The sequence below is a fragment of the Oryx dammah genome, unplaced genomic scaffold (genome assembly GCF_014754425.2).
Source record: "Oryx dammah isolate SB20612 unplaced genomic scaffold, SCBI_Odam_1.1 HiC_scaffold_18, whole genome shotgun sequence".
In the NCBI taxonomy this organism is placed as follows: Eukaryota; Metazoa; Chordata; class Mammalia; order Artiodactyla; family Bovidae; genus Oryx; species Oryx dammah.
The window spans coordinates 75864820-76008998 of NW_024070202.1; positions in this window are offsets into that span (position 1 = coordinate 75864820).

Consider the following 144179-nt stretch of genomic DNA (forward strand, 5'->3'; position numbering starts at 1 on the left):
GAAGGTATACAATTGCCCTCAGGGTCACGCTCTGCATTCCTGACTCATTAGATACTGAGAAAACTGGGGTTTGGCTGAAAGGATCTGTACTGGTTTACTTGACCCAACTAACCAGGTTCAGAGTCTGAAGCTTTTGTACGTAGCCTCCCTGCAAGTCAAAGGCTCCCTGCACTGTCCTCTCTCCTCCCTTCCTGAGATATTTCCAATCAATCATATGTGAGAAATCATTGGTATAATTCTCTATGACAAAAGCTACTGGAGACTAACAAAAGAAAGATAAATTTAATCTGACTCTTTTCAAGTTGCTTTCAACAGTACATCCATCCATCTATCTATCAATCATCTATCTATCTACCTATCAATCTATCACCTGTTATCTATCTATTTCTCTTTACCTGTCATAGATCAAAATAATCAGCTTAAGAGAAAATCAAAGGGCAATAGAAACTCAGAAGAGGGAAAACTTGAGTGTTGGTAAGGGGCTAAGGAATATATTTTAAATTTAAATACTTTTCTAAAGGTCAACTTGTCTATAGAGAGAGATAAGAAAAGACTACAACATCTGGGTTAAAGGAGAAAGTAAGTGTACATGTCTCTTCTCAAGGGAAAGGCAGCTTATAGTAATGAGCCATGAAGATAAAAGTGCAAAATAATTTGGGATGTAATTATCAGAATAAGAAAGAATATGAATCTGCATGGTAGTCAGTCGAAATTCATATAGTGTTTGTTGTTCTGGTTTTTGTTTAGTTGTTTTCTTTTAAAATAGAATAACCTTTTGGGAGAGTATGCCAGCCACATTGTGCTGGGTTGTGGTGACATGCATACCTCCATCCATAGCCCTGTAATGGTTGGTGTCCTAGGGCAGGACTGTGAGACCCAGGAAGAAATTTGGGAAAAGGCAATTCGTGTGGTAGCTGGGTACCTGGATTGGAGAGCAAGAAGGTCAGGCTGGAATCCTGAATCTAACACTTTTTGTGTCATCTTAGGCTTTATTCTCTGCACCTCAATTTCCTCTTGTGTAAAACAGGCATTTAAAAAAATGCCTAATTTATGGGGTTTTGTATGGATTAAATAAATTGATACACATTTAGAACAGTGAGTTCTACATAATTATTAGCTAATAATAAACTAATTATTATTAGTCAACTTCCCTGAAAAATAGCAAAAGAAAGCAAAAAAGAAAAATGCAGAGGGCAATGTGTGGCTTTCTTAGAAGCTCAAATAAAAGGTGTAACCAATGGGCTCTAGCCTTTGTATTTGAGGAAAGTCCACATGGGCTCATCGCTCCTCTTTCTCCCTGAGGGCTTCAGCTACTTCCGGTACATTGACCACACCTCTGTCCTTTCTCAAGTTCAGATCATTGTGTTGGTCTCTAGCCCAAGAAGTCTGACTTCTCTCATCAGAATTGAAACATCAAAAACTGGATCTGTTATATGGCAGGGCATTCCTTCTTCTGACTCACAAATACAACACATCCATTCAGGAAGTCTAGCCTCCTGATTCAGCGAATGGCCTTTCCATCTGCCCCTTTCCTGCTTGCAATGAATCTGGGTAGGTCAAGGGCACCTCTCCTCACTTGCTGTATGCAATCAATCTTATCATTTCTGGCCCTAAACTATTGCACTCTCTTCTCCTTCTCTCCCCGGTAGAACCCCAACAGCCCCCTAAGTTGACCTGCATCCTCTGCTCACAGGTTCACCCTGTATAAGCCAAGTACATCCCCACCTTCCTGGTCAGAAAATGGTAAACAATCTAGGCACCAACAGACATATCCACCACAGATTTCCCATCGAGACGCGACGGGAAGAAGCTGGACCGTGAAGCACTATGGGACAGAAACACAGGGAAGAATATTTTCAGCACAGACTGAAGATGGTTCACTAACATGTATGTGAAAGTTCTTCAGTTCTGGGGACAGGGCAGAGCCCTGTGGTGTGATTACACAGCTTGGCATATATAGCCTAAGATGTGACTGGAAGGGCTTGTTGAGGCTCAGCCACTGAAGCCTGAGTGCTATGTTTAGCCATGTTAATTATCTTCAGGAAACTTAAATCCTGGAGACCCAGCATCAATAAGAATTAGCACTTTATAAACACGAAAAGATTTTTGTGTGTATAATTTTTCAAATTCATCGAATGGTGTATCAGGTGAAATCCCATAAACTATAATAAAAACCAGCTAAGGCACTTCAAATTTGATTCAAAGACCCACAGTGTTCTGGGATAGATTACTCTGGCCTGCTGACACCTGGCTCCAACCAGGAAAGCAGATCTTGGAGAAATGAAAGACAACACAGGGGTGAAAACTTACAAACCTCCTGGGTTCACGCACAGTTCACTTTGAGTTTACAGTGAGGACTCAGGACATTTATCATCTTATCTGAGCACGTTTATCTACTTCATAAGAGTGATGAGCTCACGTTTATGATCTTGCTTTTGACTTCCAGGCTTCCCATGAGACTTAATAAGGAGCCCATAAATAAGTGTTTATCTCTCTCTCTAACATAATCCAAGCTTTGTTAAACTGGAAGTTATAGTAAAAAATAATTTCTATATGTCTGAGTAAACAAAAATATACTGCCACTCATGTAAGTAAAAAGATATTTAAAAAAAAAACACATTTTGTATCTGGCTGGTAACATGTATGTGTGTGTGCTTGCTAAGTTGCTTCAGTCATGTCCAACTCTTTGCAACCCCATGAACTATAGCCCACCAGGTTCCTCAGCTCACAGATTCTCCAGGCAAGAATACTGGAGTGGATTGTCATGCTCTCCTCCAGGGTATCTTCCCAAACAAGGGATTGAGCTGGAGTCTCTTGTGTCTCCTGCATTGGCAGCCTTGTTCTTTACCACTAGCGCCACCTGGGAAGCCTAAGTCTGGGATACACACATTCATTTTTAATAGACAACTTATTTGCTATTGTGTAAGCAAACAGTACTGTGTGCAAATATAAATTATACACTCTTATTTTAAAAATATAAGTTAAAATCTGATAATATTAATAGCTGTACAATCTCTCGTCTTATAGTTCCTTTCATCTCTGAGCTTGTAACATTTTCTAATCTTTATTTCAACATTTCTGTGTTATTTCATAACAGAATGCAAAGTGACAGAAATCATTAATGATTTCACTCTTACCCTACGGCTAATTTCTAAGTTTTAAGACAGAATATTTATCAGAGATATTAAGAATTATTTTTCTAGAAAGAGACCATTAATTTTACAGCTATCTTCTTTTGTAACTATTTAAATCTATACATTTTTGAGGAGAGTATAAGATATATTCCACAATTTTTAAAACAATTTTCACCCATATAAAAATATCTTCTGATTTTGACTTTCTTCTTTGAGTGATGTTGCTTATTAATTTCTACCAATCAGGATTTTCCAGGTCTCTTTCTGTTATTTATTTCTAATTAATTCTGCTGTGATTAACAAATATACTCTGTATGATTTGAATCCTTTTACATTTATGGTAATTTATTTTAAAGACCAGAATACTGTCTATTTTAGTAAATGTTTTCCAGGAACCTGAAGAAAATACATCTCCTACTTTTGAGTGAAGTTCTAGAGATCTCAATTAGGTCATTCACTGACAGCACTGTTTAAGTCATTTTTTTCTGAACTGATCAATTCCTATTTAGGTGGTTGTTGGAGAAAAGATATTCTGCCCTAAATGGTATGAGATGTCTGAAAACATGACACCCAGGATCAGACAAATGAAAAGAGCCCTGAGTTATTTGTGAGATTTACATCTGGAGAGGAGGCACCACACCCCACACAGGTTAGCTCCATGTGGGGTCGCATTTAGCAAGAGAATGAACAGCCAGGGATGGTGGAAGGCAGGCCTTGTGGTAGCAGGAAGGTGGAATGACCCTTGATTCCTATAAATGACTTGTTTGAATAGTTTTGCAGCCTGGCAGTGGAGTAAATCCAGTAGATTGATGACAAGAAGTGGGCAGCTGATCCAGTTTATAAAGAAATGAGCTGGGTGGGGAGACTTTCCTGCTGGTGGGGGAGCAAATCTGGAGAGAGCAGAGGAATTTGTGGTTAGGCTTCTGAAGCCCCCGGAGGTGCACAGATGCTGAGGCTGCATTTTTTTTTTTTTTTTTGGTTTTGAAGGCCCTCTTTAATTCTTATATGTGGATATTTCCCTCTCTTTTTTTTACAGTCCATCTCTGTGTTGCATTTTCTGATTACATGTTATGTACACATTTCTATATATAATGAGGGGAGAAAGTTCTTCAGAATCTTAGGTCTTCATGTTGCTGGAGAAAACTCAATGCAGATTTTTATAAAAGTTATTCCAAAGCAGGAAATTGGGAGTGAAGTTATTATTTGCTATGCAGAAGTATCCTTTATGAGTAGACTTCTGTGGGCTGCCGTCTATGGGGTTGCATAGAGTCGGACATGACTGAAGCAACTTAGCAGCAGCAGCAGGGCAACTAGGAACTTGAAAGGAAATTAAACAGTATTGACTAAAAGATTTTCCTAATTATCCCATTAGGGATAATCCTGGCTTCTTTTCTCTTCATGATCTATTCCTCCCAGAAGCCTACCTGGTACAGTATGTTTGTGGTGTGTTTGGACTCTGAACTTTGGAATGAGGCCAAAAGGATAATTTAGTGATTTTTTCTTTTCCTCTGATCAGGCCTACACAGCAAAAATGTATAACCCATGGCCCAGTGTCCTCACATCTGAGACAGAGACAACAACTTTGTGTAACACATATACCCCGTTTGGGGTAATATTTGAGGCTGCATTTAAAATTTTAGGTCCTTCCGTATGATATCCTTGCTGATTTTGTTGTTGTTTTTCCACTATTCTGTTAATTGCTAAGAGAGGAGTTTTGAAATCTTCAACTTTAATTTGCAATTAGTCTATTATTTTAATTTTCATCAGTTTATATTTCATGTATAGGAAAGCTTCTTTATCAGATTTGTTTATCCAATACATATTTAGAATTGTTCTGTCTTCTTGCTAAATTGGGGCTTCCCAGGTGGCTAGTGAAAAAGAACCTGCTTTTCAATGCAGGAGATATAACAGATGCAGGTTTTATCCTTGGGTCAGGAAGATCCCCTGGAGGAGGGCATGGCAACCCACTCCAGTATTCTTGCCTGAAGAATCCCATGGACAGAGGAGTCTGGAGAGCTACAGTCCACAGGGTCCCAAAGAGTTGGACATGACTGAAGCAACTTAACAAGCACACACTTGCTGGGTTGACCACTTTGTTGCTGTTGTTCAATGGCTAACTCCTATAGGACTCTTTGCAACCCAAGGACTGCAGCACACCAGGTTTCCCTGTAATTTCCCTCATTATCACACATAACATTCTGTTAACTCATGTCTGCACTGACATTAATTATCTCCAGGTTTGTATGTATGGGCATTTAGTTTATGGTGCTTTACTTTATTGTGCTTCACAAATATTTTGGTGTTTTTACAAATTGAAGATTGCGACAACTCTGCATCAAACAAGTCTTTTGGTGTCATTTTCCAGCAGCATTTGCTCATTTTGTGTCTCTGTGACACATTTTGGTAATTCTTCTGATACTTCAAATCCTACAAGAGCAAAAAGATTCTGACTGTGGAAGCCTCAATGATGGTTAGTATTTTTTAGCAATAAAATACTTCTTAACTAAGGTATGGTCATTGTTTTTTTGACATAATGTTATTGCACACTTGATAGACCACATTATAAAGGTAACTTTTATATGCATTAGGAAAGCTAAAAATCCATATAACTCACTTTATTATGATATATGCTTTATTGTAGTGGTCTAGACCTGAATCCACGATAATCCTGAAGGATGCCTATATGGTATATCATTTCTCATACCTTTTCTTTCTACCCTATCAATGTCACTAAGTGTTTTTATTCAATTTTTGTATTTTAATCAGAGTGATTATGCCACTTACATTTAATGAATTATAAACAGTTGACCCCAAGGTTCAGGGATGTCAGCCTTCTGCAGCAGTTGGAAATCTGCATGTAACTTGTAGTTAGCCTCACGTATATGCTGTTCCTCTTTCTCTGCACTTCCTCTGTATCCACTGTTCTGTGTCCTTGGATTCTACCAACACCAGATTGTGTAGCACCGGAGTATTTACTACTGAAAAGATCCACACAGAAGTGGACCCTTGCAGTTCAAATCTGTGTTATTCAAGGGTCAACCATACTCGTGTTTGTGTTTACTATTTGCTTTCTGTCTTTTTCTCTTCATCTTTTACTTTTTCTTGGTTCACTGAGTATTTTTCAGTATACCATTTTATCTCTTCAGTTGGCTGCTTAGCTACAATATTATTTTTTATATTGCTCAGAGGTTATAATTTGTAGCTTTCACATATCATAATCCAACTATATGAAATAAACTATATCAGTATACTACCATTTCATTTGCATGAAATTTTTGTTGTTGTTTCTTTTGTCATGCATTTTGCATTGACAGATGGTCTATTGGGTTATAAATCTGTAAATACGTTCTATTGTTTTTGCTTACTGTATTGTATATTGTCTATTATCTTTTCTCAGATTAACATTTTGTTACTTCTTAATTAAGCTTTTTATTTTGAGAAAATAATAGATTCACCTGCAGTTATAATACAGAGAAATGCAATATAATATATTAATACTTTATCAAGTTTTACCCATTGAGAACATCTTGAAAAATTATAGTGAAGCAACACAACCAGGATTTTGACTTTTAAACAGTCAAGATACAAACATTTATCACCATGGGATCCCTCATGTGGTCTTATATTTAATAGCACACTCACTTCACTAGTTAGTGGTTTCTACCTACATGCCTACAACCCTACTCCATCTTTATAATTTTTTATAATTTTATTTCAATGATGTTATGTAAATAGAGTTGTACACTATGTGACATTTTGGAACTATATTTTTCACTCAGTTTAATTCTGTAAAGAACCTTCCATGTAGTTACATATATTAAATTCAGTTCTTTTATCACTGAGTAATATTCCTTAGCATGGATATACCACAGCCTCTTTGCACATTGACTTGTTGAAGAACATTTAAATTGTTTCCTGTGAGAAACTCTTCCAATAAAACAGCAATGAATATTCATATTGAGGTTTTGTGGGAAAGTAAGTTTGCATTTCCCTGTGATGAAGGCCCAGAGGTCAGTTGCTGGTTGAGAGCAATCATATTGCATACTTCTTTACTTTTTAAGAAGCTGCCATATTGTTTTCCAGAGTGGCTCTCCCATTCTACATTCTTACCAGCATTTGGTACAGTCATTATTTTTTATCTTAACTATATTTATTTTATTTAACTATTCAGAAAAACATCTATTTCTGCTTTATTGACTACACCAAAGATTTAGACTGTGTAGATCACAACAAACAATGGAAAATTCTTAAAGAGATGGGAATATCAGACCACCTGACCTGCCTCCTGAGAAATTTGTATGCAGGTCAAGAAGCAACAGTTAGAATTGGACATGAAACAACAAACTGGTTCCAAATAGGAAAAGGAGTATGTCAAGACTGTATATTGTCACCCTGCTTATTTAACTTATATGCAGAGTACAACATGTGAAATGTCAGGCTGGATGAAGCACAAGCTGAAATCAAGCTTGCCAGGAGAAATATCAATAACCTCAGATATGCAGATGACACCACCCTTATGGCAGAAAGTGAAGAACTAAAGAGCCTCTTGATGAAAGTGAAAGTGGAGAGTGAAAAAGCTGGCTTAAAACTCAACATTCAGAAAACTAAGATCATAGCATAGAGTCCCATCACTTCATGGCAAATAGATGGGGAACAATGGAAACAGTGACAGACTTTATTTGGGGGGGCTCCAAAATCACTGCAGATGGTGACTGCAGCCATGAAATTAAAAGATGCTTGCTCTTTGGAAGAAAAGTTGTGACCAACCTAGACAGCATACTAAAAAGCAGAGACATTACTTTGTCAACAAAGGTCTGTCTAGTTAAGGCTATGGTTTTACCAGTAGTCGTGAATGGATGTAAGATTTGGACTATAAATAAAGCTGAGCACCGAAGAATTGATGCTTTTGAACTGTGATGTTGGAGAAGACTTTTGAGAGTCCCTTGGACTGCAAGGAGATCCAACCAGTTCATCCTCAAGGAAATCAGTCCTGAATATTCATTGAAAGGACTGATGCTGAAGCTGAAACTCTTAATACTTTGGCCACCTGATGCAAAGAACCAACTCAGTGAAAAAGACCCTGATGCTGGGAAAGATTGAAGGCAGGAGAAGGGGATGACAGAGGATGGGATGGTTGGATGGTGTCACCAACATGATGGACGTGAGTTTGAGTAGGCTTTGGGAGTTGGAGATGGACAGGGAATCCTGGCATGCTGCAGTCCATGCGGTCACAAAGAGTCAGGCACGACTGAGCAACTGAACTGAACTGATTCTGACAGGTGTGAAGTGGTCTCTTTTTGTGGTTTTGATTTACACATGGCACCCCACTACAGTACTCTTGCCTGGAAAATCCCACGGATGGAGGAGCCTTGTGGGCTGCAGTCCATGGCGTCACCGAGGGTCGGACATGACTGAGCGACTTCACTTTCACTATTCACTTTCATGCATTGGAGAAGGAAATGGCAACTCACTCCAGTGTTCTTGCCTGGAGAATCCCAGGGACAGGGGAGCCTGGTGGGCTACCATCATGGGGTTGCACAGAGTTGGACACGACTGAACTGACTTAGCAGTAGCAGTGGTTATATGATATTGAACATCTTTTAATGAACTTATTTGCCATCTGTACATCCTCTTCAGTGAAATATCTCTTCATGTTTGCCCACTTTCTAATTGGATTGTTCTTTTTTCTTTACTAATGAATAGAGTGTTCTTTATATATTCTAGACACAGATCCTTTATCAGCTATGTACTTTACCATATATCTTCTCATTCTGTAATTTGCTATTTTTATGGGATCTACATGGGATCATTCATGGAAGATTTTCTATTTTGACAAGGTTCAATTTATCAATTTTCCTTTTAATGCAATTTGTTGTTTATTTCAAATCTAAGAATTATTTTCATAACCCTGGGTTCTGAAATTTTTCCTACATTATTTTTCCCCCAAATTATAATTTTCCATTTTATATTTGTTCGTCATTTATTTTGGATTGATTTTCACATGTGTTTTGAGGTTAATGTTGAGAATATTATTATACTTTTGGCCTACAAATGTCCAGTTGCTCTAGGAATCATTTTTGAAAAGTCTTCCATTGTATTTATTTTATGCCTTTGTAAAACCCAGTGCAGCATATTTGTGTCAGTCTATTACTGAATTCTCTATTCTGTTCTCTTGGTCTGTGTGTCTATCCCTCTACCTATAGCATACTCGATAATTGTTGTCAGCAATTTGATTACATAGTAGTCTTAGAATTTTGTAGTCCTCTTGGTTTACTCTTCTTTGTCAAAATTGTTTTCGCTCTTCTAAAAGCTAAAACATAAACAAATATTCTTTGCCTGTAAATTTCAAAATAGTCTTGTTTACAAAAAATGTTTTTGAGGATTTTATAGTTTCTATTTTGAGTCTTCCAATTTATGAACATAATGTCTTGTCAACCTTTAAAACAAATAGAGTGAACAGTTCAGCCAGCAGAATTGTATTTATTCAGGAATAACAGTATTCCTTTTTAGTGTTTTAACTGCTCCATGATCTGTAATAATATCCCCCTTTACATTCCTAATGTGATTTTTGCTTTATATCTTTAATATTTGTCAAATTTTCTAGAGGTTTATCAAGTTTATGATTTTTTCAAGAACAAGGCTTCTGTTTTATGATTTTCTACTGTTTCCTTGTTTTAAAGTTTATTGATTTCTGCTTTTATTTTCATTATTTCCATCTTTTCACTTGCTTTGGATTAATTTTGTTTTTATTTTTATAATTTATTGAGATAAGAACTTAGATGATTATTTATGACCTTTTTTTCTAACTGATGATTTATTGCTATAAATTTCTTTCTCACCACTGCTTTAGCTGTGTTCCACAAATTTCAATTTTTTAATAAAAATTCCTTTCAGTTCTAAAATATTTTCTAATTTTTTGAAACTTTTTATTTGATTCATGGATTATTTAGAAGTCTGTTATTTAATTTTTAGTTATTGGCAGATTTTCCTATTGTATTTGTATTATTGATATTTAGTATAATTTCCTTAGGGTCAAAAAATACAAACTTTATAATTTAAGTTTTTCTAAATTTTACAAGGTTTGTTTCAAGGACACTGATATGGTCTATATTGGTGAATATTCCAACAGCATTTGGAAAAATATATAATAAATACATGTTACTCTCATTGGGTAAAATTTGCTATAAAAAATTATTGGATACCATTGGTTGACTATGTTGGTCAGATCATTGATACTCTTACTATCTTTTTATCCAAGAGTTCCATACATTGCTTATTTTTTTATTGTAAGTTTTGCTTCCACCATTCAATATGATTTTAAAAACTCATGAGAAGTAGGGCAGCTTATTACATTTACATTTAGTTTGTCAGCAGAAAATTTTTTCTCAGTTTTTTTGTATCTAAAAATGTTTTTATTTCCTCCTCATTTCTATGGGATGTTTTTGCAGGAATTATAATGGACAGTTGGTAATTTATGTCTTTATTGAAAATGTTGTACCACATCCTTCTGTACTCCAAGGTTTCAGATGAGAAATCCACTATCATTCAAGTTGGTACCTCCACTTTGACTGCTTTCAAGATGCTTGTCTTTGGTTGTCAGAGATTTAATGATCATGTCTCTTCACATGTAATTCTTTGTTGTTGTTTTTTCCCCCCCTGCTAATTTCAGCTTTTTGAATCTGTAAGTTTTAGTCTTTCATCAAATTTGGGAGTTTTCAACCATTTTTTTCTTTGAATATCTTTTCAATCTTCTCCTTCTGGGACACCAGTTATATAAATGTTAGCTTTTTTTTTTTCCACTTTATTTTTCTCTGTAGTTTATATTGAGTAAATCTATTGATCTGACTACAAATTCACTGATTCCAATCACTGACACTCATTTTGCTGAGCTCATTTAAAGAGGTTTGTTTGTTTATATCTGTGATTTTACTTTTCAGTTCTATATTTAAATTTGAATCTTTCTTATGATTTTTATTTTTTTGTTGAAATCTTCTATTTTTTAATTTTTTTCAAAATAATTTAAAATGACTTGTTAGAATGTTTAATTTTGACTGCTTTAAGATTCTTGACAGAGTTCTAACATCTGATTCATCTTTATATTGGTGTCTTTTCTCATTTGTATCCTGATATTCCTGGTTCATCACATGACAAGTAACTCTCAATTATATAAAGCAGCCACCTCCCTACTGAGGTGTGAGATGTGGCATGAAGGCCACGCTGGCATGTATGATGTTTCCCTATGGGCCCTGCCAACACCCTGGCAGAGTGAAACGCTGAACACACTGCCTCGCTTGAGATGAAGACAGACATCTGGCTCCACCCGAGCTCTGCTGGTGAAGAATCATGTGCAAATGGGGCATTACCTTGTACCACCTCACTTCCTTTGATTACAGGTGTAAGCAAATTTCTTTCTGGACCCTGCTAACACCAGAAGATGGGAGCTAGGAAGTGGAGTGGAGTCATTATAGCCAGATGACATTGGTCAGGAAGAATATGACAGGAATATAAACTTATATTAGTAATGTTTTCTGGAACTTAGTTTTTCAATTTGCATCAATTGAATGATGCAAATTGATGCAAATTGCCTTCTAAATACTTAATATTTTACCCACTATGTTTCTCAGAATATGTCCTAATACATAACCAAAATAGTAGCAATGCTATATTCACAAAGATGGTTATTATAAAAGAAATGTCATTAAAGATTAGATATATGCAGTATTAAGGATAACATTTGCATACATTAGTTACATCTACAAGAGGATATATGAAGTCATTAATATTTACGAAAAGGCTCATAGTAACATGAGAAATATTCATTTCAGAATTTTAATTGAAAGAAAGTGATGCAAAATCTTTACTAAATTATTTCAGGCATATAAAATTACGTATTTTTGTGCTTTTCACTTAAAATCAACAAGTACATAAGGTTCAATCTAATAAATTAACAAGTTGAATATGAGAACTTTTAAGGCACTACCCTATGTAAGGAGAAGTATCAGTCAGAATGAGATAGGCTATGCTAAGTAACAAAGTACTCCCAGTGGCTTGCAAAGTAAAGGTTTATTTCTTGCTATTGTTTCATGCCTGTTGTGACTGAGGGAAGACTTCTCTCCGCTGGGCACACAGAAATTCAAGGGAGAAGGAAATTTCCATGTCTATTATCTCTAAGAGATTACAGGAAAAATAGAAGATTCCAAATCATGCAACAGCTCTTAAAGCTTCCACTGTGAAGTGGCAACAGACATGAACCCAATAGTCTTTTCTACAAAACTATAAAGTCGAATGGTTTTTTAAAAAATTGAAGTACAGTTGATTTATAATGTTTTATTAGTTTCAGGTGTACAGCAAAGTGATTCAGTTATATATAAGTATACATATATATATATCTTTTTTCAGATTCTTTTCCATTATACAAGATATTGAAGATAGCTCTCTGCACTGTACAGTAGATCATTATTATCTATCATATATATAGTAATGCATATCTGTTAACCCCAAACTCCTAATTTATCCCTCCTGCACTTTCCCCTTGGTAACCATGAATTTGTTTCCTATGTCTGTGAGTCTATTTCCATTTTGTAAATAAGTTTATTTGAATGCTTTTGAGGTAGGTATACTGAAGAAAACTACCTCATTGAACTTTTTTCTATCAACATTTTTACTTTCCTATGTAAAAGCAGACTAAGAAATCCAGCCTATAATTTTAAATAGTCATTTTTCTCTGTAGCATAGATTCTTAAATGATCATCAGAAATCTTGTTACAGTTTTACACAGTATTTCTGAAAAACGGTGGTAACCAGACCTGACCCATGGCCTGTCACTGACTTGATCACTAGTCAAGGTCTTAGTCAGGGTATTGATAATTTCAGCTGAAATTCTCCCTGAGTTTTATAAGCTTTTAACACTCTTAAGAAATAGCATGGTTTATAAATAAAACCCCCATTCCCAGTAATTTAGATTTATTATGCAAAGATAAAAATATGGTTGGTAAACTCATGTGCTTTGTACCTCGTTTAAACTTGTACCAATTTACTCTGATTATGATAATGAGAAAGCTGAATCTACACTGGTATTTTGGATCAGTGGGAAGTTTTTTTCTGGGCAAGAAGATATTCACTTAGCTGTTAAGAAATGGCACGCTCAAACATTGCTTAACATGAGGAGTTCCAACTTGTTCAAGCTCCTTTCATTATGCCTTTGAATCCCTTTTGGAACCCAAAGTAAGGTGAATAATACTTTTGGCAACTGCAGGAGCTATAGGTGGGTACAATCCTGACCTCTGCTCGATGGAATTGATATCAGAGAGCTCAGCATATGGCCCATTTTCTTGAGTCAGCATAATTCCAAGGTAAAGGGAAAATCATTTGGCTTCCTTTTAGAAAGCAGAACTCAGAATCTGTCCTGAGTTATCTGTGGTAGTAAAGGTTTTGATATCAGAAAAGACTGAAGAAAAGAGAAATAAAGATTTATCCAGAAACCCAGGAAAGGTCAGTGTGTGTTTGCACTAGGAAATCGTCTTGGGGTCAGGATCAGAATGTCAGCAAAGGGCAAATAGGCCAATAGGCCAGACTTCCTCTAGGATTACAAGAACTTCTTGTAAGCAAGTTTCTAACACTACACTTGATGGAAAATTTGTAAGTAGATTCATCTGTCCTGGGAGTTAGTGTGTGTATGTCTGTGTGTCTGTGTGTTCAGTTGTGTCTGACTCTTTGCAACCCCATGGACTGTAGTCTGCCAGACACTTCTGTCCTTTGAATTCTCCAGGCAAGAACACTGGAGTGGGTTGCCATTTCTTCCTCCAGGGGATCTTCCTGACCTAAGGATGAAACCTGAATTTCTTTCATCTCCTGCTTTGGCAGGCAAGTTCTTTGCTGCTAGCTCTACCTGGGAGTAAGTAGTATAAAATGATTTTCATTGATTGCAAACTCTGTGCCAAAACCTGATCATATTACTTAGATACTATTATTTAGTCTTCCTAAACATCATATGAAGTAAGAACTATCTGCTTTCTGTTCCATTCTCCATGGTCCATGCAGGTAAAAGAACAGATTTGAAATCTGAACCCAAGTCTCTCTAATATTAGACTCTATGTTTGTGTTATTGTTACTATTTTTAGTTTATTTTAAGCTAGTGATAAATGGCTTATGAATAATAAAGGCAAAGGATGAATTAATATATCTGACATGTTAGCTTTGTATAAACTTAATTTTCTTCTTGATTGCTATCCAGCTGAGTTGTACAATATTTTAAAAATTAAAGTAACACTTTGTCATGTAGTATGTTTTCATATAGATTCCATTCTTATTTCTAGCATTCTTATTCCTTCTACTTCATATGTCTGTGAGCAAACTGAACTTCAGTGGCCTTGACCTGAAGTAGTTTGAAGCAGAATTTCAGTTCCCCGGCCAGAGACAGAAATCAGGTCGTGGCAGTAAGAGTGCTGAATCGTAGCCGTTAGATCACCAGGGATCAGTAGCCAATGACAAGGCCCTGTGCCAGCAGCTGTGCAGAAATGAGTTTCCACAGAGAGACTGAAAGCAGTGAAACCAAGTGTTTACTAGGAGTGAAAGAGTACAGTAACTGTGGATAGCCACATGGGTGGACTCCGAGAGAGCCACCCCTCACGGTAGTTTGAGTAACTTTTACAGGGCATTTCTTCCAGGTTTCCTTTGGCCAGTCATCTTGCTCTGCCTGGTTCTGAGTGGTATTTGGTTTTTCTCAGGGTCCTCCCACATGTGCGCACATCTCTTAGCCAAAAAGGATTCTAGCAAAAAGGCTTATGGGTAGGTTGACATCATTTCCTTTTTGATCTCCAAGGAGCCTTTCTTCTGTGTATAGTCTGGAAGGTCTCCTTGACTTCAAAACTGAGAAATATGTGGTCTCTTTATGTCTTATCTGAGCAGAGCTCAGCTCTTCTCTTGCTCTTACTTTCTTGGAGTACCTGTCCACAGGGGACAAACTACAACTGCTTAGCCTTGGACCCATCTATCTCCTACCTCAACACCAGTATACACTCCTTCTTTATTCTAGATTTATATACATTGACATTGAAGTTGGTCAGTCGTGTCCGACTCTTTGCAACCCCATGGACTGTAGCCTACCAGGCTCCTCCGTCTATGGAATTTTCCAGGCAAGAGTACTGGAGTAGGTTGCCATTTTCCTCTCCAGGAGATCTTCCAGACCCAGGGATCAAACCTGGGTCTCCCGCATTGAAGGGAGACCGTCTGAGCCACCAGGGAAGTCTAATATGTTTTAATACCTGGGAAGGTGAGACCCTCCATTATTCTTTATATTAATTTCCTTAGATACTATCAGATATTTACTCTTTCTTATATAGCTTAAAGTATTTTTAGTCAGTTGAAAAAATAATACTGTAATTAAAACTGCGAACCTATTTTAATATATATACAATCTAATTTGTATATTGCTTATTAAATAAGATTTAGTAAAACTGTTTTTGAGAAAATACTAAGCCTTTTCATTTCTCATTTTTTGTGTTCTAATAGGACTATATAATTTTTGCTTTTTTCTTTTTCCAGATACATCATTCCTAATAAAATAATCCCTAAAGACTTTTGGCTTTCTAAAGTTTTACTGGCTTTTGATTCAAGAAAAAGCAATTTCCATTTTTGTCTGTAGATGTTGGACTAAATAATTTTAATGAAAATGTAAAATAACTAAAGCCATAAAAGAGTCAAAACTCATAAAATTACATGCTTATCACAGGCAGTTATATATCAATTATACCTTAACAAGATGTATAAATAGACAATTTCAATCACAGTATTTGAATACTATGTACCTATAAAAATATTTCAATCACAATAAGAAAAGTAAAACCATTATTTTAAAAATGTACACATACTTACTATATGACATTTAAAATATTATAAAAGATTATACCATAGCAAAACAAATAACAAAGTGTGGTTTGGAAAAATATTTATAATATACAGATTAATGAAGCTTTACTATGTAATATATGTAAAGAATATATACAAATCAATTCTTAAAAATAGGCAAATGATTAAATAGGATTATGGACACAGAATAAAGTTAGGAGAATAATACAATAGCAGAACCATATGTCCAATATACACAGAAGTATGTTCCTAATTTTATGCAAACTAAGGCTATGATAAGATATTGTTTTAACCTTTCTGGCTGGCAAACTGTTTTTGAAATGTTTTCTTTTCAAAGTACAGATTAAAAGTACATTCTTTCAGATTGTTGCAGAAGGGTGGGTGGCAAGAGTTTTGGAAATATGCTATATCACATCACTGAAGTTATTTTAAAAAAACACATATAATGTCTTCATCTTAATTATCTATCCATCAGAATTAAAATTCCTGTTGTGTAAATAGTGCTTTATATATAGTATAAATGTGAAGCCTCTATAGAACTATTATTCATACATAAATATGCAATCATGAAGTAAATTTAATTTATATATATATATGTATATCATCATTGGTTGTGGTAGCAAAAATCTGGGAAAATATAAGTACATATCAGTAAGGAAGTACTTAGAAAGCTATAAAAGCTTTCATGAACTAGAATATTATGACAATTACAATGAGTTATATTTATATTAATTGACTTTGATATGCTAATTAAGTCATGATTATATAAAAAATTAACTGCACATAACTAAAGTGTACAACTTGATAATATTTAAGATAAGTATATACCCATGAAACCAATATCACAGTCAAGGATGTATACATCCTTCACCCTTAAACATTTTCTCATCCTTGTCATAATTCCTCTATCTTGCCCTTTCTCACTCCCATCTATTCTCAGAAGAGCATGAGTAATTCCAACCCCATAGAGTAATTCAAAATTTCTGAAATTTTATATTAATGGAATCATACAATTATTTTTAGTCTTGCTTCTTTTACTTATCATATTTTGAGACTCACCCAGCTTCTATCAGAGCTCATTTATTTTTATTGTTGAGTATTCCATTGTATGGCTACAACTCAGTTTGTTTACCCATTTACTTGTGGATGGGCTTTTGCTTCCAATTTTTGATGATTACAAATAGAGCTGATATAAATGTTCATGGGCACATCTTTATATGGATGTATGCTTTCATTTCCTTGGATAAACAGCTACAAGGAGGAAGACTTGTCATGCAGTTGGCATATATATAACTTTATAGGAAAATACTAAATTGTTTTTCAAAGCGATAGCACTAGTTGATAGTTCCACCAGCAGTGTATTAGAGTTCCAGGGACTCGAAATTATCAAAACTTGTTGGGGTCAGTCTTTTCAAATTAGCCATTCTAATAGGTTTATGGGACTTTTCTGGTGGCTGAGACAGTAAAAGCATCTGCCTGCAATGCGGGAGACCCAGGTTCTATCCCTGGGTTGGGAAGATCCCCTGGAGAAGGAAATGGCACCCCACTCCAGTACTCTTGCCTGGAGAATCCCATGGATGGAGGAGCCTGGTGTGCTACAGCCCATGGGGTTGCAAAAAGTTGGACACAACTGAGCGATTTCACTTCACTTCAATACTTGTCATTTTTCTTTATATTTCCTTAGAAACTCATGATACCTGTCATCATTTTCATGTGCTTATTTACCACCTGAATATCTTCTTTGGTTAGTATTTGATCTAAATTTTTGCCCACTTTTAAATTGGGTTGTAATGTCACTTTATTGAGTTTGGAAGATTCTTGTTATATTCTGGGCTTCTTTTTTAAGTGAACAAGGGAAAATTAAAAGCTGTATATGCTATGTACTCACTGGATGAAGAATGTTATAGAAGGATATGTGCTAAGTCGCTTTAGTTGTGTCTGATTCTTTGCGACCCCATGGACTATAGCCAACCAGGCTCCTCTGTCCGTGGGGATTTTCCAGGTAAGAATACTGGAGTGGGTTGCCATGCCCCCCTCCAGGGGATCTTCCCGACCCAGGGATCCAACATGTGCCTGTTATGTCTCCTGCACTGGCAGGCAGGTTCTTACCATTATCACCACCTGGGAAGCCCATTGGAGGATACACTTTGCCCTTAACATTGTTTATCTAGGAATTTGGATATATTGATAGAAGAGATTAGAAAAGAGAGTAAGTTAAAACCATTAAAAAAAAAGCAAACTACATCTAAGATGAAAAGCAAAAACAACAGGTATTATACGAAGGTATTTGTGTAAGTTTATAAAGAAGTGCATCAATAAAGGATCACAAAAATATTTATGGCAAATTATCTCAAAGTCGAGCAATTCCAGGCCATTCTTACCTTTTTGATTCTTACCTTTCAGGTTATTCTTACCTAATATGTTTGATATTTTTGAATTCATGTAACTGCAAATAGGACAAAATATCAATGAAGTTAAAAGTCTGGGCCATTGGGAATATAGTGATGGTTAGAGGCATTCCCTGCAGGGCCTGAGAGAAGACTTTGAATCATAGGTGGGCAGCCACTGCATAACTGTTCAAGTAAAGCTTCTAACTACTGGTTTTCATTTTTGCAAAGAAGATCTTGGAGTCACAAGAAAGCTTACAAACAAAATCATTATAGAGGCATTAAATATTCACTTAATTTTCCATATTTTGTGTCCTCCACTTTGTAAGAAAGCTTTCAGAAAATTATATTACTTCCACAGATTAAAAAAATGGTTACTTCTGTGAATTCCAGGGCCTCAAATCCTGGACTTTCCTCTCTAATCAGATCTTTTATTTCCATAACTAATGTAAGCGCTTGCATTCAGGTGATTCATTTGTCAACTTTTGTAGTGACTCATTTGTTTGATTAATAAATAAGAAAAAAGCTCAAGAAAGCTTTTTCTTAGACACCATGGTGATAGCTACTTTTAAGTAGTTAAATAAATACCAAAATACAACCATGGTTGTTGGGTGTTTCCCTACATTTAACTATGTAATAGAAAACTTTTGACATGAATTCAACATCTAAAAATTCTGGAATGGCATAACTGAAAGTGACCTCAGAGGTCAATTTGCCTAACTCTAAGACTCAGAGTTCCACAAGTATCCCTTAAGGACCTGCCCTGTGGTTGGCACTATCACAGAACTCTTTGACCAGAACACATATAGTCTTTAATTTTCTTGACTGATAAGGTTGCATGTGCAGAGTAGGTATGAAAAGTGGAAGATAAAATTATGTATGTTATAAACAAGAACAGCATATCATATGGTATGGATTGGAAGGAGGTAAGTGTTATGGGGAACACAGGCCATGAGGAGGGGACAGCTGGTACAGGCCATAAAGTGGAAGTGTGCCTTGAGGATCAGAAAGAAAGCCAATATGGCTGGAATCATGGGAGAGAGCAACAGGAGATGGGGAAGAAAGAAAGGTTAGGGAATTTCTTAGAATTGTAAGCTTTGTTCCAAAAGACATGAGGAGTCCTTGTAAGACTTGAAACAGAAGAATGATGTTTGGATTTTTGTTTAGAATGGCTCATTCTGGCTTCTGCACTGTGAATCAACAACAGGGGACAATGGTATAGATGGGAATAACAGACAGGAGTTTAGCTCTGATGATGGCAACTGAGATGTAGCAGAAGAGATGTTAAGAAGGGATTAGAATCTAGACACATTTTAAATGAAAGCCACAGTTATTTGCTGATATTTCAGATGTGAGATAAGCAAGTAGAGGGAGTCAGGATTTTTGCCTGAGTACCTACAAGGACTCATAAAAATTATAAATGTTCTTGGAGAGAGAGATCAATTGGAGAGTAGATCATTAACTACTAAACACTTTCTCTAAAAAGTGCAACATGTTACTTCCAGTAACATTTTATAGGCCTAAGTAAGTTGATATACTTTAAAACTGAAACTTCTGTTTCTTAAAATACACTATCAATAAGCCAAAAAATGTCAACACAGTTAAAGAAGATATTTTCCATACAAATAACCATCAAAAGAGTTCATATTATGAATTTATAAGGAACTCCCTTTGATAGATATGGATATATTTTATTTTCTTGGTGAAACAGGAAATGGTGAAACTGTACTGGCAGGTTCATGAAATTAATCTTGCCAGGTATCTTCCAAATGTTTGCTTTCAGGTTCCTGTTTCCTAGCCCCCTCACAAGGTGTCGTGTGAGTTCTTGTACTTCCTAAGTCAGGAAATAGTTTCCCTCATTCTGCAGAGAGCAGCAATTTCATTTCAGCATCTCTGGTCCTGTGGTCATAAACAGGATCTTGCATGAGGCCTGGGTTTGATAAGGATCACCCAGGACAACTCAAAAGGATTAGAAAGCCTTGATTCCTTTATTTGATCAACCCCCACACACCTCATTGTGGCAGGAAGCCTTGGCTTAAATTAAGCTTCTCCTCCGTCTTTGTTTTCCAAATGCTTTTTGACAAATCTTTTATAGGCACAGATTAACTATTCTGTCAGGAAGAATGTAGAGAGTCTACTAGCCTTTGGCCATGCAAAGTCATCCTTGAGGTTTTCTGTGGTTCCTAGGTGGGGATGAGACATCGCTTCCTCTGTGTTCTATTTTTAATTTATTTTTAATTGGAGGATAATTACAATATTGTGTTGGGTTTTGCCATATAGCAACATGAATCAGACATAGGTATACATATGTCCCCTCTGTCTTGAATCTCCATCCCTCCCCATCCTGCCCTTCTAGGTTGTCACAGCACTGAATTCGAGCTCCCTGCATCATACAGCAGTTTCCACTGGCTATTGAATTCTTTAACACAGGCTTATACATCCACAGTGTGGTCTGCACTGAGAAGGCAAGTCAGAAATCTCAGAATCATATCAGCACCAATGAGCAACAACATGTAACATTAGCTGCAACCTTGGTTTGGACTGTGCTCAGTTCTTCATCATTACTGGCAGGTTGACAGCCTCTCTTCAGTCCTTATGCTAGCATCTGCTTTACCTTGCCATCAAAGGCAGGCTGCTAAGGGAACCTTCCATTTAGGATCCTGATTCTCTTGTGCCTCAAGCTGCCTGCTCTTCCCCAGCTCTCCAGGAAATCAAAGCTCCTGGATAGTTGTCTCTGTTCTGCAAAGTCTTGAACAAAACAGCGACACATCTCAGACTGAGTGGGAAGGAAGCTCTGTCAGTTTCGTCCTCTCTCAGTCTCTCCCTGGCTGCTCCTCCTCTTCTTGTCATTTTCCAGAGTCCCTCGTCCACATCACCAACCTTTTATCCTCCAGCTAGTCCTCTGGGGCCCTGGCCAGTTCCTCTCTGGGAAGCAATGCTGCTGGTGCGGGACTCATGATGGGACTTCTGGAACCTGGCTGAACAAGGGCAGCCTGAATTGCGAATGTACTCTCATCCGAGGCTGGGAATACTTCGTGATAGCATTATGTAAATACAATAAATTCTTTTAAAAGCATATTTCACCCAACGGGTACAAAATTCCAGTTACAAGATGAAAATGTCATAGGGATGTGACCTACAGCACGGTGACTACAGTTAATAGTGTGTGTGTGCTAAGTCGCTCAGTCGTGTCCGACTCTGCAATGCTATGGACTGTAGCCCACCAGGCTCCTCCATCCATGAGATTCTCCAGGCAAGAATACTGGAGTGGGTTGCCATTTCCTTCTCCAGGGGATCTTCCCGACCCAGGGATCTTCCTGAACCAGGTTTCCTGCATTGCAGGCAGATTCTTTACCATGTGAGTCACCAGGGAAGCCCAATAGGAATGTTTTGCATATTTGAAATACAGTCCTACAGTTAATAGTACTGTATTGCGTATTTGAAAGTGGCTAAATGAGCTTAAAAGTCCTTATTACAAGAAAAACAAACTTTTTTGTTATTGTAATTATTATGGTGATCATTTCACAATATATACAAATATGAATCATATTGTACTCTTAACACTATTATTGTCGTATCATTAAAGTCAATTATACCTAAAAAAAAAAGACAACTAAAAAGAGAAACGTTTTAAAAGAGCATATTCACTGTACACCTGTTACACATGAAGTCCTATGCTTGGTATGGAGAAGGGAGAAGCAAAGGCAGCTTGGCCTCAGCCTTCAAAGATGGCTTGTTTCAACAGGGAGAAGATGGTGTCAGTCACCAGTGTTACTACCATTCAGATGCAAACACAGAGGCAAGAATGAAGCTCAGGGAGGATAAACGAGCACGAGATTTTCCTTTTGGAGGAAGGGAGGGTAAAGGGTGAGATCTTCAGAAAAGAGGTGATGTTGGTGGTTGTCTTAAGACAAATGGACAGAGAAGATAGCGTGGAGTCCAGTGTTCACAAAGACATGGAGGTGCACAGTGTGGAGACAACCAAGAATGTGTTGGGGGGCAAGTGGCTGAAGATGATGCCCACCAGGAAGGAGATCCTCCTGATGAACTGACCACTACTCTGAGGAATCCTGGGTTTTCACTGTGTAAGCCATGCAGAGAAACATCGCTGAGGCTCTTCAGAATGAATGAATGGGTAAAAGAACGAATGGGTGAAATTAATTGTGGCATTTAAGGTGATTGTACACTAAAAATAAAATTCTATGCTTTTAACCTAGAGAAATTTAAAGGGTCTGTGTTATAAACATAAATCCATAGATGTAATAATACATTTAAGCTTGAATTCTTTCTGGAGTGAAAACTATCATGGTTTTTACCTCCTGCAAATTTTCCAGAAAATGGCAAAACCTAATTGGAGGAATAGTTCCAATACTACTTCCTTTTTAAAGTTGCTTGATAGTGGCTGTATGATTTGGGAGAATGGCATTGAAACATGTATAATGTCATGTAAGAATCGAAATGCCAGTCTATGTCTGATGCAGGATATGACACGCTTGGGGCTGACGCGCGGAGATGACCCAGGGAGATGTTGTGGGGAGGGGGGTGGGAGGGGGGCTCATGTTTGGGAACGCATGTACACCTGTGGTGGATTCATGTCAATCTATGCCAAAACCAATACAGAATTGTAAAGTAAAAATTAAAAATAAATAAATAAATTAAAGAAAAAAATAAAAATAAAAATAAAAATGTTGTAGAGGTAAAAAAAATAAATAAATAAAGTTGCTTGAATATCTTGCATATTTTAATCATCTGTTTACCCACTCCCATTTTTTCTCATACGAACTTCAAATAGATTTGAATAGAGACACATCTACAGTGTTTTGTAAATATTTATACAAACTAAGCTTTTCTATTGGTGATGGACAGGGAAGCCTGGCATGCTTCAGTCCATGGGGTTGCAAAGAGTCGGACACGACTGAGTGACTGAACTGAACTGAAGGCTTCCAGGTGGCACCAGTGGTAAAATTAATAATAATAATAATCCACTTGCCAATGCATATGCAAGAGATGGAGGTTCGATCCCCCAGTCAGGAAGATCCCGTGCTGGAGGAAATGGCAACCCACCCCAGTATTCTTGCCTGGAAAATTCCATGGAGAGAGGACCCTGGCTGGCTGCAGTCCAAGGAGTTGCAAAGAATCAGAACACAATTGAGCATGCACGCAAGCAAATGAGCACACACTCACGCACGCATACCAACTCAAAGACAGATTTAAAATGGGATGAAAGGTATTTAATGACTACTAGTCTTTGATGTTATGTTTGCAACTTCATAGTTTCAAAGAAGTCTTTAGTGTAGACATTGTACACACCAAGGCTTCCCAAGTGAACACAAAGTACATGGCGTCATCATCGCTTTTCCCACTGCAGGACAATCCTTCCTAGCATCACTGAGAGATTAACACTACAACCTTGATGTTGTCCATAGCAGTTCTGTGAGCTTTATAGTAGCCAATGAAAAGAGAGAAACAAGCTCATTATATCTAACTTCCCCAAGAGCAACTCACATAACTCCAAACAAGGAAAACGTTGTGGCAATGAAAAAGGTTCTATTTGTCATTTAATTTGGGGAAAACTTGTGCTTTCCAGTGGACCTTCCCACTATATCAGAAAATGCAGAGCTGTTCTCATTTGCATCAAGATTAACTGTATTTATCCCAGGATTTCCCAAATGTATTTGACTATAGAACCTAGATGTCACTTAAAAAAAAAAGATTGTATGGTTAAATACTAATAATAAGTAAAACACATTCAATTAAATGCTTGCATTTAATTAGGTGATTGGAAGAAAACCTTTTCCTGGAAATGAGCTCTGGATAAATTTGGGTATAGTTCTATAAATAAGGCGGTATTGGAAAGTGCATTTAACAATTTATTTAAAAGGGTACAGAACAATTCTATGTGGCCTATTGTTAAACATGCACATGACATTTTAAAAATCAGTTCAGTGGACCCAGTTTTAAGGGGAAAAAGTGGAAGTGGAAGCGTTAGTCGCTCATTTGTGTCCAACGCTGCAACCCCATGGACTGTAGCCTGCCAGACTCCTTGGTCCCTGAATTTCTCCAGGTAAGAATACTGGGTGGGTTGCCATTCCGTTCTAGGGGATCTTCCCAACCCAGGGATTGAACCCAGGTTTCCTGCATTGCAGGCAGTTTCTTTACCAACTGAGCTACCAGGGAAGCTGGACATTTTAAAAATCAGTTCAGTGGATGCAGTTGTAATGGGGAAAAGCTAATATTAATCAGTTCTACAGTTTGGAGATATACAGGCGTTTTGGCTCAATCTTTCAGATAAAGAATAATATTTTTCCCCAACCATGGAGTCCACTATGCTTGGCATATGTGAGTTCAAAGTCAAATGGGGCCTGCCGAGCTTCTGCTCATTCACTTTGATTTAACGACACTTCCTTGATTGAAAGGAGAAAGAGTTTAGGAATATGTCCCCTTCTTACCATCTTTCATCCAGGTTCGTGGAACTCCAGAACGTGCTGCCATGCAATGGCTTCTAAAACAGAAAAGTTTCACGTATCACTCTTACTAGGTTCAGAAACATGATGGTGCCATTCTCTTTGAAGTACAGATGCAACTGACAAGTAAGTGGAGAGGAGTCTGGCAGAGCCTGTTTCTGGCTTCTCCAGTCCAGAAACACTTGGGAAAATATTTCAGCTATTTCAGTGGACTCAAAGTACTTTGGAACTTTCTTATCGCTTTGTATAATTCTGTACCTGTTTTTGACTCAGCCCTTCCACTTGGTTGAAGAGAGCATAGAGGAAACTGAATCATGCTTGAATACTTAGAGTTTCTAGCTCTGAAAATTGCTACTCCATAGACAGACCTCTTTCACAAACTTCCCACAAGCAAGCATGACATTCAGGCTTAGCATGGCTCACTGCTGCATGTGACCTTCCTGAAATGGGATTATCTTGAGATTATGTTTATCCACCACGGCTTTATGGGTGGGGATTGTTGGACAGTTAGGGCTGAATTCAAGTGTTGGTGACATGGAGCACAAATACGGAAACTGCCACTTTAGCTGGAGCTGAGTATGTTCTGGGTAAACTGATTTTGGTACGAATGAGAAAAGTAAGGGTGTTAATCTGGAGCATGAGCACTGTGTACTAGTCTAGACAAATAATGCAGAACATGGATAATAAAAGGCCCTGCACGGGGAGAAGGGTGGTGTTCCATTGGCAAAATGTCACCCATTCTCAGATAGTTGATGATATGTATTATAAAAGTGATAAATGGAGGATGGGGTATATTTTTTTCCCAATGACTTTTATTAAAACAACCTTTGTGTGAACTGGCAATTTCTTTGGTAAATATTAGTGAAAGCATATTTCAGAAAATGTAGTAAGAACCAATCCAATTTCAGAAATATGCTTGTTGCCAGACATCAGTCTTCAGCTCACTAGTATTTCCAGTAAGTCTTAAATACACATTAACAAGAGAAATAACTTACTGTGTAAGATCAAAAAGTTGAAAAATCTTTCACTACCTCTCAAAAATTATTCAGCATTCTGTCCAATAAAGTGTATTTCTCTTCTGATAAACTGCATTTATAATGGTTTTGAGCACAATTGAACATTTCCCTCCCAAATGATGAGGGTGTATTTTGATGTATGAAAATTCAGGGTAGGCTGTGTAGAGTCTGTCCATCCTCACCATGTCTCATACTAGATTGGGACTCTATGGTAGGTGCACCAGTTTTATGAAGGTTACTTGGAAGAATAAATCCAGAATTTAGGCTTTTATCTTTCAAAGACCAGCTTAATTTTCACTCCTCTGTTGTACATTCTATAAACATTTATTGAGTACCTATTACATGCCATGCACTGAGTCAGGCACTAGAAATACAACTGATAAATGAAAGCTGGTCCCCACTTCCAGAGAGTTTATAGGCTAGTATAAGTATGGTCAAGTAAGTTGGCAACTGGGTTTCCTAGTTTTCGCTAGTGGTAAAGAACCTGCCTCCCAATGCAGGAGACACAAAAGACATAGGTTTGATCCCTATGTCAGGAAGATGCCCTGGAGGAGGGCATGGCAACCCACTCCAGTATTCTTGCCTGGAGAATCCCATGGACAGAGATGCTGGTTGACTTCAGTCCATAAGGTCACAAAGAGTCAATCACTACTGAAGCAACCTGGCACTCATGCAAGTTGGCAATTATGGTTTAGGATGAAATATTTTATTCTCTGGACAAGAATATGGACACTTAACCTGAGGCCCCATCCAGCCTTCTGCACCTAGGGTTGTTTCCAAGAGGAAACAAAATCTGTAAAGAATATCAAGCTGGAAGGATTAATATAAGACAGTCAAGGAAGAAGATGCCTGGCGTGTGGGCAGAGCGAGTCTGGATGAAAAGTTCTGCCACCAAAACAGTGCCTGGAGGCTAAAGGGAGAACACTTCCCAGCTAGGGAGCTGAAAGAATTCTGTTGGAAGGAGTGTGGCCTTCAAGAAGGATGTGGTTGAAGTGGCTGAAGGATTCTAATCCCAGAAAAGCACCACTAACTGTTCAGTTCCATGCACGCTGTGCTCTGGTTATAACCGATATCCAGCATCACTGTTGTGGGTTGAACTGAATCTCTCCAAACGTTTTATGTTGAAATCCTAACTTCCAGGAACCTCAAAATGAGACCTTATTTGGAAACAGGCTCATTGCAGATGTAGTTAGTTAAGATGAAGTCATTAGGGTGATTCTTGATCCAGTATGACTGGTGTCTTCATCAAATAGGAAAATTTGGGCACAAGTCAGGCAAGAACATGGGGAGGATCCCATGTGAACAGGAAGGCAGAGATCAGGGTGATGCTTCTGTAAGCCAAGAGACACCAAAGGTGGCTAAAAAACTCCCAGCGGCTCAGTGAAAGGTATGAAAGATTCCCTGGCATAGACTGATGAGATGGATGAAACTGGAGCCGATTATACAGAATGAAGTAAGCCAGAAAGAAAAACACCAATACAGTATACTAACATATATATGAAATATAGAAAGATGGCAATGATGACCCTGTATGCAAGACAGCAAAAAAGACACAGATGTGTATAGTGGACTTTTGGACTCAGAGGGAGAGGGAGAGGGTGAGATGATTTGGGAGAATGGTATTGAAACATGTATAATATCATGTAAGAATCGAATCACCAGTCTATGTCAGATGCAGGATACGGCACGCTTGGGGCTGGTACACGGGGATGACCCAGAGAGATGTTGTGGGGAGGAGGGTGGGAGGGGGGTTCATGTTTGGGAACGCATGTACACCCATGGTGGATTCATGTCAATGTATGGCAAAACCAATACAGAATTGTAAAGTATAATAAAGTAAAAAAAAAAGTAAAAAATAAAATAAAATGCAGGGCAAAAAAATAAAATAAAATAAAAATAAAAGAAAGAATCCTGCTGACACCTTGATCTTGGACTTCTAGCCTCCCGAACTATGGCAGAATTAATTTCTGTTTAAGCTACCCAGTTTGTGGTGCTTTGTTATTGAAGCCCCAGGAAACAGATATAATCAATAAAAATACATTTTCATTCTTGCTTCTCTATTTCTCCTACTCTTCTTATGTGTATCCAGTGTCCATCCTTCTCTATAGAATTCTGCCTGCAGAATTCTTCATCTCCAAGATCCAGCACCAGCATCTTTTCCCTGAAGACAGTCAGGCTGTCTCCTTCTATGTTCCAAGTGTACTCAATACCCCCACCTTAGAATACTTAACATCCTAGATTGTTATTGCTTGTGTCTTTTACCACTTAAGCCAGTCTCTGGGGGTATAACTGAAACTTGTTTTCTCTAGCCTTCCTCTTGATCTTAGAGGATGAAGCACTGACACCAGGAAATGTGTGTTAAATAAATTATTTGGAAATTCTTGAGATTTTTGCTTCCTCCTCTTTTCTAATGCGTGGAGATCATCTCCTATCATGGGCCATGGACCACATAGTTCTTCCTTATATCTGAGGTCAGTGGAGGGCCATGAGCTCCAGAGGGTTTCCTGTGGCGCTGTTATTTCAGCTAAGCTCAGACATCACTAATGAGTCACTGGATGTGGGCACAGGTGGTGCTCCAGGTTCACTGACATCGATCCACCACTGCTCACTTCCAGTTTGATCCTACATCTTCCTCTCAACCTTAATGAAACAAAAAGATGAATACAGGCATGTAAGAGAGGCACTGTCTAGTGGCAGGCTTCCCAGATGGCGCTGGTGGTAAAGAAGCCGCCTGCCAATTGAAAAGGTGTGAGAGACACAAGTGCAGTCCCTTTGTTGGGAAGATCCCCTGGAGGAGGGCACAGCAACCCACTCCAGTATCCTTGCCTGGAGGGAGAATCCCATGGACAGAGGAGCATGATGGACTAGAGTCCATTGGGTCGCAAAGAATCAGACATGTCTGAAGCGACTTAGCATGTACACACTGGTTAGTGGCAATCTTACAATTGGCTAAAAGAAAGACTTGGTTTAAAGAAAAGACATAAATGAAAATACTTTGAAGAAAACTCAGTAGAGCTTGGTGAATAATTGGCTACAGATTCAAGATAAGGCCAGATCCATCTCAAAGTGTTGAATTACAGGGAAATTTTGAATGCATTTACCTTAAATACAGACACCGTGGCATGAACACCTCTCCCAGATGAGTACCTTCCTACCTGGCCAGCACAAATACCCTGTACTCAATCAGCCACACAGGATGCCCTGGGCACTCAGGGCTCTTTCCTTCTACAGTACTGCTCCCTCTGCTAAGACCTCCTGCCCTTCTTGGCTGCCTGGGAATTGCCTTCTTACCACCCACTGTCTCACTCCAATGTCACCTATTTTTGATGAGGTTGCCTCTTGCTCGTTCTTCTGGAGTAGACTCCTGGCCCTCCCACTCCGTGTCACCACATGGTAATGGATACCACGCTACACGTGGACTGTTCACCCACTTCTCCATCTCACACTTGGGAAACTCTGAACGGATGGAGAAGAGATGTAAGAGGCATACAGAAATTAAAGAAAACAATAACAACGACAACAAAAGCCACCAGCTTGTTGCAATTAATGCCAGATTGGCAAGACCAACATTTTGGGTTTTTTCTGCACACTTCTTCCTAGATATGCAGCCGGTCTCATCTAATTGCAGACTTTCCTTCAAGGAGATAAACCTCCCTCAGGGTTTACCCTGCTGAGGAGGCCAGAGTGAAAAGATCAACAGATTCAGCTTAAAGTCAGGTCAACCAGAAATTCTAGGAAGGTCTGACTTAACCATGGGTTGAACCATTTTCTCTGGTGGCTCAGATAGTAAAGAATCTGCCTACAATGCAGGAGACTCTGGTTTGATCCCTGGGTCAGGAAGATCCCTGGAGAAGGGAACAGCTACCCATCCAGTACTCTTGCCTAGAGAATTCCATGGACAGAAGAGCCTAGTGGGCTACCGTCCACAGTGTTGCAAAGAATCAGACATGACTGAGTGACTAACATTTTTGCTTTCAAGCCATTTTCCAATCTTCTCCCACAAGAACTAGATGTGTGTGAGCGATGGAAGGGAGAGGCTTCTATCCTTGCAATTGGAAAGACAGAGTTCCCATACTGTGGGTGAGGGCAGAAGAGTGGAGGAGAAGGGACAAACCCCTCTATAGCTTCTTAGCAACAAAACCTTGCACACCACTTTTGTAGAAATTATCACAATTTAAATTTAAGCTCTTTGTTATTGCTTATTTACTTTTTTTAAAATCTGTCTGCCTCCCCAAATTACAAACTCCCAGACAGTGAAGATCATGTCTTATTCATGAATGCACAAACCTGATTCTTAACACGCGTTTAATAATTCTTTTGTTAAATGAACAGGTGAATAAGAGCAAGGGTCAAAGCTAGAAAAAAAGGCCCAAAGATGCCTTCCAAAGGGACAAGGAAGACAAGAGAAAGAATCAATGTTATTTATCATTCCAGACCATGCAAGTGAGTGTGTGAAAGAAGAGGTGTCTTAATGCTGACCAGAGCTGTGCCTGATGCTAGAGTGTGTAAAAGGACTAAGCTAAGTGACAGGGGAAGGGTTTGGAATGGGGCCATTCTCCTGTGACAGAGATCTGTTACATTTGGACTTGTTATGGTAATCAGCACAAGTGTGAGCTCCCCCTGGGCTCATGGACACATCTTTGGAGCTCATTAGAAGCATTCTAATGTAACCTGGCAGCCGCTTTTCAGGCCAGGTTACAAACAAGGAGGAGATGCTCACTCTCAGATTTCCTGAGAGTGTGGTTTTGGGGGACCTGCACAGAAGCCAGAATGCCTGGAGAAGGGGAAGCAATGTGGCAGGGCTTCATCAGTGTGGTGGGGCTTCACCCCACCCTGGAACTAGCAGCTCCGGCAACTCTGCCCTTATCTGTTTTCTATATGGGCTTCCCACATGAGATTTTATTTGAAGACAATGTTCTGATACAAAACATAGTTTGCAAACCATTCAGGTAGACATAAAGGTCTCTGAAGGGTACATTGTTCCGTTCATCTTCCGATAAAGCGTAAGCTCAATTCACATTAGCCCAGGAAGAAAAGGTGATGGACCAAAAGGACATCAGGGTTCTCACTGAGTCAGAGGAAGAAGTTCAGGAACCAGGATATTTGGGGACCCCTTAGATTGTGGTCAGGCCCCCAGAGGCACCTGTTTTCTCCTTAAGAGGGCACTTAAGGAGAAAAGTACTGGGGAAGATCTCCACTGACCCTGTTTGTAGCACATTCCTAAAACTGAGCCATTGCCAACGGGCCCTGTGCCTTCCCCTGCAGCTAGAGAATCAAGGATCGTTACCATGGAGGAAGCACATTTATGCAAAAACAACATCTTGTCAGAACATGCTGATGTGCCGCAGAAGTGATTAAGCTGCCGGCTACCTGTCCAGGTGGACTTTGTCTAGAGAGAGGCTTTAAAGGGACAGGACCACAGCTTCTCTGAAAAGTAGAACCATGTGATAACTTTTCATTTCTCCAGCAAACACTGAACAAATTCCAAAGCGCATCTTACACTCAGAATCAACTCTGAACTTTCTTTGTTGGTGGTTGAATGAGCAATGCTACCTCATTTGTCCCCATCTGGTTTCCATTTTCTAGTTTTTCTATTTGTTTTATTGTTGGCTTGTTTCTCTCTCCACATTCCACACCTTTCCCTCAGAAGCTCCCAGGTCAAAAGGTCAGTATTAGTTGTCTCTTGCTGCTGTAACAAATTACCACAAACTGAGAAACTGAAAACAACTCCCATTTATTATGTCCAAGTTTCCATGGGTCAGACATCCAGGCACAGCATGGGTCACTGCTTCTCTGTTTAGAATCTCAAGAGGTCAAAATCGGGGTATTGACTGTGTCATATTCATTTCTCAAGTTTCTGGCAAGAATCCACTTCTGTGCTCACTCAGATTGTTCCTGAATTCAGTGCCCTACAGCTGTAGGACTGAGGTCTCACTTCCTTGCTGGCTGTCAGCTGGGAGCCTCTGTGCTTCTTGGCCACCTGTATTCCTCCTCCTTCCCTCCTTCTGGCTTCACACTAGCAACAGTGCATAGATTCCTCAAGCATCAGATCACTCCTACTTCACCTTCCACCATGTTGCTTGACCCCAAGACAAAGAAAAGTCCCTATTCTTAAGGTCAGACATGAAGGCCCACCTAGATTATTCAGGAAAATAATCTCCCTATTTTAAGATCCATAGCCTAAGTTCCATCTGAAAAGTCCCTTTTTGCTTTGTAACATATTAGTCAGAAGTCTCCAGAAAAATGTAAACAATAAGAAACCAGGTATGCAGATAGATGATAGATAGAAAGATAGATGATAGATATAGATAGATAGATAAATGATAGTTTAATGATAGATAATGGAGGAAGAAAGATTTATTTTAAGGAGTTGGCTTACATTTTATGGAGGCTGACAAGTCCAAAACCTACAGGGTAGAGACAGGGAGGAAAGCTGATGTTGTAGTACAAGTCTGAGGACCTTCTTCAGCAGAATTCCATCTAGCTCAAAAATCTCCAACTTGGTTCTGTTCAGACCTTCAACTAATTGATGAGGACCACTCACATTATGGAGTGTGTCCTGTTTTGCTCAAAGACCACCAGTTTTAAATGTTAAGCTGCAGTCACTATGCTAACAATGTGTTGCTGCTGCTGCTCCTGCTGCTGCTAAGTCGCTTCGGTCGTGTCCGACTCTGTGCGACCCCATAGACAGCAGCCCGCCAGGCGTCCCCATCCCTGCGATTCTCTAGGCAAGAATACTGGAGTGGGTTGCAAGATTGCTTTTCTTGTTCTCATTGTTACACCTATTTAGAGCACTGTTTCCTTTTATTATTATTTTTTTTTGTTAAGAAAAGTTAACATTTCTGAGAGAAAAAAAGCAATGACATTCAAGTTGTCCATTAATTGTCAGCTTATATGTTTTAGTCATTTGTAAATCTCTTCTCAGAAAATGTCTTCAAAACCAATACAATATTGTAAAGTAATTAGCCTACAATTAAAATAAATAAATTTAAATAAAAAACAAAAACAAAAAAAATGTCTTCACAGAAACATCCAGAATAATGTGACCAATATCTGGGTAGTGTGGTTCAGTCAAGCTGAGACATAAAATTAACCCATCACACACAGCATATTCATAGATCAAGGGAGCAGGGAGTCAACAAGGTTAGACACTAACTGTACCATTTCAGATACTCAAGAGAGATAACACTGGGACTTAGAATAACCCAGCTTTCCAGGACAATGAACAGACCTCTCTGTGGTTCTATTGCTTTAGTCTGGCATATGCTCACCAAGACCTTCTAAAGATGGAAGGGTTGCCTTGAAGTGACAAGTCCTTGGGTGCAGTCTGGACCCCAGGATGGCAGTTTCCTTGTCACCCTCTCACCTCTGAGGGAATGATGAAGTGAGGGAGTGACAGAGGCCTGAGAGAGAGGAAATGGCCCCAGCAAGAAACGGTGAGTGGGACGGGGAGGGGACAGGTTAGTTCAGTTCTGTTCAGTTCAGTCGCTCAGTTGTGTCCGACTCTTTGCGACCCCATGAATCACAACACGCCAGGCCACCCTGTCCATCACCAACTCCCAGAGTTCACTCAAACTCACGTCCATCGAGTCAGTGATCCCATCCAGCCATCTCATCCTTGGTCGTCCCCTTCTCCTCCTGCCCCCAATCCCTCTCAGCATCAGAGTCTTTTCCAATGAGTCAACTCTTCGCATGAGGTGGCCAGAGTACTGGAGTTTCAGCTTCAGCATCATTTCCTCCAAAAAAATCCCAGGGCTGATCTCCTTCAGAATGGACTGGTTGGATCTCCTTGCAGTCCAAGGGACTCTCAAGAGTCTTCTCCAACACCATAGTTCAAAAGCATCAATTCTTTGGCACTCATCTTTCTTCACAGTCCAACTCTCACATCCATACATGACCATTGGAAAAACCATAGCCTTGACTAAACGGACCTTAGTCAGCAAAGTAATGTCTCTGCTTTTCAATATGCTGGGGACAGGTTACGTGGTCCTCAAAGTGAGGGTCCCCTGGCCACAGCACTCCTCATCCTCCTGCTTTTCCTTCAGGAGTCTGGGCCTCCCCAGCTTGTCCCCTCTCTGCAGACCTGCCTGCCCCTGCTCTATGGATAGCACTCCTTATGGCCGCTTACTGAGGCTTAGCATCCTCAGGCCCTGGGGCTGCATATTTGCCCAAGATTCTTATCTTTAAAATATCTGAAAAGAGCTGCTTGATCATAGGCCCCTTACTGCTTGAGGTACTGGAATCCAGTGGGACCCTTGATGACTATCTGTTGTTCTTTCCTCTTTTCTCTTCAGTGTCCCTTTTATAATTTTCCCCTTTCATATGAAAACAACTTTTAGGAATTATTTTTAATAGATATACTTAAATGACTTTATCTTAGGGGTATACATATCAAAGCTGTCAGAAGTGTTCCTAAGTGATAAATTTGCCATTGCACACCTTAAAGCTCTCTGCTATGGAAAAGCCAAGACTACTTCTCAGACATCTCCACGAGACACATCTTGGGACTCTCCTGCCTATCTCCCCTCTCACCAGTATCCCTTTCAAGACCTAATTACCCTTCAATCCTTCACAAGCAAACTTGTTATCCCAAAAAACACAACTAAGTGTGCATGCATGCTAAGTTGCTTCAATCATGCCCAACTTTGCAACTCAATGGACTGTAGCCTTCCAGGCTCCTCTGTCCATGGGATTCTCTAGGCAGGAATACCGGAGTGGGTTGCCATGCCCTCCTCCAGGGGATCTTCTCTACCCAGGGATCAAATCCCTGTCTCTTAAGTCTCCTGCATTGGCAGTCGAGTTCTTTACCACTAGTTCCACCTGGGAAGTCCAGAACCAAGTGTAGTTCTTGTTAAACTAAAGTGACTTTGTTTGATTAACACAACTCTTAGGCCCATTCCACTTCAAGCATGTCTCAAAGCTGGAGACTCTAAAATAAACAACTATATACTGTCAGGCCCAAAAGAAAGATAAGGGACTTTGCAAACAGTAGAAATTAAGGGGAAATATGCATACATGAGGGATGAAACATGGCCACACCACACCATGGAGGGACAGTGGAGAAGCACAGAGGGAACTATGTTGAATGACCATCTGGGAAAGAAGATACCAAAATCCACCCAGAACCAAGATCCCTAAAAAGTAAGAATGGTTTCCCCTCCTGAATAAGAGGGAAGAGAGATTTGCTGCAAAGAGATTTGACTGGAAAACAAGAGAAGAAACCATCAACCTGATAATCTGAGACTCCAGGTATGGCCAAACACACATGAGGATCCAAATTTACCTGCCCCGAATGGTACAGGATCAAACTCAAAACAGTCACCATCAGATCTCATCTCAGACAAGTGGAAATCATGGGTGCTGGGAAAAAAGATAGGTTCATGTCCGGAACCTTTTCCATTTGCTTTTTGATCCCCGATCTTCCCTGTGCTCTGCTTTGTGCCTGAAAGCGTTGACCTGGACAACCTTGGGATTTCCTCACCCTCTATAACACACTCCTTTCCTCCAAGGAAAGTGCAGAAAGGCTACACAGCATGGCTAGGGGAAATCCAACAGAGATTAGTGCCAAAACAAAAAGTGAGACATGCAGCCATGGCGGTTTGTACTGCTTCCTTGGGTGACTTATTTTGCTAGAGCCAGCACTGAAGAGTCAGATTCAGTGAAGCAGTAGTGCATTGGAAGGACTGATGCTGAAGCTGAAGCTCCAATAATTTGGCCACCTGATGCAAAGAGCAGACTCATTGGGAAAGACCCTGATCCTAGGAAAGATTGAGGGCAGGAGGAGAAGAGGGCAGCGGAGGATGAGATGGTTAGAGAGCATCACTAACTCAAACAACATGAATCTGAGCAAACTCCAGGAGATAGTGAACGACAGCGAAACCTGGCATGGGGCTGCAAACAGGCACGACTGAGTGCCTGAACAACAACGAAGCACCAGAGGAGTCACAGAATGACAATTTAGGACCAACCCAGGAAGTGGCGAGGTATCTCCCCTGCCCACACCCCCCCCCCGAACTCAGTGCCAGGTCGGGTATTTTTCCTGACACAGCCCCCAGCATCAGACAGGCAGCTCACTAGATGTTGAAATGGTGAATTCTCCCCCAGCCCTCATTCTACTACTCCCTTTAGGAAGGGAAATAAGGACTAATCCGTGGGGCAAAGTCCATAGGAACATTACCTTGGGCTCTGTCTTTTCCCCTCCTTTCTGTCTTGACATTATTTGGAGAACTTTTGCCCTATCCACAGACCATCACGCTCTTTTACACTGATGGAACCAGACTAACTGAGTCCAATAAGCAGAGTAGCAATACCCCAGAGGGCTTATTGCTGCACATGGATGCATAGGGTGGGAGACAAACTTTGCCCAAGTTTAGGGCTGCCACAGTGGGTCAGTTTCTGGGAGCTGGTGGTCTGGGACTTGGCAGTGTTTGTTCCAGAAGGAGTTACTGTTATGGGTTGGGTCCCCCCAGAAGACAGGCTCTGAGATGAAGATTCATATACATATAAGCAGCTAGCTCACTAGATGTGGTCTTGAGATCCACATACATTGAGGGAAGAAAGAAATATGATCAACGGAGGAAGACACTGATGCTTCAGTCACCCACAGGGCCCACAGGGAGATCTGAAGCTGGTAGGGTTTTCAGCTTTGGCCCAAATCAGGGCAAGGATTTCCAGCTTTGGATGGACTGGGTGTTCAAAATAGCTGGGAAGGAGGCATGACTTTGGGGATGATTTAGACAGTAAAGAATCTGCCTGCAGGAGACCTGGATTCAATCGCTGGGTGAGGAAGATCCCCTGGAGAAAGTAATGGCTACTCACTCCATTATTCTTGCCTAGAGAATTCCACGGACAGGGAGCCTAGAAGGACACATAGGGCCCATAGGGTCACAAAGAGCCGGACACGACTGAGTGACCAACACCTTCACGTACTTTCACATCCTTAGCTGAGGCTAGTTTCCAGAGAGCTGGCCTCTGAGTGCTGTCTGTCTTCTAGCTTGAAGAGGTTCTTTAGATTTTGGAGACAACAAATGTCACATATTTTGTGTGTGTCTGTGTGTTTGTTCCTTTAGTATTTAGCTGTCAGTTTTGAGCAAGGCCAGGGTTCTAGCACAAATCCTATTACTTGGACTTTCAGTTCAGTTCAGTTCAGTCACTCAGTCATGTCCGACTCTTTGCGACCCCATGAATCGCAGCACGCCAGGCCTCCCTGTCCATCACCAACTCCCGGAGTTCACTCAGACTCGCGTCCATTGAGTCTGTCATGCCATCCAGCCATCTCATCCTCTGTTTTCCCCTTCTCCTCCTGCCCCGAATCCCTCCCAGCATCAGGGTCTTTCCCAATGAGTCAACTCTTCGCATGAGGTGGCCAAAGTACTGGAGTTTCAGCTTTAGCGTCATTCCTTCCAAAGAAATGCCAGGGCTGATCTCCTTCAGAATGGATTGATTGGATCTCCTTGCAGTCCAAGGGACTCTCAAGAGTCTTCTCCAACACCACAGTTCAAAAGCATCAATTCTTCGGTGCTCAGCCTTCTTCACAGTCCAACTCTCACATCCATACATGACCACTGGAAAAACCATAGCCTTGACTAGACGGACCTTAGTCGGCAAAGTAATGTCTCGGCTTTTGAATATGTTGTCTAGGTTGGTCATAACTTTTCTTCCAAGGAGTAAGTGTCTTTAATTTCACGGCTGCAATCACTATCTGCAGTGATTTTGGAACCCAGAAAAATAAAGTCTGACACTGTTTCCACTGTTTCCCCATCTATTTGCCATGAGGTGATGGGACCGGATGCCATGATCTTCGTTTTCTGAATGTTGAGATTTAAGCCAACTTTTTCTCTCTCCATTTTCACTTTCATCAAGAGGCTTTTGAGTTCCTCTTCATCTTCTGCCATAAGGCTGGTGTCATCTGCATATCTGAGATTATTGATATTTCTCCCAGCAATCTTGATTCCAGCTTGTGTTTCTCCAGTCCAGTGTTTCTCATGATGTACTCTGCATATAAGTTAAATAAGCAGGGTGACAATATACAGCCTTGACGTACTCCTTTTCCTATTTGGAACCAGTCTGTTGTTCCATGTCCTAGGACCCAGTAAAGTCAAAGAAAATGTGAACAGTCAGATGCTCTGTGGGGCCTCAGGAATCTTCATCACGAGGATCACGGCATGGCCCCTGAGGTGCAGGTGGTGGGCCACTTCTGCCTCTACCTCCTGCCTTGTTACTGAGCCTGATAAAGATAGAAAATCTCATTATGGGGCACCAAGTGACCATATGGCCCTAACTTCCCATGATAAGCTAATTGCTGTTTGATTCACCAAACCCTAAAATTGGACTTGCAGTGAAATGTCACATGATAAAAATGGAAGTGATTAAAATGGGATCGAGCCTGATCGGGGCCAGAAGACCTTAGTAAAGTCAAAGAGCAGGGAGTTCATGTATCCACAGGACCTGTTTCTATTGCTTCATTGTTTTTCTAGGAACGCATAAGTGTGATCATGCAAGACCTGGTCATGCAGGAGGAAAAAGTGGGGATCTGTGGCCAGACAAATCCACACAGGGCTGAAGCACTAGTCCCAGGAGGGTGGCCACTGCCTTGGCCTCACCCAGGGGCTCTGGAGGAAAACCTCAGAGTGGGCCAAGCCCCAGGGCAGGGTCCAGGGTCCTCCAGGAAGGAGGAATGGCTGGGACTGATTCCTAGGCTATAGTGTCTCTTTCTTGTTTTCTTTGTTTCCCTCACTCTAGTATGTGAGCATACTGGCAATGCTACAACCTTTCATTTCCGTTGTGAAGACTAGGTCAGCATCACCGTGAAGCAGTTAATGAAGCTCATACATTCCTTGTGCTGAAGGCAGGAGGAGGCTGGTTTCTGCCCCTGCAAATTCACTTCCTGCTCCCCCCAGTCTGCTCTCTGCTGCAGAATACTAAGGCATAGGAATCATATTAGGGGGCCTGTGTGCTCTTGGCTTCTAGTTGGGTTTGGTCAACCCCAAGAGGATGTAGTAAGGAGAAGGAAAGGAATATCTGGGTTTTTAAGTCTCTGCCTTCTTCCTCCAGAGATGCCTCTAGAAATTAGCTTTCTCACTGAAGATCAACCTCTCTCTGGAGCCCAGACATCCCTTCTTCCCTGAGCCCAGGGTTGGGAAGGGATTTGCTGCTACTAAGGCATTGGAGACTGTACTGCCTCTGTGGTTCTCCTAGGCCTGCTCCCTTGTAAATCATTCCTCTGTTGGTAAACCTCCTTGAATTACTTTATTTTCAGAGTTCTTTTTTTTACCTGAGGGACCCTGAGGTGGTTCTCAAATAGCACCACTGTTATAAAGAAGTCTTTGCCATCAGTGAGACACAGAATTGCATTAATATCCAAAGAGAGAACTTAAGGAGGAGAAACCAGAAGTCCTCTAGTGAGAGAGGCTGTCATTCCAAGAAGGGGCAGACTGCCCCAGACAGAGGGACTGTACCAGTAGAGGCTGGCAAGCACATGTCAGGATAGCAGAGACCAACAACTGACCACGGTGTGTGGTCAGACAGGAGGAGGGGGAAATCACAGCTGGACATGTGGATGGGATCTGTAGTAACTGAAGGCTCTCAGGAGGTGACAGACCAAGAAGTGTCCTCAGGTCACAACCCAGAAGCAGTGAGATCAACATTCAGAAAGATTCAAGATGAGAAGGCAGTCAGGGAAAGAGGTTGAAAGGGAGTCAGACTTGGGCATGGACAGTGGGAACAGGGAGGAAGAAGAATCTGTGTGTCCCATTGGGCAGAGGAACCCAGGTGTGAAGGAGAAGTAGCACAGTGGCCCAACTTGGGAGAACTCACATGATCTACTGGGGTCTTACTGTGGATCAAGGGTGGGTCTTCTCAGCCAGCCCTCAGCCTTCATCCTGTTTACACTCAAATTCAGTTATACTTGCTGAAGTGACCTGGGTACAATCCTGAAGTTCTGGAGCAAACAGACATAAATGACAATCTGTCCTTTCCTTCAATTCCCAACATGAAGCAGAGCTCAGAACTGCAGTGAAAGATGTCAAATGACTAAGAAAAACACATCTGGCCAACCCCAGGGTGCTAATGAGGTGGCACCTGGGTAGGGCCTGAGAGGAGAGAAAAGGAACCTTTGAAGTCAAATGAGCTCATGTGCTCAGAACAAAGTCAACCAGCCTGGGGGATCCAGGTTATATCATCTTCATTTAGTTGATGAGTTTCAGATAACAAGTCTTTTATTCACCCACCAAATGTGTAAAATTTATTTAATCCTACAAAGGATGCTCACTTTCATCTCAGGCCCTGCACTTTTTTCTAAGCTCCCAACTGTCCCTGTGGCCAAGGCATTCTCACTATTTTATCAACTAGGTTTATTAGCAGGATTTATTTTAAAAAATCCTAAAAATGCAAGGCATTATTTGGAAGTCTGAAATTTGAGACCCAGAAATGTGGAAAAACAGAAGTAAGAAGCTGGTAAAATACATGTAGTGTGGTGGGGAAAGGCCAACCAAACAAAAAGAAAAAAAAAAACAAACAAGTATTGGTTTATAAAGTTGGAGTAATACTTATGGTGTGATTCCATGTTCAAATAAACAAGAGCAGCAACAAAAACCACCCAATCTACATTATTCCATATGGACACACAGGGATAACATTCAGTTCAGTTCAGTTCAGTTGCTCAGTCGTGTCCGACTATTTGCAACCCCGTGAATCGCAGCACGCCAGGCCTCCCTGTCCATCACCAACTCCCAGAGTTCACTCAAACTCACGTCCATCGAGTCAGTGATGTTATCGAGCCATCTCATCCTCTGTCATCCCCTTCTCATCCTGCCCCCAATCCCTCCCAGCATCAGGGTCTTTTCCAATGAGTCAACTCTTTGCATGAGATGGCCAAAGTATTGGAGTTTCAGCTTCAGCATCAGTCCTTCCAAAGAACACCCAGGATTGATCTCCTTTGGGATGGACTGGTTGGACCTCCTTGCAGTCCAAGGGACTCTCAAGAGTCTTCTCCAATACCACAGTTCAAAAACATCAATACTTTGGCACTCAGCTTTCTTCACAGTTCAACTCTCACATCCATACATGACCACTGGAAAAACAATAGCCTTGACTAGATGGACCTTTGTTGGCAAAGTATTATCTCTGCTTTTCAATAATACTATCTAGTTTGGTCAAAACTTTCCTTCCAAGGAGTAAGCATGTTTTAATTTCATGGCTGCAATCACCATCTGCAGTTAGTGTGGAACCCCCCAAAATAAAGTCTGACACTGTTTCCACTGTTTCCCCATCTATCTGCCATGAATGGGACCAGATGCCATGATCTTCGTTTTCTGAATATTGAGCTTTAAGCCAACATTTTCACTCTCCTCTTTCACTTTCATCAAGAGGCTTTTTAGTTGGCACAGAAAGTTCTTCACTTTCTGCCATAAGGGTGGTGTCATCTGCTTATCTGAGGTTATTGATATTTCTCCCAGCAATGTTGATTCCAGCTGGTGCTTCTTCCAGCCCAGCATTTCTCATGATGTACTCTGAATGTAAGTTGAATAAGCAGGGTGACAATATACAGCCTTGATGTACTCCTTTTTCTATTTGGAACCAGTCTGTTGTTCCATGTCCAGTTCTAACTGTTGCTTCCTGACCTGTACACAGGTTTCTCAAGAGGCAGGTCAGGTGGTCTGGGATTCCCATCTCTTTCAGAATTTTCCACAGTTTATTGTGATCCACACAGACAAAGGCTTTTCATAGTCAATAAAGCAGAAATAGATGTTTTTCTGGAACTCTCTTGCTTTTTCCATGATCCAGCAGATGTTGGCAATTTGATCTCTGGTTCCTCTGCCTTTTCTAAAACCAGCTTGAACATCAGGGAGTTCACGGTTCATGTATTGCTGAAGCCTGGCTTGGAGAATTTTGAGCATTAGTTTACTAGCGTGTTAGATGAGTGCAATTGTGTGGTAGTTTGAGCATTCTTTGGCATTGCCTTTCTTTGGGATTGGAATGAAAACTGACCTTTTCCAGTCCTGTGGCCATTGCTGAGTTTTCCAAATTTGTTGGTATATTGAGTGCAGCACTTTCACAGCATCATCTTTCAGGATTTGAAATAGCTCAACTGGAATTCCACCACCTCCACTAGCTTTGTTCATAGTGATGCTTTCTAAGGCCTACTTGACTTCACATTCCAGGGTGTTTGGCTCTAGGTGAGTGATCACACCATTGTGATTATCTGGGTAATGAAGCTCTTTTTTGTACAGTTCTGTGTATTCTTGCCACCTCTTCTTAACATCTTCTGCTTCTGTTAGGTCCATACCATTTCTATCCTTTATCGAGCCCATCTTTGCATGAAATGTTTCCTTGGTATCTCTAATTTTCTTGAAGAGATCTCTAGTCTTTCCCATTCTGTTGTTTTCCTCTATTTCTTTGCACTGATCGCTGAGGAAGGCTTTCTTATCTCTCCTTGCTATTCTTTGGAACTCCGCATTCAGATGCTTATATTTTTCCTTTTCTCCTTTGCTTTTAGCCTCTCTTCTTTTCACAGCTATTTGTAAGTCCTCCTCAGACAGTCATTTTGCTTTTTTGCATTTCTTTTCCATGGGGGGGATAACATTAGTACCTTAGAAATGGAGATTGGAAAGCTGATATTATCAACTTTTCCTGGAACCCTCTCTGTAACCTTCAGCTTGGCATAATAAGCATCAAAACACATAGTTCTATTACTAATTACCAGTGTAAACTAGATAAGCTTCACTAACTACTGGCTATGAGGCCACAGGAAGAAAGGATTTGAACTAGATGGTGTCTGAAGTCTTGCAGGCATGTGCTAGTACACCCTCACCTTTCATATCACAGTGCTGGTTTACCCTCATGACCACCATTTATAGATACAGCATGGTTAATTCCCATCCTATTTAGAAGATGAGGAAACTGAGACTAGGAGAACTAAAATGAATTTCCCAAAGTCACGAAGACAAGCTCTTCTCATTATATCCCTCTCCCCCAAATATGCCCCTAAACCTGAAAGAAGAAAAGGCAGCAAAGAGAAACAAGCAGAAGGACATACTTTGAAGGTATTAGAAATCAGAATCCTTAGCTAGCATGAGGAAGCCCAGAAGCAGCACCATTTGCAACTCAGAACCCCAAGTTGGATGTCAGTGGCATCTTAGAAAGTCCTGGTTTCCCACAAGGCCAGGAAACTCTTCTGCCCCATCCCAGGGGTCAACTGTAGTCATATTGTTCAGAGAGGGTAACATATGAGGTCACTGGAGTGAAGGACATGCTTCCTTCCCTTTTCTTTTTCCAACGGTACCTGTGCCACAGGCTGTGTGGATGTGCCCCTCAATGCCCTTGGAGCGGATACACAAGGTGGCCAAGGTCACTGCCCTCGCCTACAAATCAGTAACTCTTGTTAGGCAGCCAGGGCCCATTCTGAAGCCTCCCCGGTGTGAGGTTTTCTCTTGTGCAAATGCTCACAAAGCGAAACCCCAGGCTCCTCCTGAGCTGCTCAACCACAAGGTCTGTATGACTGCTCCAAGCGTCACTCAGGTCACCAGGTCACACGCAATAAGCAAGAGCTCTAGCCTGACCTCGGGTGAGTGGAACTCAAATAGGCTGGTTACAGTGCTCTGTATGGTCATCACCTTTACAGGTGGAGCCTCAGAAACCACCTGCCGCACACAGGCTAACTCGATGGCACATCACACAGGCGTCTGGATGATTAACAACAATGCTTGTCTTGTGGATGAGGGTGCGGAGGGTGCCATCACCTGGCACAGACAACATGAAATGACTGCCTTTGACCAGTCAGTTAAAACTGTTCATGAAAGCTGATCAGGTGTCCTCGGATGTGATCAGCACGCCTATGAGGAGGAGCATGCCCACCCTAGGCTTGTGGGGATGACCAAACAGAACACTCCCCGTTGGGCAGATGAATGGAACAGCTGTTTGTCAGGCACGTACACCCTCAGCCAGGGAGATGAGGCCGCTGGGCAGCATGTAGGGCTGTGAGATCAGCAGGGGATGCTCTCGGGAGCACAGTGAACTAGCAGGAACCTCGGGAGCAGACTCTGGAGTGACAAGAGGGGAAGTGGCTCTGGTCCCACAGGGAGCAGGAGACTGGTTTGTCTGAATAATTCTGCAGGCTGGCAGAGAAGGGAAACGTGCAACTCAGGGGTGAGCAAGAAGTGGCCAGCTCCACTTGGTAAAGAGTCTGGCTGGGGAGGCCTAATGCGTGGTTGCAGAATGGGGAGCAGAGCTATAGTTCAGCCATTCCAGACACTCCTGCTTTCGCTGAATATAGAGATACTCACAGTACTGGGCCATAATTGTGGGCCTCAGACCACACTGAACAATGAATAACACTTCCTCCAAGAAAGTCATTTCCTCCTCCATGGTATCTTCCCAACTCAGAGACTGAACCCAGGTCTCCTGCATTGCAGGCAAATTCTTTATTGTCTGAGCCACCAAGGAAGCATGAGATAAACTATCATACTTCAGAGTACAGAAATAAAGAGAAAACCCCATGAGACTGTATTCTAGTACAACGGCTTTCAAGTGGCTTTAGACTTGTAATAGCATTATCAGAATCTGAAAAACTATGAGGAACTGCTTTAGATACTTTTAAGTAACATAACTTTTGACATAGAAGTTCTGCATGAAATTAAACTAACAAATGGGAATATAAAATAAAGGCATTTTTCAGGAATAGAAATTTCATTGTTCCTTTCTCAGGATGCTTCTGGAGGGTGTCTTTCACTGAAACAAAAGATCAGACTCAAAAGGGAAAGATGTAAATAGAGAAAGCAGTTGTCCAACTCAAGAAACTGAAATGAGTTTCCAGAGTCATTTGAAAACACTTGTTGAAGAACACTCAGATCACTGCTGATTATGGGATGTAAGGAGCAGCTGGTCCAAAGTGGAGAAGGTCAGAGGACAGAGAAAAGTCAGAGAATGCAAACACTCAGTAGAGTGGGAGGAAGTAGACGTTAGGGCGTGAGACAAAATGGCTGTGGAAGCTGAGGATGTTGAGAACGATGGGGGTTAAATTAATCATAATTGCATAGAAAATTAATCATAATTGCATAGAAAATTAATCAACTAGACAATAATAAATATCATCAGATTCACAGTTAAAAATAAGCCTCTGCATAAAAAATCATTATTATATTATGAAGCTCACTGTAAATCAGTGCAGTTTAGTTCCTCAGTCGTGTCCAACTCTGCAACCCCATGGACTGCAGTACACCAGGCTTCTATGTCCATCATCAACTCCCGAAGCTTACTCAGACTCATGTCCATTGAGTTGGTGATGCCATCCAACCATCTCATCCTCTGTTGTCTCCTTCTCCTCCCGCCTTCAATCTTTCCCAGCATCAGGGTATTTTCAAATGAGTCAGTTCTTCACATCAGGTGGCTGAAGTATTGGAGTTTCAACTTCAGCATCAGTCCTTCCAATGAATATTCAGGATTGATTTTGAAGGAAAGTTATGTGGTTCAAAATAGTCTGGAGTTAAAACTCCCCTCCAGGTCCTCCCCACTATTCTATGCAAAACAAAGAACTCTCTCACCCAAAGAAAAAATGGACATTAAGGTTGATTATGCCCAGCACCCAGCTGGTCCAGCCTCTGGTCGATCTCCAAAATTCCTTGCCCCAACCATTTAAGAGATAACTACTCCAAACAACCTTGGAGAAGAACAGGCCCCCTTAAGACAGTAACTTTCTACATATATGCCTATATATACTTACTCTTTTCTTGGGTAATTACAGCAGCTCACTAATCTTACTGCTTCCCCTTCTCACCTAATTAAAGGTGATCTGTTCTTGTAAAGTGCCAGTCTCATTCTTTTTCTGAACCTCGCCTTCTCTAACTCCTTTACCTTACAGATTTCCTTTAGGATTGACTGGTTGGATCTCTTTGCTGTCCAAGGGACTCTCAAGAGTCTTCTCCACCACAGTTCAAAAGCACCAATTCTTTGGCACTGAGCTTTCTTTATAGTCCAACTCTCACATCCATACATGACTACTGGAAAAACCATAGCTTTGATTAGATGGACATTTGTTGGCAAAGTAATGTCTCTGCTTTTTAATATGCTGTCCATTATGGTCATAATTTTTCTTCCAAGGAGCAAGTGTCTTTTAACTTCATGGCTGCAGTCACCATCTGAAGTAATTTGGGAGACCCCAAAAATAATTTCTCACTGTTTCCACTGTTTCCCCATCTTTTGCCATGAAGTGATCAGACCAGTTGCCATGATCTTAGTTTTCTGAATGCTGAGTTTGAAGCCAACTTTTTCACTCTCCTCTTTCACTTTCATCAAGAGGCTCTTTTAGTTCTTCGCTTTCTGCCATAAGGGTGGCTGCTGCTGCTACTAAGTCACTTCAGTCGTGTTCGACTCTGTACGACACCATAGACAGCAGCCCACCAGGCTCCCCTGTTCCTGGGATTCTCCAGGCAAGAACACTGGAGTGGGTTGCCATTTCCTTCTCCAATGCATGAAAGTGAAAAGTGAAAGTGAAGTCACTCGGTTGTGTCAGATTCCCAGCGGCCCCATGGACTGCACCCTACCAGGCTTCTCCATCCATGGGATTTTCCAGGCAAGAGTACTGGAGTGGGTTGCCATTACCTTCTCTGCATAAGGGTGGTTTCATCTGCATATCTGAGATTATTGATATTTCTCCTGGCAATCTTGATTCCAGCTTGTGCTTCATCCAGTCCAGCATTTCTCATAAGTACTCTGCATATAAGTTAAATAAGCAGGGAGACAATATCCAGCCTTGACATGCTCCTTCCCCTATTTGGAATCAGTCTGTTGTTCCATGTCCAGTTCTAACTGTTGCTTCTTGGCCTGCATACAGATTTCTCAAGAGGCAGATCAGATGGTCTGGTATTTTCCTCAGTTTGTTGCGATCCACATAGGCTTTGGCGTAGTCAATAAAGCAGAAATAGATGTTTTTCTAGAACTCTCTTGCTTTTTCGATGATCCAACAGATGTTGGCAATTTGATTTCTGGTTCCTCTGCCTTTTATAAATCCAGCTTGAACATCCGAAAGTTCATGGTTCATGTACTATTGAAGCCTGGCTTGGAGAATTTTGAGCATTACTTTACTAGCATGTGAGATAAGTGCAATTGTGCGATAGTTTGAGAACTCTTTAGCATTGCCTTTCTTTGGAATTGGAATGATTTACCAAATAATGTAAACACAATGTTTTTCCAACTGATATTATGTTATATTTAGTGCCTGAATAAGTAAACTGTAAAATGTGTATCATAGAGGCAAAGGGAATGTTACCATATTATTCATATTATTTGCCCATTAGAGAGGAAGCTATTGTTTTTATTGATTTAAAAAATCTGTATATTTTAGATATTAATGAAGATTTTACATATATATATATATATTCTGCCAGCTTGTTACCATTTGTCGTTTTGTCTACAGTGTCCCTCATAGATGAGAAAAACTTCATACAGTAGCAACATGTATGCCACACTAAAATGTGCCCAGTACTGCTCTAAATATTTTCATGTGTTGTTATTTGATACATATTTTTATTCATGCATGCATGCTGTCACTTCAGTCGTGTCCAGCTCTTTATGACCCTATGTACTATAGCCTGCAAAGCTCCTCTGTCCGTAGGATTCTCCAGGCAAGAATACTGAAGTGGGTTGCCTGTACCCTCCTCAAGGGATCTTTCCAAACCAGGGGTTAAACCCATGGCTCTTAGGTCTTCTGCACTGGCAGGCAAGTTCTTTACCAGTAGCGCCACCTAGGAAGTCCCATATATTTTTATATTGCCTGTAATAATATCTCCTAAATTTTCCCATCTTAAAATTTTTGCTTTTCAGCTTTATTTAAGAAATCCTCTCGATTTTATCAGTCAGCTTTTGTTTTGGTAACAAATAATCCAAAAGCCTCAATTGCTTGAAATAGTAAAGGATTATTTCTTATTTATGTTGTAAGTTGGCAGCAGGTCAGCTGTTGTTCTTTGCCATATGCCTGCCTCATGGTGAGATCCAGGCCTGTCTGGGGCCAGCTATTCTTGGGGGAAGAATGGAAAAGAGAAACCTAAAAGCTGTGCAACTATTTTTAAAGTGTCTGCAGGGCTGTGTAACCAACCCCTTCTTCAGTCACACTTCATTACCCACAGCAAGTCACATAGTCAACTGTGAACTGAACCCAGCACTGAATCTGGGATGATATAACCATACTACAATTTCCCATCACCTCAAAGTAACAGTACAGTTTCTTCCATTTGACTTTTTCCTCAACAGGGAAGCATATATTTATACAGTAAATGTGTATGGGTGGGTGAAAGGGGTGAGCACATACTGGAAGAATATACATGCAAATATATGTAAAGCCATTAACCTCTATTAGCCAAGGCCTGAGGAGTCCACAAGCACTGTGTGGATGCCCTCTCTGTGCTGTAAGATTTTCTTCTCTCCTTGTATCACAGTGGCCTATCAAGATCTAGCCTGCAGACACTTTCAATAGAAGATAGTATGGAACTTACAAAATTGGTTTTAATTATAATACAAATTGATTAAGATTACCACCCTGTCAAAGATTTCCTTTACCCATAAAATCAGATCGTTGCAATTCTTCATGACATTTTTTTTTCTTCTTTGTATGAAGGAAAGGAAGGAAAGTTAATCCTGAAATCTCTGGATATCTATGTTCCCCAAACTAAGTCATTAATCTTCTTCAAAACATTCTTAATATAGTCATCATTTTCCTAGGGGTGCTGTACATGTAATAGAATCATTACATGTGATAGAATCATTATACATTTGAAATGTCTTGTGTGGAGCCTTGCAAAGGGGCATGAAGAGAAACACTGTGCTCAGAGGAAGCAATTTCCAGGGCTTTCTTTGTGGAGTGTGCCTCCTTTGTCGGGCTGCTTACCCTGGTAAGAGAGCCATGGCGATTCAGTCCTCCCATGACAGAGTGCCATTGTGTCAGACCTATTTGGAGAATAGCTAAATGGCATATTTTTTCCCATGGACTTTCAATATTTAATTCATGAATTCTGGAGACTATATGATTTTGTATATTAACAGAAAGTCAGAACAAATTAAAACTCCCACAGAGTACAATATCCTGAGTTGTGCAATCTTAGGCAATTTGTCTTTGTGGACATAAATTTTAGCCTCTTAAGGAAAAAAAAAAAAAAGAAATAGAATTGACAGTATTTTGTCTTTCAATAATAGATATTTAAAATATTTTTTATTTTATTCTAATTCTGCTTGCCTTGGAATCAACACAGGCACTTAAGCCAACCTCTGCCCTGGCTTAGGTGCCAAGATCATCACTGGATGTTGCCCATCCCCTACCCTTTCATTTAAACAATGTACAGAGTAGCACATCTGGAAGGCATTCCTATGAGAATCAAATTATATAATGTATACATCTGTATAAATTAAGAAACAGCATTTGAAAAGTTAGACTTGTTCCCCTCTTAACTTTGCTTACAAGGAGAAAACTGGATTAAGCCTTTTCTGATAAATGTACACAAATCTTGTAAATTTTTTCCAGTCATTGCAGCCTTATCTCCATCAAATTCCAGATTTTCAAATCAGTTTATTTGGGGGTTTCTCCCTCGGGTTTATCTCTATAGTAATATCTGTGTTTTAAAGTGCTAGATGTCAAGCTGATGCACATCTGGTCAGAGCCAAGTGTCCTCTTTCTCCACCCAACATTCTCTGACCTGCCAGTTCTCTAGTCATTGGTTTTCATCCTCTGTCATTTACTGAAATGTCTCAGACTACACTTCCTCTGAAAATGCATGCTCTTAGATTTGTAGACTGAGGATATCCAAGTATTTACACTTAGTATTTTTGCTGCCTATGTAGATTACAACATTCTGGCTCTGTTTGCAGTAATTTTAGTAGACTCTCACACAGTAGTTCACACATATAGAAGGAAACAGTTTCCTTTGACAAAATTATTTAGTTGTTTCCTCACAGAGCCAAGACACAGGCATCCTGACCAGAGGAGCCAGCCACTGCTTGGTGACTGCTCTGGGACTATCTTCCTTGAATTAACTATTTTCTTAACTAATACATCTATAAAGTTACCAAAACCACAAAATTTAGAGGCTGCAGATACTCAAATTGGCCACTTATCCCAGGATGCAAGTGTTCTTAATTCAAGTCTATTCAAAATGTTTTATCACCAGGGAGTGGGGAGAAAGCATGCTATTTAATATGAAAGACTTATAATAAAATTCTTTATATACCACTGTATGGTCAGGCAACTTGAGATGGCTGCTATCTTGCTCTCTGTACATCCCCTGCTTCACCAGACTTGCTTCACCCACACCCTACTCACAAGAGTGCCCTTTCTACATACTTGCCTCAGGCCCACAGGTAATGATTGTTTTTATTAAAGCGGTGATGAGGGGCATGACCCTCTACTTGATTCCCTGGCAACTGATGAGCCAAATGACATAATTCTCCCATAATTGGTAACTTGCCTTCAGGAGTGAACACTACTGCCATGTTCTGGCCACCACACACGGTGGGGAGTCACTCGGGACCTTGCTTCAGATGTGCAATCTCCCCATTCCATTAAACCATTGATGTCTCTGTTGCTGACTCTGGGATCCTTCTTCAGTCCTGAAACTGGGAAAGTACAGACCTTACAGGCCTGCAGGGTGCAGACCAACAACCACAATATCTACTTGATATCATCTTAATGCCATCATTATCAGATGGTTAATAAGAGAGACGTATTTTCTTCTTCTGTGGTTGATTGCTGAATGTTCCCTTCATTTTCTTTCCCATTTTATCATGAATTGTTTTGTTTTAGACCACCAAGAGTTACTATTGAAGCACATTTGATTTTTCATTCTTGTTCCTTTTCTCACTCCTCTCTCTTATCCCTATTCACTCTAAAATGTTGTTAGGGCGGTGTCTTTGTTCCACTCCACGTGCCCCTTGCACAATCACTTGTATTCAAAGAATCAGGTAAGAGCTGAAACCTTTCCCCAAGTCCAAGGAAACCATTAATCTACTATTTGTCTCTGTGTCTGACTCCTTCATATGAATGAAATCATACAGTATGTGATCTTGATATGATTTCAATTTTCTTAAATTTACTGAGGTTTGATTTGTGACCCAAGATGCCGTCTATCCTGGAGATTATTCCATGTGCACCTGAGAAGAAGGTGTATTCTTCTGCATTTGGATGGAATGTCCTGAAGATATCATTGAGATCCTTCTTGTCTAATGTATCATTTAAGGCTTGTGTGTCCTTATTAATTTTCTGTTTTGATGATCTGTCCATTGGTGTGAGTGGGGTGTTAAAGTTTTCTACTATTATTGTGTTATGTCAATTTCCACTTTTATGTCTGCTGTGCTCCTATGTTGAGGTGCTCCTATGTTGGGTGCACAGATCTTTATAATCGTTATGTCTTCCTCTTGGATTGATCCCTTGATCATTATGTAGTGGCCTTCCTTATCTCTTATAATCTTTATTTTAAGGTCTATTTTTTTCTGATATGAGGATTGCTACTCCAGCTGTCTTTTGCTTCCCATTTGCAGAGAATATATTTTTCCATCCTCTCACTTTCAGTCTATATGTGTTTTGAGATCTGAAGTGGGTTTCTTGTAGACAGCATATATATGGGTCTTATTTTTTTATTTATTCAGCCAGTCTGTATCTTTTGGTTGGAGCATTTAATCCATTTACATTTAAAGTAATTATTGATATATAGGTTCCTATTGCCATTTTCTTAGTTGTTAGGGGTTGATTTTGTAGATCTTTATTCTTCTTTTGTATTTCTTGACTATATAAGTCGATTTAACATTTGTTGTAAAGCTGGTTTGCTGGTACTGAATTCTCTTAATTTTGCTTGTATGAAAAGCTTTTTATTTCTCCATCAATTTTGAATGAGATCCTTGCCAGGTACTGTAATCTTGGTTGTAGACTTTTCCCTTTCAGTGCTTTAAATGTATCTTGCCATTCCCTTCTGGTAACTGCAAGGGGAAAAGAACACTAGGAAAGGAAAACAAAGGAATAAATGTAGAAAAAATACAATAGGTTTAAAAAAATTAAAATTATAAAACAGAGGAAAGAAAAAAAACTGGAAGAAGAAAGAAAAAAGGAAAACTCCACAGAACTGCAAAAGCCCAACATAGAAGCAGAGGTTTATAACAACAATAAAAAGTGTTACTGAATATACACATACACATTTATACCCATAAGCAAAATCAAGACAGTCCAACAAAAATAAAGTACAATAGATTGACCCAGTGAACAAAGGAAACCAAAAATTATATCTACCAGAACACAACTAACTAAAGCACAAACTGGAAAAAAAAAAAAAAACACTAGAACAAGGTGTTAACTGGGGAATAAAGCAATGAATATAAAACTAACGAATATGTTGAGAGGAAAGGAAAGAAAGAATAGATAGGCAAAGTTAAATAGAGGTAGATAAAAAAATTTTATATACATTAAAGGTTAACTGAAAGGGGAAAAAGAACAGTAGGAAAGGAAAACAAAGGAATAAATGTAGAAAAAATAATAATAGTTTTAAAAAATCAAAATTTAAAAAAGAGAAAAGAAAACAAAAAAGGAAAACTCCACAGAACTGCAAAAGCTCAATGTAGAGACAGGTTTATAACAGCAATAAAAAAAAATGTGACTGAGGGGAAAAAAGCTCAAACGTTTAATTAGATTTCATAATGCCAACAAAATTGATAACTACAACAGAGAGGGGGGAAAAGGAAAAGAAAAGAAAAAAAATACAAAAGAATCTACAGAGCAAGTCAAAACATAAGACTAATGAATGCTTTTCTTGAGTCACTGCTGTCAGAGTCCGTTCTCTCACTGGGAGTCACAGTCCACCTCACCTCCCTAGGATGCTCTCCAACACTGCTGATCTCCGGGCCTGCTGTGGGGGCAGCTCAGATTCTAATCTGACACTCCTCCTCTGCGTTCCTGCCTCCAATGTCCACAGCTATCAGAACTAGTGCGTTTTCTTTTGTGGGAACTCTCAATGACCTTTTATATATTCCATAGACACAGAGTCTGCCTAGTTGATCTTGTGGATTTAATCTGCAGCTGTACAGCTGGTTGGAAGGTTTGGGGTCTTCTTCCATAGCCACACTGCCCTTGGGTTTCAATTGTGGTTTTATTTCCACCTCTGTTTGTGGGTCATTCAGTGGGGTTTGCTCCTGAGGCTGCCCTGGAGGACTTGGGTTTGCCCCTGTGAGGGCCAGGTGTGGAGGTGGTGCAGCTGCTTGGGTTGCAGGGGTTCTGGCAGCACCAGGTACTCAGGGGAGTTGGCAGCTAGGACAGCAGGGAATATAGTCCTCTAAAAGGGTGTGGCAACCAGTATTGGCCAATACGCTCCAGTATTCTTGCCTGGAGAACCCCCCTCCCTGACAGAGAAGCCTGGCAGGCCACAGTCTACAGGGTCGCAAAGAATCAGGCACTACTGAAGCAACCCTGCGCACATAGATGCAAGACTTTTTTTTTGCCTGTGGCACCTCTGCCCCAGTGAGAGTTGAGCATGAAGGTTACAGATGCTTGGCTTGCAGGGATCCTGGCTGTGCCAAGAGTGCAGGGACAGGGACTGCCTCTGCCACAGCAGTTATGGCCCTATCAGAGTCTTTTTTCGAGCCTCTTGTAGCTGGTGATCAGAAGGCCTCTTTGGCCAGTCTTTCTCTGTAGCTCTGCCTGTTCAGGCACTTAGAGGGCTCCCTTGCCTGGGGTCCTACTCTGTAGATCGGTGGGTCAGGCACTTAAAGGGGCACCCTGGGTGGGGTACTACTCTGTAGTTCAATGCGTCAGGCATTTGATGGGCCAGCCTCTCTATTGTTCAGCTGCCAGTACTGGTGTGTGTGATTCAGCAGCACTGCCTTGCTTTCATGGCTGCCTGGCTTTCTTCCACAGGGATTTCCCTTCACAATCTCCTCCCTCACATCCCCTCAATCTGTCTCTTCACAGTCAACAGCAACCCTCGCCCTGGGATCATGCCACACCCAAACTCCAGCTCCCAGCAGCTGCGCCTTCCAGGGGACCCTGTCTGGCATATGTATGGCTGTGGCAAGGACTGTCTGATTCTCATTCCATTAAGGCTGCCACAGATCAGCTGTTTCACTCTCAGCCTTTAATGTTTCTCTTCTGACTCAGACAATTGCCCAGGTGTGGGGCTCAGACCCCTGCTTCAGTTCCCCCCCCTGCCGAGGGCAGGTTCAGTCCTACTAACACTCGTGTTTTTCTCCCTAGTTCCTTCGTCCTACCGAGTTTTTTGTGGTTCTGTATATTCTTTTCCTCTGGTCAGGTACTCCTGTCTGCTCTCGGCTGGTGGTCTGCATGCACTTCTGTGTCTGGAGCTGTATTCCTGATGTATTGTGGAAAGAGATGCACTCCTCGTCCATCTACTCCTCCGCCATCTTGTCCCCCCTCCTTGCTGCTTCTAATAGTCTTTCTTTAGTGACTGATTTATTTTACTTGGCGTAATGCTTTTGAGTTTGTTCATGTGGTAACATGTATCAATATTATATTTCTCTTTATTTCCAGATAATATTCCATTGTATGGATATAACATATTTTGTTTATCCTTTCGTCAGTTAATGGACAACCAGCTTATTATTTAGCTTTTACCTTACTAAAATTGCTAAGACTATGGAAGTTATTGTTTTTATTTTTCATGCTGTCCATGTGCCTTATGTCAACCTACGCTAGTGAGATAGGCATAGGATTTAATCAAAAGAGAGCTTACAACTTGAATGTAATACACAACATGTAACCTAAATGTTGCAAAATTAAAACAAATCAGACAAGTTGAGAATAAGCCTTTGTTACTGCTTTGTATCCTTCAATATACAAAAGTTTAAGTGAGAATAATTTTACAGGCTATGCATTTAAATGCACATACATGATTCTGTCCCAAGGCACCATTATTCTCATTATTATAATTGTCTTTTAACTATTTTCCCTTCTACTATAATTATCCCCTAGCAAGCTAGAGTATTCTCAATACAGCACTTAACACATCACCTCTTTGGCATAATCTCCAACAAGGCTCCTCTCATTGGGCATAATGACCCACAAGAAACCCTCTGAAGCAGCTTCTATTTCCCTCTGTCTATATTCTTTCCTAGTGGCCCACTCATGCCCACCTTGCTGTGCCTTCCAAGCATGTTCTGGCCACTTGCTCTTTGTATTGAGATTTGCTCTTTGTATTTGTATTTGAGAATGTCTTCCCCTAGATTTCTCTACAGCTCACCCCTTATGTCTTTCAGATTTTTGACCAAATGTCATATACTTATGTATTTAAGTTTGCCATTTCTTACTAAACCCTCACAATGTCTAACTACTTTCTCTGTTAAACTCAGTAGAATTTCTCAGCATTTTGACTGTGCTACTTTTCTAGCACAGTCGTAACACATTACCAAAAGCTTGGCAGCTTGGAACAACAGTGAATTATTCTTTCTGGATTCCATAAGTCCACAATCAAGGTGTTAGCAGAATTGGTTCCTGCTGGAAGTTCTGGAGGAGATTCTGTTCCATGCCTCCCGGTCCTGGCTTCTGGTAGCTGCTGGCAGCCTTTGGCATTCCTCAGTTTGGGGCTGTGTCACTCCAGTCTTGCTCCAACTTCACGTGCCCTCCGTTCTGTGTCTCTGTGTCTCCCCTCTTCTTACAAAGTCACCTTGCATTGGATTTAGGCCTTCTCTTCCAATCTACAATGATCTCATCTCAAGAACCTTAACTTAATTATTAACTCAGGCTCCCCTGTCTATGGGAGTCTCCAGGCAAGAATATTGGAGTGGGTAACCATTCTCTTATTCAGGGTATCAACCTAACAAAAGGATCGAACCCAGATCTCCTGCATTGGAGGTAGCTTCTTTAAGCCCCAACCTTAATAATATCTGCAAAGACTCCTTTTACAAATAAGGTCAGTTTCATTGGCACTGGGGATTAGGACTTGCAGATAGGTTTTTGGGGACACATATCAACCCACTACATTAGGTTATTTGTTGGTTCATTCTCAGTCCTCTCCCCCCATTAGATTATCAAGTCAATGACAACAACAATTAAATTGGTCCAGCATTTGTGACCAGACCAATTTTGGCATAAATAGTATGGGTCAAATAAATCAAATAAGAAAATGTAGACAAGCTATAGAGGTTACCAGTAAAACTGTAGTCAAAAGTAGACTAACCAGGGACAGAGAATTTGAAAAAGGTGTCAGAATTTTGTACAGAAATACAGAAAAACAGTCCCTGAAGTTTGTTTGATAATTAAGGAGTGATCTTGAATGTCAAATGCCCAGTTGAAAGAGACATTAAAAGAAACTTCCTAGTGATGTAAATATTGGAATTCTGTCAGTGCCTGAGAAGATTTTTGTATCACTTGCAAATATCTCCAAAATCTGAGGCAGGTTTTGCTATGCACTCTGGTATCTATTTCTGCTTTATTGATTATGCCAAAGCCTTTGATTGTGTAGACCACAATAAACTGTGGAAAATTCTGAAAAAGATGGGAATACCAGACCACCTGACCTGCCTCTTGAGAAACCTATATGCAGGTCAGGAAGGAATAGTTAGAACTGGACATGGAACAACAGACTGGTTCCAAATAGGAAAAAGAGTATGTCAAGGCTGTATATTGTCACCCTGCTTATATAACTTCTATGCAGAGTACATCATGAGAAATGCTGTGCTGGAAGAAACACAAGCTGGAATCAAAATTGTAGGGAGAAATATCAATAACCTCAGATATGCAGATGACACCACCCTTATGGCAGAAAGTGAAGAGGAACTAAAAAGCTTCTTGATGAAAGTGAAAGAGGAGAGTGAAAAAGTTGGCTTAAAGCTAAACATTCAGAAAACGAAGATCATGGCATCTGGTCCCATCACTTCATGGGAAATAGATGGGGAAACAGTGGAAACAGTGTCAGACTTTATTTTTCTGGGTTCCAAAATCACTGCAGATGGTGATTGCAGCCATGAAATTAAAAGATGCTTACTCCTTGGAAGAAAAGTTATGACCAACCTAGATAGTATATTCAAAAGCAGAGACATTACTTTGCCGACTAAGGTCCGTCTAGTCAAGGCTATGGTTTTTCCAGTGGTCATGTATGGATGTGAGAGTTGGACTGTGGAGAAGGCTGAGTGCCGAAGAAATGATGCTTTTGAACTGTGGTGTTGGAGAAGACTCTTGAGAGTCCTTTGGACTGCAAGGAGATCCAACCAGTCCATCCCTAAGGAGATCAACCCTGGGATTTCTTTGGAAGGAATGATGCTAAAGCTGAAACTCCAATACTTTGGCCACCTCATGCGAAGAGTTGACTCATTGGAAAAGACTCTGATGCTGGGAGGGATTAGGGGCAGGAGGAGAAGGGGATGACAGAAGATGAGATGGCTGGATGGCGTCACTGACTCGATGGACGTGAGTCTGAATGAACTCTGGGAGTTGGTGATGGACAGGGAGGGCTGGCGTGCTGCAATTCATGTGGCCGCAAAGAGTTGGACATGACTGAGCGACTGAACTGAACTGAAGGATAGGCTGAATTACATTTGCTGCTTACATATTGTCAATGGAAAAAAATATTACAAATTGTCACAACAGAAAGTGTGGGTTGATTAACTATATATATATATAATATATATAACACATAATCAACCTTGTACAACTTACCAAATATAAAATTGTTCATATTTTGAAAATACTTCCAGCTCATATGTAAATTTCTAGCCCATAGTAATTTATTTAGGCAAATAAACTGCTTTCTTAGAAGCCTAAAAATAAATGCACATATGCTAAATAAAGCAATTCAGAGAAGAAATGGCACAAACAGGTTTTTCGGCTGTAATCAGTAGAACTGTTGACAGAGGCAGCCCTGATTCTTACTTCTTAAGGAGCTCAGCTTTCCTGATCCAGAGCCTCCCCAGGAGAATCTTCTAGAGACCAGGGTTTACTCTCTCACCATCTACTCATCTGTTTCTGAGTTAAGACTCAGAGTGTCCAAGTGAAAAGATTCTCAGGTTCAGAGAGACTCTGAATGATTATGTTAGGTGGAGGGTTGACCCTTAGTCAAGTGCTCTTGGGAAAATACTGTAATTACTCCCATCGACAACGCTAACACTGTAAGGATATTGGCTTCTAGGGAGGACGTGAACAACAGTGACAACAGCAAAACCCTTGGCTTAATCACTTTGTCATATAGCAATTTGGAGTTTGAATTATATATAGTTTAGATAGTAATACAAACTATCTTCAAATATTTGACTGCATATTAAAATGTCACCTTCTTTTCCACAATGCATATTTTGCTTAATTTACACTCATTTTTGGAATCTATGAAATGAGATTTACCAGTCTCTGTTTTTATTCTGATAATGATGCTCTTTCTGCATTGAAACTGGCTGCTGAACCTGTGTATTTTCTGATTTTTTGTAACTGGTGCTTGTTCTGAAGGAGAAAACAAAGATTACTTCAGGTATCACATATGTAGTGAAGAGAATCCAGCATGTTAAAGCCAACTGGACTTGCAATTGGGTCATCAAATCTCTGGCTTCCGGGGTGGCCCAGCAGTAAAGAATCCTCCTGCAATGCAGGAGATACAGGAAGCGCAGGTTCAATCCCTGGGTCAGGAAGATCCCCTGGGGGAGGGAATGACAATCCACTCCAGGACTCTTGCCTGGAAAATCCCATGGACAGAGGAGCCTGGCGGGCTATGGTCCATGAGGTTGCAAAGAGCTGGACACAGCTGAAGAGACTAAGCGCACACACACGCGTGCATCAACTCTCTCTGGAAACTGAAAGGTCCTCTCTCTGTCCATGTTTCCTGATCTTATCCGACAACTTCTACAACTGAAATATATAGCCAGGTGAAGGCGATGGGAAACATTTTAAAAGTTCCTTTAGTTAGAGGACTTTGAGAGCTTGTTCTAATATCACTGCACAGAGTATGTAACCATTTCCAGAGGATAGATTTAGAGGTATCTTCAGAATAGGACCAGACCAAGGAGTTGCAATGGCCTGCTTGAAAGCTATTATTCTCGCTAAAAACGAGTGACAACCAGGCAAAGTACATTGTGATAATTCTCAGAAACCTAGGGAATTGGAGAAAACTTAGGCACCTTTTACATAATAGAACTTCTGTAGTTGTATTTGTGGGATTTCCAGAAGGCTCAGTAGTAAAGAATCCATCTGCCAATGCAGGAGATGGGGGGCTCAATCCCTAGATGGGGAAGATCCCCTGGAGAAGGAAATGGCATCCCACTCAGTATTCTTGCCTGAATAACTCCATGGACAGAGGAGCAGGAAGGGGGGCGGCGCAAAAGAGTCAGACACAACTTGCCGACTAAACAACAACCAACGACTGTATTTATATATTCATATGAAAAGTTGATTCATTAAAAGAGTTTTACAAAATCATGGATAATTGTACATAGTATTTCTTTAATTCAAACAACTTGGGACTGAAAACCATTTGAGACATTTCATCTCTCCCTTACCCATCTAATTAGCAATCTGAGACCAACCGAAGGAAAGCCTTAGTGCTAAACAGCTGCCTTGTGCAAGTGCGCTCTGCGAGTAAACAGGAAAACGACACAGCTTCACAGGAAACCCCGGGCTGATCAGATTGCAAGCCTCCTTCTGGACACAGAGAAGTTTTGGATAAAATTTTTAAAAGAAAGATATTTATCTGAAATAAACTCAAACCCATCCAAACTCATTTTTATTTTTATTCATAGTTAAATAGCCTGGATTTAGTTTAATTTTTAAAGTAATAAAGACCATTATTTTCTATCAGTGATTTACGATTCTGGCAAATATTCTAATCTTAAGCATTCCAAATCCATTATTTATATAAAATGGTATTATTTCCTTTTTTTTATTCAGACCAAGGAAATAGATCTTGGTTTTAAGGAAACCCTGGAGTGGTTTGAAAGAATGATGAAATAAATAATAAACATATGTGATAAAAAATAAAAACGAAAATTAAAAAGAGCTGAATAGTGTTCCAATCCCTAAACTCAAGTTCATTTCATTCACTGTTAACTCAGAACTGATATAGAAAAAAAAAATCATCTGTTTTACTTACTTCATTGAACAAATACAGAAAATACAGGATCTGGGGCAGGAAGACCCATTCCATGCCTTGACTCTCCCCTTCCTGTGTGTTTTGACTAAATTACATCCCTGGGGGAAAAACAGAAAAGATATCACTGTGCCATAAAGAGGAAGAACCATGGTAATGTCTATAAGTGTTTTAGAAACTGGAGTGCACACACTGATAATTTATTATTGTTGTTTTATCCTGGCTAAATTGCAAAGTAAAATCAGAACTGACCATCTCTCATGAATCATGTTGGATTTTACAAAAAAGGAATATGGGATGGTTGGATGCTGCAGTCTGTGAGCTGGAAAGTTTTACATTGATCCTCTGATGGAATTTAGAATGAGATTATTAGACAGATTTCCTAAAGGAAATCAAACTTGAATATTCTTTGGAAGGACAGATGCTGAAGCTGAAGTTATTGTTTGGCCACCTGATGCGAAAAGCCGGCTTTTGGGGAAAGATCCTGATGATAGGAAAGATTAAGGGCAGAAGGACAAGGGGATGACACAAGATGATATGGTTGAATGGCATCTCCGACTCACTGGACATGAGTTTGAGCAAACTCTGGGAGATAGTGAAGGACAAGGAAGCCTGGCAAGCTGCAGTCCATGGGGTCACAAAAAGTCAAATATGACTTCTTAGAGACTGAACAACACTATTAGGTAAACCGGGTGAGGATAGAAAAAATACATAAATAATGATAATCAAGAGTAACTTGCACAAATTAATTACTAGTGAAACAGGAAAATCCATGTGCTTTCTCCAGTGGCAGAAAAATGGAGCATCACAGATGTTAAATCATTCATTTTGCCAGGTTTTTAAAAGCAAAGTTTAGAAATATCTTGAAGGTAAAGTAGGCAAGGTGTTACACAGTTGTTGTTGCTATTTAGTCGCTAAGTCATGTGTGACTCTTCTGCAACCCCGGCCTGTAGCCCTCCAGGCTCCTCTGTGCATGGGGTTTCCTAAGCAATAGTACTAGAGTGGGTTGCCACTTCCTTCTCCAGAGTATCTTCCCAATCCAGGGATCAAACCCATGTGTCCTCCATTGATAGGTGGATTCTTTACCACTGAGCCACCAGGGGAGCCAAATTAGTTGCCATTATAGGTATGGAAATATACCACAAAACACTGTTGTTGGTGATGAAGGCAGAAAGAGAGCAAGGCTCTGCTGACATGCCTGAGTGTCTGCAGTTGTTCAGGTTCTGCATGAAATGTTTATCCTTCAAAGAATCATACAAGAAAGTTGTATCAATAAACTTCAGATAATTGAATGGGGAACAAGAAATCCAATGAGATGATTACACTTCAACAATCAAAATCATTAAGGTCAAGAGAAAGAATAAAACTACTCATAAATCTAATAAGACTAAATATGGAGCTTTGTCTTAATATATAAATAGCAATGTTTATAGCTGTGCTGCAAGTAAGCAGATAAGTCAAATTTCTTAAATGAATGAATACATAAATCCAGGGATGGGGGAGTCGAAGGATGGAGAAAATTCACATGGGAAAGAAGAATTTACTTAACAGTAATTTACATTTAAAATAAAGCTCCTGAGAATTCTGATCTAAACAAATCCCTGTGAGGCTATGCACGAAGCAGGAGATGGAAAACCTGAGTCAGGCCTCCTCACAGGAAAAAGAGATTTGCAAAGGGGAATCCACAGTCTGGAAAAGTGGGAGGAGGGGTGTTGGCCTCCAAGGCAAAGAGAACATATTTAAGTTAAAGACCAGCCTGATCCAAATGAACCCTGAACAACATTTTCCCTTCACACTAGATGTACACAAAGAAGATGGACCCCAAGGAGGAAAGGAAAAAATGAAAGAAGATGCCTTAAGGACTACTTTAAATTACAAAAACACGGACAGACTCAGATGAAAATCATGTTCCTTCCCACATACACCAATTCTCTTTACTGCTTAAAAAGTCTTTATATATATGACTTCATGGCCAACATCAGGGAAGCCCAAACAAGTATTCTGGAAAGCAGTCCAAGGAAGATAGATGACTGGGGTCTAAACAGCTTTCCAGCTCTACATCCTGCCTCTGGAGTAAATGGCCATATTGCAGTGATTCCAATGTTGTAGCCACCCCACAGCAGCAGTATTACCTGGGTCCTGGTTAAGAATGTGGACTTTCAGTTCTCATGCAGACTAATGAATCAGAACCTCTGGGGGCAATCCCAGTGGTCTGTTTCATCAAGCCTTGCAGGTCACTCTGATGTGTCAGTGGTGCAAACATCAGAACAGAGAAGGTTAGACACGCAACCGATTAAGATGAAAATGAATAACAGATACATCAGTGTATCTGTCAAGGAAGAATAGGATCTTCTTCAGATGATTTAAACTTCACAAAGCATACAGTTTGCTTGATATCCAAGGTGGCTGAGTCACCTGCAAAGGTCCCACAGCCCATTCAGAGTTTAAACTATTATGACTTTAAAAACACATCCAGAATGACTACTGAGAATAAAAATAAAAAGTGCAACAACAAATATTAAGTCAAGCTCTTCAAAATGCTAGGAATTAGTGAAGCACCTGAAGAGGGATTTCTCTGGCAAAGCAACATAGTTTTCTTGTTCTTTCTTCGGCAGTATTAAATCATGCTTATTTAATTTAGTAAGTTCATACAAAAAAGCTAAACTTTAGTGACCCCTGAGAAGCAGTTTTTTGCTGTTGGTCTGCTAAGAGCCCAGCTGAAGCCCATCGTTTTCTTTCTTTGTTGATGTTTTTATCAGGCAAGAGGTCACCATGGTAATTATAGAAGAGAAAAATATAAACAAGTAAATATTTATTGTATTTCAGGTTTTATCTTTTGTGGCCACTATCCTAATAGGATGCAAATATCCTTCACTCTGATAAGACCAGCCTGTTTCTCTGTTCTTCTGTCCAATGCTTTGCTTGGTTTTCATGTTTGGATAATAAAGTTTATGCGAATGAAAGATGTGTGTGCTGTTCAGGCAGAGCTTTTGAGCTCCCAGAAATTAAATCAATGCCAAATAAACTTTGTAAGGAAGATACTGAACTTTTTCTAAAATTTGACCTTTGCTTCACTAATCAGAAAATATGATTTTAAGCAATCAAACAAAGTTCTAAAATCCAAGTTGTGAAAAGATATTCTGATGTGTGATAAGCTCATAAGGAAATATAAATGTCATTTCCATGTAAATTTACAAGCCAGTCAGTGACTCAGAGTGCAGTTTTACAAAACCTGCTGAGAAAAGGCAGAACATTCCTCAAAAGGCTGGATTGTACCTGCTTGAAGACACGTACACATCTTTAAAGAGAATGTGTTGCCCAAGAGTCTGACGATAGCCTTTCAAAAGAAAGAAAAGAAAAAAATCAGTTGCAGCTGCAAACACAAATAAGACTGTAGACTGAAGGCCTGTGACTGTTCCTTTGAAAGTGCTAGCTACAGCGCACTAGACATGCTTCTTAAGTTACCCACTTAAATTGCATTCTAACTCTTTATTTCACTTTATTTCATCAAATCTTGCTTTCGGTGCTCTTCCAGATATGGAAAGGAAAGCCCATGTCAAACTATTGTGCCTTCTAATCTCCAGGAGAGGTTTTATTGATTTTTGTGAATTCCCAGCACTGACAAGCCTGTTCATTTCACTGATGCATCCAAGCATTTCCTAGGCAGTGGGGATGGGAAGGCTTCCTGGGTTTCTCAAGTGGTGAGCTGGCTGGTAGAGGATAATGGTGTTGTTAATGTGGGAACTATTATAACTTAATAATGAAAAGTGACCTGGAAGGTGGACACAGCCCAGGACGAGACCTACTGGGTCAGGGATCTCCAACTGTGCTTCAGAGGTGATACTTGAGCTGATTCTTAAATGGCAAGTTCAATTTTTCCAGAGTTTTTATTTGTTTTTGCTTCTCTGTTTTGCTGGGAAGGGGCAGGTAGGAGAAGTGTGGGAGGCAGAGTAGGTAAAAGAGGAGCAGATGCCCAAGACAGAGTGCTCTGTGGGTATGTGATGGGAGAGGATCATGCAGAGCTCTGAAGCCCAGGCTCCAGCAGCAGGCCCAGGGGGCTAGAAAAGCTGGGTTGTAATACGGTACTGGGCTTTATTCCCAGGCAGAGGGACAAAGTGGTGGGCAGCGGAGTCCTATGGAGCCATTTACCTACTGCTGGCAGCTAGAGATGAGTTAAACAGAGACTACCATCAGAAATAACAACACGGGGACTTCCTCGTGGTCCAGTCGTTAGGGCCTCACCTTCCAATGCTGGGAATGTGGGTTCAGTCCCTTGTCGGGATGCTAAGATCCCACACGCTTCGAGGCCAAAGAGCCAAAACATAAAACAGAAACAATATTGTAACAAATTCAAAAAAAGACTTTAAAAAGGGTCAACATTAAAAAAAAGAAATAGCCACGTGTGCAATTTCAAACTTTTCTAATAGCCATACTTATAAAATGGGAAAAGAAGCAGATAAAATAAATGCAGTAGATTTGACCTAACACAATACATCCAAAATATTGTCATTTCCCCATGTAATCAATTCAAAAATTAATTAATATCATATTTTACATATTTATTTTGTACAAAGGCTTTGAAACCTGGTGTGTATTTTATACAAACAGCACATCTCAGTTTGAACACCAAACTCTCATCTGATATACTCAACTTGCTTTAGAGTTTGTAAAATTTACAGTTGAAAAGTAGAATCACCTACTCAAGTGTTGCCAGAATCCTTCAAAGTTTTCTAGTAACTGAATGGAGTATCAGCTTTTTAAATGTAAAAAATAATAGTATTAAATATCATTAAAACTGGAGTTACTTATGGCACCAGCCACACTTTCAGAGCTCAGTGGTCACCAGCTATGACCAGAGGTTATTGGAGGGGACCAAGCAGGGTTAGACCAAGCACATTTGGAAGGAAAGATCCATTTAGGTGATTGAAGAAATAGTGACAAGGGTTTAAACTAGGGAAATTGTAGAAGTTGAAGGATTGACATGAGAGGGATCCTTAGAAGGTAAAATCAACAGCCTTTGGTGAAAGAGAAAGTGAGGATCAGGGAGGATGGCTGGATATTAGCATGGGGAGAGCACAGAACAAGGTGCACTCCTAGCGAAGGCTGTTTATCCAAGAGAAACCAAGAGCAAAAGAGAAGATGGGGTTCATGTTGGACAGCAGGTTGTACTTGAAAGGAACCAGGCTGCATGCGGTCTTTGCTAAAGAAAACCTGCCATCTGAGGAGCAGATCTGCTCTAGTAAAGGGAGGAAATTAGAGTTTTGAACCTGAAAATCAGGAGCAGATTCTGACGCAGGATAATCTGACATAAGTCCTACCAACTGCTAGGTAACTGGCCAGTGCCATAGGGCAACTTCCTGAGGCATAACCTTGTTCCATATTTGTCTTCCATATTTACAAGGCATGTAAGAAAAATTAAGGAACATGCTGCTTTCTGTGCCTATCCCTAATACAGTAGTTAATGTGCCTTATATACATTAGAAACAAATGAAACAGATACTAATGGCTGATCTCACTGAAGAAAGCTCTAGAAAACAGATGTGGAATTATTTTTGTAAATGTAAAAGAATCACTGATGCTTTTTTTTTTTTAAGGGGAGGTCATAGCAATAGAGAAATTCAATTTTAAATTTGGATTTTAAAAGATCATATACACTGAATGTGAACTATTACTTTATTAAAAGAATTTGAAGTCAATTTTACTTCAATAAAATGGTAAAAATAAAACCATAAGCATGTTGAACAACACAATGAAAAGATTTTTCTCTGCATTTATATACGCAAATAAAATTCTCTCATCTTCATTGTCCTGTTTTTCATAAGAAATCAGGAGGAATTATCCATAAACACTCCACTCAAGCTCTGATTAGAAGCAGATGACAAGTAGAACAGAAGGAGACCGCCCAGGAACTAATATCCCACTGGAAGGCACCATGAACCAAATCAAGCAAAACAAAATATAATCTAAGTAGAAGGAAGGAGATGTTCCCTTAGGTCCAAAAACCAAACTGTACAAGAGTAAGGACTCAGAAGAGCTTAGCGGTTCACAGGAAAAGACCTTGGGCCTTTAGTTGAATGTAAGCTCAGAACAAGTCAAGGATAATTAGAGAGCAGCTGCCAGCTGTGCTGGCTCAAAGCCTGGAGGGCAGCAGGAATGTCTGTGAGCTCCTTTTATGCTTAGTGACAAGGCCACATTGCCTCAGGACAGGTAATACCAGTGTTCTCAAATGTCCAAGAGCTCTTGTGTAAAAGGTGGGGTCCTTCCGCACAAGAGGGCATCCCTATGTGGCAGAGAAGTTATGAAACAAACATTGTCAAGGACTTCTGCTTCCAGGAAAGTGGGGTGCATATCTTCTGCTAAATACAACTAACTCTAGATGTTACATATAAAGCAAAGAAACCGTGGCAGGTGGCAGGAAGGCAGTCTAGCCAGGGACCTCAGGACTCAGAAGTATTGGAGGTGATGTTCTTGGCTCTTTTTCCTTCATATATCCCATGTTGGAGCTACAGAAGCAGGTAGCCTAAAATACCAATGGGCACAGACAAAATAAACCAAAATGCTAGGATAAGCTAGCTTTCTTTGGTCAGAGAATCAGGAAAGGGGCAGACTAGTAGGACAGAAGACTTAGACAACAATTACTCTACCTTAGCCAATAGTCAAATAAACAATGCCCCCCACACCAAGCCTGGACAGCAGCCTGAACCTCTACCCACACAAGTTGAGGTGTCACAGAATGCAGAAGAGGAACCAGGGTCTTACACCTCCTTCTTTCCTTTATCCCAGCATCCCTAGTGTTTAGTGGAGACAACACAGAAAGGTGAGACTTAGAACACTTGCAGGCACCACCACCCCAGTTCCACTGGGATAAAGTCAAAGAAGGCCTCTAGGAAAATTAGGAATTTCACCACTGCCCCGGAGGAGATTGCCTCCCTACCCCTGGAGCCAATTGAGGGCACAGGCGGAGCAGTAAAAGGTAGCACTACCCGTCACGCTGCTGCTGCTGCTGCTGCTGAGTCGCGTCAGTCGTGTCCGACTCTGTGCGACCCCAGAGACGGCAGCCCACCAGGCTCCCTTGTCCCTGGGATTCCCCAGGCAAGAACACTGGAGTGGGTTGCCATTTTCTTCACCAATGCATGAAAGTGAAAAGTGAAAGTGAAGTCACTCAGTTGTGTCCAACCCTCAGCGACCCCATGGACTACAGCCCACCAGGCTCCTCCATCCATGGGATTTTCCAGGCAAGAGTACTGGAGTGGGGCGCCACTGCCTTCTCCACACCTGTCATGGAGAAGGTGCAATTAGCAGAGGACTGATGGATACTGAGAACCCCTCCCTCAAACAGCAAAGTTAGGATTCCCATCCCCACCTGGGTGGGACCCTTGTCTTCAGCTCCATCTGACAGGGAGACAGTGGTCCATTTTCCCAGCTGGAGAAGTTTCACATGAAGCCATTGAAAGAGACACAGTTAAATAACACCCAGGGTTTTATACTACCAAATCAGAAATGTCTAGAAGTCAATAGAAAGTCACTGGTCACAACAAGAATCAGAAATATATCATATTGAATGAGAAAATAAATTAATAGATGCTAAAAATAAGATAATAGAGACGTTAGGATGATCTGAAAAAGGTTTTAAAGTAGCCATCATATCAATGCTTCAAAAGACAATCATGAACAAGCATGAAACAAATGAAAAACTAGAAATCTTGCAAAAGGGGAAGATTTATACTACTAAAGGCTGGTGGAGCCTCAAAAGTAATCTAAACTCCAACCCCAACACAAAGGACCAGAGTAAACCCAGAGAGCACAAAATAACAGAGAAAATAAAGATAAGACTAGAAACCAATGAAACTGAAAATAGAAAACAATATGAAAAATCAATGAAACAAAGACAACAATAACATTGACAAACGTAGCAAGACTGACAAAGAACAAAAAAGAGACTGCACATGACTAATATACCAATACTACTAAGCAGTATCACTACAGACATTGAAAAACAATAAATACTACAAACATCTTTACATATATAATTTTGACAATATAGATAAAAGATCAATTCTTCAAAAAGAACAAAGCGCCTCAACTCACTGAAAGTGAAATAGATAATTCAGACACCCTGTCAAATTAAGGAAATCAAATTAATACTTTTCAAATTCCTAAAAGATAAATCTTCAGACCCAGATACTTTCATTGCCGAATTCTATAAAACATTCAGTTCTGTTCAGTCTCTCAGTCACGTCCGACTCTTTGAGATCCCATGGACCACAGCACACCAGGCATCCTTGTCCATCACTAACTCCCAGAGTCCACTCAAACTCATGTCCGTTGAGTTGATGATGCCATCCAACCATCTCATCCTATGTCATCCCCTTCTCCTCCTGTCTTCAATCTTTCCCAGCTACAGGGTTTTTTCAAATGAGTCACCTCTTCAAATCAAGTGGCCAAGTATTGGAGTTTCAGCTTCAACATCAGTCCTTCCAATGATCACTCAGACTGATCTCCTTTAGGATGGACTGGTTGGATCTCCTTGCAGTCCAAGGGACTCTCAAGAGTCTTCTCCAACACCACAGTTCAAAAGCATCAATTCTTTGGCACTCAGCTTTCTTTATAGTCCAACTCTCACATCCATACATGACCACTGGAAAAAATATAGCCTTGACTAAATGGACTTGTATTGGCACAGTAATGTCTCTGCTTTTGAATATGCTATCTACGTGGGTCATAACTTTCCTTCCAAGATGTTCAGTTCAGTTCAGTTCAGTCGCTCAGTCGTGTCCGACTCTTTGCGACCCCATGAATGGCAGCACGCCAGGCCTCCCTGTCCATCACCATCTCCCAGAGTTCATTCAGACTCACGTCCATCGAGTCAATGATGCCATCCAGCCATCTCATCCTCTGTTGTCCCCTTTTCCTCCTGCCCCCAATCCCTCCCAGCATCAGAGTCTTTTCCAATGAGTCAGCTCTTCGCATGAGGTGGCCAAAATACTGGAGTTTCAGCTTTAGCATCATTCTTTCCAAAGAAATCCCAGGGTTGATCTCCTTCAGAATGGACTGGTTGGATCTCCTTGCAGTCCAAGGGACTCTCAAGAGTCTTGTCCAACACCACAGTTCAAAAGCATCAATTCTTTGCTGCTCAGCCTTCTTCACAGTCCAACTCTCACATCCATACGTGACCACAGGAAAAACCATAGCTTTTACTAGACGGACCTTAGTCGGCAAAGTAATGTCTCTGCTTTTGAATATGCTATCTAGGTTGGTCATAAATTTTCTTCCAAGGAGTAAGTGTCTTTTAATTTCATGGCTGCAGTCACCATCTCCAGTGATTTTGGAGCCCCCAAAAATAAAGTCTGACACTGTTTCCACTCTTTCCCCATCTATTTGCCATGAAGTGATGGGACCAGATGCCATGATCTTCGTTCTCTGAATGTTGAGCTTTAAGCCAACTTTTTCACTCTCCACTTTCACTTTCATCAAGAGGCTTTTTAGTTTCTCTTCACTTTCTGCCATAAGGGTGGTGTCATCTACATATCTGAGGTTATTGATATTTCTCCCAGCAATCTTGATTTCAGCTTGTGTTTCTTCCAGTCCAGCGTTTCTCATGATGTATTCTGCACAGAAGTTAAATAAGCAGGGTGACAATATACAGCCTTGACGTACTCCTTTTCCTATTTGGAACCAGTCTGTTGTTCCATGTCCAGTTCTAACTGTTGCTTCCTGACCTGCATACAGATTTCTCAAGAGGCATGTCAAGTGATCTGGTATTGCCATCTCTCTCAGAATTTTCCACAGTTTGTTGTGATCCACACAGTCAAAGGCTTTGGCATAGTCAATAAAGCAAAAGTAGATGCTTTTCTGTAATTCTCTTGCTTTTTCAATGATCCAGCAGATGTTGGCAATTTGATCTCTGGTTCCTCTGTCTTTTCTAAAACCAGCTTGAGTATTTGGAAGTTCATGGTTCATGTATTGCTGAAGCCTGGCTTGGAGAATTTTGAGCATTAGTTTACTAGTGTGTTAGATGAGTGCAATTGAGCGGTAGTTTGAGCATTCTTTGGCATTGCCTCTCTTTGGGAATGGAATGAAAACTGTCTTTTTCCAGTCCTGTGGCCACTGCTGAGTTTTCCAAGTTTGCTGGCATATTGAGTGCAGCACTTTCACAGCATCATCTTTTAGGATTTAAAATAGCTCAACTGGAATTCCATCACCTGCACTAGCTTTGTTTGTAGTGAAGCTTCCTAAGGCCCACTTGACTTCTCATTCCAGGATGCCTGGCTCTAGGTGAGTGATCACACCATCGTGATTATCTGGGTCATGAAGATCTTTTTTGTACAGTTCTTCTGTGTATTCTTGCCACTTCTTCTTAATATCTTCTGCTTCTCTTAGATTCATACCATTTCTGTCCTTTGTCAAGCCCATCTTTGCATGAAATGTTCCCTTGGTATCTCTAATTTTCTTGAAGAGATCTCTAGTCTTTCCCATTCTATTATTTTCCTCTATTTCTTTGCACTGACCACTGAGGAAGGCTTTCTTGTCTCTACTTGCTATTCTTTGGAACATTAAGGAATAACAAATATCACTTGTACACAATATCTTCCTAACATAATAGTAGGGAACATTTCCCAACATATTTTATGAATCAGCATGCCCCCGATACTAAAATCAGGCAAAGATAGTACAAAAATTGAAAACTACAGACTCATATCACTCCTAAATTAGATCCAAACATTCATAAGAAGAAGTACACAGTAGAAGAATTATACATGCAAAGAATTATACAGTGTGACTATGCATGAGAAATTAATGTTTGGATAGCAGTGTGACTGACCACAGTAAAAGTAAAATAGTATTGCATAATAAAATCAATTAATGCAGAAAAAATTTATTTGTCAAAATTCAATATTCATCATGAAAAAACTCTCAGAAAAATAAGAATAGAGAGAATTTCCTCAGCTTATCAAGAACATATGTAGAAAATCTACAGCAAACACCAGACTTAATGGTGATTGATTTTCCTGGTAAGAACAAGAAAGGATGTTTGCTCTCCTTATTCTTATTCAATGTATAACTGGAAGTTTTGGAAAGGAAAGAAATTAAATACATAGATTGGAAAAAAGGAATAAAGCTATCCTTATTTGCAAATGCCTTTATCATCTCTGCAGAAAACCCCTAAGGAATCTAAAAACCAATACAAAAACAAATGCCTAAACTAATACATGAGTTCAGAAAATCTACAATATACAGATTAACACAAAAAAGAAATTGTATTTATGTAAACTCGCAATGGGGCTTCCCTTCTAGCTCAGTTGATAAAGAATCTGCCTGCAATGCAGAAGACCCAGGTTCAGTTCCTGGGTTGGGAAGATCCCCTCGAGAAGGAAATAGCAACCCACTCCAGTATTCTTGTCTGGAGAATCCCATGTACAGAGGAAGCTGTCAGGCTGTTGTCCATGGGATCACAAAGAGTCAGACATGACTTAGTGACTAAACCATCAAACTAGCAAAGACCCTGTAAACATCAACATTTTACATATAATACCATGAAAAATGATGTATAAATTAAGTATTCATGTGTAAGTCTAACAAAATATGTCTAGGAGTTGCATTTGGAAAACTTCAAAATGTTTATGAGAAAAATAATCTAAATAAATGGAGAGCCATACCCTGTTCATACATCAGAAGACAGTAAAGGTGATGGTTCTTCCTAAACTGATAAGCAGATTTATTGCAAATCCAGTCAAATTTCAGCAAGGCTTTTTGGTAGAGATAGACAAAATTGTTTTAAATGTATATGAAGAAGCAAGTGAACTAGAATCACTAAAACAATTTTGGAAAAGAATGAAGTACAAGAAATCCATGTACACAAATCAAGCCTTATTATGTAGCTACAGTAGTCAAGGTTATGTGTTATCGTCAGATAAGCACATGGTTTGATAGAACAGCTTAAAGAATCCAGAAGTGGACCTACAGAAGGATGCCCATGTGGTTTTTGTTATAGATGCAAAAGAAATTCAATAGAGAAAAGATAGCCTTTCAAAAATGGTAGACTCTGACTCCAACAAATGAAGTAATTGGACATTCATATACCTAAATAAATGAATAAATAAACCTTGACCCAAATCTCATACTTTACAGAAAAATTAATTCAATATATTACGTGCAAAATATGATATTATAAGGCTTTTCGAGGAAAATCTCCAAGACCTCAGGCTAAGCAGAATTCTTCTACCAGACACCAAAAGTACGATCCATAAAAGGAAAAAAGTTGGACTAAGCCTCTTGATGAAAGTAAAAGAGGAGAGTGAAAAAGTTGGCTTAAAGCTCAACATTCAGAGAACGAAGATCATGGCATCCAGTCCCATCACTCCATGGGAAACAGATGGAGAAACAGTGGAAACAGTGTCAGACTTTATTTTTTTGGGCTCCAAAATCACTGCAGATGGTGATTGCAGCCATGAAATTAAAAGACGCTTACTCCTTGGAAGAAAAGTTATGACCAACCTAGATAGCATATTCAAAAGCAGAGACATTACTTTGCTGACTAAAGTCCGTCTAGTCAAGGCTATGGTTTTTCCTGTGGTCATGTATGGATGTGAGAGTTGGACTGTGGAGAAGGCTGAGCAGCAAAGAATTGATGCTTTTGAACTGTGATGTTGGAGAAGACTCTTGAGAGCCCCTTGGACTGCAAGGAGATCCAACCAGTCCATTCTGAAGGAGATCAACCCTGGGATTTCTTTGGAAAGAATGATGCTAAAGCTGAAACTCCAGTATTTTGGCCACCTCACACGAAGAGTTGACTCATTGGAAAAGACTTTGATGCTGGGAAGGACTGGGGGCAGGAGAAGAAGGGGATGACCGAGGATGAGATGGCTGGATAGCATCACTGACTCGATGGACATGAGTCTGAGTGAACTCTGGGAGATGGTGATGGACAGGGAGGCCTGGCGTGCTGTGATTCATGGGGTCGCAAAGAGTCGGACACGACTGAGCAACTGAACTGACTGATACAAAAATTTAAAATTTTGCTCTCCTAAAACCCTGTTAAGAGGATGAGAAGAAAAACTACAGACAATGAGAAAATATTGGGAAAGCATGTATCCAGCAGAGGACACTTTCAAAACTCAATGGTAAGGCTCTGGTGAGAAAAGGGGCAAAAGGTATAAAGACATTTCACCAAAGAGGATGTACAAATGGTAAGTATGCTCATTCAAAAATGTGCAATGCTAATCAATCCATGATTAGGCATCAATACATATGTATCAGAATGACTAAAATAAAAAAAAATAGCTAATGCTGGCAGGGACAAGGAGAAAACAGATCACTCACACATCACTGGCAGACTATAAAATGGTGCAACCTTTCTGAAATAAACTGGCAGTCTCTTTAAACCAACAAGGGAAACTAGTGTACAATTCACTAAGTGTGCTCCTGGCATATATCCCAGGGAAATAAAAACTTAGGTTCACACAAAAACCTATGAGTGAATGTGCACAGTAGTTTAACTCATGAAAACAACAGCTGGAAACAATCCAGATATACTGTAAAGACTGAATTTTTCCACAAACTGAGGTACATCTTTGCTATAGAATAGCAGTCAGCAACAAAAAGGAATGGATGTGGATACACAGAACCATGTGGTTGACTCTGGAGAGTTAAGCTGATTTTTTGAAAAATATTAATCTTTTAGTGTCTGAGTGTGTATATATATATATATATATACCACATCTTTTTCCATTCATCTGTTGATGGACTCTAAAGTTGCTTATATGTCTTGGCTATTGTATATAGTTCTGCAATAAACATTGGGGTGCATGTATTTTTTTGAATTAGAATTTTTGTGTTTTCCAGATATATAGCCAGGAGTGGGATTGATGGATCAAAAGGTGATATAAAGGAACTTATTTACAAAACATAAATAGACTCACAGATATAGAAAACAAACAATGGTTACGGAAAGGGAAAGGGTAGGGGAGGGATAAATTAAGTATTTGGGATTAAGAGATATACACTACTATATATAAAACAAACAACAATGACCTATTGTACAGCCCAGAGAACCATACTCAATATCTTGTAATAACCTATAATGGAAAAGAATATATGTAATATATGTGTATGTATATATGAATCACTTTGCTGTACACTTGAAATTCTATAAATCAACTATACTCCAATAAAAAATAATAACTGTTTTGAAAGTGCCAGTCTCAAAAGGTTACATAGTCTATTATTTCATTTATATGACATACTTCAAATGAAAAATTATAGAAATGGGAAACAGACTCCTGGTTTCCTGAGGTTAAGGAAGAGTTGGGGGTGTGAGGGAAGTAGGTGAGGCTAATAAAGTGCATCCTGAGGGTCCTTTTGATGCTAGAATGCTTTATATCCTGACTGTGCCAGTGTTAATATCCTGGCTGACATATTGTACCATAGATCTGCTGCTGCTGCTGCTGCTAAGTCACTTCAGTCGTGTCCAACTCTGTGTGACCCCATAGACGGTAGCCCACCAGGCTCCCCCGTCCCTGGGATTCTCCAGGCAAGAACACTGGAGTGGGTCCACAGATCTCCAAGATGTTACTATTGGGGGAAACTGGAAAAAGAGTGCAGGAGTCTCTTTGTATTGTTTCTTATAACTTCATGTGAATCTATAATTATCTCAAAATAAAAATTCTAATTTAGTTTATAAATTATAGAATTTTCTACCAGAATACGATTTATTTAGTAAGGTTACACATCAATTTGATCTCTAAAAATCAATGGCTTAAATCTTTAAATTTCTTATACGTGATGATTTTTTTAAAGCCCTGAAAGTATAGAATACTGCCACTGCCATGACCACCACCACTAGTCATCATCTCATCGTCAGCATCACCAGTCTCCAACCACCACCATCATCACCATCACCATCATCACACTCATCATCGTCATTATTAAAGGCAGCTGCTAATTAGTAAGTATCGAAAGGTCAGAGTTATCTGAAGTTGGGCTTCACGTGTTTGATAAAAAGTAACTTTCCTTACATGGAGATATTTAGGCAGAGATTAGGAAACTGTCTTTCAGGAAGGTTTTCAAGGATAAATATACATGTATATTACACATACATATATACATATATAAATTATGAAGTAGACACTCTCTGCTTCTAAGATTGCATAATTATACAAGGGCAATTAACTAAATGTTTGGTAAAGTGCAAAACAGGGAGACTGAGAAAACATGAACAGAACATTCTGTATATTCAAGTACACACACCTCTATGAGAGGGTCCCCCCACCACTCTACTGGAAAAACCTAAATGATAGGGGCAGATGTGAGCACTGAAGCAAGCAAGAAATTGTCACCATCATGTAGTCATTAGTGGGAGAGGTTCCAATTAGCCCCAGAACTGTCACAGTTGCATTTGTGCTTAAAGGTAAATGCACACAAACAATGAAGACAAGCAGTCATTATCTTGTTGAGGAGCTTAGATAATAAGCAGATCGCAATATCTCTTTTTGCATTTTCAGCAGTGGTCTGCACCCTTCCTTCAGTATCAAATTAAATATTTCAAAATAATGCACAGGGATCTATTCCTTTAAGTGTGTAAAAGCAGATTTTGCAAAAGTACTTACCAACACTAACCTCAAAATTATTCTGGATTTTTCTTCTTTTAAAAACATACTTTGTCCTCTCTCTTCAAGTGCAAGCTGGGCATAGTGACTTTTTTTCCAAAGACCACCACACTGAAAGGGAGGAAAGAAAAGTAACTTTACAGTGCCATGAGGTCAAGTTTACCATCAACAGGGACTGCTCGTGTTGAGAAATCATACTGAAAGGGCATTTCACCTCTGTAATCTTCACCTCCCAAATCCATAACCTCATCCTAATCATTAGGAAAAAAAATCAGATAAATCCCAAATAAGGGAAGTTCTACAAAACTCCTGATCAGTCCTTCTCAACCCCATCAAGGTCATCAAAAACAAAGAACGTCTGTTCCAGCTAAGAGGAGCTTAAAGAGATATAACAGGTACATATAAGGTGATGGAGCAGAAAAAGGGAATCGGGAAGAAAACTATAGAGATATGAATAAACTAGACTTTATTATAAAGTTCAGAATAATGGATCAGGCTGGTCTATTAGGCTTCTCAGCTGGTGCTAATGGTAAAGAACTCACCTATCAATGAAGGAGGCTTAAAAGGTGCAAATTTGATACTCTCTGGGTCAGGAAGATCCTCTGGAGGAGGGTGTGGCAATTCACTCCAGTATTTTGCCTGGAGAATCCCATGGACAGAGGAGGCTGGCGGGCTACAGTCCTTAATGTTTCAAAGAGTTGGACACTACTGAAGCAACTGAGCACACACACATGCACATTGTTCTATTATTTGCATCAAATAGACCATATTAATGTAAGCTGTAAACAGCAGAAGAATGTGGGTACATGGGACCTCTCTGTACTATTTTTGAAAATTTCCTGTAAATCTAAAAGTATCTTGAAAATAAATTTCATTCAAAAATTTAATCTGGGCCCACAGATCAACAAATTCCAGTGGTCTCATAGAAAAAGCAGAATGTATGATTCCATGTTTCCTCATGCGCAAGATGTGAACAATATCTCCTACTTTGTCTAGTTCAAGTCCATAGGAAATATTCCAAGTAACGCAGTTTGTAGAGTGCTTTGTAATAAAACAGATGTCCAGTGAAAGGTGGCTAAGGACCCCAAAGACCACTCAGTACATGCATCTTAATACTCTGTTCAAGTGTTTGTGCAAACTTCGGACTTCAGTGTGCCTCATATCCATTGGGTTTTATTCTTTTGTGCACTCTCAGCCTCACGAGGATGGGGAACACGTGTACACCTGTGGCGGATTCATGTTGATGTATGCCAAAACCAATACAATATTGTAATTAGCCTCCAATTAAAATAAATAAATTTATATTTAAAAAAGAGTATTATTGAGAATGAAGAGCAGTAGAACTAGAAAGCATTTTCTAGGCAATACCATGCCCTAACTGCCAGCTCTCTTCCACTGACGGGGGTAGGGTTCTCCACTCCAGAAATTCTGCATGTGTGCATCTCTCCAGGGGAATCTCCCTCAACTGTCCTCAGGCAAGCAGGTTGGATTTTGGAAGATTGGCATGAAGTACTATGCCATGTGCAAACAGTTCCTCCTCTCACTAAGTGACTCCCCTGGCCTCCCAGTTGCCCGGATCCTCCTCCCCTCTCCCACAGCCAGAACCCTTGTTTCGTGAAACCCATGTCAGCTCTGCTTTCTACAAGCCTAAAGCTGAGCACTTCTCAACCGTCTACTGCCACCCACTCTGTCCCAAGTCTCCTCTGGTGACTTCTCCCTCCTGTGTTATTCCAGTGGCGTCTGTCCTTATCCTCCCACAGCTGATGCTCCAGACAGGAGTCAGATGGTCCTCTGGGAACTTCAGCCAGAGCCTGAACTTGCCCAGCTCAGAAGCCCCCATACCTGGGCCGTCCTAGCCCCCCTGGAGGTAAAGGCCCAATGGTCTTCCAGCACCTGCCTCTTGACTCCCCCCACCCCGAGAGTCCCCTCACCAGCCCCTCTACTGTGCCCAGCACACAGGCACTCCTCCCACAGGACCCATGTGCCACTGAGCCCCACCTGGAGGGTTCTCTCCCATTCATCCATGGGGCTGGTTTAACTGATGGCCATCATTGGTCACTCTGTTCAGCATCTGCACCCATACCCTCCCGCCCTGCCCCTCATCCATCTTCTCACATTTCAAGTGCCCCCATATCACCCCCCGATTTCATTCGCTATCTAGTACACCCTTCCCCCCACCCCCAGCATAAACTCCACAAAGGCTACCATCCTTATCTCACTGCTACCTGCTGCCCCACTGGATGCACAGAGAAAGCACACTTGGGAAGAGATAGCTCTTATCCCTGTAGGAAAGACAGTGAGGCTCCTATTCTTCATCGTTGCCCAGAGAATACCTTTTCAGTTATTGATGCTGAAATCATTGAATGAGATGTGGTGATGACCAGAGCATGAGCTTCAAAGAAATATAACCCACAGATGGAGACAGTGAACAGGATGTCAAAGGATCTAAAGACCCTGAAAGTGTGCTTTAGAAAACTTAACCTGCCAGATAAATATTAGCTAATAGCATCTTGTGATTTTAAACTAGTTTACAGCCTGTGATTCTCCCAGTGGCTGCCTGTACTCTATTTTTCCCTGAAGGTCCTTAGCATTTAGACCTCCATACAGTTTTCTGCCTTTTAAACACATCTCACATTATACATACACATGGTAAAATAATTATTTAATTCAAAATGTCTGTCTTCCTTGCATCCACTTTAACAATAAAAGTACACTTGAGGGTGCAATTGGTGTGAATGTAATCATAGAAGCTAAATTTGGGGGAAAGTCATTTAAAGGAAGAAAACTGAAAACACATTAACTTGAACCTAAGAATAATTCTTGCACTATATAAAGTTTCAGGTCATTGTATCTTCGTTTTTTAATATACATTTTTTTTTTGCTTTTTTGAGATATATGTTTTAAAGTTTTCTTTTTTGTGTAAAAACATCATTTTCAGACCCCAATGAGAAATCTTTTCTATTCCAATTTGTGTGAGAGAATCCAGTGGATCTATGAGGAAAAATTTTACTTCTGTCATTTATTTGTAAAGTAGAAAAAAGTTAGAATTTATTCAATGAAATGTAGGAAATGAGAAAGGTGGAAAAGGTGTTTAAATATTTTTTAATTGTTTTTTTTTCCCCAAAGAGGACAGTTGTAAAAGACAGCTCATATTAAAAAGAAGGCATTTGAATCAGTTCTAATGAGGTGGATGAAACTGGAGCCTATTATACAGAGTGAAGTCAGAAAGAAAAACACCAATACAGTATATTGACACATATACATATGGAATTTACAAAGATGGTTAACAACGACCCAAGTGTAAGACAGCAAAAGAGACACGGATATAAAGAACAGACTTTTGGACACTGTGGGAGAAGACAAGGGCGGGATGATCTGAGAGAAGAACACTGGAACATGTATATTACCATATGTGAAACAGATCACCAGTCCAAGTTCAATGCATGAAACAGGGCACTCAAAGCTGGTGCACTGGGACAACCCAGACAGATGGGATGGGAGGGAGGGAGGGAGGAGGAAAGGGATTCGCAATGGGGGACACATGTACACCCATGGCTGATTCATGTCAATGTATGGCAAAAATCACCATACAATATTGTAAAGTAATTAGCCTCCAATTAAAATTTTTAAAAAAGACAGTTCAGCAGCATTGTCCAGATACAAATGCTAGCAGGTGTCATTTAAAACGTGACTGCAGCAGTAAAAGAATATTAGATCATCCCGAACCCCCCTCCCTCCTCCCTCCAATACAATATTGTAATCAACCTCCAATTAAAATAAATAAATTATATATATTTTAAAATAATAATGATCCTCAAAAAAATAAATAAACAGTTGTGGAGAAAAAAAAATTAGATCAAAGCTGAGCTGATTTCCTCCTGGAAAACAAAACAAAACAAAACTTGTCTGACTTTATTCTGCTACTGGCAGGGATGTCTCAGGAGGAAGGCAGGTGCTTTAGCAAACCACTTCCTCCTCCTTCTTCTTCCCCGCTGCCCCACTTTAAAGCAAATTGCAGTCTTCTTTCCATTTCAAATAATGACTCTAGAGTTGGGGTGGAGGAGTGAAAGACTTCAATTAGAGATCTAGGTTTAGATAGGAGCTACAGTGGTAAAGAATCCACCTGCAATGTAGGAGACACAGGGGACGTGAGTTCAATCCCTGGCTTGAGAAGATGTGCTGGAGAAGGAAATGGCAACCCACTCTGGTATTCCTGCCTGGAAAATCTCTTGGACAGAGGAACCTATGGTCCATGGGGTTCCATAGAGTCAAACACAACTTAGCAACTGAGCATACACAAAATAGGTGAATTAGTTTAGTTTCTCTTAAGCTTTGTTTCCTCACTGGACCAGCAGAAAATTTTGAATGATTTGCTGTATGTGGGGAAGTTTTTTTGCAAGTTAATATGGAAAGTATATTCTTAATGGCTGGCATATATAATATAGTCATGACTCTACTTCAGAGAATACCTTCTTTTGACCATCAGTTCATGAATGGGCTTCCCTTGTGGCTCAGCTGGTAAAGAATCTACCTGCAATGCGGAAAACCTGGGTTCAGTCCCTGGGTTGGGAAGATCCCCTGGAAAACGGAAAGGATACCCACTTCAGTATTCTGTGGAATATTCTGTCTGGAGAACTCCTTGGACTGTACAGTCCATGGGGTAGCAAAGAGTCAAACACAACTGAGCAACTTTCATTTCACTTCATGCATATGTGGCCGTCTAGAAAGTCCAGGCACAAATCAGGCCCCATGCTGTCTGGTGAGATGGTTTTAAACACTCTAGGCAGTCCACACAGGCCAATCACTGGCAGCACATGACATAGTAACTTCTAGCTCACGGTGCCAATGAGTGAACAGGCATTAGTTCATCAATTCCTCACAAAATGCATGCGCTGTGACTATCTGTGTTTTTCAGATGAGGAGACTGAGGCTTAGAGAATTAAGAATTCAGTAACTCCCTCTATGAGTCAGTGGCAGCAGACACATTTCAGGTCAGGTTTCTCTAGCCCCAGTCTGTGAACTCTAATTTTGTCTTTTCACTTTAATCTCTACCTCTTCTCTTTTTGTGGAAGAGTTCCCTGGTTCCATGTCATAGCAGTTTCATAATATGTTTCATGAGCTGCACTTGGAGGAGCGGGTAGAATCTGGTGGAAACTGGAGGAGGTGGGAAGAATCAAGTGCCTCTTCTTTTCCTTCCCTACACCCTACAGACCCCAGGTCCCCTGCTCCTCTGGTCCCTTCCTTCCCACTCAGGCCTCAAGTTTCTGCTATTAACTACAGTATCCTTCTCTGATGCTGGGAAAGATTGAGGGTGAGAAGAGGGTGACAGCGGATGAGATGGTTGGGTGACATCACTGACTCAATGGACATAACTTCGAGCAAACTCTGGGAAATAGTGAAGGACAGGGAAGCCTGGTGTGCTAGGGGTTTGTTAAGAATACAGCCTCTAAGTGTGACCCTCCAAGGGGTCACAAAGAGTTGGACACAACTTAGCAGCTGAATAACAGCATCGTTCCCACTTCTGCCCTTCTGTAGGCCCTAGTCTCTGGGCCATAGCTTCTTTCTCCAGAGAAGTCCAGCCATCAGGATCTAAGTGATGTCCCAGAAATATGTCTCATCTATCTGGAGATTTTTGCATTGTTGCTACCCTGTTCCCTCCACACTAAATCTCTTTCCCCTCTGGCCTTCAGGAAAGACATTTGTCTAAACGTCTGTATTAACTATGTCTTTAATTTTCTTCATTTCTGAGGTTTTGACATCTGGGCCCTTGCTGACTTTAAAAAGACTACCCCTCCCAGAGCTAAGCATTTCTTAGAAACTGAAAACTGCCTGGGAATGTACCTTTCAAATGCACACCAACCAATGCAGAGCTCACACCTCTGCCACTTATTCTATGGGGCTTTCACACTCAGGGCCACTAAGCCCCTCTTTTAAACACCCCAGGGCCAGGTACCAGACAAATAAAGATAGCTCCTATGCTGCAGAGCTCATTGGAATTATTTAAACTACCCAAATCAAGGCCTGCTTACCCTGTCTCAGCTATTCCTTCCCATGGGAACCACAAAAAACGCTTATACCCCTGTTTATGCCTGATTCCTTCTGCCCCCTGCCCGATCCTGGTGCTTTCTGTGTGACCTGAATGGAGGACCATGCTTCTTGTTTCTAAGGCTCTCTGAGCATAAACTTCTTCCTTCATCACAGTTATGTCTGGGTCTGGGTATTTTTCATAGCTGATTAAAACAAATCCGAGTACAATTAAAACATCATACGTGAAACCCAGTTCAAGTATCTGTCCTAAGACAAACCTTCCAGGAGCTCTAAGAAAGATGAAACTGCTTCCCTCTCTGTTCTGTGTGCTGATCTGGCCCGACTTTGAACTTGCTCAAATCTGTGTATCCACCTCTGGGTCTCTGCTAATCTGCCCACAGAATCCTCGTGAGTAGTGAGACCATCTTATACACTTAGAGGCTGTATTCTTAACAAACCCTCAGTGCAAATGGATGTTTAATAACTGTTTATTGAATAAATGAATGAGCTGTATGGTGGACAGGGTCGGGGGTACTCAGAAAGCCAGAACTTTGTGATTTTGATTGCAATAAGTACATTTTTTCCTATTTGGACTAAGTATTTAACTAAATGATCACTAATAACTCAGTCACATTTTTGTTGGATACCTAATGTATTTGTATTAAATTTCTTTTACATTAAAGAAAGAAATCTTGACTTGCTTCCAGGTGATGTTCTGTCTGGCCCCCAATCCATCATAATTCTCTGTTTGAAAGTTCACCCTGACCCATGCAAACGGTCTGCTGTAATTTTCAGTAGAAATTAGAATAAGGATCTGAAACATGATCTTTGATTTATTTCATATGTAAGATCTGAAAAGTTTATTTTTTCTCTGCAAACAATGCCTAGCAGCAGAATGAATTTTGAGAGTATCCAAGAAGGCATATGTCTGCATGAGTTTTTTTCTTGACAAGAGGAGAAGCAACAGGAGCTAATTCAAGGAAAACAAAATGTTCTTTTCAGATGGCCCAGCAGACAATTCTTTGAGTGTACACTTTATTATCTTTATTATATTATTATCAGTCCATCACCACCCTATTTCCTTTGGCTAAGCTTAAGGTAACATTCTCACCACTTCTTAGTCTACGGTTAGGAAAACACTCTTGTTTTGAGTGCCATGTGGTGATCCCACTTAAGAAGTGTTCATATTATTAAGAATATTTGCATACTAGTGTGTACTATTACTGAAAAAGAATTGGTTTACTCTCTCATTAGTAGAATATTTCCAGTTAACAGCTCCAGTTTGCATTGTTATCTCATTTTATCCAGCCCTCATTCTGGAAACAGGTTGAGACTTTATTCCATTTTCTTTAAGGACGTTGAAGCTCTGAGGATGATGGCTTGTCCAGCTGCAAACAGGAGAGGGTGGGCCTGACTCCAGGTCTTTTGCTGTCAAATCCCATGTTCTTTCTTCTGTATTCACCCATGACAAATTGTTTATATTTCATCCTAGGCACTTGGAATTCTTGAATGGTCATTATGTGTACTATTTGAGACAAGTAATGACTAGGAGATAAGTATGTCTGGTTCATAGTGACCTTGGGTTTAATATTCCACTTGCCTTTTTACACTTTTTACCTTTATTTATATATTTTCAGTCTCCTACTTGCTTACTTGTTTTCATGTCTTAATATTTACCTTCATTTAAGTATCCAAGCACTACAGATATATGCATCCATTTCATTCAACAGATAGTAAGCAAACATCTATCCCTTTGAGAGTGGGTCATAGGGCAAATGAACCAAAGACAGCTCATAGGTTTATCCTGATGAAACTGTGTCCATAATGGGATCAATATGTAAGGAAAGTGATGGACACAGGTCATCAGTCTGTTACCATAGAAGTGCAGCAAGGGGTCATCCTGCCCTGAACCTGCCCTGCTTCAGTTTAGCCAGGAAAATATGTCCAGGGCTGTTCTCCTGGTGAAGATCCTTGAATGATTCTCTACCATTTGCAGCACCTGTTAACCTTTTAATTCATTGGCAATCTGATAAAATAGATGAATCTTCTAAACAAAGAAATGCACCTAGGGATATGCATGCAAAGGGCAACAGAGGATGAGGTGGCTGGATGGCATCACTGACTCAACAGACACAAGTTTGAGCAAATTCCAGGAGATGGTGAAGGACAGGGAAGTCTGGTGTGCTGCAGTCCTTGGGGTCACTAAGAGTGAGACACGACTTAGTACAATAACAACAATTTTGCAAACATTACTCAAGAGTTTCACGATTCCTCAGACATTTGCAGAGCAAGCCTCACCAAGTATCCTCTGCCTACAACAGAAGGTCCAAATGTCTCCAATCAACATGTCAGTCCATTACAGTCAACGTATCCCTCTTCCTGTTCCTCAGACAGGTCTCACTGTCTCTGGCCCCATCGTTGATGTAAACAGCTCGCTCTGCCTGGTACATCTTTCTCTTCCTCGCTGCCTGCGGATCTTAATAACTGTGTCATCTTTCCTGAACCAGTGTTCTTATCTTTAAAATTGGAATAATAAGAGAATCCACTGCAAAGGACTATTATAAGGATTATATGAGTGGGTATATGAACTTTAAAGGCCCCTGACTCACAATAAGGGCTGCAAAACATTCTCTCCTTACTCATCCTTAATGTCTCAGCTGGGCTGCCTCCTCCTCTACAAAGTGTGCTTTGGCTCTTCTTCCTGAAATGTGGTTGGGGGAGTCCCTCCATGCTTCCCTACACCCTGTGCCCAGCTGTGCAGCCATTCATAGTGCACGTAATTGTGAGCTCACAAGTTCAGAAATGCTTTCTTCCTCTTCTTGGTGCCCAGACAACCCACTGCCAGTCCTCACTCAAGTAAATGAATATTGAGTGAGGGAAAAACACAAAGAACACACAAAGTCTTTTCAACAGTAAAGAGCTCTGCATGTCAGCGCTTATGAATAGTGATACATATGCTCAATTTATACAGTAGGAAATGGCAAGCCACTCCAGTACTCTTGCCTGGAAAATTTCATGGGCAGAGGAGCCTGGCAGGCTACAGTCCATGGGGTTGCAAGAGTCAGACACGACTGAGTGACTTTCATTTTCACTTCATACTCAATTTAAGTGATTGCCAATCAGTGAGATCTTTCTGGCAGCAGGTAACTTTCCCTTAACCATTTCTTTCTAGCTTATCTATATTCTAGCAATTAAGGGTAGTGAGTATTGAAGGTTTTTGATAATGTCCAGGAGTTAATTTTGTTTTGATAACTCTGTGAGGTTACAAACATGAAATGAACATAAACACCCACCATGAGCAATGGGTAATACGTGCAAAATTGAAAGCAGAATCCCATTATATGAACTTACTTTATATTACAAAAAAAAAAAACAAATTCAGATTAGTTACTTTTGGCCTGAGCCTTCTTAACTTCTCTGCATATTTCTGAGCTTGAGACTGGAATAAATAAACTATGTTTGAATTGTCACTGCTATTGTCTAGCTGAGGGACAAAGGATGAAGCATTTATTATTCTAAATCTCTGTGAACCCATTTAGAAAATGGAAATGATAACACCAAAATTAACACCATGTTATCTTAATTCAAAAGATGGTCATGATATAAAAGAATGAAATTGAATTTTTACCATAAACCATACACAAAAGAACTCAAAATGGGTAAAAGACCTGAACTTAAGAGTAAAAACTATAAATTTTCTAGAAGAAAATAGAAAATTTAGAAGAGCTTCATGATGTGGAATTTAGCAAAGATTTCTTGCATGTAACATCAAAAGCACAGGCAACACAAGAAAAAAAGAGACAAATTGGACTGCATCAAAATTAAAACTTTTGTGCATCAAAGAACTGTATTATCAGAGTACAAAGGCAGCACACATAATAAGTGAAAACATTTTTAAATCATGTGTCTGATAAGAGATTAACACATGCATATATAAAGAACTCCTACAATCAACAGCAACAAAAAAAACTGGTAACCCAATTCAAAAATGGGCTGAGGAACTGAATAGACATTTCTCTAATGAAGATAAACAAATGACAAAAAAGCACATGAAAAGATGCTGAGCATCACTGATCATAATGGAAATGTAAATTAAACTACAGTGAGATACACTTCATACCCATTAGGATGGTTATTATAAAAATTTTAAAGAAAAAATTGAAAATAAATGTTGACAAACGTGTGGAGATGTTGAAACCCTTGTACCTTGCTGATGGGACTATAAAATTGTATAGCTTCTATGGAAAATAGTTTGATGCTTTCTCAAAAATTAAAAATAGAATTATCATACAATCTAGTAATTATACTTTTAGTATATACTCAAAAGAATTGAAAACATATTAGTGTCAATGGCAGCACTGTTCACAATAGGTGAAAGGAAGAAACAACCCAAATGTCCGCTGATGGATGAATGAATAAAATGTGATATAAATATCCAGTGGAATATTATTTAATCTTAAAATTGAATGAAATTCTGATAAATACTATGTCATGAATAAACCTTAAGGACCTTATGCTAAGTGAACTGAGTCAGTCCTCAAAAGACAAATATTGTATGATTATGCTTATATGTATGATTATGCTTATATGAGGTATCTAACATAGCCAAAGTCACAGAATAGATAGTGGAAGTATGGTGGCCAGGGACTGAGGGAAATGGGAAATTGTGGCTGGATGGGTACACAATTTCAGTTTAGCAAGAAGAAAAGTTCTCAAGACGAATAATCCTGATGGTGGCACAATAATATGGATGTACTTAATGCCATTGAACTGTACACTTAAAAATTAGAAGAAAGTCAGATAGAGGAAGACAATTATCTTATGATATTGCTTACATATGGAATTTAAAAAATGGTGCAAATGAACTTACTTACAAAACACAGAGTCACAGATGTATAAAACAAACTTATGGCTACCAAGAGGGAACAGGGGGTAGAGGGATAAATCAGGACATTGGGATTGACATATATGCACTACTATATATAAAATAGATAACTAATAAGATCCTACTGCTTAGCACAGGGAACTCTGTTCAATACTCTGTAATGATCTAATAGGAAAATAATTTTTAAAAGAGAGGATATATGTATAACTGATTCACTATGCTGTACAGAAAAAACAACTAATCTCGAAAATATACAAGCATCTTATGCAGCTCAATTCCAGAAAAATAAACGACCCAATCAAAAAATGGGCCAAAGAACTAAATAGACATTTCTCCAAAGAAGACATGCAGATGGCTAACAAACACATGAAAAGATGCTCAACATCACTCATTATTAGAGAAATGCAAATCAAAACCACAATGAGGTACCACTTCACACCAGTCAGAATGTCTGCAATCCAAAAGTCTGCAAGCAATAAATGCTGGAGAGGGTGTGGAGAAAAAGGAACCCTCCTACACTGTTGGTGGGAATGCAAACTAGTACAGCCACTATGGAGAACAGTGTGGAGATTCCTTAAAAAATTGCAAATAGAACTGCCTTATGACCCAGCAATCCCACTGCTGGGCATACACACCAAGGAAACCAGAATCGAAAGAGACACATGTACCCCAATGTTCATCGCAGCACTGTTTATAATAGCCAGGACATGGAAACAACCTAGATGCCCATCAGCAGATGAATGGATAAGAAAGCTGTGGTACATATACACAATGGAGTATTACTCAGCCATTAAAAAGAATACATTTGAATCAGTTCTAATGAGATGGATGAAACTGGAGCCAATTATACAGAGTGAAGTAAGCCAGAAGAAAAAACACCAATACAGTATACTAACACATATATATGGAATTTAGAAAGATGGCAATGATGACCCTGTATGTGAGACAGCAAAAGAGACACAGATGTGTAGAGCGGACTTTTGGACTCTGTGGGAGAGGGAGAGGGTGGGATGATTTGGGATAATGGTATTGAAACATGTATACTATCATGTAAGAAGTGAATCGCCAGTCTATGTCTGATGCAGGATACAGGATGCTTGGGGCTGGTGCACAGGGAGGACCCAGAGAGATGTTATGGGGAGGGAGGTGGGAGGAGGGTTCATGTTTGGGAACGCATGTACACCTGTGGTGGATTCATGTCAATGTATGGCAAAACGAATACAGTATTGTAAAGTAAAATAAAGTAAAAATAAAAATTTTTATTAAAAAAAATAAATAAAAAAAAGAAAAAACAAACACCCTAGTGTACATCAACTATACTCCAATTAAAAGCAATTATACAAATGCAAATTTTTATTTTACATGTATTATGCCACAATATTTTTCCAAAAGATAAGCATGTCATATACATGAGAATTCCAATCTGGATTTTTTGTCTCCTCCAGTGATGGGACTGGCTACTGAACTAGAAATGATGACACAAGCATTCAAGTGGGCAAGTAGAGCCCAAGTTAGGTGAAAATGTAGAACAATCAGTGATTAAAAATTCAGTTCAGACATGCAAGTGGTTGGAACTTGCCATGGGTTGCTAGAAGAATACATCGTGTGACAATCAACAGTGGTGAAAATCATGGAAAATGAAAGCATCTCAAAATGGAAAAATATAAGTTTTCAAAACAGGAACTTAACTTCTGAAATAAACAAGAAAGAATGAATATACATGAGAGTAGTAAGCAGGTATGCAGTGACTACTTAGAAAAAAAGTAGCATTTCATGTCTCACTATGATAACTATATTGACATTAAAAATTATCTTACTTATATGTGTACTGAGAGACCTCTTTGTTTTGTAGGTGCTTCACCTCACCTCTCCCCTCAAAAGGTAGGTTGACTTAGAGAGCCAGATGGCCTATGTTCAGGACTAGTTCATCTTAGTGGACTCAAATACCATATGGTCCATTTCTTATCTGCTTTAAATTATAATGTATTAATAGAAAATTGGAGGTGTAGCAAGGCCAACAGATCAGAAGATGATTGTCATTATAAAGGTAGTTTTTAAAATTATTTATTTTGACAAAAAACAGCAAAATTCTATAAATATAGTTTTTCATTCACAGTTCCCAAGAGCAGGGAGCCCACCACTCTCCGGGTGTCCACACAGGATAGCACCAGGGTGGGTCAGGAGCCAGAGGGAGAGGGGGACATGTGACAAAGACCCTTTATTGTGGCTTCTGAAGAAATAAACAGGCAAAAGGAAGGGTAAACAGGCTTAGGATGGATTAGTTTGAATAATTTCAGTGAGCTTTGGGACACAGGGGCTGCCCCTGGTTGTCTAGTACCTGGCCCTGGGGTGATTAGAGCAGGAGGATGGTGGTCCTGTTCATCCAGGGTCACCAAAGTCCCAAGATGTTCAAGTAGCAGAAACAGAAAATAAAAGACATACTTAAGAGACTATCTGCACTGACCAAGCCCCCTACAGGCAACAAAGACCCCTGTGGGGCTAGGGCTACACCAGGAATACAGTCAGCACTGATCCCTGAGGCCCCACAGGCAATCTGTCCTCAGATCACATGCAGATTAAGATTTGTTCATAAAACATTCATTTTACTTAACTTTTTTCAGTGGGTGTGTAGCACAAGAACACAGGCGCATGCTCTGCCCCACAAGCTTCTGAATTGAGTCCTCTAACCACTTCTTGGCTACATATTTTATAAATTGTGTTTAACCAATAACTTTGGAATTTGGTATCTACATGTTTCAGCCAAAAGTTCCATTTTAACATCTTGTTACACTCATTCTAGGGTAATTTTTTGCATCCTCATAAAATATCAAGAATAATATTTGACCCAAGTTCCTGTATCTGTAAGGATCAAGTGAACTGCTCTGTCCTTTAGTGACACTGTTATTAGAAATGTTAGTATTACTTGTCTATTATTTGGTTTTGATGACCCCAGCACACATCTGCAGCATTCTTAAAGCTCCTCAGAGAGCACCATTTAATGCAGCGGCTACAGTGAAAAAGCCCAATGTGCAAAATTTCATCAACTGCATTTTATTTGTGTCCCCTTGCTTTCCCCTTAGGTGAGATATTTTCCTCCCTGGTACCCAATCCATCACAAAAGTCTTTATGCCTTTGAATTTTGTATTTTTCAGCTGTTTATTGTATTTTCCTTGATTTAAGATATTATATGCTCATGAAAGAAAACCTACACAATATATAACAAAGAAAAAAATGAATGTTCCTGTGGTCTTAATAAATAATATTGATGCCAATTCTTTATAATTTTACATACTTCTCTCATTCATGATTGTTGGTTTAGGGGCTGAGTTGTGTCTGACTCTTGCAACCCCATGGACTGTAGCCTGCCAGGCTCCTCAGTCCATGGGATTTCCCAGGCAAGAATACTGTAGTGAGTTGGCCTTTCCTTCTTCAAGGGATCTTCCCAATCCAGAGATCGAACCTGAGTTTCCTGCATTCCAAGCAGATTCTTTACTGCTGAGCCACCAGGTTTATTATTATTATTATTATTATTCATTTGTATTAAATAGTACAGTCACTGAATATCCAGAAATAGGCACAGTCTTTCTAGAGATCGCGGCTTAGCTTAGGCTGATGTTGGAACCATGGCAGTTGACCAGTGATCAGCTCCATAGCCCTGTAAGGATATTGCTGTCATGTCAATGACACAGCAGATGCCTCATTTGACTATTGCATACTTGGTTCACCCTTGGTCCTGATGTGCAGCTGAGAGGTGAATACTTGAGAGGCAGGGGAAGCCCATCAGAAATGAAAGTTGAGTATGTATTGGAAGGCAAAGACTGGTGTGCAAGTTGAATCCAAGAATGAAGTAAGCCAAGTGTGCCTGGGGGACCGGACCCCTAATTCCAGCTAATTCCAGCACCATGGTCAGAGTCCTGGGCAGAGTCCATCAGTACACTGCCATGTCTCACATTTTGCACTCCTTCAGGTTTATGGGAGACCCGTGGCCAGTCCTGGGCACTATTTTCTATGAGGTGCAGTGACACATTGGGAGGCCTTTGGAGGTGTGGGGCCCCTATGTGAGTAGTTTCAGGTTGTTGGAAGTGTGCAAACGTCAGGTAGGGTAAAGGGAGAACACACACTGTTCTTAGCATTGAGGAAGTGATGTCAAGTTGAAGACTATTCTCAACTTCAGTGTCTTTAAAGGATTCATCTTGAAAAGGTGACAAAATAAGATTCAATATCTCATGAGAATAACCCCTAAACAAGTAGGTTTTCCAAGCATGGGATGACTACAAGCTCTTATAATTTGTATTCACAAGCAGGTTGAGCAACACCCTGAGAGGAAACAATGAATGTAGCTTCTATAACTGGAGGAAGAGAAACTAGACCAACAGACCATCTGATCTCAAACAGCTTTTCAATTCTGTATTCCCCAAATTTAATGAATGATATCCTATAGAATATGCTTCTCTGCTATAAATTATAAAAACAAACAAACAAATAAATAAATACCCAATTTAAAAAATCACCCAAATCCCATCCTCTTCGGTCAAAATTCTCATTTCCCACAGTCCATTGCAATCTTTTTTAAAAATTCATTCATTCAATTGGGAAGATGCTATTCATATCCTGAGTCTGTGGCAGATGTACCCTTGTGACTCCCATCTCAGACCCACACTGCTCTTTTTCACAGGTGGGGGCTTTCTCTCAGGCTGCAGGATTTTGTTCAGCCTGCAAGCCATGCAGTCCAGAAGGCTGAGGACAGCCCTTAAATAATGACCCATGGGAGATAAATACCCCAGCTTCCCTGAGGAATGTCCCAGATGGCTCCTCAGATGGTCCCTGGTACACCAGAGTCCCATTTGACTGCAAGAATGACCTACTTACAGTGGACCTTTTCTTAACTTTCTGTCTCCCTCATCTGTTCCCTATTCCTGCTCTTATGCTTCTTATGAGATCACCTCTTGCCCTTAAGACCATGTTTCAATGTTTACTTTTTAGTGGTATCCAAACTAAGATCTCTGTTACTGCCAGGTGTGGGGCTAGGTCCCAAGGGGAGACAGTTATGATCCCTGCTGGTGGGAAATGTAGCCAGTGTGGAACAGACAGATATCATGATGTGGAGGTTTATAACAGCATTTGGATAAGGTAATAAGGGCACCTGAAGCAGAAAGTAATTGACTCCACTTATGATGCTCTAGGAAGTCTCAAAGTAGTATCTCCTGGAGCAGAGACCTCAAGAAAAAGCAGAAACTGGTGAAATTTATCAGAGAACAGCAGTGTTACTGGCACAGGGGTGCCATGTGCAAACAGAAGGGGTTTGGAAGCCACTGTGGCACAACTGGGAATCTTGCACTGTGGGTGTTGAATGCAAGAGTGGAATGGGGACTGATGCTGCATACAGTATCAAGGGCTAGGAACTATCTGTGGAATTCGGCTGTCAAAGTATAAATGATGGGAAGACTCATAGAGGATTTAAAAAATTTAACAAAAACAAGTAAGAAGAGAGTGATGTAATCAGGATACCATTTTAGAGAAAGATAATTTTATCTGCAATGTGAAGAACATGAACTGTAAACTGGAACATCAGTTTAGGGTATGAAAGTTATCCACCTGAGAAATGATGGGGCCTGATCCACGTTATTGTAGATAAAGGGAAGAGAGATAACAATGTATTGAAGATACACTCAACATCATCTTGCATGTATTGAAGGGGTGTGTGTAGGTGTGGTGGTAGTAATGCACCAATAGAAAATATTAATACCATCTCCTAGATTTCACTTTGGGGGACTGAAGCAGGTGGAATAGTGAGTAAGAGAAGTTAGAGAAGATGAGATAACTCTTCCGTCAACTCAGAGGTCAAAATGTTAAAAGAGCTGGGTACATCTCTGAAGTCCAAAGACAGTCAGACAGGGACATATAGATTTTCCCTCATTCTCTGTACACAGGAACAAACTAAAAGAATGGAAATAGAAAGAAATAAATGTTTTAAAATTAAGAACATTGATTTAAGTAAATCTGAGACATTATTCGGGTGATTGTAAGATTTTCTAATTTGAAGTACAATTGACATACAACATTATGATCAACAATATAATGATTCAATGTTTGTATATATTGTGAAATTATCACCACAGTAAGTCTAGTTAACATTGTCACCATACATATTTACAGAACTTTTAAAACTGATAAATTTTAAGAATTACTCTCTCAGCAACTTGCAACCATATAATAGAATATTATTAACTATAGTCACCAGGTTGTATGTTATATTCACATAACATTAATTTTATAACTAGAAATTTGTACCTTTTGAACACCTTCATCTATTTTACCCATTTCAAACTCCCCCATTGCTGGCAACCACCATTCTGTTCTCTGTAACTATAAACTCTCTTTTTCTTCCCACGTATAAATGAATACATGGTATTTGTTTTTCTCTGCCGGACTTAAGTCACTTAGCATAATGCCCTCAAGACCCATGCATGTTGTCACAAATGACAAGATTTCATAGTTTTTTAATGGTTAAATAATATCATATGGTATATGTATCAGTCAGTTCAGTTGCTCAGTTGTGTCCAATTCTTTGCAATCCCATGAACCACAGCACGCCAGGCCTCCCTGTCCATCACTAACACCCGGAGTTCACCCAAACCCATGTCCATCAAGTCGGTGATGCCATCCATCCATCTCATCCTTTGTCATCCCCTTCTCCTCCTGCCCTCAATCTTTCCCAGCATCACGGTCTTTTCAAATGAGTCAGCTCTTCACATCAGGTAGCCAAAATATTGGAGTTTCAGCTTCAACATCAGTCCTTCCAATGAACACCCAGGACTGATCTCCTCTAGGATGGACTTGTTGGATCTCCTTGCAGTCCAAGGGACTCTCAAGAGTCTTCTCCAACACCACAGTTCAAAAGCATCAATTCTTCGGTACTCGGCTTTCTTTATAGTCCAACTCTCACATCCATACATGACCACTGGAAAAACCATAGCCTTGACTAGACAGACCTTTGTTGGCAAAGTAATATCTCTGCTTTTGAATATGCTGTCTAAGCTGGTCATAACTTTCCTTCCAAGGAGTAAGTGTCTTTTAATTTCATGGCTGCAGTCACCATCTGCAGCAATCTTGGAGCCCAGAAAAATAAATTCAGCCAATGTTTCCACTGTTTCCCCATCTATTCGCCATGAACTGATGGGACCAGATGCCATGATCTTAGTTTTCTGAATGTTGAACTTTAAGCCAACTTTTCCACTCTCTTTCACCTTCATCAAGAGGCTCTTTAGTTCTTCTTCACTTTCTGCCATAAGGGTGGTGTCATCTGTATATCTGAGGTTATTGATATTTCTCCCAGCAAACTTGATTCCAGCTTGTGCTTCCTCCGGCCCGGCATTTCTCCTGATATACTCTGCATATAAGTTAAATTGACAGTATACAGCCTTTACATACTCCTTTTCCTATTTAGAACCAGTTTGTTGTCCCATGTCCAGTTCTAACTGTTGCTTCCTGACCTGCATACAGATTTCTCAAGAGGCAGGTCAGGTGGTCTGGTATTCCCATTTCCTTCAGAATTTCCCACAGCTTGCTGTGATCCACACAGTCAAAGGCTTTGGCATAGTCAATAAAGCAGAAGTAGATGTTTTTCTGGAACTCTCTTGCTTTTTGATCCAGTGGATGTTGGCAATTTGATCTCTGATTCCTCTGCCTTTTCTAAAACCAGCTTGAACATTTGGAAGTTCATGGTTCATGTATTGCTGAAGCCTGGCTTGGAGAATTTTGAGCATTAGTTTACTAGCGTGTGAGATGAGTGCAATTGTGCAGTAGTTTGAGCATTCTTTGGCATTGCCTTTCTTCGGGACTGGAATGGTATATGTATATATGTATGTATATATACACCATAAGCTTTACATTCATTCATCCATTAATGGACCCTTAGGTTGCTTCCACATTTTGGCTATTGTGCATTATGTTGCACTGAACATGGGGGTGCATATATCTTTTGGAGGTTAGTATTTTGATTTTTTTCAGATAAATACCCAGAGTTGGAATTTCTGGATCCCATGGCAATTCTTTTTTTTAATTTTTGGGGAAACTCTATACTGTTTTCCATAATGGCTACACCAATTAAAAACCCCATTAACCATTCATAAGCGTTCCCTTTTCTTCTCATCCTCATCAATACTTACTTCTTATTTTTTGATGATAACCATTCTGCCAGCTACAAGGTGTATCTCATTGTGGTTTTGATTTGCATCTCCCTGATGATCAGTGATGTCTTACATAGTTCCATGTACCTGTTGGCCATCTGGACATCTTTGGAAAAATATCTATTCATATCTTCTGCTTATTTTATAATCAGATTGTTTTATTTTATTTTTGCTTTTGTTGCTTTTGGTGTCAACTCTAAAAAATCATTGCTAAGACAAGTCAAGGAGCTTAACTACTTATATTTTTTTCCCTGGGAGTTTTATTGTTTCAGGTCTTCATCCAAGTCTCCTATACTTTTGAGTTTGTTTGTTTGTTTGTTTGTTATGTGATGAGACAGGGATCCAGTTTCATTCTTTTGCAGGCTTCCCTGATAGCTCAGTTTGTAAAAAATCCACCTGCTGATTCGATTCCTGGGTTGGGAAGATTCACTGGAGAAAGGACAGGCTACCCATTCCAGTGTTCCTGGGCTTCACATGTAGCTCAGTTGGTAAAGAATCTGCCTGCAATGTGGGAGACCTGGGTTTGATCCCTGGCTTGGGAAGATTCCCTGGAGAATGGAAAGGATATCCACTCCTGTATTCTGGCCTAGAAAATTCCATGGACTCTATAGTCCATGGGGTCACAAAGAGCTGGACATGACTGAGCAACTTTCACTTTCAATCTTTTGTATGTATATTTTTTATTATATGAATATTCATATACCTGTAGGAAATCGACATTTGAGGTGTTGCCAAATGTTTCATCATACAAATAATACATAAATTAACAGTCTTATATATATGTCTTTTACTATTTGTGAAAATAGCCACTGGATGTACATTCACAGATTAGAATTGTACATGTTCAGTTCTGATATAGAGTGTTGTATCAATTAGTATTTTCTCTCTTTTACTTTCTCTTTAAAATTCAATAAACTTTATCCACATAAAGACAAATGACTTTCTGTAAATAAAGTTGTAATAAGTGTAAAATAGCATGCGAAATGTAAGAAAGTGAAGAAAAAAAGAATAAGAATGGAAAACAAAGCACCTCCAAACCCTATCACATTACATGGACAGATCATGACCCATAGAATTTACTATGTTCCCCATGATTGATGAAAGCACTTGTTGGTAGATGTGATTCAGGCTTAGAAGAAAGGGACAGTAGGGTGCTGTGGAAAGGTCAGAAAACCTGGAAAAGCATTCCAGGAAATGTATCTTTTATCACTGTGTGATTTTGGACAAAGTCAAAATATGACCTCTATGTGCTAGAGTGCCTGACTTCGCCTTCCCTAAGATGTTACTCACACTTCCTGTTGCTCAGAGAGAGAAAGCAAACATCAGATATCATCAATGTTTTTGAAAACCAGGAAAAATATATAGCCTCATGGTTATAATTGTCTTTAAATGGTCACTTGTATAAAAATAGTCATAGTTGGTTCAATTTTCCTGAATAATGATTAATTTCATGATTACTTAAAGATAACATAATTTTCTAAAATCTATTTTCCTTGAAGACTTTAAATGGTTATGATCTTCAGAAATTTTAATATGATTTGTTTCTAAATCCTTTTTTCCAGTCTTGGATTTTGGAAGAGAACAGTTTTGTTGTCACACTAAATCACATTGACATAATATTAAAAACACATTTTCTAAGTGGGTCTTTTTAGCTGAAGATTTTATTTGGATGAAGATTATCAATATTCCCTTGAAGTTCTCAGATTCAGGAAAAGAGGGAAAATAGAGCACTTTATTTCTCCCTTTTCACTTAGAGGGCTGCCAACTGTTGCCAAGCCCATCCCCTAAAACTCAAGCTGCCCCTGGTGTGACCACAGTGGAATCTCATTCTCTGTGTCAGAAAGCATGTGTTGTGTTTCACCTTGAGTCTGGGGGAGCTGACACCTCCTTCTAACCAAAACCATATGTTGCTCAGAATAATAACTCCTGTGGAATGGGCATATTCTGTGTGTATTACATGTCTCTCTTCACTCAACGTCCATGAAAATCCTGGGAGGTGGGAGCTATTATATTCCCAGCTCACAGATGGACAAAGTTAGGCACAGAAGTCAAGCTGACTTACCCAAGGTTCCCAGATGCCGGGGCCAAGAGAAGAACCACACTGTGTGGTCGTCCCTCTTAAGTCTGTAAACCACCACTCCCAGCCTCAGCTCATGCCCTGCACAAAGTGAAGGATTCGGTGTTTGTCTGTGGGGAGAGGCCAGGGTGCTGTGGGAACATGCTCACTGCTGTGACTCACGTTTCATTTTCCAGAGCTCTCATAAAAGCATTTGTTTCACTTAAAACTTTGAAAATGGTTCAACCTTTCAACAGAATGCAAAGTGAAATGGTGTGGTTTCCCACAGCCAAAAAAAGGTCCCAGCACAGCATCCTGTGCAGCAGTCTGCAAGGTTAGTTCCATGGCATTCATGGAGGGGGTTGTCCCCTGGGAGCTGGCGATGCTGAGACCCCAAGCGCACGCTGGGGCAGAGCAAGCAGAACCCTCCTATTTCAGTCAGAGCAACTCCACAGGTATGTGTGGTGTGTGTGCCTACATGTGTATCTATATGCATGTGTATTTATCTGTTCAGCTAGTATTTGTGGAGAAAGCCACTGTCCTGGGCCCAGAGCAACATCTGTGAATATGTAACAGAGACAGACATGCTCACTTCCCTCAGGGCCTCACAGTGAAGGGGGATAAATGACAGCCGTGGCCAGTGCTGTGATGGTGAGGTACGGGAAGTGAGTGATCGCAAAATACCCAGATCCAGCTCAGCCAAAGTCCTCTGCTACTGAAGAAGCATAGGAGCAAGACACAGCCACCCCTCTGCCTGTCTGTGATATCTGCCTACCTACCTATCTATCTATCTATCTATCTTTCTAGGCCATTTGAAAAATAATGCTCTAGACCCATATCTTTTCTTCCAGTGTATGGTCACTGCTAAAAGGGTGAACTTCATCAAGTTCCCTAGACATTCAGACATCATATTTGGTAATAAGAAATAGTAAATATCTCTTGCAGGTAGCTTATTTATTAAGTAAAAAAATATTTACAAGGCATCTGATAAGTATACACGTGTGTGTGTGTGTGTGTGTGTGTGTGTGTTATGTTGTGCTAAGTAGCTTCAGTCATGTCCACCTCTTTGTGACCCTATGGACTGTAGCCTGCCAAGCTCCTTTGTCCATGGAATTCTCCAGGCAAGAATACTGGAGTGGATTGCTGTGCCCACCTCCAGGGGATCTTCCCAAGCCAGGAATTGAACCTGCATCTCTTACGTCTCCTGCATTGGCAGGCGGTTCTTTATCCCTAGTGCTACCTGGAAAGCCCTATAGATAGATGATATAGATATAGATATAGATATAGATATATGTATACAGAGTGAGGCAGAGACAGAGAGAGAGACAGAGCATCATCCATATTATTATGTTCTGTAAAGTCTTAGTTAACACTAAACTATTGCTCTTAGGGGAAATACAGGATATGGTTCCTGCAAGCTTCAGGTCACAACATTCTCCTCAACCAATCAATACACAACCTTATTTTATACCTGTTTCTGTTGAACATTTAATATTAATGTTGATTTGTTGATACTGAGCTCATGGCCAACAGCATTGGATCTCATACCTGAAGGAAGCTAATCTCCATAAGGCACATGGCAGCCTTCCCACATTAAGAAACACCAGCCAGTATGTGAGCATTACTACCATTTTAAACAGCAGAAGCACAAATTTTAAACAAAAAATTATGAATTGTGTAGATGTGGTCCTAAACATAACTTGTAAGGGCACTTGTTCACAGTGTGAGAAACAAAAGGGCCAGCATTTCCTTGTTCAACCCCAGCTAAAAGCAGGGGCAACTCAAAATTCCTCAGCCATGTCTGCAAAGCATGAAAGTGCCATGAGTATTGATTTTGAGGTTACAAATTCCAAGTAGCTTTTAGTGGAACTTGTACATGCTGAATCCCTGAATAATGAAGATCAACTATGTTTCTTAATAAATAAAACCACTAGTATATTACCCAATAAATCAGTGATCTGGAAATGTTGAAAAATCTTTTTATGAAGAGTCAATCACACGGTAATTTTCCTCTTTTCCCAAGTCACTAATTTTGAGGGAAATCATTTGAGGAGATTTATCATTGTAAATATTTGACACCCTTATATGATGATGTATTTCCAGAAATTGAGTACTAACCTCTCATGAGACCTGTATCTTCTCATCTGTACCAGTGGCCAGGACTTGAGGAGCTGCCTTTAAACAGAAGGTGTTTCCAAATTGCTGGACTTTCCTGTGATGGTGCATGAAACACAAAAAGAACTCACAGCACTGAAATTAGGTGGGGTTTTTTGTAATAAAGGTACATTTGTAAAATATGAATTCAGTTGGCTCAGACTCTGTCTCAAGTTATTGTTTCCTTAAATAATCTACATTTTCAAAAGTCAAAGATGGAAGATTTGCCCCATAATGATTTTTCCATAAAATAAAAAAGACAACAAGTAGGATAAATAAGGTTACAGATGTATTAGGAGGGATGGTAGAAAATGAAATCACAGTTGGAATTACATCCTCTACTGAATGTTCTTGCTTCCATTTGGGATGGGAGCACCCACCACAGTTTAAAGCCTCACTGAGAACAACTAGAAAACCAGATTAATTGTCAGATATTTAAATTGCCAGTGTACACGGTGGCAACAAAGATGTGGCAACAAAACTGCAAGGAAAAAAATTCCAGCATGGAGTTTTGAAAAGAATCCCAGGGCCCTTGCCATCCTTAGTAGCACAAAATCTGCTGGTTTGGAGGACAAGCCAGATGCTGCAAGCTTGGTCTTGCTTCTGCTGATGGACAGAAGGATGAGACAAGCTAGTGAGGGTCTGCAAACACAAGAAAGATTCCCTCAAGGTGTTTAGTAAAGTCTAAAGTAGGATGGGCCGAAAGCCAAAGAGCTAAGCAAAAATGATCTGAAATGCATCAGGGAGTGTTCTGCAGTCTTCCAGTGTTTGGATGCTCATGAGACCGAGACCAAAGTAAAGAAGGAATGTTGAGTGCAACTGGTAAGCACTGCTTGAGAACTGCTAGCCCAGAGAAAGTGATGAATTAGCATGGAAAAATGCCCCCGCTCCAGCTTTATTCCTGGACTACTTGCCATTATGGACCAAGTTGGAAGCGAAGTTGATTTTTATTTTTTAAAGAATATAAAATTTAATTGGCATTATATAAAAAATTACTGCCCTGAAAATAAATGGAATTCTCTAACAACTGGAAAAAAAAAAAAAAAAAACAACAAAGGCAGAAATATAGGTGCCTTAAATGCTGGAGTAAGCAGCAGACTTTAAAATAACTCTGATTACTATTTTCAAGAAAAGAAAGAAGTACAAAATGAATGAAATGATGTGGAATTTTAACAAAATTTCTATTTATGAAATAGAGTATAATGCATATTCTACAACTGAAAACTATGATTTCTGATGTGAAGGACTTGATTTATTGATGGTTGCAAATAAACCCAAGAATGGTAATGTAGATATCAGATTGACAGAAAATATGCAGACAGAAATATATGCAAAGAGAGAGAAAGAAAAAATTAAGAATGGAATCACACAACAGAGTAGAAGAGATATATAGTACCCAGTTAAAAGGTATAACATTCCTGTGATTGATGTCCCAGAAAAAGAATGCAGGGAGAATGAGATAAATGTAATTATTTTTCAAATGGTTAAGAATTTCCCCAAACTAATTAATAGCATTAAGCCACACATTTAAGAAGTTTAATGAGACCAAACAAGATAAAGAAAATACATCCAAGCCAAATCATTGAAAAGCAAAAATAAAAGCAAAGGAAAAAATGGTGAGGCAGCCAGAGGGAGAAAAAGGACTCATTTAAAAATTTTTAAAAAGTCAATGCACAGCTGAACTTCTCAGAACAATGGGACAGGAAATATGTGGGTAAATAAAAATAAAAACTGACTGGACAAGCACTAACAGTAGCATTCTAGAGGTTTAAAATGGCACTAGTTAAAACCGGTGGCCAATAAAAGAATAATTTGGGAGTGGATAAAGGAATGATGGGGATTTCCTGGTGGCTCAGACTATAATGGAATTCTAAGATTCTGAGGATGACAACCAAAGAAAAGTAAAAGATGATGGATCTAACACAACTAGAGCAGCAATTAAATTAAATGCACATTTGCTAGGTCTATGTAAAATCCCAAACAAAAGTCCCATTATATATATTTTACTGGAAATAATGATGATGATTCTAAAAATGCATCTGGAAATGTGAAGGCAGAATTTTCAAGAAAATATTAAACTCAAAGAATTTAATATTGAATTTCAGTTCCAGATGATTACACCTATTGAAATTCTATAGTAATTAGGGCAGCATGGCATTAGAGCAAGTTTAGACATTAACCAAAGAAGTATCTGCTTCATATGTCAATAAAGAATTAAAAACCCACACTGGAGACATAAAAGAGTAGAATATAAACCAGGGAAAATCCAATTAGTAGATGGTAATGACATACCTGAAGACTACTCAACTTCAGGGATAAGAAGAGACATTAAAATAAGACTGAATTTGATACAAAATTGAAAGAAAAAAATAAGTGAACATCACCACTTATAGACAAACTCCATGAAGCAACATCTGATCACACCTTTGCAACATATTCTAGCCAAGGAAATAAAGAAAAAAGATATTTTATCATCCAAGTAAGAAAAATAACACTTTTAAGCCAATTTTTGTCTGTAACACCAAATATCAAAAGATAATGGAGCAACAGCTAAAGATTTTTAAAAGTGATTGATGTATCATCTCTCATGTATACTAGTAAAGTAGGAACATACTTAAGCACAACCCTAAAACTTATTATATTTTCTGACAAAAAAATGTTTTAAATGAAAACTGGAATTCATTCAGAGACGAAGATGAAAATAACAAAGAGATATAAAATCCAGAACTAAGTAATGAGTAGGTAAGGTGTATTCATGGATGAAAGAAAAGTTACATCTTGAAATGTTTAAAAAAATTAATCACACTAATAATTTTAAAAATAAAAATGAAAGTATAGTCATGTACGGATGTGAGAGCTGGCTCATAAAGAAAGCTGAGCATCAAAGAACTGGTGCTTTCAAACTGGTGCTAGAGAAGACTCTTGAAAGTCCTTTGGAAGCAAGGAGATCAAACCAATCAATCTTAAAGTAAATCAACTCTGAATACTCTTTGGAAGGACTGATGCTGAAGCTCCAATACTTTGGCCACCTGATGCAAACAGCCGACTCATTATAAAAAATCCTGATGCTGCAAAAGATTGAAGGCAGAAGGAGAAGAGGGTGACAGAGGATGGGATGGTTGGATGGTATTACGGATTCAACAGACATGAACTTGGGCAAATTCTGGGAGATGGTGAGGGACAGGGAAGCATGATGTGTTACAGTCCATGGAGTCATGAATAGTCAGATACAACGTGGCTATTGAACAACAATGACAAAAGAGACAACTAATAGGCATTTGATTAGATTTAAATATCATACTTTGTTAAAATAATAATTATAAAATTGAGTAGCAGGATGCTATTTTAGCATGACAAATAAAATCTATTTTAAATCAAAGGTACTTCAGTTTCTAGTTTGAGCAACAAAAGCTGAACAAACTGAAAATCAGGAATTCTTCTTAGCTCCATTAAAGAACTGAGGTCATAGTGAATGTTCTTCAGAAACTAGAGACAGGCAAGTGAGTACGGGGAAACATACCTTACTGGGAAGACAAGCCCAGAGCTAGAGCCAGTATTGGCAGGAATACTATAAACTATAGTTGATGAATTTAAAGAGGCTTCAGTTCAGTTCAGTTCAGTCGTTCAGTCGTGTCCGACTGTGACCCCATGAATCTCAGCACGCCAGGCCTCCCTGTCCATCACCAACTCCCGGAGTTCACTCAGACTCACGTCCATTGAGTCAGTGATGCCATCCAGCCATCTCATCCTCTGTTGTCCCCTTCTCCTCCTGCCCCCAATCCCTCCCAGTATCAGAGTCTTTTCCAATGAGTCAACTCTTTGCATGAGGTGGCCAAAGTACTGGAGTTTCAGCTTTAGCATCATTCCTTCCAAAGAAATCCCAGGGCTGATCTCCTTCAGAACGGACTGGTTGGATCTCCTTGCAGTCCAAGGGACTCTCAAGAGTCTTCTCCAACACCACAGTTCAAAAGTATCAATCCTTTGGTGCTCAGCCTTCTTCACAGTCCAACTCTCACATCCATACATAACCACTGGGAAAACCATAGCCTTGACTAGATGGACCTTAGTCAGCAAAGTAATGTCTCTGCTTTTCAATATGCTATCTATGTTGGTCATAACTTTTCTTCCAAGGAGTAAGCGTCTTTTAATTTCATGGATGCAGTCACCATCTCCAGTGATTTTGGAGCCCCCCAAAATAAAGTCCGACACTGTTTCCACTGTTTCCCCATCTATTTCCCATGAAGTGATGGGACCGGATGCCATGATCTTCGTTTTCTGAATGTTGGCTTTAAGCCAACTTTTTCACTCTCCTCTTTCACTTTCATCAAGAGGCTTTTTAGTTCCTCTTCACTTTCTGCCATAAGGGTGTTGTCATCTGCATATCTGTGGTTATTGATATTTCTCCTGGCAATCTTGATTCCAGCTTGTGCTTTTTCCAGCCTGGCGTTTCTCATGATGTACTCTGCATATAAGTTAAATAAGCAGGGTGACAATATACAGCCTTGATGTACTCCTTTTCCTATTTGGAACCAGTCTGTTGTTCCATGTTCAGTTCTAACTGTTGCTTCCTGACCTGCATACAGGTTTCTCAAGAGGCAGGTCAGGTGGTCTGGTATTCCCATTTCCTTCAGAATTTCCCACAGTTTGCTGTGATCCACACAGTCAAAGGCTTTGGCATAGTCAATAAAGCAGAAATAGATGTTTTTCTGGAACTCTCTTGCTTTTTCCATGATCCAACGGATGTTGGCAATTTGATCTGTGGTTCCTCTGCCTTTTCTAAAACCAGCTTGAATATCTGGAATTTCATGGTTCATGTATTGCTGAAGCTTGGCTTGGAGAATTCTGAGCATTACTTTACTAGCATGTGAGATGAGTGCAATTGTGTGGTAGTTTGAGCATTCTTTGGCATTGCCTTTCTTTGGGCTTGGAATGAAAACTGACCTTTTCCAGTCCTGCGGCCACTGCTGAGTTTTCCAAATTTACTGGCATATTGAGTGCAGCACTTTCACAGCATCATCTTTCAGGATGTGAAATAGCTCAACTGGAATTCCATCACCTCCACTAGTTTAGTGTATATTTATTTAAGAGTTAAGTCTTCAGAGATTCCCCACCCTTTTTTCAGTTTTATATTCCATGAGCTGCACCAAAGCTACCTTATAAGAGCTTAACCAACTGAAGTTTTACCAAAGTCTAACTGAATTTGGGGAAGAAAAATACCCAATTCCAGCCCCCTCTAGACTTTAGGATAGAGGAAGAAAACTAAACAACTCAGATTCTCTAAAAGACTGACACCTAATCAAAGGCTATAGAATCCTTCCCTTACCCCTGTCTTACCACCATGTGAAGTGAGCCTGTATAAACAGGAATTACAGTAAAATAAATACATGGCTTAGGTTCTCCCAGCAGCAGGAAGGTATCTCTAGGGAAACTCAAGAATGGCTGGGTGACAAAAACAAGGATGCTAGGGAAATATTGGGCTTCCCCGGTGACTCAGAGGGTAAAGTGTCTGCCTGCAATGTGGGAGACCTGGGTTCAATCCCTGTGTCGGAAAGATCCCCTGGAGAAGGAAATGGCAACCCACTCTCCAGTACTCTTGCCTGGAAAATCCCATAGACGGAGAAGCCTGGTAGGGTACAGTCCATGGAGTCACAAAGAGTCAGACACGATTGAGCTACTTCACTTCACTTAGGGAAATATTAGTTTCCAACACCACAGCTGCAGAAAATAGTAAACATGGTCCAATTTCTAGCCAGATAAACATGAAAACTTATACTAAAGGCCTATTTAACTCAAGTTCATCCAATTTATTATGTTCTGGCTTTCAACAAAAAATTACAAGGCAGGCTAAAAGGTAAAAGATTAACACTGAAGAAACAAAGCAAGCATCAGAGTCAGATTTAAATATGACAGACATTTTGGAATTATCATACCAGGAATTTAAAATAACCATGACTAAAGGTCTAAGGGCTCTAAGGAAAAAGTGATCATCATGCAAGAACAGATGGTTAAGGTATGTACAAAGGAAGAAATCCTAAGAAAGAATGAAAAAAAATTCTAAAAATAAAACATTGGACAAAAATGAAAAATATCTTTGTTGTCTTGGTGCATAAGATGAAAACCTTATCATCATTTTTTAAACTATTTTACCAAATTTAAAATAACTGTATTCATATAAAGTTTACTTTCATTAACAATGGAATTACACTAAAAACAAATAACAGATAGATGGAAAGTACCAAAATATTTTGAGTTTACACATCATATTTCTGTGTAATACATGAGTCAAAGTCTTAATAAAATTTTAAAAATATTTTGAATTAAATAAATATGAAAATATATATCAAAATTTGTGGGATACAGTAAAAGCATGCTTAGAGGGAAATTTCTAACACTGAATACATATTTTAGAAAATGTTTAAAATTACAAATCAGACCAATGGTCTGTGAGAACTCAAGAGTAAAATGACACAATTAATTATTTTATTAACTGTCTAAAATGTCTTAGAATCTCAATAACTACCTAATTGCCAAAGCAAAAAATTATAAAGGCAAAAATTATATACATATGCATATATATATAAATGCATATACATTAAAAGTCAAGAGAAATTTCTTTAGTTTTATTGTCATTTTAATGAAAAAAATAAGTAGCATAATCAATAGTTTTTAAAAATGGCATCTTTATTTTCTTTATTGAGGTTATTTTAAAAGTAATATATCATTCAGATATTTTGGTAACTTTAGAAACTGATACGTTTCTGTGAAAAAAAAATATGTTTTACATGTTTTGCAACTTTGTTGTTTGGTTCATCCATATTTGAGATAACCATGTCTTGTTAATGAATTGACTCTTTATACAATATTTTGCTCTATATCTGGTATACTTTATTTTTGCTCTTAAGTCTACTTTATCTAATATTAATAGAGACAATTTTGATTTATTATAATAATAATTGACTGGTATGAATTTTTCAATTATTTATTTTTTAATTTACCTTTATCATTTTACCTAAAATGAGTTCCTCATACACATTGTATAATTGTCCCATGTTCTTTAATCTACTCACCAATTTCTGTCTTTTACTTGATGTGTTTAGATCATTAACAATAAAAGCAGTTATTGATGTTAGGGCTTTTTATGCCAATTTTCATTTGTTTATTTCTTTGATTTCTTTTTCCTGTCTTCCTCAGGGTTCAGTTCCGTTCAGTTCAGTCACTCAGTCATGTCCAACTCTTTGCAACCCCATGGACTGCAGTACACAAGGCCTCCCTGTCCATCACCAACTCCCAGGGCTTACTCAAACTCATGTCAGTTGGGTTGGTGACCTCATCCAACCATCTCATCCTCTGTCATCCCCTTATCTTCCTGCCTTCAATCTTTCCCAGCATCGGGGTCTTTTCAAATGAGTCAGCTCTTCGCATCAGGTGGCCAAAGTATTAAGAGTTTCAGCCTTCAAAATCAGTCCTTCCAATGAATACTCAGGGCCGATTTCCTTTAGGGTGGACTGGTTGGATCTCCTTGTAGACCAAGGGACTCTCAAGAGTCTTCTCCAACACCACAGTTCAAAAGCATCAGTTCTTTGGTGCTCAGCTTTCTCTAGAGTCCAACTCTCACATCCATACATGACCACTGGAAAAACCATAGCTTTGACTGGACGGACATTTGTTGGCAAAGTAATGTCTCTGCTTTATAATATGCTGTCTAGATTGGTCATAACTTTCCTTCCAAGGTCATAACTTTTCTTCCAACTTTCTTCCAAGTAATCCTGTGAGTTACTGGAGCATTTTTAGAATTCCACTTTGATTTATCTATGCAGTTTTTTAGTACATTTATTTGTATAGCTATTTCAATGATTGTTTCAGAAATTCTGTTATATACCCATTATACACATAATTACAGTATACTGAGATCATCATTTTGCTCACCCAAAGGAACTGTAAGTTTTACTTCACTTTACCCTCTACTCTCCTTTGTTTATAATGTAATTATATGTTCATAATTTAAGTGTCTGTTCTCTTTACCCATATTCTGGCTGTTTCCAGTTTCTTCTTATTTCTTGATGTTCTTAGAGGTCTTGTTTTGTCATATAGTATTTGTTAGAGAATTTTATTTAGCTATTTCTGTAAGTTAGGTCTCCTGGTGAATATATATATGTATTTTAATATATATTTTATATACATATATTTTATCTTTCTTGAGAATGTTTTGTTTTCCCCTTCATGCCTGAAAGATCTTTTTACTTGATACAAAATGCTAGGGACAAGTTTTATGTTCAGGACAGGAAAAATGCCACGCATTATTTTTTCTGCTTCCCATGGTTTCTGATCAAAATTTGCTATCATATGAATTGTCTTCTCCTTATAAATAATGCTTTGTGTCTCTTTTACTGATTTGCTTTCAGAATTTTTGTTTGCCTTTTTTTCCCAGTTTAACTATAATGTGTCATGATGTGGATTTCTTTTGGGTTTATCCTTTTGGGAATTTGGTCTACTTCTTAAATCTGTAGGCTTATGTCTTTTGTCAAATTTGGGAAATTTGGGAATTCCCAGTTCGCTTATTTCTTCAAGTACTTTTTCAGCTCTCCTTTCTTTCTCTTCTCCTTCCAGGATTTTGATGACAGTAATAGTATATCTTTTATTATAGTCCACAAAGTCCCTGAGGCTATTTTTTTTTCAGTCTCTCTGTGTTAAACTGAATAATTTTGAAGATTGTTCAACTTTCAAACACTGATTTCATGCTCTGTTCTGATGTTGAGTCTCCAGTGAGTTTAGTAGTTTGATTACTGTATTTTTTCAGTTCCAAATTTTTCATTTGCTTCTTCACCTTATTTTCTAAAGCTTTCTATTTTTTCATTGATCTCAATCCTGTTTATAATTGCTTTTTGAAGCATTTTTATGATAGCTGCCTCAAAGTCTTTGTAAGTTAATGTCAAAGTCTGCCACCTTAGAGTTGACATCCATGACTGCCTTCTTTCATTCAAGATGAAATTTTTCCTAGTTGTTTGTATAAGTGATTTGTAAGTTAAAATATGCATATTTGTTCTGAGATTTGGGATCTTATTTGAACCCATGTTTTATGTACCATCCTTTGACATCACTCAAAGGAACAGGGGAAAGAACTAATTCATTTACTTCCAGGTGGAATTAGAAGTCCAAGTTCTCTTTTTTTTCTTTAAGTTTTATTGAGATATAATTGTCATACAGCACTGTACAAGCTTAAGATGTACAACATAATGATTTGACTAAAATAAATTTTTTATATATTTGAAATTAAATGATTGTCACAATAGGTTTAGTGAACATCTATCATCTCATATATCAATTCAGTTCAGTTCAGTCACTCAGTCAGTCATGTCCACCTCTTTGCGACCCCATGGACTGCAGCACACCAGGCCTCCCTGTCCATCACCAACTCCTGGAGTTTACTCAAACTCTTTTCCATTGAGTCAGTGATGCCATCCAATCATCTCATCCTCTATCATCCTCTTCTCCTCCTACCTTGAATCTTTCTCAGCATCAGGGTCTTTACAAAACAGTCAGTTCTTTGCATCAGGTGGCCAAAGTATTGGAGCAGGGGAAAGAACTAATTCATTTACTTCCAAGTGGAATTAGAAGTTCACGTTCCCATCTGTTTTTTTCTTTCAGTTTTATTGAGATAAATTTTCATATAGCACTGTACAAGCTTAAGATATACAACATAATGACTATATATATAGTCAATATATATATTTATATAAGTATATATATAGTCAATATTGACTATATATATATTGATATAACTAAATATATCTTAAAAATTGTTTTTCCATGTGATTAAAACTCAGGATTTACTCTCAACTTTCATTTGTAACATACAGCAGTGTTGTCACAATCAAGTTGCATGTTATATCCCTAGTACTTATTTATCATATAACTGGAAATTCGTACCTTTTGACTTCCTTCATCTAATTGCCCCTCCTCTCACCACCAGTCTGGTGAGAGCAAATCTGATCTCTTTTTTAAAAGTTTTTAAACAAACATTTGTTTGTGTATATATACATTTGCTTATTTTGATGCATAGCTGGTCACAACTATGTTAGTTACTGGTACACAACATAGGGATTCTATATTTCTAAATATTGCAAAAGAATCACCATGATGAATCTAGTTGTCATCTGTCACTATACAAAGATATGACATAATCACTGACTATATTCCCCACACTGTAGGTTTCATACCTGTGACTCATTTCTTCTGCAACTGAAAGTTTGTATTTCTTAATCTCACTCATTTATTTTTCTCCTCCCCTACCCCTGCCCCTGGCAACCACATGTTCTCTGTATCTATGATTTTGTTTCTGTTTGGTTATATTTGTTTATTTTTTTCATATTTTAGATTCTGCCTTTAGGTGAAAACACAAGGTATTCATCTTTCTCTAACTTATTTCACTTAGCATAATACCTTCTACATCCAACTATGTTGTCACAAATGGCAAGATTTCATTCTATTATATGACTGAGTAATCTTCCATTGTGTGTGTGTGTCTGTGTGTGTGTATAAAAAATACCTTTATCTAAACATCTAATAATGGGCATTTAGGTTGCTTCTGTATCTTGGCTATTTTGAAGAATGCTTCAATGAACATAAAGGCGCATGTATATCTTCCTGAATCAAAGTTTTTACTTTGTTTTGGTGAATATTCACAAGTGGAATTGCTGGATTGTATGGTAGTTCTATTTTTAATCTTTTCAGGAATGTCCATACCATTTTTTATAGTGATTGTATCAGTTTATGCTTCTACCAACAGTGTACAAGTGTTCCCTTTTCTAAATATCCTTGCCAATATCCATTTGTTACTTGTTGTCTTTTTGATAATAGCCATTCTGAGAAGTATGAGGTGACATCATAGTAGTTTCAATTGCCTTTCCCTGGTGATTAGTGACATTGGGCATCTTTTCATGTGCCTGTTAGCCATCTGCATGTCTTCTTTTTGAAAAATGTCTATTCAGGTCCTCTGCTCATTTTTTATCTTATTCAGATATATATCCAGATATATACCTAGCATCTTCTGGACCATATGATAGGTCTATTTTTAGCTTCCAGTTTTCATAGTGGCTGCACCAATTTACATTCCCACCAACAGTATACATTTCCCTTTCCTCCACAACTTAGCCAACATTTGTTATTTGTTGTCCTTTTGACTATGCTCAGTTTTAAATTGGGTGTGTGTTTGTCTGTTAGTGTTGAGTTGTATGATTTCTTTGCATATTCTGGATATTAGGCCCTCACCAGATATATCATTTGCAAAATCTTGACCCATTCACAAAAGTATTTTAAGTTGATGCAATTCTATTTGCTTATTTTTGCTTTTGTTTCCCTTGCTTGAGAATACAGATCAAAAAAAAAAATTAAGACTAACATCAAAAAACATACCGTCTATGTTTTCTTCTAGAATTTTTATTATTTCAAGTTTTACTTGTGAGTCTTTAATCTATTTGAATTTTCTTTTTTAATGGTGTAAGAAAGTAGTGCAGTTTGATTATTTTGAATGTAGCTATCCAGTTCCCAGCAGCATTTATTGAAGGGGTTCTTTTTTCTCTGAATGTATGATTTCTGTTAGCCTATACTTTTCCTGGTCCTTCAGCTAGGAAAAGAAAAATTTTGTTGGAATTTTTTTGGTCTGTACCAAAGGATATATCTGGGTTTCTGGCTTCTTCAACTCCAAGTCTGAGATACATGAAGCAAAAAGAAAACCCATGTGACCATGGTGTCATTCCTTGGTTTTTGAGGTCCATGGATGGTCTGTCCTCTCCTTTCCACTTTCAGATTCTTCCTATTCTTGTTTTACATGCAATCATCAGAATTTTCAGTGTAGTTAAGAGAAAGAACAGAGAAAAAGATATCTATACCATCTTCTTGGAAACAGAAGTCAAAATCTGGAAGCAGATTTTAGTATATATAATAATCATAAAGTATACATAATGATAGTGAAAATTGAAGACTCCCTCATTCCAAGGGCGGGGGGGAATTGATTGTTTTTTAACCATGGTAACAAGTAAACACCAAAACTGGTTTTAATTCGGTTTACTCAATCAATGACAACACCCCTTAATCTAATCAATCAATGACAGCATAACACCGAAAGTAAGCAGGTTAGTGACCCCAGATTGTAAGCAGCAGCCTCCCTCCAGTAAATACACGTCTTGAACCCAACCAGTAAATCACAGATCTGCCTTACTGTCTTGCTTCTAAGGCTGTTGATAACCCAGGCCCATCATTATAACCAACATAACTCTGATTCTGATCAACCGCTGGACCTAAAGCTTTATCTAAGACATGCATTCCATTGCCTGATGCTTTTTTGCCCTTAAGAAAATTTACACTGATGAAATCTTAAATTGGAAGAATTAATATATTAAAATACAGTAATCCATAGTTTGTCTTTCTATTTAACTTACATTTCTATTTCATTCAGCAGAAACATTTATTTCTCCCTTGTTCCATATGGCTATGTGAGGAAATAGATTCAAAGCCTTTAAAAATATTTAATTTCTCTTTCTCTCTCTTTCCTGACCTAGGCATTATTCCTAAAAATATATAATTAAATTAGGAGAGGAAGCCATGTGTTTCAACTCAGTTCCCACCAAAAACTTGTATTAGGGAATATGGGGAAAATGAGTTACTAACATAATTTTGCAAGGTTTTTAGATTTCTATTACTGTTTATTTTTAGAATCACATAGAAGTAGGGGCAAAGTTGACAGTGATTTTATGGCAGGTTAGGTATCAGGGCATTTCTGGAATAATACCCCATAATGTTCCTCAAAATCATTTAATTAACCTCTAAGACCTACCACTGCCTACTCATGTCCTGAATAGATTAAAAAAGATAAAGGGACAAGCAACACACTTGTTGATTGAGCCAGGTAAATCAGAGTATGCCTGGCAAACTAAATGAACTTGAAGCCTTCTCTTTCTAGACCATATAGGTATAAATGGAGATGAGATGACTTCAGTTTAAATATACCTTTGTTGTCTTACATTGTAGTTTCAATGACTTCCCTGGTGGCTCAGACAGTAAAGTGTCTGCCTACAATGCAGGAGACCTGGGTTTGATTCCTGGATGGGGAAGATCCCCTGAAGAAGGAAATGGCAACACACTCCAGTACTCTCACCTGGAAAATCCCATGGACAGAGGAGCCTGGTAGGCTACAGTCCATGGGGTCGCAAAGAGTCAGACACGACTGAGCAAATTCCCTTTCCCTTTCTTGTTGTCTATCCTTGGCTACATATTTAAAAGATGTGAAGACACAAAGATTAGCACCACGTCTTAGTGAATTTGCAGTGGTGAGCATATGTACTGCTATAACTGATATATTTAGTCCTCTGAAAGTGCAAGAAAAAGAGACATCATTTCTGAATTGGTGCAGTATGGAAAGCTCTTAGGTGAAATATTGTCTATGACTTTGAATAATGGGAAGAATTTTGACAGAACAAGCAAAATACACAATGTAGATAAATATGAAAGAGTGATTTGCGGTTACAAACTAGGATGTTGTCCTTTGCATCTGGAATCACTTAATCTTCATTAAAAAATGGCAAAAGATGAGACTGGACAGGCAGGATGTAGCCAATCTGTGACTTGCCTTTCATGCAAAAAGAAAGAAATTGGACTTTCAGTTCAGTTCAGTCACTCAGTCGTGTCCAACTATTTGCAACCAACTACAGCACGCCAGGCCTCCCTGTCCACCACCAACTCCTGGAGTTTACCCAAACTCCTGTCCATCGAGTCAGTGATGCCATCTAACCCTCTCATCCTCTGCTGTCCCCTTCTCCTCCTGCCTTCAGTCTTTCTCAATATCAGGGTCTTTTCAAATGAGTCATCTTTTCGCATCAGGTGGCCAAAGTATTGGAGTTTCAGCTTCAACATCAGTCCTTCCAATGAACACCCAGCAATGATCTCCTTTAGCATGGACTGGTTGGATCTCCTTGCAGTCCAAGGGAATCTCAAGAGTCTTCTCCAACACCACAATTCAAAAGCATCTATTCTTCAGCTCTCAGCTTTCTTTATAGTCCAACTCTCACATCCACACTTGACTACTGGAAAAACTATAGCCTTGACTAGACAGAGGTTTGTTGGCAAAGCAATGTCTCTGATTTTTAATATGCTGTCTAGGTTGGTCATAACTTTCCTTCCAAGGAGTCAGCATCTTTTAATTTCATGCCTGCAATCACCATCTGCAGTGATTTTGGAGCCCCCAAAATTAAAGTCTCTCACTGTTTCCACTGTTTCCCCATCTATTTGCCATGAAGTGATGGGACTGGATGCCATGATCTTAGTTTTCTGAATGTTGAGCTTTAAGCCAACTTTTTCACCCTCCTCTTAATTGTCAATAATGAGAAGATATGGAAAAGAAGTAGGTACAAGCACTCTGGCTATACTCTAGCCTAGAAGACAGAGACAAGTTGTATAATGCCACCCTGCTTATTTCACTTATATGCAGAGTGAGTGAGTGAGTGAGTGAGTGAGTGAGTGAGTGAAGTCGCTCAGTCGTGTCCGACTCTTTGCGACCCCGTGGACTGTAACCTACCAGGCTCCTCCATCCATGGGATTTTCCAGGCAAGAATACTGGAGTGGGTTGCCATTTCCTTTTCCAGGGGATCTTCCTGACCCAGGGATTGAACCCGGGTCTCCCGCCTTGCAGGCAAACGCTTTAACCTCTGAGCCACCAGGGAAGCCCAGTACATCATGCTAAATGCTGGGCTGGATGAAGCACAAACTGCAATCAAGATTGCCAGGAGAAATATCAATAACCTCACACAGATGACACCACCCTTATGGTAGAAAGCAAAGAGGAGCTAAAGAGCCTCTTGATGAAAGTGAAAGAGTGGAGTGAAAAAGTTGGCTTAAAACTCAACATTCAGAAAACTAAGATCATGGCATCCAGTCCCATCACTTCATGGCAAACAGATGGGGAAATAGTGAGAGACTATTCTCTTGGGCTCCAAAATCACTGCAGATGGTGACTACAGCCATGAAATTAAAAGACATTTGCTCCTTGGAAGAAAAGCTATGACCAACCTAGACAGCATATTAAAAATCAGAGACATTACTTTGCCAACAAAGGGCCATGCAGTCAACGCTATTGTTTTTCCAATAGTCATGTATGGGTGTGAGAGTTGGACTATAACAAAGAAAGCTGAGGGCCAAAGAATTGATGCTTTTGAACTGTGGTGTTGGAGAAGACTCTGGAGAGCTCCTTGGATGGCAAGGAGATCAAATCAGTCAATCCTAAAGGAAATCAGCCCTGAATATTCATTGGCAGGACTGATGTTGAAGCTGAAGCTCCAATACTTTGGCCATCTGATGTGAAGAGATGGCTCATTGGAAAAGACCCTGATGCTGGGAAAGATTGAAGGCAGGAGAAGAAGGTGACAACAGAGGACGAGATGGTTGGATGGCATCACCGAGTCAATGGACATGAGTTTGATCAAGCTCTGGGAGATGGTGAAGGACAGGGAACCCTGGTGTGTTTTAGTTCATGGGGGTCACAAAGAGTTGTACATGACTGAGTGACTGAACCAAAACAACAGAAGACAGAGAAGAACAGGGAGATCCTGGAGCCAGGGAGAATAGTGGGAAACACTTTTCCAACAGTCCAGGTGAGAAATGAACCATTTGTGTGGAGTTGTTGTATGAGAAATGACTTGATAAGGAATCAATGTGAGTCGATTCATTTGGGGTTGAGAAGGAAGAATCACAGTGAAGGGAGGGGTCAGACTTCTAGTCCAGACATGTGGATGAACCATTAGTCAGGCAAGAATCATTCTTTTGAAATATAATTGAGCATAAAACTGGATAAAGCACTACCTATTTTAATCTCACTTATCAAAACCTGTTATTTCTACATCTGATGTGTCCTTGCTAAATACACAGGCTTTCAAACTCTAGTATACATTAGTAATATTGTCTCATCCAACATTGGACAAAGATGCTAGTCCACAGCTGCCCATGGTACTGCTGTGCACAGATGGAGTTCAGAGTAACATGTTAGTTTCCTAAAATGGAAACTGAGGCTTCAAGAAGCTGACTGGTTTCTCCAATGCCAAGTGGTTTAAGTGGCTAAAATGGAGTTGAAACCAGTATCTTTGCTGTTAAATTCTAAGGTGTATCTGTTACAGCATATGATGAGCATCATATAAGTAACTCAAATTCAGTCTTGACTGGTCTCTACTAACGATTAAAAAAACATTTATTATATCCAAATTCAAAGCATAATCACTTTTTATCTTTTGTAAGCTACATTATTCTTTAATATTCATGCATTTTCAATTTTCTAGAATTGAGTTTAAATAATATTTGAATTTTGTTATTGATATAAACATGATATATAGCATGTTAATATAAACATTCATAGCAACACAAATGAGATTACTTTGATTAAAAAATAAGATGATGTTGAGATTGAATTTTGTCACTAGGAAAACATAGTGAAAATCTCTTACTACCTCTCTTCTCTGTAGCCAAGCTACAGTCTCTAGTCTTGTGGGGAGATTGGCTGCTTCACTCGAGTTCCTCTCGATTTCCTTTATCTTTTAAAATTTTGGAGCTCACTGGTGCTGGGAAGCATGATATTTCTGGGACTGTTCTTCCCTCCACATTTGCAGCCCAGATTTGAGCTCAAGCCATAGCTGAGCATCTGGACTCCATCTTCAGAAACTTTCACAACACAATCCAGCTCTTCTCTTAAAATAATTCTGTTATCATCTCAAATGACAATGTCCCAAGGCTTCTCAAGACCTTTATGGGGGAATTTGAAAGCAATTGCTGTCAAAAGTGTCAGAAAATGCCAAAGAAATCATTTACTCACTGTGGAGGGTTGCCAAACAAATCTAATTGTTGGAGTCTCACAGACTTCAAAGTGCTTTTAACTTATGACTAAAGGTACTAAAGGAAAAACGGGATAGGATTTCACTTTTATTTTGTTTTTTTTTTTTTCCTTTTGTTGTTGATATTGTTGTTTTAATTACACATATCTTCAGAGCAGCTTTATGGGAAAATTCAAATTCCCAGGAAGCTGGAAATTAGATCAGAAAAAAACAAACAATGACAAAAAAGAATATTGTGTTTTGTTAGGAAATTCCACTACAAACAACCTCCTATGTGCATTCATGTGTGTCTGCTAAGTCGCTTCAGTGCTGTATGACTCTTTTCTAAAACCTATGGACCATAGCCCACCAGGCTTCTCTGTCCATGGGATTTTCTAGGCAAGAATACTGGAGTAGGGTGCCATATCTTCCTCCAGGGGATCTTCCCAGCTCAGGGATCAAATCCACGTCTCTTATATCTCCTGCATTGGCAGGCAGGTTCTTTACCACTAGTGCCACCTGGGAAGCCCAACTTCCAATCCAAATTTGTAAGGAATATGTTTTGTGTGTAATGAAGAGCTTGGGTGTTTCACATGGGAGGAGTTGAACACTGCTCCCTCTTCACCAGCTCCTGGATATTGAACCTCATCTGTATAAGGTAAATGACAGTGAGGTGGAACACAGAGTGGTTACATAACATCCCTTTACAAGGGCACAAATTTATAAAGATGGGCCTACAACTGGAGTGCAGGCAGTCCAGTGACTCCTCTGAAGACCATTTCTCCTTTGTTAGTGAATTTCCTTTTCAATGAGTCAATCCAGAGTCCAATCCTAATATATACAACCAGTGCTGCTATAAATTCATAGTTTTAAAAACTAGGAAGATTTTTATATGTTTGAAAATTAAGGAATATTGTTTTAAATATCATATAGTTCAATGAAGAAATCAAATTAGAAATCAAAAATATTTTCAGTCAACTAACACACACACACACATGCACAAAAACCTACATAGCAAAATTTGTAAGAAACAGCAAAAACTGTTTAGAGGAAATGTGTAAATTTAGAAAAGATGAAACTAACATTTAATATAATAGAAAGGAACAGCAACACTAACCCAAGAAAATTAAAGGATAAAAATAATAAACATAAGAATAGAAATGATTAAATGATTAAAAAGAAAACTAATGGTAAAAATGACAAAAAAAAAAACCCCAAAACAGTATTTGTTCTTTTAAAGGGTAATCAGTTAATAATCCTTGGTAAGCTTTATCCAGAGAAAAATAGAGAAAAATAAAAATAATCATGGTCAGGAAGGAAAACTGCCACATATGCTGCAGACACTGAAACTACAATAAGCAGTCATGAACAAATGTAAGTCATAACTTCAAACATCGAATGGAGTGGAAAAGTTCAAGAAGAATTGATTACAATACATTTTCACGCATTATCTGTTTAAACATTGGCACTTTTCTCCCCCATCATTTTCTTCATGTTCAATTAAATTCATGTTATACCTTCTTGAGCAGTCCTTTTGTGTTTCAGTCTCTCTTCATTCTTTTTATTCTCTTAGACTTTCTGTTGCTGTTTGCTGCTGTTCAGTCACTAAGTCATGTCCAACCCTTTTTTGATCCCATATACTGTAGCCCAACAGGCTCCTCCTTCCATAGGATTCTCCAGATAAGAATACTGGAGTGGGTTGCCAGTTCTTTCTCCAGGGAATCTTCCCAACCCAGGGATTGTACCTGCATCTCCAGCTTGGCAGGTGGATCCTTTACCACTAGACCACCAAGGTTTTGTGGTTTCCCAAGTGGCTTTAGTAGTAAAGAACCCACCTCCCAAAGCAGGAGACATAGCAGACATGGGTCTCTTACATCTCAACCACCTCTCAACCATGGCACCACCAAGGAGTCCCCACACTTCCACTGCAGGAGGCACGAGTTCAATCCCTGGTCAGGGATGTGGGATCCCACATGCCAGTTCAGTGTGGCAATAAATAAATAAATAAATAAGGTCTATACTGAAAAGCAGGAAACCCACATGTGCATTCTGAACTTATTGAGCACTACCTGTATAGACTCAGGCTGTTTTATTCCACTTCTTTTCTGATCCTTCCTTTTCTCTCTCATCTGTAAATTAAGACCAAAAAAGAGAAACTGATTAGTGTAAACAGGGAAGATGATTGAACAATGCTGTATGTTGATATACTTTTCAGTGGCAAAGCACTACTTGAAGAAACGGTAGAGCATACTTCTTGAATGGCATGAAGTAAAATGTTTATAACACGTACAAGTTCCATAATGTCACATTTGGATTTATACTTCTGTCTACTAAAGATGTAAGCATTCTAATCTGTTTCTATTTTAAAATAATGACAACTTTAAAGTGCACTTGTAAGATTTCTTGGCAATGAAAAAAATGTAGCCTTCCTTCCTAAACTACTGAAATGACCAACATTTTTAAATGGGTCATAAATGTTGCTCATTATAGAGTTTTAGAAAGTATACAGCAAAAGTTGGAAATGAAGCACTGCTTGAACATTCAAAAATGGAGTATGGCATCCATTTTTATTTATCTCTACTATTTTATAATGTATTCCTTTACATAGCTTTTTAATGGTTACTCTAGGCATTGTAGAGCTTCCCAAGTGGTTCTAGTGGTAAAGAACCTGTCCGCTAATGCAGGAGACATAAAGAGACATGGGTTCAATCCCTGGGTCAGGAAGAGCCCCTGGAGAAGGGCATGGCAACCAACTCCAGTATTTTTGCCTGGAAAATCCCATGGACAGAGGAGCCTGACAGGCTACAGTCCACAGGGCTGCAGAGTAAGACACACTGAAGCAACTTATCATGCACTAGGCATTATAGTCTATATCTATAATTTGTCACAATTCACTGATATCAGCATTTATCAGTTTGAGTGAAGTATAGGAGTCTTTACTCTCTTCATATGCTCTATCCTATGTTGTTTATAATAAGCCTTAAATATTTTTACAACTACATCAGACAGTGTTATAATTTTTGCTTAGCAACCAAGCATGTTTTAAGAAATTCAATAAGAAAATATATTTTACATATTTAACATTATTCTTTCTATAATTCTTTATTCTTTCCTAATATTCCAAGACATTTTCATTTCCTTTCTTTCCTTTTTTCATTTCATTTCTGTTTAGAGAAGATCTTTCTCTGTTAGGATAGATCTCCTGGTGACAAATTCTCTTAATCTTTCATCATCTGAGAAATCTTTGATTATCACTTCCTTCTTGAAGGATCTTTTCACTGGATACAGTATCTTGGGTCAATTTTTTTGTTGTTGTTTGTTTGTTTTCTTGTCTCATGTTTATTTTTCTGGTGCCTGAAACATGTAGCCTCTGGTTTACAAAGTTTCTCTATGTGTCTTGGTGACATTTTCTTTTGATTTATCCTGTTTGGGGTTTGACATCTTTATCAAATATGTAAGTTTATGTCTTTTGCTAAATTTGCAAAGTTTTCAGCTATGATTCTTTTGAGTACATTTTCAGCCCTACTGTTTTTATTTTCTCCTGCCAGGACTCTGATGACAGAATTGTCAGCTCTTTTGTAAAAGTCTCACATCCCTGAGTGTTTCTCCATATTCTATGTTGTCCAGAATGGATATTTTCCACTGTCCTATATCAAGCTGACCAATTCTTTCCTCTGTACTCTTCACTGGTTTTCGAGCCATTGAGATTTTTTTTTTTTAATTGTTGTTATTGTTGTTCTTTTTTCACATCGGTTATTGTATTTTTCAGTTTAAAAAATCCATTTCATTTTTCTTTAAATCCTCTCTCTTTTTTGGAAGCTTTCTATTTTTTATTATTTTTGTTGCAAGCATGTACATAATTGCTTACTGAAGCATTTTTATGATTTATGAATTTTCAAGAAAATATTTTTTATGATATTTACTTGAAAATTACAGTCAGGGCATTCTAATATCTTTGGCATCTTGGTATTGATTTCTCTTTACTGCATTCCTGTCATTCAAGTAGAGATTTTCCTGGTTCTTGATATTATGAATAATTTTTTTATTGAAAACTGAGCATTTCCAGTATTATGCTACTCTGAATCTTACTTTAAACCCATTTTAACGGACTTTTTCTATAACTTCTGTAAGAGAAGAAGGGTTGGCACTACCATTGTATTGCCTGGTGGTGGTAGAAGTCTAGGAAGGCTCACTTGGCCTCAATTAGCATCCATCAGAGGAGGTTTCCCTGTTCCTGCTGTTTGGGAAAATGGTTCCAGCTCTCTTAAGAGCCTCCACCGATGGGGCAGGACTGCCTCATTACAGCTGCTTCATAAGTGGCCTCCATAGACAGCAAGGGTTGAGGAGGTAGCCCCTGTATACTGATCCTTTCTGCTGGATCTCCTCTGATAGGACAGTGGGGAGTTGCAAGGACACATGGTGACTGCCAGCAGGAATGGAAATCTGAGTTTCCCTTGTGACCACTATTGACAGGGATGGGGGTCCCACTGTTGCCTAGTGGAGGTGAGAGGACCAGTTCCCTCCCCCCACTTACTGAACATCCTACCCATGTTCAGTAAATGACCTCACCTCCCCATGTTCAGTAAATGACCTCACATGTTCATTGAGTCATGTCCACCTAGAGAAAATAGTGGACATGAGATGAGTAGTCTTCTGTCTTACTGATGCCAGTATGATATGAATCACCATGCAAAATAAAGTCCACTGCACTGACATACAATGCTATAAATCAGTTATGAATGTGGGTCCTCAGTCCTACATAAAATCCCTTCTGAGACAGGGCTTCCTTGATTGTTGTGAATGAACAGAACTTACATATCCAATTGCTCTTAATCACTACAATTTTGGAAACTCTGGGGGGGAAGTGCTGTTATTTCTATACTTTTGAATTTCCATACTTCATGTAAAAGAAAAAAAACTAGTAAAACAAAATTTTACTTTCAAAATTCAAATGCCAAATAAATATCTCCACATTTTTACATAAGACTGCATTTCAGTACTCTAACTAAATTTGGGACAAAATTTCTAATTTAGTACCCATATTTTGGTTGTTTCCTCTATTTAGCTTGCTTAAGTTACGTTAGAAGTGGTGGAGACAGAGAAGTCAAGATACCTATTTTCATTCAAAAAAGACCACAGATTTCTTTTAAAAGAATTATTTGTTTAGTTGGCACCCTAGTGTCCTCCTTTCCACAGCCAAGCTAAAAATTTTCTTTTTAATTTAATTTCAAATACTCTCCTTCCACACATCTTACATTTTCCCATGACTTTCCCACGAAATACTCATTGAGACAACTTGTAGAATGCAAAGATAGGGTTGTGTACTTATATGATATGGTGAGATTGCTCAGTCCTGTCCAACTCTTTGCAATGGACTATAGTCCACCAGGTTTCTCCGTCCATGGGATTTTCCAAGGAAGAATACTGGAATGGGTTGCCATTTCCTACTCCAGGGGATCTTCCCAACCAGGGATCAAACTCGGGTCTCCCTCATTGAAGGCAGACGCTTTACCGTCTGAGCCACCAGTGTATGATCTGCTGCTGCTGCTGCTGCTGCTGCTAAGTCACTTCAGTCACGTCCGACTCTGTATGACCCCATAGACAGCAGCCCATTAGGCTCCCCCGTCCCTGGGATTCTCCAGGCAAGAACACTGGAGTGGGTTGCCATTTCCTTCTCCAAAGTATGAAAGTGAAAAGTGAAAGTGAAGTCACTCAGTCGTGGCTGACTCTTAGGGACCCCACAGACTGCAGCCTACCAGGCTCCTCTGTCCATGGGATTTTCCAGGCAAGAGTACTGGAGTGGGGTGCCATTGACTTCTCCGGTGTATGATCTGAGTTACCTATTATTCCACTACTTTGTTGTTCAGTCACTCAGTTATTTCTGACTCTATGATCCCATGGACTGCAGCACACCAGGCTTCACTAGTCTGTCACTGTCTCCTGGAGTTTGCTCAGACTCATGTTCATTGAGTTAATCATGCCATCTACTAAATACACATACTACTATTATGTGTGTTTTAGTACTATTTCATTACAAAAGTACACATTCAGTTCAGTTCAGTCTCTCAGTCGTGTCCGACTCTTTGCGACCCCATGAATCGCAGCACGCCAGGTCTCCCTGTCCATCACCATCTCCTGGAGTTCACTCAGACTCACGTCCATCAAGTCCGTGATGCCATCCAGCCATCTCATCCTCTGTCGTTCCCTTCTCCTCCTGCCCCCAATCCCTCCCAGCATCAGTCTTTTCCAATGAGTCAACTCTTCACATGAGGTGGCCAAAGTACTGGAGCTTCAGCTTTAGCATCATTCCTTCCAAAGAAATCCCAGGGTTGATCTCCTTCAGAATGGACTGGTTGGATCTCCTTGCAGTCCAAGGGACTCTCAAGAGTCTTCCCCAACACCACAGTTCAAAAGCATCAATTCTTCGGCACTCAGCCTTCTTCACAGTCCAACTCTCACATCCATACATGACCACAGGAAAAACCATAGCCTTGACTAGACGGACCTTAGTCAGCAAAGCAATGTCTCTGCTTTTGAATATATTATCTAGGTTGGTCATAACTTTTCTTCCAAGGAGTAAGCGTCTTTTAATTTCATGGATGCAGTCACCATCTGCAGTGATTTTGGAGCCCCCCAAAATAAAGTCTGACACTGTTTCCACTGTTTCCCCATCTATTTGCCATGAAGTGATGGGACCAGATGCCATGATCTTCGTTTTCTGAATGTTGAGCTTTAAGCCAACTTTTTCACTCTCCTCTTTCACTTTCATCAAGAGACTTACATAGTAATATACATTTAAGGAGAATCTGGGGTTCCTTTAAATTGACAGTCATTCTGCATGTCCCAGTAGTGGAAAAATAGTTACATCACCAACCTCAACGCCTACTGAGGGCAACTACACAACCTCAAAAAGTTGGAATGTTTGTGTAATCTTCTCAAAAGCAACAAATGCTAGCATTATACTGAAAAATTACTGGTCTAAAATCTAGTTGCAGAACCTGGGAGACAAAATCACTGCACAAAGTTGCTTTTACCCTAAGAGCTTTGACTAGTCAACAGGAAAGACCTGTGGTGCTGAACCCCAGTGTACTGCCTGCTAGTGGTTTCAGAAGGGAAGCCTGGCCTTCTCAATGAAGTCTCCACCCACTCCAGGGAGTGTTACCCAGTCTGCATCTTCCTCTAGCGGAAAATCAGGAGCAAACAAGGCAACAAACTGCCTTCAACTTTCTTTCCCAAAACAGAATCTCTAATTTCAAGATGGAACATTTGTCTCTGGAGGACACAAAAGACAAAATCTTTCAGGATCATGAAAACATGACCCTAGCATCCAACTATTCCTACAAACATTTATGTGGTCAGTGACTGTAAAGAGCAAAAGGGAAATTGTCATGTAGGAAAGCAAGGAGCATGAGTGAGAACCCATGGGTGGTGGTGGCAAAGGAGAGTGGACAGGGAATAGAAACAGACAGAAAAGATTTAAGATATTGAACTGACAAGATTCTGATAAAACAACTAGCCCTATTTTGCACAAAAGAGGAGAAGCCAAGTTTTTAACATGGGGACTAGAAACCGGAACCAAGGGACATTAAAGATTTACAAAATAACCAAATCAAAATTCTGGAACTGAAAATACTAAAACTGAAATTAAAAACACAAAAGAAAGCCAATAAACACATTAGAAGAGATAAGTATTAAAATTCATTGTGGATTAAAACTCTCACTGTTTGCAGAGGACACGATCCTCTACATAGAAAGCCCTAAAGACTCCACCAGAAAATTATTAGAGCTAATCAATGAATATAGTGAAGTTGCGGGATATAAAATCAACACACAAAAATCCCTTGCATTCCTATACATTAATAATGAGAAAGTAGAAAAAGAAATTAAGGAAACAATTCCATTCACCATTGCAACGAAAAGAATAAAATACTTGGGAATATATATACCTAAAGAAACTAAAGACCTATATATAGAAAACTATAAAACTCTGATGAAAGAAATCAAAGAGGACACTAATAGTTGGAGAAATATACCATGTTCATGGATCGGAAGAATCAATAGAGTGAAAATGAGTATACTACCCAAGGCAATCTAGGATTCAATGCAATCCCTATCAAGCTACAAGCGGTATTCTTCACAGAACTAGAACAAATAATATCACAATTTGTATGGAAATACAAAAAAAAAAAAAAAAACTCAAAAAGCCAAAGCAACCTTGAAAAAGAAGAACGGAACTGGAGAAATCAACCTGCCTGACTTCAGGCTCTACTACAAAGCCACAGTCACCAAGACACTATGGTACTGGCACAAAGACAGAAATATAGATCAATGAAACAAAATAGAAAGCCCAGAGATAAATCCACACACCAATGGACACCTTAACTTTGACAAAAGAGGCAAGACTATACAATGGATTAAAGACAATCTCTTTAACAAGTGGTGCTGGGAAAACTGGTCAACCACTCGTAAAGGAATGAAACTAGAACACTTTCTAACACCATACACAAAAATAAACTCAAAATGGATTAAAGATCTAAACGTAAGACCAGAAACTATAAAACTCCTAGAGGAGAACATAGGGAAAACACTCTCCGACATAAATCACAGCAAGATCCTCTATGATCCATCTCCCAGAATACTGGAAATAAAAGCAAAAATAAACAAATGGGATCTAATTAAAATTAAAAGCTTTGGCACAACAAAGGAAACTATAAGCAAGGTGAAAAGGCAGCCTTCAGAATGGGAGAAAATAATAGCAAATGAAGCAACTGACAAACAACTAATCTCAAAAATATACAAGCAAAATATACAGCTCAATTCCAGAAAAATAAATGACCCAATCAAAAAATGGGCCAAAGAACTAAATAGATATTTCTCCAAAGAAGACATATGGATGGCTAACAAACACATGAAAAGATGCTCAACATCACTCCTTATCAGAGAAATGCAAATCAAGACCACAGTGAGGTACCATTTCACACCAGTCAGAATGGCTGCGATCCAAAAGTCTACAAGCAATAAATGCTAGAGAGGGTGTGGAGAAAAGGGAACCCTCTTACACTCTTGGTGGGAATGCAAACTAGTACAGCCACTATGGAGAACAGTGTGGAGATTCCTTAAAAAACTGGAAATAGAACTGCCTTATGACCCAGCAATCCCACTGCCGGGCATACACACTGAGGAAACCAGAACTGAAAGAGACATGTGTACCCCAATGTTCATCGCAGCACTGTTTATAATAGCCAGGACATGGAAGCAACCTAGATGTCCATCAGCAGACGAATGGATAAGAAAGCTGTGGTACATATACACAATGGAATACTACTCAGCCATTAAAAAGAATACATTTGAATCAGTTCTAATGAGGTGGATGAAACTGGAGCCGATTATACAGAGTGAAGTAAGCCAGAAACAAAAACACCAATACAGTATACTAACACATATATATGGAATTTAGAAAAATTATAATGATAACCCTGTATGCAAGACAGCAAAAGAGACACAGATGTAAAGAACAGACTTTTGGACTCTGTGGGAGAGGGAGACAGTGGGATGATTTGGGAGAATGGCATTGAAACATGTATACTATCATGTAAGAAATGAATCGCTAGTCTAGGTTTGATACAGGATACAGGATGCTTGGGGCTGCTGCACTGTGATGACCCAGAGAGATGATACGGGGAGGGTGGTGGGAGGGGGGTTCAGGGTTGGGAACTCATGTACACCTGTGGTAGATTCATGTCAATGTATGGCAAAACCAATACAGTATTGTAAAGTAAAAATATAATAGTAATAATAATAAATACAAAAAATAATATAAAATAAAATTCAATGTGGATCAAAAACATATAGAGAACAAAATGAAGAAGATAGGAAAAATGAGGGCAGAAAATTGAGAATACATAGAATAGACCCATCTAAACTGTATTTAATTGAAATTAAAGAAAGGGAAATGGGACAGAGACAATTTTTAATGTGATATTGACAGCAAATTTTCAAGAACTGATAAAAGTTACTGCTTCATCAATTCAAGAATCCTAAGAAACCACTAGAGAATAAAAGAAATCAATACATAGACACATTGTGTTCGAAATGCTAAATATAAAAAGCAAAGAGAAAAATCTTAGAAGCAGCCAGCTAGGAATAAAAGAAAGAATGCCTTTCAGGGAGCAAAATTTTAATGACAACTGAAGTCTCAACCAAAGAGAAGAAGGTGATGGGAAATGATCCCTTCAAAGCACCAAAAGGAAAAAAAGGGCATGCAGAATTTGTACTCAGTAAGGAAATATTTTCAAAGTGTTAGTGACATGAAAACATTATTAGCCAAATAGAAGTGGAGAGTTTGCCAAACAGAACCTCATCAAAGAAATTATTAAATATCTGTTTGGGGAAGAAGGAAAAAGATCTCAGAGAAAGGTGAAAGACAGAAGAGGGATGAAGAGCAAAGAACTGGATACATCAAAGTGAAAATGGTTAAAAATTAAATGGATTTAAAATTCACTTCAGTAAAATGTTTCAGGAAAGGTGAAACTAATATTCTATACCATTGTATTGTTTGGTGAGAAAATCAAGGTATCTTTTGTCATTCAGTTCAGTTCAGTTCAGTTTAGTCTCTCAATCAGGTCCAACTCTTTGCGACCCCATGAATGGCAGCTCACCAGGCATCCCTGTCCATCACCAACTCCTGGAGTTCACTCAGACTCATGTCCATCAAGTCCGTGATGCCATCCAGCCATCTCATCCTCTGTCATCCCCTTCTCCTCCTGCTCCCAATCCCTTCCAGAACCAGTCTTTTCCAATGAGTCAACTCTTCGCATGAGGTGGCCAAAGTATTGGAGTTTCAGCTTTAGCATCATTCCTTCCAAAGAAATCCCAGGACTGATCGCCTTTAGAATGGACTGGTTGGATCTCCTTGCAGTCCAAGGGACTCTCAAGAGTCTTCACCAACACCACAGTTCAAAAGCATCAATTCTTAGGCACTCAGCCTTCTTCACAGTCCAACTCTCACATCCATACATGACCACAGGAAAAACCATAGCCTTGACTAGATGAACCTTTGTTGGCAAAGTAATGTCTCTGCTTTTCAATATGCTACCTAGGTTGGTCATAACTTTCCTAACAATGAGTAAGCGTCTTTTAATTTCATGGCTGCAATCAACATCTGCAGTGATTTTGGAGCCCCAAAAAATAAAGTCTGACACTGTTTCCACTGTTTCCCCATCTATTTCCCATGAAGTGATGGGACCAGATGCCATGATCTTAGTTTTGCGAATGTTGAGCTTTAAGCCAACTTTTTCACTCTCCTCTTTCACTTTCTTCAGGAGGCTTTTTCTTTCTCTTCACTTTTTGTCATTAGACTTTCATAAATTCAGTTCAGCTCAGTCATGTCCGACTCTTTGTGACACCATGGACTTCAGCACACCAGGCCTCCCTGTCCATCACAAACACTTGGAGTTTACTCAAACTCACGTCCATTGAGTCGGTGATACCATCCAACCATCTCATCCTCTGTTGTCCCCTTCTCCTCTGCCTTCAATCTTTCCCAGCATCAGGGTCTTTTCTAGTGAATCAGTTATTCCCATCAGGTGGCCAAAGTACTGGAGTTGCAGCTTCAGCATCAGTCATTCCAATGAATATTCAGGACTGATTTCCTTTAGGATGGACTGGTTTGATCTCCTTGCAGCCCAAGGGACTCTCTAGAGTCTTCTCCAACACCACAGTTCAAAAGTGTCAATTCTTTGGCACTCAGCTTTCTTTATAGTCCAACTCTCACATCCATACATGACTACTGGAAAAACCATAGCCCTGACTAGATGGACTTTGTTGGCAAAGCAATGTCTCTGCTTTTTAATAATCTGTCTATTATGATCATAACTTTTCTTCCAAGGAGCAAGCATCCTTTAGTTTCATGGCTGCAGTCACCATCTGAAGTGATTTCAGAGCCCCCCAAAATAAAGTCTCTCACTGTTTCCACTGTTTCCCCATCTTTTGCCATGAAGTGATGGGACCAGATGCCATGATCTTAGTTTTCTGAATGCTGAGTTTCAAGCCAACTTTTTCACTCTCCTCTTTCACTTTAATCAAGAGACTCTTTAGTTCTTCACTTTCTGCTGTAAGGGTGGTGTCATTTGCATATCTGAGGTTATTTATATTTCTCCTGGTAAGCTTTATTCCAGCTTGTGGTTCATCCAGTCCAGCATTTCTCATAATGTACTGAACATATAAGTTAAATAAGCAGGGAGACAATATCGAGCCTAGAGGTACTCCTTTCCTGATTTGGAACCAGTATGTTGTTCCATGTCCGGCTCTAACTGTTGCTTCTTGACCTGCATACAGATTTTTCAAGAGACAGGTCAGGTGGTCTGGTATTCCCATCTCTTGAAGAATTTTACACAGTTTGTTGTGAGCCACACAGTCAAAGGTTTTGTCATAGTCAATAAAGCAGAAGTAGACGTTTTTCTGGAACTCTTGATTTTTCGATGACCCATCAGACGTTGGCAATTAGATCTCTGGTTCCTCTGCCTTTTCTAAAACCAGCTTGAATATCTGGGAGTTCACAATTCACGTACTGTTGAAGCCTGGCTTGGAGAATTTTGAGTATTAATTTGCTAGCATGTGAGATGAGTGCAATTGTGCAGTAGTTGGAACATTCTTTGTCATTGCCTTTCTTTGGGATTGGAATGAAAACTGACTTCTTCCAGTCCTGTGGCCATTGCTGAGTTTTCCAAATTTGCTGGCATACTGAGTGCAGCATTTTCACAGCATCATCTTTTAGCATTTGAAATAGCTGAGCTGGAATTCCATCACCTCCTCTAGGTTCGTTCATAGTGATGCTTCCTAAGGCCCACTTGACTTCTCATTTCAGGATGTCTGGCTCTAGGTGAGTGATTATCTGGGTCGTGAAGATCTTTTTTGTAGAGTTCTTCTGTGTATTCTTGCCATTTCTTCTTAATATCTTCTGCTTCTGTTAAGTCCATACCATTTCTGTCCTTTATTGAGCCCATCTTTGCATGAAATGTTCCCTTGGTATCTCTAATTTTCTTGAAGAGATCTCTAGTCTTCCCCATTCTATTGCTTTCCTCTAAGTTCTTGCACTGATCACTGAGGAAGGCTTTCTTAGCTCTCCTTGCTACTCTTTTGAATTCTGCATTGAAATGAGTATATCTTTCATTTTCTTATTTGCCTTTCAGTTCTCTTTTTTTCTCAGCTACTTGTAAGCCCTCCTCAGACAACCATTTTGCTTTTTTGCATTTCTTTTCCTTGGGGATGGTCTTGATCTCTGCCTCCTGTACAATGTCATGAACCTCCATTCATAGTTCTTCAGGCACTCTGTCTATCAGATCTAATCCCTTGAATCTATTTGTCATTTTCACTGTATAATAATAAGGGATTTGATTTAGGTCATACCTGAATGGTCTAGTGGTTTTCCCTACTTTCTTCAATTTAAATCTGAATTGGCAATAAAGAGTTCATGGTCTGAGCCACAGTCCACTCCCAGTCTTGCTTTTGCTGACTGTATAGAGCTCTCCACCTTTGGCTGGAAAGAATATAATCAATCTGATTTTGGTGTTGACCATCTGGTGATGTCCATGTGTAGAGTCTTCTCTTGTGTTGTTGGAAAAGGGTGTTTGCTATGACCAGTGTGTTCTCTTGGCAAAACTCTGTTAGCCTTTGTCCTGCTTCCTTCTGTACCCCAAGGCCAAATTTGCCTGTTACTCCAGGTATTTCTTGACTTCCTACTTTTGCATCCAAGTCCCCTATAATGAAAAGGACATTTTTTTGTTGGGGCGGGGGGTGTTAGTTCTAGAAGGTCTTGTAGGTCTTCAGAGAACCGTTCACTTCAGCTTCTTTGGCATTACTTGTCGGGGCATAGACTTGTATTACCATTATAATGAATGGTTTGCCTTTGAAACGAACAGAGATCATTCTGTCATTTTTGAGACTGCATCCAAGTACTGCATTTTGGACTCTTTTGTTGACTATGATGGCTACTCCATTTCTTCTAAGGGATTCTTGCCCACAGTAGTAGATATGGCTACTCCATTTCTTCTAAGGGATTCTTGCCCACAGTAGTAGATATAGTGGTCATCTGAGTTAAATTCATCCATTCCAGTCCATCTTAATTCGCTGATTCCTAAAATGTCAATGTTCACTCTTGCCATCTCCTGTTTGACCACTTTCAATTTGCCTTTATTCATGGACCTAACATTCCAGGTTCCTATGCAATATTGCTCCTTCCAGAATTGGACTTTACTTCCATCACCAGTCACATCCACAACTGGTTGTTGTTTTTGCTTTGGCTCCGTCTCTTCATTCTTTCTGGAGTTATTTCTCCACTGATCTCCAGTAGCATATTGGGCACCTACTGACCTGGGGAGTTTGTCTTTCAGTGTCCTATCTTTTTCCCTTTTCATACTATTCATGGGGTTCTCAAGGCAAGAATACTGAAGTGGCTTGCCATTCCCTTCTCCAGTGGACCACATTTTGTCAGAACTCTCCACCATGTTCCATCCATCTTGGGTGGCCCTACACAGTATAAATTATGAATGGATATTATAATTTCTAGCATATCCACTAAAATAATAGGATAAAATGGTGTATGTCCGACTTAAAAATTAAAGAAGAAAATTTGAAATATTCTTAATCTACTTATTAAGTGGGAATCTCACAGAAGAAGTTCTTCCTAAGTGATACAATTTGGAAAGAGGTAGAAAAAGAATACCTTTAAGGAAGTGACCTGACACATACTGTCCTGAACAGGTGATTAAAGTCACAGTGATGAGTCAATTTGATTATGTGTACCTTAGATTCCTTGATGATAAGAATGGCACTTTATTGTGTGGTATTCCCTCAGTGAAGAAACATTAAGTCCAAGCAATATCCATCCAATATTCATTAGAAAAATAATATTCAATGAAGATATAGTTTTAATTGCACACAAAATATTCCAGAGAAGAAGAAAAGATACTCTTATAATCCTGATAACAAATCACAGCACTCAAAGAATTATACAGCTTCACTTTGGATGTAATAACCAAGTTAAGCTTAACAACCAGAGTGACATGTTGCTTTTTTATGATTAAGTCAAATGATATAAACTCACCACATTAACAGTTAAAAAACAAAAATAATTCAGTCATCTCATAGATGCAGAAAAGTATCTCATAAAACCTCACATCCATTATGATGAAAAATTTTATCAAATTAGTAATAGAAGAGAACTCCCCTAACCTGAAAAGTGTATCTATAAAAACTCACAGTGAATTCCTTAAATATTCTGATATTCAGGAAAAAATATTTCTTCTACATTATGCTGGATATCAGAGTCAGAAAATAGATAAGTGGAATAAGAGTTAAACAAAAACAACAACTATTTGTAAGATGCAAATATATGTTTATATATATATATGATTATTGATATATGATAAAGTATAGAACAGAATAGAGATTCCATAAACAGACCTACATGTATTTGCATAATTTAATTTTGATCAAAGTGCAAAGAACAGAGGATAGTCTGTTCAACAAACAGTGCTAGAATAATTGAATATGCCTGTCAAAAATAAACATGCTTATATTTTGTACCAAGTACAATAATTAATACACAGTAGATCATAGACCTAAATGTAAGACCCAAAACTATGAAATTTCTACAACATAACATAGGAGAAAAACTTTAAACAATAAGTTAGGGAAAATTACTTACTTACAACTGCAAAAGCATGACCCATAAAAAATAAATTGATATACTGATCTTTATGCAAATTTAAAAGTCAACTTTTCAAAAAGCATTGCTAAGAGATTACAAAAGCAATCTACAGACTGTTAAAAAATATTTCCAAACTATACATCTAAGAAAAAGACTTGAATCCAGAATATACAAAAGACTCTGGAAACTCATTGACAAACAGCCTAATTTTTTTAAATTGATAGTGATTTGGACAGACACTTCTCCCCATAAGATACGTGAATGGCAAATAAGCTCATGAAAAAATGCTTAACATCATTAATCATCAGGGAAATGCTAATTAAAACCTCTGTGAAATATCACTACACATCTATAAAAGTTGTCAACATTTTAAAAGATGTGGCAGAATTGGAACTGTCACACATTACTGATGGAAATAAAAAAATGGTACAATCTCTTTGGAAAACAGCTCAGTTATCTCTTAAAAATTTAAACACCTACCGTATGATCTAACTATTCTACTGTTGGGGTTTATCCAAGGGGGGAAAAAAAGCATATATTCATACAAATATTTGCATGTGGACTACCATAGCACTTTTCATTGAAAGCTGGAAGTTTCATTTGTAACCTAGAAACAAACCAAATATCTATCAGTAGATGAATGAACAAATATCTATGGTATACTCAAACCTAGACTCATGCTGAATCAGGAATTTATCTCAAAATAATTATGTTGAGTCAAAAAAAATCAGATAGAAATGAGTACATACTATATGATTCTGTTAGGTAGGAAGTTAGGCATGAGCAATGAGGAGTAGCCTTGCCAAAAAGGATGTAGTTCAGTTCAGTTCAGTTGCTCAGTTGTGTCCGACTCTTTGTGACCCCATGAATCACAGCAGGCCAGGCCTCCCTGTCCATCACCAACTCCTGGAGTTCACTCAGACTCACGTCCATCAAGTCTGTGATGCCATCCAGGCATCTCATCCTCTGTCATCCCCTTCTCCTCCTGCCCCCAATCCCTCCCAGCATCAGAGTCTTTTCCAATGAGTCAGCTCTTCACATGAGGTGGCCAAAGTACTGGAGTTTCAGCTTTAGCATCATTCCTTCCAAAGAAATCTCAGGGCTGACCTCCTTCAGAATGGACTGGTTGGATCTCCTTGCAGTCCAAGGGACTCTCAAGAGTCTTCTCCAACACTACAGTTCAGAAGCATCAATTCTTCAGCACTCAGCCTTCTTCACAGTCCAACTCTCACATCCATACATGACCACAGGAAAAACCATAGCCTTGACTAGATGGACCTTAGTCAGCAAAGTAATGTCTCTGCTTTTGAATATACTATCTAGGTTGCTCATACCTTTTCTTCCAAGGAGTAAGTGTCTTAATTTCATGGCTGCAATCACCATCTGCAGTGATTTTGGAGCCCCCCAAAACAAAGTCTGACACTGTTTCCACTGTTTCCCCCTCTATTTCCCATGAAGCGATGGGACCAAATGCCATGATCTTCATTTTCTGAATGTTGAGCTTTAGGCCAACTTTTTCACTCTCCACTTTTACTTTCATCAAGAGGCTTTTGAGTTCCTCTTCACTTTCTGCCATAAGGATGGTATCTGCATATCTGAGGTTATTGATATTTCTCCCGGCAATCTTGATTCCAGCTTGTGTTTCTTCCAGCCCAGCGTTTCTCATGATGTACTCTGCATATAAGTTAAATAAGCAGGGTGACAATATACAGCCTTGACACCCTCCTTTTCCTATTTGGAACCAGTCTGTTATTCCATGTCCAGTTCTAACTGTTGCTTCCTGACCTGCATACAGATTTCTCAAGAGGCAGGTCAGGTGATCTGGTATTCCCATCTCTCTCAGAATTTCCCACAGTTTTGATCTCTAAACCCTATCCCAGTGCTGCTGGAAAGCTCATAGTTAGGCTACAAAACAACCACAGAGACTTTTCCAACTCCTACGAATGTACCCTAGGCACACAGTAGATACAGACTAACCACAGGGCCTTCTCCAACCCTGGCACATGTGCCCCTGATGCCCAGCTGTGTCCTCAAGTGAACTTAGGCAGCCAGGAGCCCTTTAAGGATTCATAAATATTCTATACGTACATACATCTGATTATACCAGACTGAATTATGGGAAAGACATGCACAGTAGAACCTGCTGTTTTGTAACTTGCAACTGACAATCAAAACTGTCAGCCCACACCCCCCTAAGTGAATATGTGCAAGCCCTGTCTCTAAACCCCCACCCCGCCATTCCTGCGCCAGTGCCTCTCTTGATTTGGCCCACCTCTCCCTTGAAGTGTTCTTTCTATCCCTTCTTTATTAAAATTTTTGCCCTGGATAAGACCTCAAATTCTTCTTTGGGTCCTTACCAAGAACCAAGGCCCACAAGGGAGGGTCCTCTTCAAACTTCCCCTATCTCTGGTAACAATTCCATTAATATAAAATCCTGGAAAATGAAAGCTAATGTATCATGTATTGACCAAGATGATATCAGGGATTGTTTGGGGACAAGGTAGGAGGAGCTGGGCTGAAGAGAGAGCTCATAAAAAAGCTCGAGGAAAGTTGTGGTGTAACAGACATGTTCATTCTCTCCGTTGTGGTGATATTACATGTGTGTGCATACAACTGTACACTTCAAATACACACTCATTTATTATCTGTGGAACTTACCTCAGTCAAGCTCTAATAAAGGGGTTTCCTATGTGGCTCAGAGTAAAGAATCCTCCTGCCAAAGCAAGAGACATGGGTTTAATCCCTGGGCAAGGAAGATCTGCTGGAGAAGAAAATGGCAACCCACTCCAGTATTCTTGCCTGCAGAACCCCATGGACAGAGGAGCCTGGTGGGCTACAGCCCATGGTGTTGCAAAGAGCTGACATCACCGAGTGACTGAGCACACACACAAGCTCTAATAAAACACAAAAATATGTTTCATAGATCAGTGAAAGCACAAAGCCCAAAAATAAAGAGTTAAATTTGAGGGAAGCTGAAAATTCCTTTTAATGCCATGCCATCCCTGTTCAAGTACAGTAGGCAAGAATCCTACTGGGGAGAGGAATCTTTCCTTTGCTTTATTTTTATTTATTTATTTATTTATTTATTTTTTTACTTTACAATATTGTACTGGTTTTGTCATACATCAACATGAAGACATAAAGGATTCCAAAGACTAGAAAACAGTCAAAATGTTTTGAATAGGAAGTGGTGAGACTCATTCGGAAAGTTTCCAACTTTTCCTTTACTTTTGTTTATGGATGTAGCATTTTTAAAGCATAATAAAGTGTTTAAAACTTTCACTTTTAAAACCTAGGCTTTTTTTCACTGTTGAAAACCTAGGCTTGTATTTAGGAATAATGGACTACATCTTAGAAACTACACTGGATAGTTTTTTAACCTATTTTAGTTTTGTTTTACTCTCATTGTTGACTAGTATTTTAACCTAGCTTTAGAGTAATAAGGTGCTGTTTTATAATAACTTGAATTCCAAGAAGTAGGTTGGCAACATCCTTGAATTTCCTTATATAAACTCCCCTAAGAAGAAGAAGAACTGTTACTTGCATTGATCCCAAAGCTATATATTTATTTGCTTTTGACCTTTCACTATAAAAACTTTCCAAATGTACAACAGAAAAGAGAATAGTATATGGAATCTCCATATCCATACTCAGTTTAAGTATTACCAACATTTAACCAACATTATCAACTTTTATCTATCTTTGCGTTTTTATTTTTAATAGTCCAACTTACTTGTTTTATAATCAAAACTAAATATGTAAATCTTAACAAATATATAACTTTAGACTTAGAGTCAACCAAACCAAGAGTTAATTTTATATTGGAATGTCTTCATTAAACTTGTTATTAAAATTTAAATGTTAATTCTCCTCCAAGCCACAGTGTAGGTGACTAAGGGCTGAGGATTACATTTTTGTTGATATTTTTATTTTCACTTTCTGGTTTGTTTGTTTGTTTTTTTAAGAGACTTATGGATTTTATTTATAATTGCATCATGGCACTCATCTCACATGCTAGTAAAGTAATGCTCAAAATTCTCCAAGCCAGGCTTCAGCAATACATGAACCATGAACTTCCTGATGTGCAAGTTGGTCTTAGAAAAGGCAGAGGAACCAGAGATCAAATTGGCAACATCCACTGGATCATGGAAAAAGCAAGAGAGTTCCAGAAAAACATCTATTTCTGCTTTATTGACTATGCCAAAGCCTTTGACTGTGTGGATCACAACAAACTGTTGAAAATTCTTCAAGAGATGGGAATACCAGACGACCTGACCTGCCTCTTGAGAAATCTGTATGCAGGTCAGGAAGCAACACTTAGAACAGGACATGGAACAGACTGGTTCCAAATAGGAAAAGGAGTATGTCAAGGCTGTATATTGTCACCCTGCTTACTTAACTTCTATGCAGAGTACATCATGAGAAACACTGGGCTGGAAGAAGCACAAGCTGGAATCAAGATTGCTGGGAGAAATATCAATAACCTCAGAAATGCAGATGATACCACCCTTATGGCAGAAAGTGAAGAGGAGCTAAAACGCCTCTTGATGAAAGTGAAAGAGGAGAGCAAAAGAGTTGGCTTAAAGTTCAACATTCAGAAAACGAAGATCATGGCATCCGGTCCCATCACTTCATGGGAAATAGATGGGGAAACAGTGGAAACAGTGTCAGACTTTATTTTTGGGGGCTCCAAAATCACTGCAGATGGTGATTGCAGCCATGAAATTAAAAGACACTTACTCCTTGGAAGAAAAGTTATGAGCAATCTAGATAGTATATTCAAAAGCAGAGACATTACTTTGCCAACTAAGGTCCATCTAGTCAAGGCTATGGTTTTTCCAGTGGTCATGTATGGATGTGAGAGTTGGACTGTGAAGAAGGCTGAGTGCTGAAGAATTGATGCTTCTGAACTGTGGTGTTGGAGAAGACTCTTGAGAGTCCCTTGGACTGCAAGGAGATCCAACCAGTCCATTCTGAAGGAGATCAGCCCTGGGATTTCTTTGGAAGGAATGATGCTAAAGCTGAAACTGCAGTACTTTGGCCACCTCATGTGAAGAGTTGACTCATTGGAAAAGACTCTGATGCTGGGAGGGATTGGGGGCAGGAGGAGAAGGGGACGACAGAGGATGAGATGGCTGGATGGCATCACCAACTCGATGGACGTGAGTCTGAGAGATCTCCGGGAGATGGTGATGGACAGGGAGGCCTGACGTGCTGCAATTCATGGGGTCGCAAAGAGTCGGACACGACTGAGCAACTGAACTGAACTGAAAGCAAAACAAAAGAAAACAAAAACAAAACCTAGCATTTTATCCTTTTGTCTCTTTGCCCTGGTTTATCAAATAACCCTTGCAAGCTGCATATCATGGAATAGGGGGCATGAGTCATGGGAGATGGAAGGATTAATTTTGGCAGTTAATGATCTACCTACCAGTCTTTTCCCGGTGAAAGCAGTCTCATTTTTTCCAATATTGGATCATTTAAAGTTCAATCCCTGTGAATCCAAGACTCCTCCTTGGCCTGCTCCTGAGACTGCATGGTGTGGACAGGGGGGAGGGGGTGGTGTCTGGAGGTGGGCAGCTCTCATGGTGGCTGGGGAAAGAGGATGGATGTCAGAGGCTCTCTCTGGATCCTCTCAATTGTCTTTTGGGGATGGTACCTTTGGGGCTGGTAAGCAGCGTACGTGAGGTTTAGGCACCGCCTTTGGGCGGAAGTGGCCATCCTTGGTCAGCTTACCAGGCAGCCAGTGAGCCAGTTTCTGTATTCTCTACAGAGAGGTGGAGAATTTGGGATCATTACAGTAACACTCAGAAGATCGGGGGAGGGTCTGGAACTCTTGCGCCAACCTGTTGCTTGTCTGATGGCATCACATCTCTACTGCCATTCTTTGTGTTTATCTGCAGAGGCCACTCTGCAATGGTGTCACCCCTACACTCTCCAGTAAGAACTGGGGCCAAAGAACCTCTGCTCTCAGCTTACCTTTCATTCTACAGAAGAATCATGCCCCCACCCGGGTGTTGTTCACCCCCTCAGGACTTCAGCAAGTTTGTAGACAGAAGCCCCATAATTAGTACAACATTGAACCAAATGCTTCCCGGCACCCAGTCTCTCTCCCACTTCCCACGCCACACTAAATGGAGAATTTACCCTAGTTCCCATGTGAAAGTCTTTAGTCTCAGCCTGAGGAAACTTTTACCTCTAAGTGTTTAATAAGACTTTGTCCTTCAGCCTAAAAGTTGAGTAATTTTTTCCATCTTTTCCTCTAACACATCATGAGTCTAAGAAGTAAGATAAAGATTATTTTGAGGAAGCCAGTTCTGTGATTAGATTTTAGAGATCAATGTTTAGCTTGAAAGCTAAGAATGAATTCTTGTATTGTTCCTCCCATGCCATGCTTATCTTCCTGGCGTCAGACAGCTCATAGGAAATAATGCAGAGAAATCTCCCATACCTTTCTTCCAATTCCCTAGGTGCTAACATCTTGCACAACTACAAAGAAAATAGAAAACATAAGTTGAGATTCCATAGACCTTGCCAGTAACGAGTACATGAGGTCAAATTTAGAACAGTAACTCAGAGCCTATTGGCTCATCCCACAGTCCCATGACCCACAACTACCAGATCTTATTCAGATCCATTTTCCTTGGAGGATCTGTTAAGGTCTCCAGTTAGTTAGAGTAACCTGTATGACAGCATTTGCTACACTGCAGCCAACAGCAAAGAATGTCTATGGAGTTTCTCCATCTGAAGGAAGAGGTTAACATATTCATTTTATTTTATAAACAAAAATGTCTGATCATCTATTGTTCTTTATAATATCACATGTTTTGCTTATTCTATAATTTTCATTTTTTAGTGTTACCATCACTAAATGATTAAATGTAGAAACTAGAAATTCCAGATTGGAAGTTAGTTATTTCATAAAGAGTATGGTCTTCATTTTTTTTTTCCACAAAGGCTTTCTTTTCTCCTATTATTTTGATGTACTTGTCCCTACTCAGCATTTAGACTATGGCTACATGATTGTAAATTATAGATATGCTCTAATTCCAGCATGAACTTCTTAAGTTCAAGGAAAACATTTTTCAAACAAGTAACCTGTGGCCATTTTTATGATATATATTTGTCAACAGTCCAACCCCAGAATATTTCAAAGGAGTATATTTAACCACTTTATACCAGTAATTTATGCTGTATGGAAATGATACCATTTTGTTTCATCTACTTAAATTATTGTAAAAGTCAAAGGCCATATGAATATCCAGGAAGGATACTTCCCCCCTCTTCCCAAATCCTGACCTCCTCCATGGAAACTTTTTGGAAACCATTCTGTTATCTACATCATCTTCAAACCAATGAAGTCTCATTGATCTCTCTAGTATTGATACATAATCAGCTGCTTCTTCAGATAAAAGGGTTCTAACCTTTTTGTTCTTGCTGCTCCATCCAATGTAATCCAGCACACATGTCACTTGCCCTGTCCAGTCTCTATCCATTCTGTCCACTGTAAAGGGCACAGCATGATACACTCTTGTGATTTCACCTTCCCTGCCTGTTTCCCCTTCTCATTTATAAACCAGCTATGTAGGGGCTGTTTCTTAGTGTTACCCCATTCCCTCTGCTTAAAAAGTACATGGTAAACAGAAAGTGCTTAATATATGGGTGTCAGTCAAAGGCCTGGCAGGAAACATAAAACAGTTTTAGAAGGGACAATTGGAAAAAGAATAATGAAGAAACCACAGAGGACTGAAAAGAGTGAGAGCCCCTAGGGATTATCAACAGTGGAAACCTTTAACACCGTGGGCCTAAGAGGGCCAGTCAGTAAAGGAAGCCCAGGGAGAGCTGGCTCAAGGGCAGAGGGATGGCCTATGGCCACCACATGGTGGGGGAGCAGAAGGGCAAGGACCAGTCTTCTTCTTCTCCACCATCTCTGGCTCATTCCAGTGTCTCCCATAGACCGAAAAAAATCAAAAACTGGAGGAACAGAGACAAGGGAATTGTCTCTGTAGTGAGCCTTACTGGTCACAGGCAGGGCAGGGAAGGGCAAAGGGTAGATCAGTAAGAGGGTAGTAGTAACTGTGGGCAGCACAAGGAGAATTACCAGTACAAGATATTGATAGAGGAACAACCGAATGTGATAAGCACTAGTCTTATTCCAAGTGTATGATGCTGTATGGTGATCAGGAGATCCATCAAACAGACTGTGAATCAAGGTTAGATGGCCAGTTCAAAAGAGCACATGTCACCATTTCAGTGAAAAAACAATTCCACTTTCTTCAGCATTTATATTGATTTACCTTAGCTCAGGGGTCCCCAACCTCTTGGCCACGAACTGGTAACTCTGTCAGATCAACGGCTGCATTAGATCAGAAATAAAGTACATAATAAATGTAATGCACTTGAAACATCCTCCTCACCCCAATCTGTGGAAAAATTGTCTTCCATGAAACCAGTCCCTGGTGCCAAAAAGTTAGGGACCACTGCCTTAGCCCACATATACTAATGAATTTATGGATTTTCATAAACTGAAACACATTTTTTCTAACCAAGATAGAGAGTACCTATATTAGCACATTCACTTTTATGTCGCCCCCCCCCCCGCCAGGACTAAGATTCCCTAAGTGTTTTTAAGAAACTTCAGTGGATCCAGCTTACTCAGTTCTAGTGATGGCCCCATGGCGTCTCGTGTTATGCAGTCATGAGCAACCTTGTCAGAGGTTCATGTGCTCACTGGACAACCTATGGAATCCTCTCAACTATCATCAGATGAAGCACTGGAAACACCTGGAGAGGGAAGGAAGCTAGTCAGTCTGCAATATCAGTACTGATGCTGGGAGTCCCAAGGAGAAGATTGCTTCCGGAGAGTCTAGAAGACCGGCTCTGAGAAAGCACGACAACAGGAAAAAGGAAATTAACATTTTTTAAAGGTACAATTATAATGATGACTTTTTCATTAAAGGCAGCTGCATACATCTTTAAAAACCTTCTAGCTGGTACTGTCACTGACATTTTACAAGCACGGGACCATCTCAGAGAGGTGAAGCAACTTTGCATTCATGATATTGCAAGGAATACAGAGTAGGATCTGACTATTAATGTGACTAGATGTAGACCCAGTAACCACTTGGAGAAGACAAGGGGGAGGGAGATTAAACTACTACATATATAATAATAATGTATGTACTGTCGTGTCTGACTCTTTGTTACTTCATAGACTATGACTGCCAGGTTCCTCTGTCCATGGAATTTCCCGGGCAAGAATACTGAAGTGGGTTGTGATTTCCTTCTCCAGGGAATCTTCCCGACCTAGGGGCTGAACCCACCTCTCTTGCATCTCCTGCATGTGCAGGCAGATTGTTTACCACTAGTGCCACCTGGGAAGCCCAACCTACTATATGTACATGTTAGTTGCTCAGTCACGTTTGACTCTTTGCAATGGCATGGAATGTAGCCCGTCAGGATCTGTCCATGGAATTTTCCAGGCAAGAATACTGGAGTAGGTAGCCATTCCCTTTTCCAAGGGATCTCCCTGACCCAGGGATTGAAACCAGGTCTCCTACATTGCAGGCAGATTCTTTACAGTCTGAGCCATCAAGGAAGCCCAAACTACTGTGTGTGTGTGTGTGTGTGTGTGTGTGTGTGTGTGTGTGCATGTGTGTGAGTCACTCAGTTGTGTCTAACTCTGTGACCCAATGGACTGTAGCCCGCCAGGTTCCTCTGTCCAAGGAATTCTCCAGGAAAGAGTACTGGAGTGGGTTGCCATTTTCTTATCCATACTCACCCATAAAAAGAAACAAAACTGAGTCAGTTGTAATGAGGTGGATGAACCTAGAGTCCATCATACGGAGTGAAGTAAGTCAGAAAGAGAAAAACAGATGTCATGTATCAATATATACATATGGAATCTAGAAAAAAAAATGGTACTGATGAACCTATTTGCAGGGCAAGAATAGAGATGCAGACACAAAGAATGGACTTGTGAACACACCGGGGGAAGGAAAAGGTGAAGGAGAGAGTAGTACTGGACACATACACAATACCATGTGTATCGTGGATAGCTAGCAGGAAGCTGCTGTAAAATACAGGGAGCTCAGTTCAATGCTCTGTGACAAACTAGAAGGATAAGAGGGGGACAGTGTGAGGGAGGCTCAAGAGGGAGAGCATAGGTGTATACTTATAGCTGGTTCACCTTGTTGAACAGCAGAAACTAACACAACATTGTAAAGCACTTATCCTCCAATTAAAAACAATTTTTAATGTAAAAATCTATGCATAAAAATGTTGGCTTAAAAAAAGTCAAATGGGAAACTAGTAGAGATCATATTCAACTTAAATTTAATGCTAAGATTCTACAGCCATGTGAGATCTATTCAAAAACCTGTGAAAGACAGGAAGAAGCATTATAAAACATCTGTATAACATCCTGTGCTAGGGTCCAGCCCCGGTGGATCCAGGGTAATTCGAAGCGGGGACGGCGTGGCGAGAGAGATATATAGATTTAGAGAGAGATAAGGAAAGAGTTTGCAGTTAAGAGAATAGAGGAGAGAATAGTGTAGTAGGAAAATTAGTGGAGAAACGAGGTTGAATAACTTGGTTTACACGGAGAGCTAATAAAACCTTGAGACAAGAGGTTTGCACCATCTTGAATAGTGAAGGGTGCCCCGCCTTGGGCTCCCTCTCGCGTGGGTCTTAGAAGCCAGGGCAAGTAAGTAGATGTGGTGAGCCTCCACGCTCCAGATGGGAATTCAGACTGAAAAGGAGAGGGAGGGAGAGGGAGAAAGAGAGAGAGAGAGTTGACATGGGGGGAGCCAGATTTCCAAGAAACCAGTTCAAGAAGCTGGTCTGAGAAACTGGTCCATCCTTTATTGTTCAGGAAAGCTTTTTATACTTTTGGTTGTACATAGAGATCAATGGATAATATAAAGTTATGCAGGGTCAGCAGCCCTGACCCTTATCAAGACCAGGCTTTCTTTCTGCAAATCTTTCCATATACAAAGGGTCTCAGGTGATTTACATTATCTTCTTGCCAGGAGGCCAATTAACATTTTACGGCCCTTTTCTGATAAGGGTCTGTCAACCAGAAAACTTATTTACCTTAATAGTGTTGTTCTTTTCCAAAATCTGGTGCCACTCTCAGAAAGCACTAAATAAAGTTACATTCTTACATAGCAAGGACACAACAATTTATAACAAAGAAAGAGGAGTACAGTGATTTATAACAAAGAGAAAATTGATTAACTCAAAAGTCTAGTATTGTTAACATCAAAACTACTATATTCCTATTTCTGCATCCCATTTACATTGATTAATATCCTCCCAGGCGCCTAAAAGATAAAGGATATGGAGGCCTGGTGGCAAACATTAACTCAACAATCAAACTAATTCTTAGCTCTAAAAGGCTCTATATCTTTAAGATGTTTTAAGCTTCATGCCTCTCACGGTTGGGGGCTGTAAACTATCACAAGTTGTAAAATTCCAGGGGAACCTGTCAGGCAAGTTAGAGAGCCATCAGAGGGATTTGAACTGAAACATTCCTTTCATATGCAGGAGACCAGTTGGAGCTCTAAGTTAACTTTTTCCAGAGAAAGGTGGTTGGGGATAGCCCCCTGTAATGTCAGAAGAGTTTAGTATAGCAGACAGTAAAGAGATAGATTTTGGTTTTGGGGTAGATGCTCAGGCAGAGGACCCCTTGAGACCTGACTCCCCTTGCCCGTCAGGTCTCTCTGCATGACCTTGTCATGGGTGGTATCTCCCGTGCTGGCTCCCGGCAGTCCTGGACTCTTAAAACATGATTGCCTGGGTTCAAACCCTGCTCTGCTAATTACCACCTTGGATAAATCACTTAATTTCTCTCAGCTTTCTTCACAGAGTGATTGTGAGAATAGTGTAAATCTAGGTAAATGCAGACAGTCTTCAGAGTACAGTCTAGTATATTACCAGTCATGTAAATCAGATTATACTTACATTCATTAATGTTCGAATGTAGCTAACAAAAGCAAATAATGAAGGATAATGAGATTCTGTCCTCCAGCATCCACTCCTTCAGCTGACCCATTTTTAAGGCCTATTTAGAAATTCGCTTTCTTGCCAGAGCTAAGTTTCAAAAACTATTGCTCTGAATTTGGACAAGTTTTGAGCAAAGCCTTTCCAAATTTGTAGAACCTAAATTGTACAAGAGTGCAATTTTATGACTTGATCGTGAATTATGTCACAGCAATAAAATCCACTGGACAGGCTGATATGCCTGCTGTGAAGACCTGCCTTTCATTTAAGATAGTCCTCTCCAGAAGAAGAAAAAACACTTTGAGGTCATCTGTGTCCACAAGACCCTGGATTCTGTTCTAGTCACTCCACTTTGAAAGCAAACTTTAAATGTGTGTACAGAAGGAAATGAAACAGTCTGCAAAGATTGTAAAGGGAGGAATTAAATATAACTGATGCTCTTAGAAATATTTTTGTTGTTTTTCAGTCACCCAATCATGTCTGACTCTTTGCAACCCCATGGACTGTGGCACGCCAGGCTTCCCAGTCCTTCACCATCTCCCAGAGTTTGCTCAAACTCTTGCCCATTGAATCAATGATATCTTTAGTTCAATGAAAAGTGCATGAAGTGGGAAGAACCTCAGGACCCCAGTCACCCTCACCTAGGCTGAGAGGCATGGGATGTGAAGAACAGAAGAAACCCAGTCTGATGCAACCATCAAAGGGACCGCCACTTGGTGGCTGACGTTAATTTTTTCAGGCACAGATAGTATGTCCACATTTTATTAAGTTGAAACTCTTCTTATTAGTGCCCACTTAA